The following is a 144,179-nucleotide window of genomic DNA, read 5'->3' on the forward strand; positions in this document are numbered from 1 at the left end:
AGATGTCCCATTTTAATTTCCCATATAACAGATGCTTGGAAATGCTATTCTTCATGTGTCCAGAACAGAACAGCTGAATTATAGTAAAGCAGTGCTTCAGAAATTGTAACCTGAATGCATCCCAATATTTTGTGTAAGGTCACTAAGTACAGTGACTCTACCTTATATTAATTTTCACCATCTCCCTATAGTACTATGTACTGAATAGACACTGAATCAATATTGATAACTGAGGGATACTGATAAAATGCCTTAATATGACACTTTTGATACCTATGGTAGGGCCAATTCTTACATCCACAAGGAATGCTAGAAGTACCTTGAACTTCTAAAATGTCAGTTTTATCAGTCACTCAATGTGATGCTGAAACCACCTCACTAATTTTTTCAAAGAACAAGCTGACCTTGCTTTGGGTTTTATTCCTCAGAGCAATATCATAAGCTCTTTTTATTATTTTAAACATTTGGTAATATATCTTGCATCATTCTTTGATTTTTCTCCTGCCTGATGGCTAATTTGTGGTGGTATGCTAGTTCTACAAATTTGATGTGCTGAAATAGGAGCATCAAAACCTAGGCTCTAGCCCTGTTTCTGTTTTTCTCATTGTATTATCTTGAGTAAGTCACAGAACCTCTCAATCTGTACTAGTCTCATTTTTAAATATAAGATAACCGCTCTATTCTCTGCCTTCCAGGGAGAATTAGCCAATGTGAAAATCAAAACAGTCAAGTAATCAATCAGTCAACAAGTAATTTTTTAATCCAAGTAATGGCCTGATGAATTACCATATAATTTTGTTCTTAAGGAATTTGCAATCTAATTGGACAGACAAAGCAAAGACAAATGACTAGCACAGCATCTAGAACAATATCTGGCAAATCCAGCTTTGATGACCACCTTTTACCTAATTCTCATTTGTGATTCTGAGAAGCTATAATATAGCCATAGCCCAAAAACCATGTTAGCAAATGGGTTAAACCAGAGAGGGTAACCTACAAAACTCAAATTTGGTGGTGAGTTACAGGGATATCTATGTCAAGCATATATAGACCTTCCCTGTAAAATGGGCAGATGAGAACAATTTGTTTTAAAGGCCATGAAAACAGCTGAAGCGGACATTATAAAGTGCTTAGTTTAAAATTAAGATCATCTACTATATCTTAAATCAGCTATCCTGACTTTCCTTTTGTCACTAGACCTTAATGATTATGGAAAGAACTGAGGCTGATGACTGTATTCAACTCTGCCTCACTTAAATCCAGTTTGTGTTTAAGTCATTACTTTTGATGTCATTGGTCCTCTTCACAATAAAGTTGGAAAACCTGCCACACAGTAATCCTTAGGACTTGCTTATTAATTGATTGAATTCCTAAATCACAGGTCTAACAATGTTACCCTCTTAATAAGCTCCAAAGTCTTATCAGCTCTAAAATCAAGTATTTGATCTTGTATTCTTGAGTATTTGAAGTCTTTCACCTGGCCTTTCCCATTCTTTCAAGTTTCTTATGGTTTACTCTCCCTTTACTCCTTGACTTTGGTACAATGACTCTGTTGTTGTTTTTCACACATTACACTCTATTTCCCATCTCTATTCATTTGCACTTATTGTCCACAAATACCTGACTTCACTAGTCTGCTTCAAGGCTCATCTCAACATATAACTTCTGCAGGGATACCTTTTTGAAGTCTTCTCTCTCCTTCATCTTTTCCTTCTGAGATTCTTTATATTTATCCTCTGTGTGTGTGTGTGTGTGTGTATTCACACACATATATAATAGTACATTTAATTTTATGTTTCCTTTCTATTTGAATATGAACTTGAGATCAAAGAAATTTTTTGTTGTTGCTACTGCTGGTGGTGGTAGTAGTGGTAGAAATTTATTTTCCCCTTTATTGATATCCCTGAATCTTAGCAAAGAGTCTGGCCAAAAACAAATGCTTACTAAATGCTTTTTGACAGAGCAAATTAGAAAATAGTAGAGGATAGAAAAGTACTAAATTACAAAACATATGCAAGAAGTGCAAATTTCATAATATATTTGAAAACACTTTGAAATTTATAAAGGAAGCAACAGTAGAAATATTTTATAATATCATAATGGTCATCATCATCATTATCATTGTGGAAGTTTATCATATTTTGTCTATTTTTTTGCCATTAGTTTAAAGAATGCAGTTACCAACATAGAACATTTCCTAAATGATTAAATATCTACTTAGTTTTTTCAATCTTAAATCATTTTTACTAGTCTTACAGGTCAACCAGACTCAGAATTTTAGAGGCATTTTTGCTCTTCCCTTTTATTTATTTATCATAATTATTATCACATATCCCCTTTTAAAGTAATAGTAGCAATCATTTTACATTTCAAGTGCTTACTACAAAAGATGTTATCACACATGAACTGTTTGTCCAATCTATTAAAGTTGAGGGAAGAAAATATTTTAAAATTTGGGGGCAGGGAGACAGAAAAAATATAATATATGGACTATAGTCCATAATTTAACATTTGGTCAAATTAACATTAAATTGGAATCTGACCAGTGTAGGGTTAACAAAAGTTTCCTTGGAATTAAACACTGAATAGCACATAAATGAGGGTAACAATTTAGGTATTTTTAGTCTTGAGTAGTGCCTTTCAGTGTCCAGACAGGATATTATATCTTCATTCTCTAAAGAAAATACACCAATGCCTTCTTTACCAGTGAGTCCTGGGGAGGGGGAAAAAAGGACAGTGTGGAGAAAAGAAGCTCACGTACAGTGCCCTTTAGTGGCTAATTCAGATATTGCTCTGGACTAATTTAAACACTTGGCTGGATCCTATCCATTGGTATGTTATCTCCCTGAAGGCATAAGGAGCTGAAATAACTCAAAAAAATATTCACTCTACCAAGATGGAAAGGCCTCAAAAACAAAGACTATGACTGTTGTCTACAGACCTCAGCCCCATCAAGTATGAAAAGCTTCATTCACAAAAGCTTGGCTTATTTGGGAATTTCATGGATATGATGACCCATAGAATACACAAAAATACAACTCGGTATACACAAAAATGAGATCATAGACTCATCAAAATTTTACATAATACATATATATGATAGTATAAATAAAAGAATAAAATTTAATTGAGAAATGTCATAAATGAATTTCCTGCAAGGTTTTTATTTATAATAAAGTTCTTTATAGCAAAACAAATACACATATAAACATAACCATTTATAATCCAGATAGAAAACTGCCATCAGAATTAGAATAACCTAGTTTAAAGCTCATACTGATGACATACTGCTGTTTCATTCCTGAGAAGTTAACCTAATTATCAATGGTAGTTGAGTGTTCATCTACAACTCCCTAGTACTGAACATCTCAGAAAAATTGTCAATCTACATTGATAAAAGAAGCTTCCTCACTAGGTTTCCTATACCAAGGAAACCAAAGATCTACTTCTAGCCTCCAAAAAAATAATTTAAAAAGGGAGAGGGAGTAATCATTCACTTTCTTAAAGCAGTCTTGTCTTTGCAAAACATTGGTCCTAATGTTCTTTTATTTAAGAAAGATCTGACAGGATCATAAGTACAAATCAAGAGTCTCAAATGAGTAATTCTATTAGAAAAAAAAACATTTAATTCAGCAACAGTCTTCACCTTGCTTAGGTATAAAGAAATAAGCTGGAAGGGACTACAAGAGATAATTTGGCAGATCAGAAAAGTAATTTCTAATGGTGAAATAACTTTTCCAAGTGGCAGAGGATAGCTTTGAAGTAAGGTTCTCTAACCCCAAAGCCATTTCTCCTGAATAAAATTGGGGCATAATTTTGCTTGTGAGTCACCACAAAAAGCTGAGCAGCTAGGTGGTACAGTAGATAGAGCATGTGGTCTAAAAACAAGAAGATTCTTCTTCCTGAATTCAAATCTGACCTCCTAGCTGTGTGACCTTGGACAAGTCATTTAACCCTGTTTGTCTCAATTTCCTCATCTGTAAGTAGTCTGGAAAAGGAAATGACAAATCACTCTAGAATTTTTGCCCAGAAAATCCCAGTTGGGTCCCAAACAGTCAGACACCACTGAAAAGACTGAACAACAACAAAGTCAGAAATATAAAAAACCTCTGCCCACACCATTTCCCCCCAAAACACAATCCTTCAGGATAGGTGAGGTCACTGAGAGTTTTGTCTGTTTTTTTGTCTATTTTTGCTTTTGGTATTTGAGAATGATGTCACTTATAATGGTTATCTTTTTTTTAAATATTAGCAATGATAGTTTTCAATATTCACCCTTGCAAAACTTAGTCTTCCAATTTTTTTTTCCTTTCCTTCCCCTCATCCCCTCCCCTAGATTACAAATAATCCAATCTGGGTTAATCATGTACAATTCTTCTAAATATATATTCCATATTTATCATGATGCATGAGAAAAATCAGGTCAAAAAGGGAAAAAATGAGAAAGAAAATAAAATGCAAGCAAACAACTTTAAAAAAAGGGGAAAATCCTATGTCGTGATCCACATTCACTCCCCAAAGTCCTCTTTCTTGTTGCAGATGGTTCTCTCCATTACAAATCTATTGGAATTGCTTATGGTTATTTTCTCAAAGTCTTCTTGTCAACTTGAGCACTATTATTTCAATATTACTAGCTACCCAGGATCAAAATCTTAAAAATCATTTTTTAAAACTTTCTTTCCACATTTACTAAATCCCTCAATAGTATAATGTTAAGAAGACAAGGTAAATTAATTCATTCAGAATAAGATGTGAATGATTAACTTAAACACAATCCCAATTTATTATTGTAGGGTATATTTGGGGATGAAGCACAACTTTTTCCTTAAAATCTATTATCCTTTTTCATTCATCCCCTTCGTTCCTCCAATTCCTTACTCTTAGGACCTTTTCTTGATGGAGAAAGGAGTTGATCTCTTTTGTGCTTTTATAGATATTTATAAGCTTCCTTGAGCTTCATGTTGACATCCAGTTTTCCCTTTCATCTCTTTAGGCCACAATGAAGAAAAATTTTCAACATAAAAGGAAGATCACAGTTTTACCATAAAGCAAGCCAAAAAAAAAAAAAAAAAAAAAAAAGATCCCGGTTTCCACTTTGACTCAGCTTCCCAAAACTGAAGGCAAGTATGCTGGCAGTTTAGAGAACACGCTAACTTCTTTTTACTGGAAAGAAGGAATACTAGCCACATATATCTTCCTGCGTAATACAAAAATAGAGGCAAAAGAAAAGCTTCATCTTCTCCACTGTTTTGCTACTTATGTCTCTAACTATACTCCAGAAATTCCTGAACTGATATTTTTAAAAGTAATAAATTTATGTGAAATTACCTACTCTTTGTCTATTTACTATAACATGGCATCTTAGACAAAGGGGGGGGACAGACAGACAGAGAGACACAGAGAGATTGACAGAGAGAGAGAGATTAAATTGTGTCAGATTAATTTATAGGTTATATTTTATTCAAACACAAAACTATCTTCACATATGGTCTTCTTTTAAGTAAATTAAAAAGAAATAAAAATCACAACTTTTGAGAAGATTGAACTTTATGGAGCTTGGGCATCATCAGTGTGCCAGAGAGGGACAATCTTCAAACAAAAAACTGACGAAAAATAAGTAGACAAACTTTTTTTATATAATCAGAGTATGGAATTATTTTAAATAGTTAAAAGACAAATTTAGAAAAAATGTTTTTCTCTTCAAAATAATTAGTATCATTTTCTAAAATATGAAATGTGTGCTGATTGCATTTAAAGGATCAGGTCTGTTTTAAAGTTTTATATAATGCTTGTGTGATCTATACTATAGTTACTAGATGCAGAAATATGTAATGTGCTTGTTACAAAGACTTCACAAGCTTTTTGCTATTAAAAAGGAGAGACAGCTCAAAAAAAAGATTTCTTAAAATGGTTATTTTAAAATATTGGCAAAAAAGAAAGAGAGAGGGGAAGGAGTTAGGGAGGGAGGGGAGAGAGAAAGAGAGAGACAAAGGGGAGAGAGAGAGAGACAGAGAGAGAGAGAGAGAAAGAGAGAGAGAGAGAGAGAGAGAGAGAGAGAGAGAGAGAGAGAGAGAGAGAGAGAGAGAGAGAGAGAGAGAGAAGGAAGGATGGAGGGAGGGAGAGACAGAGGAGAATTAAAAATAAATAATTTTAAAAACAGAAAACAGAAAATTCTTCCTCTATATAAATCCTAAAGATCTCATTTTTTTCCTTGCAACTGTTAACAAAATATAAAAGAAGAGAAACATTTAATTATGACAAATTAACTGCTCTGCTCTTTGAGAAGCATAGGATCTAGGGAGCAAAAGGAATAGATTTTTACTGGCTTGCATTAAATCTTCATGGTAATGACCACTTGCCACTTTCAAATATTGATGATGATCACAATTACGTCATGAAGCAGATCAAGAAATATCAAAAAAAAATAATCCACAGGTTTTTTTTTCCTTCTTTCTACCATATGATTTGATGATGATTAATGCCAGGATATTCCATTTCATATTCATTTAATTTTTTTAGGAATCTAAAACATCATCCCAACATATAGAACTACAGTATTTGATCATAGTACTGAACAAAGAGAACTTGAACTTGAAGTCACATAATCAATTTAAATCCCAACTTAATACCTATGTGACCTTAAAAAAATCACTTAACCTTTTTTGAGCCTCAGTTTCTTTCTCTGAAAATTAGGAGTTTGAATTACATGACCTTTTTACAACCCTTTCTAGCTCTAGACCTATAATCCTCTGTTTCAAAATAGTTTCACTTAAGTTTAAGACTTTAGGGATAATTTTGAAATTGGTTATGATCTTAGGAAGTCTCTTTGCCACATAAAGTACTATTCGGTAAATGGCAAAGAAATCAGAGATGCTAGGGCAAAGATACGTGGATGCTTGTGCTGTTCTTAAATAGATTTTAGTAGCATAGTTGCATTTTCTGGACCAACCTATGGGTCCCTTGATGCCAGGGCCAGGTTAGTCCTTTATGCCCCATATTCAGAGACTCAGTAGCAAGAAAGAAAAGCAAGGTGGCTTCCAGTAGGGAATAGAAAGAGCACAGATTTCCTGTGGATCTGCCACTAAGATTAAAACTGTCAAGGAATTCACAGGGAAGGAAGGTTGGTGACTAATGCGTAGGACTGATATATGATCTCTATGATTTCTGTGCCTTGTGGAAGAAGTGCAGAGGTCAACATATCTGATTATAATTAACACCCTTAGGAGTGGTCCTTTGGGCTGTTGCTCTGTCTGAAATCCACTTACATTTTCTTCTAGTTGCCAGTTTTATTAGCAAGCAATTATTTTTTTCTGTCTCTACTCAAAAGCAAGAAAGTCACAAGATAGTCACATTAGATTTATTTTTTGTTATTTTTATAGCAATTTCATTTCATAACCATCTTAAGTATATTATCAAGTCCTTCACCTCATACATGAAATATACCAATGGTCACTGGGGAAAAATTGTAAGGGAGAAGTAAAGGGAAAGACAGATGAAAATGAATATAAAAACCAATCTTATTTCATTGTGAGCCCTATTAGTTTTTTTTTCCTCAAAAGTATTTTATTGAGGCAGCTAGTTGGTACAGTGGTTAGAACACCAGCCCTGAAGTCAGGAGGATCTAAGTTCAAATCTGAGTTCATACATTTAATATTTCCTAGCTGTGTGATTCTAGGCAAGTCACTTAACCCCAATTGTCTCAGGAAAAAAAAAGGTATTTTGTTTTTTCAAATACATTTAAAGATATTTTTCAAATTATATTTTTGTAAGATTTTTGTGTTCTAAATATTTTTTCCTTTTTTTCCCTTCCCTCCCCCTTTCCAAGACAAGAAGAAACTTGATATGTTATATGTGTACAATACTTTTAAACATATTTCCATATTTGTCATGTTATGCAAAAAAAAGTCAGACCAAAAGGAGAAAAAAAAAACTACAAAAAAGACAAAAGAAAAGAAATAAACTTCAAAAAATCCCAATAGGTGAAAATATTTGGTTTCAATCCACATTCAGTCTCCCTAGTTCTCCCTCTGAAAACAAATGGCATTTTCTATATGAAGTCTTTTGGGATTGTATGAGCCCTATTATTAATGAAATCTTTATTTTATATAAAATAGATCTACATAGGATATTCAAAATAAGAAATCCATTGTGTAGTCATATGTTTGATAGATAGCCATATATGCCTCCTTAAATATCTCTTGTTGAAAATTATTATTTTATATTTCAAAAGAGGATTTGTTTTTGGAATGGTTTTTAAGCAAAAATGTATGAGTGTCATTAGCAGTTTTATCTCTAGGTTTCCTGTTTAGCTTAAAATAGTATTTTGTATTGCAGGTTTTGGGGGAAAACAACTCCAAAAGTAATTACAATTGCAGTCTGGTTCTTTTTACTTTCCTTTCCACTATTCACCTTTGGAAAGCTCTATACAAGTTGATCCTCTTAAGTGGAAAAAAATATACCTTGAGAAAGGAAAAAAGTTTTCTAGTGAATATTTTTGTTTAAAATGAAAGAAACTGTTACTCTTTGGTTTTGGCTCATAAAGATCTAAGAAAGAGAGGAAGCTTATGAGATGTTTTTTTCATCCTTCATTGTATATTCTATTCAAATGCCATTATCATTGATTAATCTATCTATCTATCCATCTATCTATTTATCTACCTACCTACCTACCTACTTACCTATCAACCACAATAGATAATACACTGGACTTAGAGTCAAGAAGCTCTGAATTCAAATTCAGATGCAGACAGTTGTTAGATTTGTGGCAATGGGCAATTCACTTAAGGTCTGTTTGACTCAATTTCATCACTTGGAAAATAAGAAAATTATAGTGTCTATTCCAAGGGTTGTTGTGAGACTTAAATGAGATTATATTTATAAAGCACTTAGAAGAGTGCCTGGCACATAGTAAACACTTAAATTGTTATTTCCTGGCTTCATCTATCTCTACCTTTACTTATATATTTATCATATATTCATTTATGAAGTCATTTGATAAATGCTGAACTAGTATTTGTGACCTATGCCACACTAGAGGTTATAACAGTCACTGTTTGTGGGCTCAATAATAATAATTTATCATTTAGTAGTAATTTACATTTTACATGTTTATATATACATAATCATGACTAGAGCTCTAGACTTGGAATCAAGAAGATTAGAACTAGAATCCAGATTTAGAAAAATTACAAGCCTCATGACCTTGAGCAAATCACTTAATATCTCTTAAGGTCAGTTTTTTTCATCTGCAAATTGGAGACAAACTTAGGGAAAAAATAGCAAGCTTTTCCAGTATCTTTGACAAGGAAACCCCAAATAGAATCATAAAGAGTCAGACTGGACCTTATAACAACAGTCATCACCATCATCATCTCTATATTTTGTGAGATAATCAAAGAAGGTGTTAATCACCCATTTTGCAGATTAGAAAAATGAGGCATTATGATAGAAGTGTTAAGGGCATGGTCATACAGCAAATAAGCTGCAGAGCAAAATCTCAAGATCCCCTTCTTTGGTCCCAAGTCTAAGTCTCATTTTGCCATGGCTTCTCATTGCTTCTCGACTAGCTTGTTATAAACTGAAAAACAAGAATAAGTGAAGGCTAATGTAGTAGATTCAGGAGTACTAATATGACCAGCAATATTTCATTATGTAGTAGGGTCAACCAGAGAAGAGGTTTTGGGTTTTTTTGTGACACTCCATAGATGTCAGCATAAGATTCATCATTCAGAAGTTAAAGATAGCCTTGTTAGGAAATGAAATTATGGAAGGATGCCATTTTACTGTGTGCTACAGAGCCCAGTTCAGTGTACAAGGGGCATATTTTGGACCCAACCCAAGAAAGTTTTAGTTCCTGAAGTATGAAAAGGACCTCATTAGAAGAAAATTTTAAAAATAATACAGTCCCATGGCAATGGCATGGATCCCCAGGGCATTGTTACAGCAAGGCTCCAGCATACCAGGTAATAATGCTCTAAAAAGGTGCCTTTAGGGAAAATTGTCATAAATCCAGTAAGCCCTGACAGTGTAAAGGGCTAAAGATCTAGTGCCATCAACAGGATAAGATACTGTCATGGAATCTGAAAACATGGCAGTAGCCTTAGGAGACCATTTGGTATAATAAAGAAAGTTCAAGATTTTGATTCAGGAGACCTGGGTTGTAATATTTTCTCTACCAGTCAATGGTTGTGAGACTGAACTAGTCACTTACCCTGAGCCCCAAATTCCTTATCTTCCAAATAGGGATGTCCTATTGCTAAGTGAGAGAGGGCTGTGCAAGGTCACCTGACTCACTTTCCCCTCCAGACCCATCTGGGTCCAGTGTTAAAATAGTCCATAAACTCAAATAGCTTATGTTCTTAAATAGGAGACAGACACCCACACAAAGAGACAGAGAGAGGAGAGACAGACACAGAGAGACAGAACGATAGAGAAATCATGAAAAATATCCTAAAACCTTCTCCTGGTTCATTAAGTTCCCAATATTTATGTCCATCATGTCCACCTTACTATACTTTTATTGAGGGGAAGAGTCAGTGTATCAGGGTTCATTTCAAATGTTCTTGCCTCAACTTTTACTCTCTTCTTCCTCCTTTCTAAAGCCATTACTCATTACTTTTCATTACATACTATGTGTTCATTTCGACATTTGAAATTCTTCATATTCTGCCTCCCAACAACCTTTTGTAATTTAGCTTTTATATACTGTATATTCCAGGCAAACCTCCCTACTTGCTATTTATCAAATTTGTAATTTTTGCTTTGGCAATCCTTCTTGCTTTGATAACTTTGCGCAAACATTGTGAATTCCTGGAATATAGTAATGGCAAAATGAGGGTAGACTTGGGACCAAAGAATAGGAGCTTGAGATTTTGCTCTGCAGCTTATTTGCTGTGTGACTATGGCCTTAATACTTCTATCATCAAACTCTTAGAATTTTTAGCTTTTTTCAAGGCTCAACTAAGGTCATTTTTAAGAGGAATTCTTTCCTTTTGTCTCTATTCTTTATTGCTCTCTTTATCCTAAAATTATGTTTATCAATGGCAACTGGTGTATAAAATATCCTCCCCTATATCCATGGGGACTATAAGTTCCTTAGTAAATTGTTCTATATTAGATTGAATCCCCAAAACTCAACATAATGCTTTACATATGATAGACAATTAAAAAAATGTTCGTGTGTATGTGTGTTTAAACTATGCTATTCCTCATACTAGATAGCAAAGAGAACTCATAGTGTCTCTACTACCTAACACGGCACTTTATAATAAAGGAATTTGCCAAATTTTTGGAATTTGCAGACCATAAGGAATTCCCCAGTCTATAACTTAATGATAAGACCTATGAATTTGCTTGAGAAACATTGCTTGAAATCTGTCCAAGGTCATGCTATTATCACATGTATACCATGTTGTACTTGCATTTAATTCTCCTTGACTATAATCCCAGTATGCTATGCTGCCTCATAAAGAACAGTAGTGAAATTAAAAATAGAATAGCAAACAGAACTTGTTCAAATAAAAGCATTATATCACTGTAAGAAATTTGGTGGCTTTGTGTTTTTCCTTCCTCTTCCCAATTCCGTGCCCAGATTTTAATTGCTATTTGATATCAAACAAAACCTCTTCTAGAAATTCAGGTCTGAATCATGATTGGAACCAAGTAATCAATTCTCATTCTGTCCTGCTATAATGACCTACACTTGAAGAACTTATTCTTAACAAGTGTCTGTGATGATTCTGTAAATAAGTGCAGCTCTACAAATTATGGTATCTGCTTATGGATTTTATATTATTGTTGAAAGTCTAAGATTTTAGTCAAAAGTAAAATGATCACATAACTCTCAATCTTTACATAATAAGCTATGCATGTCAGCTTCAACTAAAGACAAAGAATGGAGTATGTAGATAAGGAACAAGGAAGTTGAGGAAATCAGAGGATTTAACTATTTCTATAGTTTATATATATATAACTATCAGTGTCGCAGTAGAGGAAGGGAGAGGAGAGGAGAGGAGAGGAAAGGAGAGGAGAGGAGAGGAGAGAGGACAGGAGAGGAGAGGACAGGAGAGGAAAGACTCAGCTGAGTTCTCCCACCATTTCTCTCAAAATGATTTTAAAACACCACCTCATATTGAATTCTGGAGTGAAAGAGCCAACAAGAGACCATAATGAGATATTCTTTTAGCCTAAAACTGCAAAGAGGTCAGAAAGAAAGATCATTCCAGAGAGAACTGGTTAACTCTGACTGCAGATTAAAAAATCCTTTTTTTCTGTTTTATTTTTTACTGTTTTATTTTTAATGTATTTTCTTTTGTAATGTGGTTAAAATGGAAATATGTTTTGCATGACCTCAAATGCATAATTTAAATCAAATTGCTTGCCTCCTTAAGGAAAGGGAGAAATGGGAAGGAGGAGGGAGGAAGGAAGATTTAAATGGCAAAAATTTTATCAAAATTTTCACTAACCTCATTGAAATCTAACATTTTCTTCAATTATGTAAAACTATTCTTTAAGAACAGCATAGGCTTCCAAAAGGATCTGGATGTGCTGAATGGTGAGGTGACTTTCTTAGTCACATACCCCAGTATATGCTTCAGGCAAAACTGGAACTTTGAGCTTTCAAGAGGCCTCTGACTTGCCCTGTATAACATAGCTAGAAAGTCTGAGACAAGATTTGAATTCAGATATTCCTGACTCTAGAAAAATGGAGGTGATACTAGTACCTACTTCATACTCAGAAAAATGAAGATATAAAAATATTAGTCATCAATATTTAAGAATATTAAACTAGGAAGGAATGATCATGTAACATACTAAATTTGTTAGATAAAATATTTCAGTATATGCTTCTGTGGATGTTGGTATATATATATATATATATATATATATATATATATATATATATATACGTATATATATATATGTATATATATATATGTATATACATATATATATATACGTATATATATATATATATATATATATATATATATATATATATATATATATATATATATATATATATATATATATATATATATATATCCCAGGACATAATATGTTAACTGATTTGTACCCATATTTGTTCTTCAGGCTCATAAGAAAAGCCTACTTTTAGGTTGTTGTGGAGAACTTGGTTTTCTGGTGAATTAGAATACTCTGATCTTAACTCATTGAACTTGGATTCAGGAATCAAAACCTAGTCAGATACTTCTAATCTGTGTGACTTTGGGCAAATCAGTAGACAACTCTCAGCCTCAATTTCTCTTTCTGTAAAAGGATAGCTCTCTGTCAGGATCATTAAGAGGATCTAATGAGATAATATACATAAATGCACTAGAAGTGATGTCATCAGAGAGTCCTATTTAATTGAATGCCTATCTCCCCAGTTTTCTAGCGCCTAAGATTAAGTAAACTTGGTATATTTTTTTCTCTCTTACTTTATTTAGATAGTGCCACAGAAATACTTAAATAAGTACTCTTTTCTAGAGGCACAAAATCTGTGCTTTCTGTATACATTTTAGATGATAAAGGTAGAACAGGTAGCATTGTAAGCTTTTAAAAAAGCAATATACATTTATATACCTATATACAAAATCACACACATTCACACAATCATATACACATATGCATATCAAATTTTCAATTATAGTTAGGAGTTGGAAAGCATTCTCAATCATCTCATTCCATTTTAATGATTAGAAAAATAATGCCCAAAGAAAAGTGAATCAGGTAAGGAGTAAAAAAAAACTAACTATAACCTGATAAAAATCTCAGTCCCTTTCACATTTAACACGTTAAATATGTCCCATTTAGATAGCACAGAGCTCATAAATAAGGCTAATAGCAGTATAGACACTCTTTAAAATAAACCTTATGAGGCCCATCTGTCTTGATGTTTTAGGAGATAAACTGTAAGGTCAGAAAGAAAATTAACCCCTGAATATAGTATCACATCTTCCACAAATGTTCTCCTCTGATGACCCATGTTGGCCAGGAGATGATTATTAATTTCCAAAGGCATTGGCTACAGAGTGCAAGCTATCTATGTCAGGTTTTACTAAGCTTGAAAGGTTTGAAGCAGGAGTCTGGCGTTGGACTGTTTTCCGTGTCCTTTGGGGACAAACCAGGCTAAATTAAAAGAGGCTCACCACCAGAAAGTGTACAACTCTTCGATTGTACAAACAAACAAAATGGATTTTGAGGCTCCAGAAACTTAACGAGATGGGTTTTTATAAAAATATATGCTTTTATAAAGGCACAGAAGGGCTAAAAATCTGTGTCAAGGATGTATTCCTATGAAACACTGAATTATTGAAGTGGATTTACATATTCTACTCATGGTACTTTACAGGATTCTTCCATGAGTATCTTATATAATTTGTAAATCCAATCATTGTCTTCACATAAATGCAGTAATTTTTGATGAAGATTTCAATGTATCCGTTTCTGTTGGACATTCCTTTGAACTGTAAATTTCCATTTGCAACTAACATTCTTTTTTTTAATAACATACACATACATGCATCCGCACTCATACAGCCAATAACTGGAGTACAGGGTGTAAACATGTCATTGCCTGGATAATTCAAAGACCTAAAGTGAGGGTGGGAGAGAATCAGAGACAGAGAATCAGAGATAAAGACAGAGAATGAGAGACAGAAACAGAGGGGCTTCTAAATGCTTAAACTCAGTCTCTAAAATCTGGGATTGTTTAAAGCAGAAACCCCTCTTTTTTCAAATGATTCTCTAGCAATGGAAATGAGGCATTGGGTTTGAATTCTGACTCTACTGTTTACTGACTATAACCTTAGGCAAATCTTAGCATCTCAAATTCTTCATCTGTCTAAAGAAGAGGGAAACCGGATGAATTCTAAAGTTTCTTCTGGCTTTAACCTTCTTTTAGTTCATCCCTAAAACAAACAAACAAACAAAAAGCAACCACAACAAAAAATAAATAAACAACAAAGAAAGCAAAAAAAAAAAAAAAAACATATGCAAGATTCAACAATTTAGGAGCAGCCCCAGTAATTTCACTAATATAGTGAATTAGGAAATCCTCTCTGCCAATACAGTTCAACACATTCTTTGCAATTTCTAGTCTTAGAAAGATGCACCTTTGAGACTGAAAGTCTTGAGTCGTTTGCCTAAATCCAATGTGTGCAGGGCTGCAACTTGAGCTCATATCTTTTTGGTTTGGGGGCTGGCTCTCTCTTTGTTGCACCCCTACGCCAGGAATGCACAGTATCCAGTTCTGAGAGGAGTTAAGAGAATCATCCATTAAGACCCCCAACTCCCTTTCATAAAGGCTTAAGCCTGGACAGTAACACCAAGGTGTCAGCCTACCTTTAAAAATCCATACAAAAGCCTAGATTCCATTTAGCTGAATACAATTTTAATTTTACAAGTTTCATATTGCTGTGTGAGGACTGTCAGAGGAGAGAACAGACCCTGACCCAGTTTTCAACCCTGCCACTGCCCTGGGAAGTCTCCTGTTCCTTCATTCTTTCTGTAGCTCCCTTGGAAATGCTGCGGGCTGTAACCTTTCTACCCTGTCTCCCCCACTTCAGGCCCCTGGCTGCCTATGGAAAATAAGATGAATGATTCTCATTCTGACTGCTACACAGTCCACTGTCAACACTGTCTGCTAGTCTTGCTATAGTCCAGAGTTGCAAGAGCCCTCTGGTTCACTTGGGGCTTTAAATGGCTGATTGACAGGATGTACCACAAATGATATAAGGAAGCCCTATTGGATATTTGTTTCTTGGAGGCGAGAAGCAGCACAATGAGATGGGGGGATATGTTCATTGAAACAAATAGGTTAGCATTTATTCTGGTTGGTCATACACATGCCAGTGCTGGAGCGGACAGAGGATAGCACACATAGAGCCAGTAGAGAGGAAGCAAGAGCAATGGACCCATTAGTGGAGGCAGCAGAGGGGAAGGGACTAGAGAAAAAGGTTATTTGGGGCTTGATTTTGTTAATGATTTCCTCTATGGGATAGGCAGCTCTGGGCTGGTCCAGTGGGAAATTATTCCAAATGCTAGGACTCTGTGGGGCTGGTTGGAACATTAGAGATTTCTGATTGGAACCAGAGGGAAAGTATAGTGAAGCAGGGTCTAAGGAAGAGCAGCAGGTACAAGAGACTGTTGTTAAGCTCTGCCTCTATTCTATCCCTTTCGGGGTCTTTAATTATGGAAAGCAGAAATATCATAAGAATATAACTAGGTCTTTCTTTACAGTAGCCAGTAATATGAAAAGATGAAAGGAAACAGCAATATTAAGGTGGTTATGGTCATGTCTGTGCATGTGGAATATTTGAAAAGAAGAGGGTAAACTTAACAAAAAGAGCCAGCTGGGAAGTAATACATGTAAACCCGAGGAGAATAGGGTTTGGCCCTAGTTACCCATATATAAGGCTTACATGTATGATGGGGGAGGGGGTTAGAAGAGGAAGAATAGAAAGGTTTTTCCTTTCTGCCTGATTTCCCGTACAATTTAAGCATCATACAGTGTAGCTGTTAAGTTAAGTTAATCCCTCCACCAGATTTCATTGTCTTCTTGCCTCTTTTGTAGAACATATTTTCCCTTCTCATATTGGAGTATGTAGAATGGACTATCATAACGGACAAAACTGGATCCAGGCACTGAATTTGAGTAAGGGTACCTGAGTGTGAATCTAATCTCTGTCACTTTCTAGCTATATGAAGCTAAAAGTCTCTCAACCCATTTGTGCCTTAGTTTCCTGGTGTATAAAATGAGAGAGAGATGAAGGTATTGCTGGCTTATAGGTTCTCTTTCAACTGTAAATTTATGGTTCTGTGATTTTAGGACCCACCTGTTTTTATCCAAGGTGGAAATATTCTGTAGTTCAATATCTGCTCAGAAAGAAGAAATCTAGCAAGTCACAGACAAGATGGCTGATGATAACAAATAGGAGAGGGAGCAAAGGAGAGGAGAGAGAGAGAGAGAGAGAGAGAGAGAGAGAGAGAGAGAGAGAGAGAGAGAGAGAGAGAGAGAAAGAGAGAGAGAGAGAGAGAGAGAGAGAGAAAGAGAGAGAGAAAGAGAGAGAGAGAGAGAGAGAGAGAGAGAGAGAAAGAGAGAGAGAGAGAGAGAGAGAGAGAGAGAGAGAAAGAGAGAGAGAGAGAGAGAGAAAGAGAGAGAGAGAGAGAGAGAGAGAGAGAGAAAGAGAGAGAGAGAGAGAGACAGAGAGAGAGGAGAGAGAGAGACAGAGAGAGAGAGAGAAAGAGAGAGAGAGAGAGACAGAGAGAGAGAGAGAGAGAAAGAGAGAGAGAGAGAGACAGAGAGAGAGAGAGAGAGAGAGAGATAAAGAGAGAGAGAGAGAGAGAGAGAGAGAGAGAAAGAGAGAGAGAGAGAGAGAGAGAGAGAGAGAGAGAGAGAGAGAGAGAGAGAGAGAGAGAGAGAGGAATAGAGACAAAGATAGACAAAGAGAAAGAGAAAGAGACAGACAGACAAAGAGACTACTACTGATGTAGTGGTGGCTGGAGCATTTTCTTTCAGAAATGTAGAATTCTTCCAGAGTAATAAAACCAAATGATGAAGTCTTTTAAACAGAAAACCAGCAATGCAAAAGAGGAATGACAAAAGGGAGAGATTATAATTCCAAATCCACTTGAAAATACAGAGTGAGACTATCCCTAAGAAAGATCTCCAACAGGCACCTTCACAAACAAAGGGCACATTACAATAATCCCTGTACAATTTCTAAAAGCACTTCATTCTGATTATGAAGAATTTTCAGTCCCTTTAGACGGTCTTTATAGTAACCGAACCTGAACATCTGTCTATCTTCCATTCATGAATTATACACAGGAAAAACTAATGAAGCCTAGCATAGCACTCTGTTGAAATCTCAGAATTTCTCATCTTCAAAACCACTCTTGGCCCCCCAAAAATGTTGGTCCCTGGATATAAAGAGCAGATAGAATTGGTTCTATTCCTTTTCCTGCGTCTCTTCCCGTCCCCACCCCAATAAGAAAGAGATTGAACTTGAATTTCTCTGTAGACCCACTTCTCCTCTCCACCCCTCTTGACTTTCCTCTCTGCCTCCTTTCCACTTAGTCTGAGCATTCGGTGAGTTGTTGCTGTGTCTTGCAGCACGCCAACATCTTGTTGTTTTTCCTTGTTATTGTTATTATTTACCCTTCACTCTTTTCCTCCTCTCTCCCTCTCTGAAGTACAACTTATGTGCGTACACAGTACACATACAAATACACACAGCTGTCCTCACTTCTCAGTGACACTCTGAGGAACGGACACTTCCAACATTTAGCACAGCATGCTGTAACGTCGATGTGAAAATGAGAAGCCCTTCACCTGCAATGCTAATTAATCGTAAACAAGCTCTTTCCAAGAGGAGTTCTGGCACAAAAGCAAGGAGAGGGAGCGGAATTCTCTCGCGGGAAGGCACGCAGTAGCTTAGTTCAGCCACTAGGTGCCAGTGTTCACCCACTCATTGGCAGGTACCTGTCAAAGACATTTATTCCTTTAATCTGGTACAGGAGCGATGCTTATGGGAATGTGGAACTAATACAGGCTGGCTGAAACCAGAAGCCCAAGAATATGGCAAAGGAGAGTGAAATAAGGGACGTGCTGGAGGGGTGGAAATAAAACTGAACTCGGAGTAAGAACACCTTGTTCCAGTCTCTGCTTTGCTTTTTATACCTTTGTTTCCATGGGAAAGTCACCTTCACCTCTCAGAAGCGCTCGCCTTTCTGCTACAAAAAGACAGGTTGGGACCGAGTGACCTCCGAGACCAATTGCTTCTCTAGGTTTTATAAAACGTCATAGTATCGTTGATTAAGGGTTATACAGGATCTTAAAGATCGTGGTGTTCAACACCCACATTTTGACTCATCTGAGTCAATTGAGGTGCAGAGATTTGAAGTGATTTTGTCCAGTATCATTAAGTGCCAAGGAAAGGATTTGAACCACGTTATCCCTGATTCCTCATCCAATGTCCTGTGGTCTCTGGCATGCTGCCACTCAAAAATGATTCCACCATGCATGAAGGTGTTCACATCTAGGGGAGGAGAAAAGGAAGGGGCTTAAGGTGGAGATATTCTTTTCTTTAAAGAATTTTTGCAAAAAAAGAGTTTCAATGGGACATCTAGATGGTACTGTGGATGGAGCATCAACCCTGAAGATGGGAGGACCTGAAATCAAAATCAGGCTCAGACATGTAACATTCCTAGCTGTGTGACTTTAGGCAAGTCATTTAACCCCAATGGCCTCAACAAAAGAGAGAGCTAGAGAGCTACACAGCTACAGTTTTAATTCAGTTAGGCTAGCTCAACAAACATTTATTAAGTATTTACTAGAACAAGGCAATGTTCAACGAAAGAATAGAAAAAGAAAATCAGTTCCTCACTTCGAAGAGTTTGAATGCTACTTGTTGTAGATGTATATGCATGTGCCTATGGGGGGGGGGGAGAACTGTAATAAGTGTATTGAAAAATATACAGAAAATCATAGAAAATAATTTCAAGAGGGAAATCATGTAAACAGCTGGAGGGAAAACAAAAATAAAGCCTCTTCTAGGAGGTCCTTCTCCACCCTTCTGCTTTGCTCTAAAGAAAGATAGGTAAGAATTCTGAAGGCTGCAAGGAGGGAACACATGGGAGAATTATGCATAGAATGTAGAAGATGGAATATCTGATAAAGAATAACTAATGGGTAAGGTTCATTGAAGAATACAGGAAGCAGAATAATGTGAAAAAAAGAAACGGTCTATGGGTACCATATTAAGAAAGACTTTAAATGCCACCTTTTAGTCCTTTATCATGTTTCTATATCCCCAAGACTTTGTAGCAATACTCCCATACTACTGTAAGGTATCAATACACAATGAAGTCATATAGGTCATTTTTAAATTGTTTCATATTATTATATTATTAGGTTAATGTTAAAAATAATTAAGCATGATTCTGGAAAAACTGAGTCGGAGACAATCTTGACTTTTTAATATTGCAATACAAACTGGAAAACTAGTTTCTAAAGAGGAGGCAAAGTATAGTAGAAAAGAAAAAAAATTGACTTTTCAATCATAGGATCTGGATTCGGATTTGAGTATCATAGGATCTGGATTCGGATTTGAGTTATATTTACTATTTATGTATACATGGATAAATTGCTTAATTTTTGTGCTTCTTTATCTATAAATGCAGAGGTTGAATAAAATGACCCCTGGGATCTCCTCTAGTTTAAAATCTATGATTCCATGATTGTAGGTATTTCTGAGTATTTGTGTGTGAGGATAATAATTCCCCTCATTCAACTTCATCCCAGTACATCACTATATAGTTTGATCATATTGAATAATTAATCTGTTTAGAATGTAACATGTTAGAAGGAAGGTGTGGTATATGAAAAATAGTAGAAAAGACGCTAGACAGAACTAGAGGATCTAAGTTGGAATCTTGCTTTCTAAAAGGCTGAACAAGTCATTAAAACTCTCTGCCTCATTTTCTTGACTCTGCAACAGGAATGCATGATATTGGGATAAAAAGTGATTTTTAAGCTATACAAGGCAGCTAGATGGCAGAGTGGATAGAGTGTTGGGCCTGAAGTCAGGTAGACTCCTCTTTATGAGGTCAAAATCTGGTCTTAAACACTTCCTGTATGATCTTGAACAAGTCACATATCTGTTTGCCTCAGTTTCCTCATGTATAAAATAGGCTGAAGGAAAAATGACAACCACTCCAGTATCTTTGACAAGAACACATCAAATGGAGTCAGCAAAAAGTCAGGCAGGACTAAAACAGTTGAACAAAACTAAAATAAATAAAAGAAGAAAAAATACCACACAAAAACTCTTACATTTCTAATAGCCCTCATCTTAAAGTTTTCCATTTCTTTCTCTGTAAAATGAAGAGTCAGATTATATTACTTGAAGTGGTTACCCATATTAAATCTGCATTATTTAAAGTGATAATTGTGTAAAGTATGGTCATTTGTTCAGGTCCAATGGAAATAGGCAATACAATCTGAATAACTCAACCCCTTTGTGGGATTCATTTTTCACACTAATCAGGACCTCACTGTAGTTCTCTTAAGGTCTCTTTCTAGCTAATGGATCTTATCTTCCTCTCCATTTCTGAATCCTTTATGTACAATTACTGATTTTCTTCTTCCACAGCATACTGCTGAATGTTACCCAGATGCTCCTGAAAACAGATTTGTCAGTGATGTTCATGAATGAGACACTTCAATTTATGTCTTACAACCAACTAGAACTTTTAAAGAATATGTGCAGTCTGCTATCAAATTGTATTCTTTGCCAATATGCACCAAAGGAATTTTCTGACTGCATATGCCAATCATTAAGCCATTGGCTATCCAACTGCACAGCACATACACTAACTTTGATCATATGCTCTGATACTAACTTACATGATTTTCATAGGCATATATTCAAATTAATCAATTTATTTTAATGTTTTGATCAATGATTTATTTCTCCTCTATCTGCAGTGATTAGCATAGTATCTTATGCATAGTAGGCACATGTTTGCTGCAGGGTTTTTTTGTTTTTTTGTTTTTTGTTTTTTTAGCAACTGGGAAGACACATCACTCAGGAGTCATCTGTCATTCTTTTGTGATCTAGAGCCATGATAAACTGAAACTTTTGGACAAATTCACCTGGGAGATGGGAGAAGGATGTTACTGAGGGAGAAAAGAAAATTCCGTCACCTGTGCAGTTGACACAGGGAAGAGTGGTAGGAACCCTGGGAAAAGAGCACTTGAAGCAACATGAAATGACAATGGTTGCATAGAAAGGAAGCATGCTGTTCTGTCAGGAGCCTGGTACAAAGCTCCTTTCGCCATACTTGTTACAACTCCGTTATGATACAGCATGATAAATTATGCAATACAAAGTCCTGTGCTTATTACCAGGACATGAATGTGACTTTAACTTTTATAAACTATTGAGTCGAAGTCAGCTCTTTTGTGGTTTAAAAAAACCCCAAAAAAAGCAAAGGCAGCATGAAGTTGTGGATAGAGGGCTAGCCAGGAGGACCTTGATTACAGGTCATGTCTCTGACCTGTATATATGGCAAATAACTTAAATTTTCAGTGCTCTAGGCAATTATCAAAGATTACAAATGGCAGAGGAATTGCCAACCAGCGTGGGTACAGGGAATTTCCATACTTGGAGGTCCTTAAGCCAAAAAAATCACAAATACATCCTCTAGCTCTTGCAATAAATTTAAATATTAAATAAAATTGAAGAGTGAAGATATTCACTTTAAAATAATGCAAAGCCTTAATATTCCAAAGATCCCTGGTAAAAATGCAGAAAGTGTCTATCCTAGGAGCTACTTACTTCAAGATAGAATATGGCACCTTATATGTTTCAAAAGCATTATGGTTTTCTTTCTTCTTTAAAAAGAGAGGCTCTTTCTTCAGTGGAAACAGTAGATAGCTTTTGAATACATTCCAATTCAAGATGTACTTCCAAAGGAAGTATATCAGCAGAAAGAGTAGAAAGGGAGATGAAGGGTGGGGGGAGGGGGATATAAGTTTGCAACTGATGACTGGATAGAAGCCAGATTACAATTCTGAAAGGATGCATAAGCAAAAAGAAGCTCCAGGTAGAGAGAGAAATACAGGAATAGCCTGAGAGGATGGGAGGAGAATGACTTCATTAGCAGTAAGTGCCAGTCCTTCAGAATGATTGATATCTTTAATACGAAAAAGAAAATCTAGGCTAAAGGGATTCCCTCTAATGAGGAAAGAATTGTATCTAGAATTACTGTTGATTTAGGCAAAAATCAACAGACTTCTGTTATTGGACCAGGAAAAGAAAGGAAATTATCCTTTTCAAAGCAGGTAAAATTTAAGCTTCTGTGGAAGTTGTTGAAATCCATGTTTTGGCTCACCACAAATATCAGATTAGTATCACATGCCATATAGCAAAGTCCCGGGAAGGGAAATTTGGCATTTTCCTTTTGTAAAGATTCACCTTATTTCCTGCCATTGAGATTTACTACCTGTGTGACTTTCACCAAGTCACAATGACTCCCTTGCCCTCATCTGTAAAAAAAATCTGTAAAAAAAATGTAAATTCTCTCTAACAGAGGTCCTGCTTTAATTCTTTTATCCTGTGATCCTATGACTTTTACACACCCAACCTCCCTCCCAAATAAAAGACTAGCTTTCTATTCATACAAGATTACTTTAGGAAGTAAATATTTTTCTTTCTTGAGGATTCTCAGCACAATCTAATGACTATTCTTTCCACTTTTCTGCAATGACTACACAGAATATCCAGTTTTCCCATTCTCTTCCACTCTCTCTTCAGTCTTGCTACTTTCTGACTTCTCTAACCCTCTTAGGTCTTACTGCCTGCCTTTCACCACTATGGAGCAAAATCTTATGACCAGCCTTGGGCAAGCTGCAAGCAGAAGGAGGAAGGTTCACTCTACTGATTCCCACACATGACCCTTGTGCCACCAAGAGCACCTGAAAAGGAGAGGAAAGCAAAATTCTATCTGCTCAAGAATCCTGTGGTGACAGCTTAATGATTAGACCTTTATACGTACTAGCTTCTACATCATCTCTTACATAAACAATATGCAATGCAAATAAAAATCATTAGATTCCCTACACACACACACACACACACACATACACACACACACACACACACACACACCCCTCTATGGATGTTGTTTGAATAGAATAATTAAAGGAATAATAGGAAAGAGGAAAGTTTTCTGCCATGAGAAGGACTCCTAGCCCTGTACATATACCATAGATGTTCCTAGGGAGTGAGCTGATGGCCTGCAGCTTGCATTGTAAACAATTATTAAAGAGCCTTCTCTTATTTTCCCTCAACCCTAGCGTGGTGCTCTTTGAGAGCACCTTCATTAAATGCCAAAGGCTTAAAGCTAATAAATCTTGTTCCCCATCCTTTGGAAAATGCCTCTGTTTATTTTTCCAATAGTCCAGCTTTTGTAATAACACCAGATAGGGAGATACTGGGTGAGGGGGAGGAGAAACCAAATGAGAGGGAAAAAGGTCACAAAATCTTTAAACTATGTGGGCTTTTTTTTTCTTATTGTTATTTTTGAAGTGTGTTTAGTACTGAGACAAATTGTACATTTACCGCGAGTCACCGGGACCTAACGAGCTCCTAATGTGCCCCATACTTCAAGGTTTTTCAGAACAGGCCAGTAACTTAGCAACGGCAGCTAAACCTTGACGGGAATAATCAGTATTTGTGTTGCAGCTTCAGGCTTCCCCACTGTAGATGTTTTTTTTTTTTTTTTTTTTTTTTTTCTTTACTCTCTTTCTTTTTTTTAAAGGATCCGACAGCAAGGAAGAACAGCCATGACTGAGAAGGGACCACAATTCCACCTGTGCTTCTGGATCACATTAGGCATTCTATCAACCCTTGTGTCAGGGCAAGAGTCCAATTCTGATGGAAAGAAGTTTTCAAGTAACACCCAAGAAGGGAAGGTGAAAGAGGCTGAATGTAGTCATTTACAGAAGGTTTTAAAAGGTACAGTGCCGACTTCCTTCCTGTCCCAAACTCTTAAAAAATATATTTATTTTGAAGCCACAGAGAAACACACTAATAGACAAAAGATATAGTTATGGATAAATGAGAGCAGGCATGAAAAAACTTGAAAAGAAAGTTCAATACGTTAAACGATTTCTGTCTCTGTAGTTGATTATGGACAATTCAATGCTATTGTATCTCAAAATGTATATGCAATGAGGTGATAGAGGCAATGAGGATCTATTTAATCTGTCTGCATGTCAAGATTTGAGCACTTAATTCATCTTTTCCTATCTTCTATATTGATGCCTTTTACATTTTTTCTTGAATCATAACCATTTCCCATCAAACTCTATTTGTAAACATCTTCAATGTTAAATTTTTTTTAAAAATCAGTTGAGCACAAAGAGACCAAGAACAACAAAAATTACCTCTTGCACAATATTCTATATCTATAATGCCCTCTTTGTTGTTGTTGCTATTGTTGTTTGTTATTCATTTTTGAAGAGGACCATGATTTCAGGGAAGTGATACCATGATGTCCAAGTGATTTGGATTTAGATGAAGGAGGGCTGTGCAAAGTGGACAACCTCACTTTCTCCTTCAGATCTTGCCACTGCATTCAGTGGCAAGATATAGAGCAGGACAACTGGAGATGACCTCTGATGTGGTGAGAGACCTTGGTATTTCAAAACTGGGGTCTTTGACAGGTCTCATTTTGACTGAGGCAATGCCTCAGTCATTTAGGTGAGATAAGAAATTAGGCAGAGAATGGACTCTTTTTACCTGGTCAAAAGAAAAGTCAACATGGGAAGGGAAGATTAAGGATTTCTGGTTAAAACATCAACAATTGTTATTTACATATTTACATCAGGGCCCAAACGATGATCTCACTCCTTAAAGAAAAGGAAAGATGTCATTGTATACTCTGATCTTTAGAACCAAGACATTTCCTTGAAATATTTCTAATTTTAATTGCTTATTAGTTGCTATTTTCATTCACATTTTTGTGATCACTGGAAATACTCTTCTCTTGCTCTTCCTTCATGATGTATTATTTTATACAAATCTTCCTACATTTCCCTGAATATGTCACATGTGTTTATTATTTACATACAATAGTTTGCTACAGCCTTTCTTATTAATTAACTTGTTTCTAGCTTTCGGATATTAAGAGTAGAGATGCCATGAATATTTTTGACATATCTTTCTCTCATCAATCACACCAAGAATATCTAAGTTAAAGAGTAAAAACCATGAAGTCACTTGTCTGACCAGTTGGAACAATTCAGATCTCAGCAAGATTATGTCAATGCTTAAGTATTGGCTTGAATCTAACTTTGGGAAGATAAGAAGAGCATCCCAAAGCTTAAGAAAGGTTGAGTTTTGGCAGTCATGAACTTTGATACCTCTGAGTGCTTTTCCTCTTTAGGCATCAAATTTTCATATGAAAATAGAAAAAACTTGTAGGTCTACTTGGAGTCTTGCATTCTATGAATCTCTGTCTTCAATAGAAAAGTCTGGTACAACTATAGCACAGAATACAATATTTTTCTTATTCTTTTTCTTAAATAAAGTTGATATCCTCATAACAATTCCACAATCTACTTTGTTCCTTCTCTCTGAAAATGGGGATTTTTTTTTTTACATTTCCAGCATTTTAAATGTTTGTTTGTGGGAACTAACAACCATAAATAATAGGATTACACTCTGTGAAAAACAAAAATTCATTTGCTATTAACAAGAGGAGAGAAAGCATAGTCTTGTTAATTTCACTAAGACATATAATTTCTGGAGCAATACCTAAGAAATCGCTGTCTACAAGTTCTTTATTTAGTTTTTCTAATTTTTAAATTTTTAGTGTAGTCATGCTGTTTCCTCAATGGATTGTATTCTATTCCAAATTGGTAATTATTGATGGGTAAAGAAGAGATGCTTTTCTCTTTTCCAATAGATGCCAAAAACATCAAGTTGGGAAAATAATAGATGAAAGTTAATTGTGGTATTTGAATGAGTAGGAGAAAGCAGTCAAAGAAAAAAATGTTATTGATATTGTTGTTTCTATTGTTTACTAGAAAATGAAAGTGCTTCTTGAAAATTAGGAATATTCAAGATAATAATTAATAACAAAAATAATTAGTAATAATATTATAGCAGCTAGCATTTAGCTAAGATTTCAAAGCACTTTAATGATATTTTTTATTTAATCCTTAAAAAAACTGGAGAAACAGATGCTATTATTATTATTACTATTTGCATTTGAGGAGACTTGAAGCAGACAAAGATTAGGGGGCTTGAGCAGAGCAAAATAGCTAGTAAGAATCTAAGACAGGATTTGAACTCAGGTTTTTCTGATTAAAAGGCTAATATTCTATCCATTGTATCCCCTAGATGCTTTTGAGAAATATTATATATGGTCAGAGAACTACATAGCTGGGAAATAAAAAAGGGTAGTCACACAGGGAAAGTGATCCATTACTGGTGGATATCCTTTGGCCTCCTTAATAATTACCCACAAAATTTCTTAAAAATTAAAGGATGTTGCCTAGGACCAACCACCTGGGGCAGTGTTAGAAGAGTTTGTTGATAAGAAACCCACAGCATGGCCAGGCATGGATATGTTAGAATATCTCTCTACCCTTACTCATGGAATTACTGAACCATGAATGTATCAAAGAAGCTGAGGATTATTAAAATACAAATTCTAGGTAGGTAGAGAGGAGAGACTTAAGCCACATCAAAATAATACAGAATTATAGAGAGCCTGACTTCTACCTAATACTCTATTTTTAAGGAAAAATTTCCTTGAAAACTGAAACATGGAATCTAGGTTAAGGGATAGTAGTAAGAACTTTCTCCTAAACTGGCCTCAGTATAGTCTCTTTCTCTCCCCTCTCTGTCTCTCTTTCTCTCTCTATCTCTTTTCCTCTGTGAGTCTCTCTCCCTCTCTCTCTCTCTCTCTCTCTCTCTCTCTCTCTCTCTCTCTCTCTCTCTCTCTCTCTCTCTCTCTCTCTATCTCTTTTCCTCTGTGTGTGAGTCTCTCTCTCTCTCTCTCTCTCTCTCTCTCTCTCTCTCTCTCTCTCTCTCTCTCTCTCTCTCTCTCTCTCTCTCTCTCTCTCCATATGTTTCTATCTCTATTTCTCTCCAAATTTCTGTCTTTTTCCTTTTCTTAGAAAAGGAATCTGCAAAAATAGATTGTGTACCCCTCAAGACGGTTGACCTAAAAGTATAGTGAATATGATGACTTACTACAATAAAGAGTAAATCAGGTTAAGAGTGGGCTAGGACTTAAATTCCTGGGACCAGAGTCACAAGAAGTAACACGACTTACTTTGTATGTATTACAACAAGATTAATTGCCTGGTCTTGTGCAATGCCCATAGTTGATAAAAACAGGCTTGCTATCCATCCATGTTAGAAACACCTTCTCGGGGTCATAGCATGGTATAATTCCCTTTGAAAATGAGATATTGTTTGGCTGGTCACATACAATTCCTCCAGTAAAGAAGATTTCTGGAGGCCATTAGTTAGATGATTAGAGGTCAAGCTCGAAGTGCTGTCCTGTCATTACTTAATCACTGTGCTCCATTCAGTTTCCAAAGCTTATGAAATAGGGAAAGTATAGTATTTCGACTTTCTGCAGATACTACGACTTTGAATTAGTGTTTGTGAAAATGCTATGAGTTTAAAAAATTTCCTAAAAAAAAAAAGAAGGGGAACAAGGGCATTAGTCAATCTTATTAATTAATTTACCTTTGCTAAATAAAAACCTGTACAGCAACATTCAATAGTAAATGGTGCCATCAAAGAATGCACATGGGGACAGTAGAGAGATTTAATTATTTCTGCCAGCCGGTCAGTCTTTCCTAGGGGTCAGGGAGAACAAGGGGGCAGTGTTGACACAAATTACTCCCTATATTTACTCAGAAGCTGAGAAATTCATGGTCAGATTTCAAGCCAATACTTGGAGACAGGCAGTTGACTGCTATGTGAATCAGCCTATATGAGAATACAGATGATATGTCTGTGGTTAGCTGAGGATAATAGGTTTCTCAGTTGTTTGTTTAAAGTTTTATACTGGATTTCCCAAGGTAATCCCCATTGGTTAGAACATGAAATGGTACGTACTCACTGAATCCCACTTCTGAAAGGCAGCTAAAATTGGGACAAGGGCAATCTGACATTCTTTTCTGTTTATCAGGCTCAGAAAAGAAAAAAAAATTGTAAAAGCAGTGTCATGCCCTGGAATCCACAATGCATTGTATGCTACTCTAGTTTAATGACAGAGCATTTTATCAAACTTCTAGAAAACTGCCAAGTAGAATGATTTCTGATCAAGACTCCAAAAATCTGCAACCAATTTGATTGACAACACTCCCAGTATCAAGTCAGATCTATAAAAAGAGCATAGGAAAGGAAGCCTTAGTTTATCTTACACCTACTGTTATTATCACCATCAATAGATACATAACTTTGAAGGAAGAGGGAAACTTACACTACATAGAGTGCTTGTGAAGCACTTTCATATCTTCTAATCTCCATTCTACCACAAGTCTAAGAATTTGGCTGGCTGGAACAAATACATCTTGCTTACTTCTTTGAGTTCCTCTTTGTATGTCAGCATGAGCATTATCTTGGCTTTTTTTTTTTTCAATCTAGTTTTCTGAGAAGTATCATTTTTATAACTTGAGGGGAAGCATCAGCCACTTCCATATTATGTTTACTGCCTCACAAGAACTCTATGTGATACAACTTCTACTATTCCTTCAAAATTATGTGTGTATTGATACATTATGGCAGTGATAATAGCAGAAGGTAAAAGATAAACAAGTCTGCTCTAAATTTGGGAGTAAGTTGCTTTCCATTGTCTATAAAGCTAAATTTCCCAAAGAGATTGAAAACTCCCTAGGGCCCTGGTCTGAGTCTTATTTTATTTTATTTTATTTTTTTGCTTATTCTCCACAGCAAAAAGTGCGATATTTAGATAATTTATATTTAACAAATGTACATCGAAGTGAAATGAATTGTTCTTAACAAAACACAATTGACTTTGAGAAGTTCCAGCTAGCAGCCTAGCAATTCTCATTACTATGTTCCTCTCAATACCAACTTTTGCCTCTATATTCTGCTATACTGAGTTTGTATCTTCAATTATTATAGCAATTTTTGTTGTTATTAAGTCATTTCATTTATGATCAAATCTTCATAACCCCATTTGGGATCATTATTTTGGCAAACATACTGGCGTAAAATTTGTCATTTCCTTCTCCAATTTATTTTACATGTGAGGAAACTGAAGCAAACAGGGTTAAATGATTTGCCCTAGTAAGTATTTGAACTCAGGAAGATGAATCTTTGATTCTTGACCTGATACTCTATCCACTGCACCATCTAGATGCCTCTCTATAGCAATGAAATCATTAAATATTAGAATTGGGGGAACTCCAAAGCAAGAATTGTTGATCTAGGGTTCATGAGCTTTAAGATATTTTTTCAATAATTCCATGTTAATAAAATTAGCTTCCTTTAATCATATGTGTGACATTATATGCATTTAAAAATCTTATGAGGAGTCTATAAACTTCATTAAACTATTATGGTAGTTCATGAAACAATAAAAGTTGAGAACTTCTGATACTTTCATCTTATCTTTTCCAGACAAACTCCCCCTCTTCATTTCTCAGAGTGAGTAAATGACTTATTTTGGTCTACATTATTACGAATTGGTAGAGACAGGACTAGAATCTAAGGTTCCTGATTCTCACTTCATTAATTCAGCACTCTCTTATGATGCTATAGCAACCCACCACAATATTGTTGATGGCTTTGATGCTCCCCTGAAAAGCCCTAAAGTAGGAAATTGAAGTATTATATTCCTTAATATCCCTAAAAGGCAGAATAGCAAAAAAAAAAAAAAAAAGCTTATCAACATGTAATTATAAACACTTAGGCAAATGAGACAATCTCCCTTTTCTTTAAAAGCTGTTGTCAGAGTCAACAAATTGAGTTGCAGTTTACGTGCAGTGGGCACCTGTTCCTCATTGAGGAGATATTTTAAACATCAGATGTAAATTGAAATGTAGCACAGATTCCAGACAGAGAGAAATTTATAGAAACTACACAACATAGTAGAGTAAATCTCAGAGCAGTTCTTTTCAAGGACAAAAATCTCATTGTCAATATCGTTGTAAAGTTGTGCCTCAACTTTTCCTCAATATGGCTCTCTTTGTAATCCTAATTCCATGAATTTACAGTAATAGAATGTTTGAGCTAGACAAGATAAGTTGAATAACACAAATCATTTTCTTCGATCAAAAACATATGGGTATTTTAAATCTGTATTGTCAAATGACCTAGGTACAAACCTTTCACCTGTATTTAATATTTGAAGCACCTTAGAAAAGTTACTTGTTTTCTCTCAATTTTGTCACATATAAAATGGGGATATTAGGTTAAATGATCTTTAGAGGTCCCTTCTAGCTCTCAACTTATGATTATATTAATTCAATAACTATTGATTAAGTGAACTCTATTCAAGATAAAGGTTAGGTCTTAGTTAAGAAGACCTCAATATATAAGTCCTACCTCTGAAATCTATAACTTTGGACAAATTATTTAACTGCCTTTGTCCCAGGAAACTCTTTAAAACAAAGTTAGGTTGCCTATTTGCATTGGTAGAGGTAGTTCCAATACTTAGAGTTCAGAATAGTATTTGCATATAGCAGATATGGACCAAAATAAAAAGTATGAAACACTACACGAGAGAATACAAATAAAAGAACAAAAAAAATTGTTTCTACTCCTCAAAGAGCTTCCATTCAAATTAATGGATAAGGAGTAAGAATAACATAGATAAGTAGATACAAGGTAATTGGTCACTGGTGGCATCAAGAAAAGGCTTCTCAGAGGAGGTAGCCCTAAATTAAACCTTGAAAAAAAAAAAAGGAACAATTGAGATGGAAATGACAAATGATATGGTAGGCAAAGTGAGTCTGGGAATGACTTTTATAATTATGAGGAGTCAGGAGACCCAATATAGATTACAAGAAACAGCTAGTTACAGTTTGGCTGAAACATAGAATGTTGTGAAGGTAATTGGAAAGGTAAATTGGAGCTTGATTGTCCAAGGCTTTGAATGCCAGACTGAAGAGTATGGATTTATCCCAGAAATATAAGGAGCCGCTCTCAGTTTTGGAGCATGGAGACAGTCATATTATATGAAAGTATTTTGGACTCTGAGATTCTCCAGAGAGAATTTTCTATTCAAATCAGGAGTTAAAACTTTTAGTCAAAAGAATACTCTTGGGTCCAATTCCTAAGATGAGTTTTACTCAGAAATGGCTTGGAGAATTATATTATGCATTTCAAAATGTGGATTTAAGATTTCTGGCCATGATCAAATGATGTAATAGAGTGTGCGCCTAACTTTGGAAATGAAACCAAGCAAGATTGAAGAGGGCAGTACCTTGGTGGATAAGATTAGAATTTAAAATGACACTGGCAAATTAGAGAACTAATCAGAAATCAACAAAATGAAGCTGAGCAGGGACAAAGGAAAGGTACAGAAGGGGAAAAAACAAATGGAACAACTTGAGTGAGGACTGACTTTATATGAGGAATACAAGAAAATAGCTGGTATTCAAAAATTCACAAGCTTGGAATCATAAGCACTGATTTCAAACAGAGCTGACACAATACAAGGATGCATAAATAGATGTAAGAAACAGCAGGGCCATAAGGTAATCCTTTCATCGTACTAGGCATGAGCATACACAAGACTGTTTCCTGGTCTGATCCCTGACAATTCCTTGTGCAACATGGGGCATTTGAAGTGGGCTCAGAAGAAAGTAACAAAGAACAATAAATATGAGCTGTAAAATAAAGTCTATAAGGTAAAATAAATGAAATTCTTTCTTTTTGATTAGAAAATATCAAGATAACAAAATTATGACATTTCAGCAAATGTTTGTTATAGTGATGATATTGACCTTCACCTCCACCAAAGCAGAACAGGAAGAGAAACTTAAAGGGTTGTATGAAATATTTAGATTGTATATAAAGAGAAAGCATCATGACCATCCTTCATATATCTCAACTTTTATCCCTATTCCAATCACACTTACTCTACTCAATTTCCCACTCCACAAGTTTTTTGTTGTTGTTGTTGTTGTTGGTTTGTTTGGGATGTCTGTTCTACTGCCTACAAATTTCCCAGCAGACTTAAATTTTTCAACTGACTTTCCAGATACATCCATCTAAACTCCATTTGGGCTACCCTATGGAACTGAATTACCAAGGGAACATCCAGGTAGAGATTCTTCTAGGCAAATGGAAATGAAGATAGGTCAAGATTAGAAATACAAATATGAAAATGATTTATATAGAGATAGTACTTGAAAATGAGAAAGAATGAGATTGACAAGAAGAGAATATAAACATATTTTTCTCTCCTCTCAAGACAAAAAAAAAAAAATCTTTGTACTCTTTTCCAATTGGAAATTGGAATTCATTCTTCCACTCTTTAAGGTGGAAGGGTCTCCTTGTCATTTCCCACTCTCTCTTCCAGAGTATCTCTCTCACTAATCCTCAGTGACATTTCTTTCTTTGAAGTCTATAAAATTTATTCATACTAGTATCTTTAGTCATGTATCTGTCATATGCTAACTTGAAGGTCATTCTGAAGATCCAGTGATGTATAGCATAGTAGAGGAAATTAGTCTAAGTTCCCTCCTCTTTCTTTCAACACTGCTGAGCAATATTGACCCCTGTTTTCTAGTTACAGAATAATGTAACCGTACTATTAACTAAGGGGACAACTAAGTGGCATATAGTAGAGTACACAATTTGGAGTCAGGAAGATCTAAGTTCCAAAGGTGACCTTAGACATTAGCTGTTCAAGCCACTTAACCCTTTGTCTCAATTCATCATTTCTAAACTGGGGACACACTGGAAAAGGAACTGGCAAACCATTCCAATATCTTTGCCAAGAAAATCCCATGGACACATCTATGGGGTCAGAAGGATAACACATTATTGAACAACACCTCTTAACAACTTTTACTTTTAATATTTCATCCCCTCTCTTCCCCCTCCTACAGGACTTTATTCTAATTATTGTGGCATTTTCTCATGGTTGGGTGGCAAGTAAGAGGGAAGTATTGTAAAATAGAGAGAATCACTGACATTTTAGGGTATTACTTCTTCTGTAGTTCCAATTTATGTTTGCCTAGTAGGGAGAGTGTAAAAATTAAAAAAAAAAAAAAAAAGATTAATACTGAGTCAAGGAAAGACTGTGGAAGGAGAGAAACAGAGAGTGAGAGAACCACAGAGATTTTGGGGGGGGAGAAGGTAAATAAAGAGGGGGGAAGACAAGGAGGAAGGAAGGAAGGAAGGAAGGAAGGAAGGGAGAGAGGGAGAGAAGAGCAGAGAGGAGAAGAAAGGAAAGGAGAGGAAAGGAAAAGAGAGGAGAGGGATAGGGAGACACATTTTTTCAGGTTAAATTGCGTTCCTAGGGAAAACTTGGAGATTACTGTGAATGCTTTACAAGTTGTTGGTATCTGTTTATGGGCTTTTCTGAATCATCTCAGGGCTTATGTGTTTTAGTATCTGTCTATGGGCTCCTTTAAGCCTTTGGCAACTTCTATTTTTTTTTTTTTATGAAGTAAAACATAAGTTGTTTTCTCTCCATATACATTTGTTACTTCCAATATTTTTGTAGGAACTGAAGACACAGTTACCCTTGTATGTGGTTACCCAGGCTCAAGTTCTACCTTAGATATATTTAGAGATTTTCCCAGATCAAACACTAGGTGGAGGAAATAAGCTAATGGTGGATAATTATGTTTTGTGCTGGTCCTTAGTTTAGACTTAATAGGTATTAAACACAGTATTAAACACAGTCTTGTATTGGGGAGAGGAAATTAGACCTTGAGTTACAAAGGGGATGTTCTTCTAGTTTTAAATACCTTGCTTTTACTTTTTACAATACTTTTGTTTGCATTTAATTTTCAGTGCATCTCATTGTTTCCTTGTTCTCTCCCATATAGAATACAAGCTTTTTGAGGGGAGGAATTATTTTCATTTCTGTCTTTGCATCATCAAAACTTATTACAAAACCTAGTGCATAGTAATATTAAAAAAAAAAGTGTTGAATTGAATTTTTAAACTCTCTTTTGTAAAAGGGCTGAAACTCTTAAAAGATGTGCTTGAACCATACAACAGGAACACTTAAGGCTATTTTTTTGGACAATACTCTATTAGCATATGTTTGGAATTTCTCTTTCAATTAATGCTGGCTCTATGTGTAGGGTTAAGAGAATTGTTGGTAAGGATTAGGAGGTGGAGTGAGACAGGCAGAGAACTTCACTTGGCCTCAGGATGGGGAGGAGAAAAGTGTGGAGATTCTGGATTCTAGAATCAAGGAAGGATCCTTGGCAAAACTCCTGGAAGTTTTGTCCATCTCCTGCACTCCTCCCCCTAAAGACCAAGGACTTTTGTTTATACTGACTCTGGATGATCCTGAGGCCTCCAGGGAGCTAGTCCAGAATTTACACTCCCTCACCAATAGTTTTTTGGGTTTTTCCCCCCATTTATTCACAAATATGCCAATGTTCCTCTGATCTTAAAAGCAAACCAATTAACCAACCAAAAGTCCAAAAAAAAAAAATCCTTTCTTTTACTTATCTATCCCACTGAGCTACCATTCTATCTCTCTTTTCCCTTTAAATACAATATTTGTTTGAAAATAAATATCAATTTACAACTCAATGTCTCTAATACTTGTCATCTTCATTCCCCAGATCTCCTAATCAGTTTCCTCATCTGCAAAATGGGGATAACAATAGCACCTAATCCTCAGGATTGATATGAGGATCAAATGAGGTAATAATTATAAAATGTTTAGCACAGTGCCTAGCAACACAGTAAGGGCTATGTTAGTGTTAACTATTTTAGCCTTTTAAAGTCAAAAGACTTGGATTTAAATACCACATCTTAAGCTTATCAGAAGTGTGTGCTGGAGTTAGCTTCAATCTACTTGAGAACCAATTGTTAAAATTTCAGTGCAAATATATACACCACACAAAATCTATAATCAAGGCATTATTTATCATTTTGTTGACTGTCTAGCCTTAAAAAATGGAGAAAATGTTAATAATAATAATAATACTTTAAGATTGTATCTTGGATACATCACCTACACACATGCACAAGACAGTTGTTAAATATTTCACTAGCATATTTGCTATCTGTGTAATTTCCCTGAGTCTCAGTTTCTTTATCCATAAAATGAGGAAACTATTTGAACTAGATGGCTTGTGACATCACTTCCAATTTTATATTTATGACCAAATTTAGTCATTGCCTCTCCTCAAACATTTTCATTTCCCTTGACTTCAGAGAAAGAAATTCTTCACTGAATTTCCCCTTAAACCACCCTTTCACTATCTCTCCCTTTCTTTTTAAGACATCTCATTTCACCTAGACTTGATGTATATAGGCCCAATATGAATACTGCTCAGCACAGAAGCAAGTTAGTGGTCCCCTGATCCAAGATTAAAGGACACCATAATGTTCACCTTGGTATTGACTGATTGGCAAAGTCAGTTGCAGCTCAGAATTCTGAAGTTCAAGAGATCTCTCAACTTTACTCTCCCAGTAGGTAGAACTGGGATTACAAGCATCACTCACCTGATTCCAAATCAAGAATAAACATTTATAAAATGCCTAATATGTGTTATGCACCATGCTAAGTGCTGTGATTCAAAATGTCCGTACCTGACTTCAAGGAGCTTACAATCGAATGGAAAAGACAACAAAGAACAAATATATGAGAAACAACATAAATAGGAAAATGATTAACAATGGGAAAACAAAAGATGTAGAGCTTTCAGTAAAAGATGGGATTTAAATTGGGACTTAAAAGGGAAGTCTAAGAAGTCAATTGGTAAATTGAAGGCAAGGAAAGCATTACAGATATTGAGAGACAGAGAACATGTCTGAAGCTAAGAAGTTGTCTTGTTCATAATCCTTTTTCTGACTCTAATATTGTTTCCTTAATGATTGGCTATCCTTGGCCATTCTTCTCTTCTTTGTCCTAAGTCTGTTTTGAAAATCTCCTTATTTTTTTTTTTTTCTAATTTTAATGACTACCTCTAAAACAGGTGACTCCTCTGAGCTCCAGAACCTCCTCTCATAATAGTACTCACTAGAGTACCTGGGTGGCACTTGAAAGTCAAATACATACCAAACTCTGTTTTAATAGCTTAAAATTGCTCCTCTTAATGGCTTAATTATTTCTATTTTTCTCACTATATCTTATTCAGTTGCCCATGTTTTAAATTATGGAATTACCCTTTACGCTCTGTTTAGTTCAGTTCCCATATCTAATCTTTTACTAGATTCTGTTCATTTTATATCTAAAATATCTATCATATATGAAGCCTCCTCTGTTCCCACTGATGGCATCTTAATTCAGGACCTCATTACAATATACTTGGATTACTGATGGGCTTTCCCACTTCTACTTTCTTCAATCCATCTTTAATTAAATAATTAATTGGTTAGTTTTTAAAAATTTAGCAAGAGTTACTCTATGCACAGCACTGTGGTAGACATTATAGAAGTTATAAAATTTAGGTGACTCACAGTCTACCATCATATGAATCTTCCCTATTGGCTAAAAGATCCGTGGTTCCCAAACTGCCTACTATTTAAAAGTCAAATTCCTTTGCAAGACATTCATGTCTTTTCACAATCTAATACATTCCTACCTTTACAGTTTTTGCTCATATTATTCCACTCCAATTATTCTATGCTGATTACAAAGAGTTCTGAAGTTTAAGTGTATGAATTTATTTATTTTTCAAATATTTTTGATATTTTTATTTCAAGATAATTAGTTCTCTTTATAATCCTACACATTTTATTTTATGTATTTTAAAAATATAATTTGGAGAAGGAAGCCATAGTAGAAGACTAAAAAGGGAAGAGAGAGGGGAAAGGGGGACTGAGAGAGAAGGGGTGAGGAGAGAGAGAGAGAGAGAGAGAGAGAGAGAGAGAGAGAGAGAGAGAGAGAGAGAGAGAGAGAGAGAGAGAGAGGAATTCCTGCTCTAGGAAAAAGGAAACTGGATTACACTTTCCCACTTCCTTATCTTTGGCCATTACCATTCCTTAAAATCTACAATATTCCTCCTTCTCTTTCCCAAAGAAATGCTATAGAAAAAGTCCTATTCAATTGACAACTGCTTTTCCTAAATCTTGCATAATAATCTTCCCCTTCCAATCACAGATGTTTTACAACTCTCTAATGTAGTTACCGCATTGTGTATCTAGGAATTGGTCTAATACCCCTCCAATAGTCTAGTTACTCCTTGAGGGCAGGGATTGAGTCTTTGGTATGCTCAAAATCTTTGTTGAATGAATGAGGAACTCCTAATTATGTGGTATATTTCATGCTGTAGGGTTTCAAAGGTGGAGTCATTTAAATCTAATGGATTCACATCTGTCAGAAATCTCCTTTAATCCACCTCTCTGCCTGCAGGCAGCAATACTGATACCTTGATTAATGATCTTACTGGTGTAATTAGGAAAGACCTTTAAGCCTAAGGGTGGCAGAAGTTTTTAAGTGTTTTAACTAGGGAAGTTTCTGTGTCATTGACTTTGGTATCAGAGGAAAATACCACTATACTGCCCATCAGATGTCAAGGGAAGGAATAGGGAACAATGAGCCAATGCCTCCTCTTCTATCCTTTGTCTCTATCCTTCTCTTTTTCCTTTTCATTCCTCCCACATGCCTCTCCCTGCCATCTTTTTCCTCCCCTCATCTTCTTTACCTCCTTTTCTTATATGTATCCTCTTTTTCTTTTTTAGTCCCTTTCCATCAAAAAGTTGTGTCTGGTCTCTTCATGAGACATCAAGCAGAGGGAAGTGAGGAGAATTATAAATATGCTCACCCTTAGTTTTGGCTAAGAAACAAAAATTACTGACACTTTGCCTTCAGAGATCTATTCAGCTAAAGGCAGAGGTTTCTCAGGGAAATGTTGGTAATATTTTTTTTTTCCAGTCTGAGATATCCTGATTGAAGTGTAGGCGAAATAAGAAGATAATCAGGTTATAGTAAAGTCTTATCTATTATTCCATCTCAGCTCCTTGTATAGTATCCTATCCAACATGAATTGATAGTTTTTGTTTTCATGTTTGTGTGTGTGTGTGTGTGTGTGTGTGTGTGTGTGTGTGTGTGTGTGTAGATATATATTTAAACTTTTTTTTCTCCCATCTTGGAATCTCTATGCCATATTTATATGCTTTTTTTATTGCCTCTGATAACCTGGCACTTAAGTAAACACTTAAAAATGTTTGTTGACTTGACAAAATTTCTAAAAACATTTTTCATCAAATACAGCATTTTTGCTCTGTTAGTATCATTAATAAATAATACTGTAAGTATTTTTTGCAAGTTTTAAAGTTTAATATAAATACTGGCTATCATCTTAAATTCAAATGAACCATTTCTTTGATACTCCACAAATCCTCTGTTCTTCAAATACTTCCCCCAACTAAAGTCTTTATTCTATATTTTGAGACTCACTATGAAAAAAAATGTGCTTTATACATATTTGTATTATTATGTTTCCCCATGTATATATGTGCACAAATATGTGTATATATATATACCATCTATGTTTTATAAATACATATATGTATACACATGTATGTTTAATAAATATACACACATAATAAGAATTGGCCAAAGTGAATATTTAATGGTACACAATGCACTCTGTAAATCTTTTTTATTGGCACTGCATGATAACAAAGGCATTATAATTAGAACTGAAAGGGCCTATGCAGAAAACGCTATTCTGCTAAATTGAGTTCTACTTTGGTGGAAAATGAGTTGGGGCATTAAGGCAGACTCTCCCTTGCTATCATCACATGGCCCTTCATTATATGGCTATGCTATTGTTTTTGTCCCCTTTATATCCTTTCTCTTCTGTTTTTACATGAAGAAGGAATGGAGAATGGTGATTGTATGAGCTTAGAAATGTTGGAAGAACCAGTAGAGTTTGCCTACAGCCATAGCCACTAGAACCTGAGAAGCAACCTGTTGACCTAACCTAGGAGTGGATCCATTAAACTATGGAAACATCATGTCCTATCATCAATTCCTCCATTAGCTCTGTAATGCCTGAGAAATTGAGGCAAGATAGAGATTAAGAGAGTTTTTAATATTTTAATAAGAGAGAGAGACAGGCAAAACAGGCAAAACAGAATCCATTTTGGCCCCAGGGCTGAATTGGACTCTGTTCTCAAAGAATCCAGCAGCCAATGTGAAGTTCCAATGAAATTATATTCGAGCACACACACACACACACACACACACACACACACACACACACGGTTCTAAGCAAAGACAAAGCAAGGGGGTGGAGTCTGAGCACTGAGAGTGAGAAGGGACTATCAATCCCATTCTGACAGGGTGACAGGGTAGAGGGTGAGGACCATAAATTCTTGATAACTTAGAAGGACTTAGAGCCAGGAAGTATGAACTTAGAGGTAAAGAATGCCAATCTGAGATAAGACATTTGGAGTTGTATCTTTTGGAATGCCAGACAGGCCAGCTATAGCCCTAATTATCTCAGTCCTTATGGTCAGGAAGGGGGGGGTTGTAACCAGGGGGATTGAGACAAAACAATTCAAGGAATTGAAGCAGGACAATTTAGGGAAACTGAGGCACAACAGCTCTATTCTGAATCTAGTTGTTATTTGTCCTTCATTCTTGAAGAGGACCATCACATGGGGGGGGGGGAGGGAGTAATGCCATGACATGCAAGTGAATTTAATTTAAGTGAGGGAGGACTTGCTTTCTCCTCTAGAGACATCTAGGTCTTTTGGTGAAATATAGATCAGTATGTCTGGAGATAACCCTGGATTCAGTGGGGAAACTCAGCTTTTTAAAATTAAATTCTTTAACAGATGTCAATGCCTGTGATTAAGCTGTCCCATGGAGAACCCAGTGGAACTAGCCAGTTGGAAAACAGAGCTCTTTTCTTTTCTTTGTTCTTTCCCTTCCCTTCCTTTTCCGCTGTCCAAAGAGGGAATCTCTTAGCTCTCAGTGCTCTGCTTGAAGAAATGTAAATTTTAATCAAACTTACAAGTATCTTAGTGTTTATGACTAGATTACCTTCTAAAACCATGTCTTAAATCCAAATCACTCTGTCTTTCATTGACTGACCAGCAATGGGTCCTAGGCCAAGCCCCACTTAGTCATTATCTGGGCTCTGATTAGCTCAGGGTGAATGTAAATAGCAATTGTTTCTGTTTTGGCCAGAAATCTTGAGGATCTTCTCCTCCCAGAGAGAACCCAGTGGGAGCAATGCTTTATAGTAACTGCTTTAAGCCTTCACTCCCTTAGAAACTGAGGAGAAAGTATGCCCTCTGCATACTCTTCTACATATGTTCTCAGTAAATATCATTTTATGAAAGTTAATTCAATTATGATAAAGAAATATTAATTTGTTATTGTTAACTATGACCCAAATCTTGGTAAAGACCATTTCTTTTTCTATCTTATTTTATAGATGATGAAACTAAAGAAGACAAGGTTAAACAATTTGCACAGGTTCACACAGATGGTGTCCAAAGCCTCATTTGAACTCAGGTATTCCTGAATCCAGGTTTAGAACTCTATCCACTGTGGAATCTAGCTTCCCAAATATTAATTAATCACTAGTTATGATATGGAGTAGAGGCACATTGGAATGTGGGCTCAAGTTGATAAAATTAGAGGAAACTGTCCCTAAAATCTTAAGGGGAGATGTAGCTACCCTCTGGGACCACCTTCTAATGTAGATTGGGAGACTAAAGTACAGAGTCACACTATACACATTCGTGTCACTGAATCCTTCTTTAAACCTATTAACCCTGAATAAGTGAGAGGAATAATGCAAATACTACCTCAAACAAAAAGACACTTGGGTCAATGAATTATAAAGAAATCAAGAAAAAGAGCTTCTATTCTATCTTATCTCTACAGACAATGTGTTGATATGACCAATCTATGGGAAAATATTTATAAAGTACTTTGCCAACTTAAAATTGCTAAATAAATATCAATAACATTATTATATTTTCATAAAATTTTTGTAATGGTTTAGAAGTTTGAATCATCATAAAAGGAGCTATCATAAAAGGAGTAAAATGAGGAAGATTATGTGTGTTAGTAGGGAGCTTTGATACTAAAAACTGGTAATAGGAGAAATGTGGGTTTATTGCTAACAACTATTATTATTAATATACTTTATTTCCCCAAAGAGTTCAGAATCCTTCTTAGGGCAATACCTAATTAATCCTCACAACAGCCCTGGGAGGTATGTAACAAGCAGATATCATTTTCCACTTTTTTAAAATGGGAAAAGGAAGCACAAGGGGTTTTAAGTAATTTGGAGAAAATCACATAGTAAGTCAGTGGCAGAGCTAAGGTCTTCTAACTTTTCAAGTTAACTACTTAACCCACTAGGACCACATTCTCCCCTATCACTACTGTGCTTTCATTCTGCACTTACATTTTATAGAGAAGAAAATAAACACCTTGTAAAGTTTTGCAATCCCCTCAAGGTCATAGGAGTGCATAGTAGCATAACTAGTGGTTAGCTTTTGTGATAATCATTAAATGTATGTGACAGAGATATCTTTAATATCTCCTCAATGAACTATGCTGGAGACACTGGAAATTACACATCATTGAACTATTAGGTTAACTTGCTAAGAAATAGGAGAATGGTACATTCCCTCTTTGTTCTACTTGTTTTTCTTCCTAGTTCTTTTCTAATGCGAACATTTTTCAAATTTTATCTAAAAGTATTCGTAGAGGTTAAAAAAGTGGGGAGAATAGTTGTATGTTTTAAAAATCTATGATTTTAAAATTTAATTGGAAGAGCTAAGAAGGAAAATGGGCCAACTCTCAAGAGGGAATTCATCTTGTCTTGGTTATGGTGACCAGCTAAGCTGTTGATTTGACATTCCAGGGAATTGGGATATAGACATCCTCACAAGAGTAGTCCCTAACTGTGTGAGAAAACTCAAAATGTTTGACCTTTCCAGCTTTACCTCTTTCATTATATAAAATGAAAAGGAAAAAGGAAATGAAAGTTTGAGCAGGAGCTATGCCAACATTTGCTCAGCAGATCCTATCTCTTTAGCCTTCCAAAGCTTTTCTAAGTCCCGCTTAGAATCTCTGAAAAATGAAAAAGGAAACTCAACTTAGGGCTTCTGAACATGGGGGAATGGAATGTCTGTCTTCTCCATCTCTGTCACTCTCTGTCTCTGTCTCTGTGTTTCTGCTTCTCTCTCTCTCCCTCTATCTCTCCTTCCTTCCCTCACTCTTTGCTTAACCCCCTTTCCTTCTTGTCTCTTCTTGTCTGCTCTCTGTCCTCTCTCTGCTTTTATGTAGGGATATAAGTATGTGTGTTATATATGCATGTATGGATGGATACATATATGTATAGATAGTATGTGTATTTAAAATATAACATATTATTATGAATACATATATATATGTGCATGTGCATAGGGACATATATAATACCTATAATTATTATAATATAACAGTTTCTTTTGTAATTCTATTATTTTATTTTATGGATTTAAAAACATTGTTCTGAGAAGAGGTCCATAACATTCATTGGACTTCCAAAAAAGTCTACAACATACAAAATATTGTTAAGAACTTCCATTTTTTAGGAATGACTCACTTTGTTACAGAAGAAGTAAATGTATTATTTTTAAAACTCTTCTACTTCTTAGCTTCCCTCTTTTCCACTTGTGATACTATTTTTAATGACAGAATAGAAAGATCAACAAATAGAGAACCAAGTGCATATGTGTTCAAATCGTCCATCAGACATTAGTTAGTTGTGTAATTCTAGATAATTCTTAAGAGCATAGAAACTTAGAAACTATCACATCAAAATCAATGATTTTACAAATGAAGTAATTGAGATGCTCAGTGGATTGTTCAATATCACTCAATTATTAAAAGTAAAAAGTAGGATTTGAACTGATTTCCTCTTGACCCTGTTAGGATTACTGAGAACTCAGGTTGTCTGGATAGTGACAAGGTGAGAATTCAGGTTTTCTGGACAATTACAAGGTGAGAACTCAGGTTGACTTGATAGAGGGGGCAAGCTCATTGGCTGGGGTGGTTCTTCCCAGAAGCCCTTGCATTATCCCACGCCCATTCTCTGGGAGGATAAAAGAGACAGCACTGGGCCCAGAGAGCAGATCGGCCTGGAGAAGGATAAGAGCTGGAGGAGATTCAGAGCCAGGATTCAAGAGAAAGACTCTGCATTGCATCAGGCTTGACGGGGCTCTCTGCAGGAAGGGAAGTCACTTCTCTGGACAAGAGTTAACAGCAACTGCCTGGAGACAACGGTTCGCTACAGGAAGAAGAATCTGTCGAAAAGATTTAAGAAGACACAGCATATCTCTTCCCAGAGAGTGATCCGGCAGCTTCTAGAGACAACAGCTCGCTACAATTGGCATCCACACTGTGGGGCAAGGACTTTTGCTTATCCTGACAAGAGGAGCTAGACCAGACCTTCGCAATTTGGCACCCGAACAGGGACAGACACGGTCCTGATTCCAGTGGAAAAGCCTCCCATCCAGATCTCAGTCTCTCTGACCCAGAACCGTGAGTAACGAGGAAACTTTGTTAAAGATTAAGTGAGCGTGCTAATAGATAAATAAGGAACTTAACTTGTTAAGGGCTAAACCAGGAATCTCTTATAGCTGAAATGGGGCAGATGTTAGCTATATTCAATCCCTGGACCTCAGCCGACTCAACCCCAGCCCCAGAAGCAACCTCAGCTCCACCCCCATTCAGGAGTGGTACTATAGAGAGTATAATCAAGATAATTGAGGAGCAGAGTTTACTTGTAACCTGGGTACAGATTGCTAAACTCTTGGCTGCATTAAGACACACATCCCCTTGGTTCTTAGAGGAAGAAAAGATAGATGTAGATAAATGGAAGCTAGTGGGATATGAAATGAAAGAATTTCAAGCAAAAAATGGGCCTCGTTCAATTTCTGCAGAAGTATTTTATATCTACAACATAGTTCAATTAGCCTTAAACTATCAAGCAAGTTGTAGGAAAAGGAAAAGTTCTAAAAATGAACAGAGGAGGAAGTGTGAGGAAAAAAGGAAAGATCAAGATCTTTCCCTAGAGCAAGAGGATTTAAATGAGGAATTATGGTATGATTCTCTTGAAGAAGCTTCAACCCTGCCTAGAGAACAGATTATTGACAGGCTCACATCAACCCCACCTTCAGAGATGGAGGAAGAAAGAGGGGAAGAGGCAGAAACACAAACAGAATTGCCTGTGAAGAAGCCTAAGCCTATGACAAGATTAGAAAAAGCATTGGTTAAAGCTAAGAGAGAAGGACAGGATATAAGTGATTTTATACATGCATATCCTGTGATTGAAAATACTGACTCTGTAGGTCAAAAAAGGAGAAGATATGCACCTTTAGATTTGAATAAAATTAAGGATTTGAAAAAAGGTTGTACCCTTTATGGGGCTACATCAGCTTATGTCAAAATGTTACTAGATGGTTTGTCTTATGAAGTCCTAACCCCGAATGATTGGAAATCCATAGCAAGGACATGTCTGGAACCTGGAGAAAATTTATTATGGCTTGCGGAATTTCATGAATTATGTAAAATTCAAGTCAGATGCAATTTGGAAATAGGAGTTAACACACAATTCACTTTTGAGCACTTAGCTGGTGAAGGTCAGTATGGAGAGAATTCGGAACAGATTAATTATACCATGACAATATATGAACAAATTGCTAAGGCTGCAATAAAAGCTTGGGGTGTCCTTCCTGGACAGAAAGATCGTGGAGAGGCTTTCACTAAAATACAGCAAGGTCCCAATGAACCTTTTGCAGATTTTGTGGGACGTTTGCAAACTGCTGTCAAAAGAACTATTGGAGAAAATTCAGCTACAGAAATAATGACCAGACATCTGGCTAAGGAAAATGCCAATGAGATTTGCAAAAGAATTATATGGGGATTAGACAAAGATGCTCCTTTAGAGGAGATCATAAGATGCTGTGCTACAGTGGGAACAAATGCTTTTTACACCCGGACAATGATGAACGTGGAAAGACAGGGTCCCTCCTGGCAAGGGACTTCTAGAGAAACTCGGAGATGTTTTCAATGTGGAAAAATTGGGCATCTAAGAGCTCAGTGTAGAAATGGAGATACAGTGAGAAGACAGGGTGAGAGAAGACCTAAAACCCCATGTCCAAAATGCAACAGAGGACTCCATTGGGCATCAGAGTGTAGAATAATTCAGGCAAAAAAGACTTGGGGCATGATGGCAGCTGATGTTACACCCAAAGAACCTTTAGAAGGCCAGGACTCTGATTTAATCAATCAGCAGAGAAGCAATCACATGGCAGAAAGGGATTACCTGATAAGTCAGTCAAAAGGCAATCAGATTGCAAAAATGGATTACACTTGGGGAGAATACAGGCCTTTTAAACCAACAGGGCTGTGCCCAGTGCAAACAACTCCAATGTAATTGTCAGATGATGAGAAGAGATTTAGAAAGTGGTAAATAGAAGGAAATTAGATAGGTTAACTGCCTGGGAGAGAGGGTTTGCTTGTATTTCTTCAGCAGGAGAAGGAATCAGATGGGTGCCAACGAGTCATATTCGCCTTGTCCATCAGAGAGAGACAGAAAAAGAGAAAGACCTCAAAATAAAGGAGAAGATCTAAGAAACATCTGACACTGAAAGAGCATGGATAATAAGAAGACTGTTAAAGAACTTTAAAACCAGCAGGAATCATTGGACTTCCTCACACAAGATGAGACTAATGGACAATGGACTTATGGACATTTATAAATTTTCAATTTATGATTATGTTATATACTTCTAGCATGTGTTATGTTACTATGTTACTATGTGCTTATGTAATTTATGTAATTATCTGTAATACTTCCCATATTGATGGATTTATGTTTCAAGGTCATTTATGTAATTATCTGTAATACTTCCCATATTGATGGATTTATGTTTCAAGGTCATGACTGTCCTATGTTCTAAATCAAAAGAAAGGGGGAGATGTTAGGATTACTAAGTGAGAACTCAGGTTGTCTGGATAGTGACAAGGTGAGAATTCAGGTTTTCTGGACAATTACAAGGTGAGAACTCAGGTTGACTTGATAGAGGGGGCAAGCTCATTGGCTGGGGTGGTTCTTCCCAGAAGCCCTTGCATTATCCCACGCCCATTCTCTGGGAGGATAAAAGAGACAGCACTGGCCCAGAGAGCAGATCGGCCTGGAGAAGGATAAGAGCTGGAGGAGATTCAGAGCCAGGATTCAAGAGAAAGACTCTGCATTGCATCAGGCTTGACGGGGCTCTCTGCAGGAAGGGAAGTCACTTCTCTGGACAAGAGTTAACAGCAACTGCCTGGAGACAACGGTTCACTACAGGAAGAAGAATCTGTCTGAGAGATTTAAGAAGACACAGCAGATCTCTTCCCAGAGAGTGATCCGGCAGCTTCTAGAGACAACAGCTCGCTACATGACCCCAAGTCTGATGCCCTGTTCTTCTGTCAGTTAAATTGTAGCCACCACTTCTTTCTCTGTAAAATGTGAAAGGTTGGGCTTAATATATGTTAAGGTGAGATTTTTGGCATTGATATATCCCACCAATCTGACTACTGCTTTTTTCCTCTCTCAGGTTCATCATTCTAGAGATGTGATTTTTCCCAAGGTAACACAGGTTGTTAGCAATATGGTCTGAATTTGAATCCAGATTCATTGATAGTAGTGCTGGTACCATTTTTTAAAGATCATTCTATAATTTTTAAATTCCACTTTGGCTAATTGTTGTTTATTAGGTTAGTTTTTGTCAATCATGCTTGACTCTTCCTGACCCCTTTTGGATTTCCTTGGCAAAGATACTGAGGTTGTTTGCTATTTCTTCAGCTCATTTTACAGATAGGGAAACTGAAGTATGTAGGTTTAAGTGACTTGCCTAAGGTCTCACAGCTAATAAGTGTGAATTGAAGTCAGGAAGATGAGTTTTCTTGACTCTGAGTCTGATCCCCTACCCACTGTGCCACCTAGCTGCCCTTTTAATATCACTACTATCACCCTAGTCTAGGCCCTCATTTCTCAGTGGACTACTAAAATAGCTTCTTAATTGGGTCTTCAAACCTCCAATCTTCTCCAATCCACTCTAATCCATTCTATATATCCCTGTCATACAAATTTTCTTGGTGACCAATATTTGAAAACTTCTTGTTTTCATGTTGATTATTAAGTGCTGATTCCTCTGGGTCTAGAATTCAAAAAATACCAAGTTACTTCCTCTCTTTCTTTCTGACACATAATCCTATTTATGTAATTTAGCTTTCAATCATTAAACTTGTAGATCCATAGATCTGTAATTGGAAGGAATCTCAGAGACCATCTAATTCAACCAGGACCTTTTATAGATGAAAAAACTGAGTCACCAGAAGTTTGTGATTGCCCATAATAATATAGATGGTAAGAGGGTAGACGTGGGGTTTGAATTCAGGCCTTTTAATTCTAGAATCAGGGCTTTTTTGCCTCCTATTTACTATACCCGAATCCGACCTGTTAAAGGGCAGGCCTGACGTTGACACTTTCCTAATTCTATTTTTGATGTTGCAACAAAATGAACCACAAAAAGGTCATCAAGCAGTTAGTAAAAGCAGGCTGATTTAGACCTTCTTAAAAGAGTAAGGATATTTGAAAAAGTAGCCTTTAGCATTGGTAGGTATGACCCTATCATCTCCCTGATCTGCAAGAAAGTGGGGAGTGATTCAGTGATCTTGAGAGATTCACCAATAAATATGAATAACACCAACCTCATGAAGATAGCCTTTTAAATCTTTTAGATGACTAAAACACTGCACCAATAAGGAAGAATCACTTGAGCCTCTCTGCACTCCCAGATCAATCAACTTTTGAGGTCACCTTTTAGGTAAAATGTATCCTAATCCATGTGATGGAAGAAGGGAGCCGGTAAGAACGAAGTCTGGAATAGTAATCCTATCACACCATCCCATCCTATAACCATGGTCTACCTCTTTTCATCCCACTTCCTTTTCCTTATTTCTACCTATTGAACCCCTACACATTGTTCAAGAACATTCAGTATCAAGCTTTTCCTGATTCCCCTGGCTAAAAGTAACATTTCTCAAAGATTTTCCTATAGTATTGAAGTACTCTTTCTTGAGCATGTCTTATTGTTATTTTTTCTTAATAACACAATAATGTACTCTATCTTAAAAAAAAAATCTTCCCTTGTTTTTACCATCCCCATAAGCACTATTTCTCTTTCTTCCTTTCATAGTTAAAGTCCAAAATACCATGCATACTCATTGTCTCCAATTTATCTTCTCTCATTCACTCCTCATCTTTCTGTAGTCTGGCTTTTTATCTCACCAATGAAATTGCTCTCTTCAGAGTTATGAATAGTATCTTAATTGTCAAATGCAATGACCTTTTCTCACTTTTCATCCTTCTTGACCTATATGCATAATTTGATACTATTTAATACCCCTTTCTCCTGAATAAGCTGTATTTCTTTTCTTTTTCTTTCTTTTTTTTTTTGTGGCAGAATTTCCTCTTGGTTTTCCCTTCATCCTGCCTTTGCTTCATCATGATCCAAGTCCCACTCTCAGGGATTGTCCATAGGCTCTGTCCTGGCTCTCTCCTTTTTCATTCTCAGAGATTCTATCAGCAGTTATGGATTTAGTTATCATCCTATATAGGATGAATTTCAAATCATTATTTCTTTCCTCAGCTCCAATCCAGCCTTACCAACTGTTTGTTGGATATTTCCAACAGGATGTCCTTTAGATATCTCAAATGTAACATGTCCAAAAGAAAACTTTTGTTTTTCCTCTAAATGCTCCAATATTTCTAATTTTCTATTTTTGTGAAGAGCACTACAATCCTTCCACTCAGCAAGGTTTTTGGATTCAGACAGAATCTCTCCTCTTCACTTATCCTTCAATATCCAAAAAGTTGATATGTTGCTTCAATTATTTCTCCAAAACATCCCTCTTATTGTTTCTTCTCTTTACTCTCTTAATGACCACTCTAGTTCAAGCTCCTCTAAAATCTCTTGCCAAAACTATTCCTCTATCCTTCTAATTGTTTTTCCTGCTTCTCATGTCTATCCCATCTACATTATCCACCATATAGCTGACAAACTAATGCTTCTAAAGTAGTCTTGACCATAAGGATGTATCTAAGTTATACCTATATGGTCTGATGGTTTCTCCTACTTCTTCAATTTAAGTCTGAGTTTTGCAATAATCTTAATATATCAAATAAAACTAAACAAAACATTTCAGATCTTGGCAACTGTTCCCATCATTTCCTGGCAAATAAAACAAGAAGAGATGGAAGTAATATCAGATTTTATGTTCTCGAACTCAAAGATGACTGGAGACAGTGACTTTAGCCATGAAATTAAAAGATGCTTGCCTCTTAGAAGAAAAGCTATGGCAAATCTGGATAGCATACTAAAAAAACCAGAGACATCACCTTGCCAACAAATTCTGTATATTCAAAGTTATGATTTTTTCCCAGTAGTATTGTATGACTATGAGAGTTGGATTGTAAAGAAAGCTGAGTACAGCAAAACTGATGCTTTCAAACTGTGATGCTAAAAGAGACTTATGAGAATCTCTTGGACAAGAAGAACATAAAATCAGGCAATACTTAAAGAAATTAATTTAGACTATTCACAGAAAGTCAAATATTGAACGTGAAGCTTAAATACTTTGGCCACATAATAAGAAGAGAACACTCACTGAGAAAGACCCTGATATTGGGAGTTAAGCCTAAAAGAAAAGAGGACAATAAATGATGAGGTGGGTAAATAATATCATGGAAACAATAAATATGAACTTGGACAGTCTTTGAGAGATTGTGGCCAATAGAAGGGCCAAGTATGATATGGTCCATGGAGTCATGAAGATTAGCATAACTGAATGACTGAACAACAAATTCTGGCCCTGACACTCAAGAAGTTCTAGTGGCTCCCTCTAGAATAAAATACAAATTCCTGGTTTGGTATTTAATGTCCTTCATGATTTGTAACTTCAATGTGTCTAAAAGATTATCAATCTGTAGGCAGGTTACAAGTAAACTCTTCTCAATTATCTTAATTATATCTTCTATAGCAGTACTACTAGGGGAGAATGAAGCAGGGGCTGGGGTTGGAGCAGGGTCGGCTGAGGTCCAGGGAATGTCTTTACCTAACACCTGCCCCATCTCAGCTATTAGAGATTGCAGGTTTAGTCCTCAACAAGGTAAGTTCCTTATTTGTCTATTAGAATACTCACCAAATCTCCTGGTCATTAAAGGACTTCAGTGGAAATAGAGTGCCGGCCCAACGTTGGACGCCAAAATGCTGGAACTCTGTCTTCCCAGAAATCAGCTGGAGTCAAGATCACTAAACGTCTTTATTCTTGATCTTTTACAGTCAAGGTCAAGGGATTATATCTAGCAATCTACACACACACCTTCCCCTTAAAATGTCATATAATGGTTGCAATTGACAGGTAGTCAGGGCTAGCACAGGAAGCATCTATTGGATATCTCCTATCAATTTCTGGAAGTCATTTAAGGTGTTTAGCTTCTCTGTTCTTAAGGAGAATTTTTGTACTATAAGCACCTTAGGATATGCTTCATATCCTAAATATTGAAAAAGAGCATGACTTTGAATCTTTTTCTGAAGCTATATGCAATTTATAATTCCTTAGTGTTTCTATGGTTTTTTGTAGACATGCTTCTAACATTTGTTCCTCAGGTGCACATCCCAATATATCATCCATGTAATGTAATAACATTACTTTTGGAATGCTTTTCTTACTGGAGTAAGAGCAGCAGCAACATACATTTGACACATAGTAGGGCTGTTTTTCATTCCCTGTGGCAAAACTGTCCATTCATATCTTTTATAAGGCTCAGCTAAGTTAACGCTGGGCACTGAAAAGGCAAATCTTTTCATAGCCTCCTTATCTTGAGGTATAGAATAGAAACAATCCTTAATTGGGTCTAAAACCCACAGAGGCCATTCTCTAGGCAATTGAGTAGGAGATGGAAGTCCAGGTTGAAGAGTTCCCATAGTTTCCATCTGTTCATTTACCTTTCTTAAATCAGTCAACATCCTCCATTTTCCAGATTTCTTTTTTACAACAGAATTATTGCACTTCTTGAAGAGGAGCAAAATAACATCACTATGTTGAGTCACTATGTTAGAGTCACATTATGTTAGTGTGTCTGACTGTGGCTGATTAGACCAATATCAGGTTAGAATACTCCATATGTCAGACACAAATAGTCTTTATGAACATTCCAGGTGACTTCTCTAAATTTGTGCATCTCACATTTCTTCTGGGCTAATTCAATTCTGCTTTGCACATGGAGCACAGCACCTTTTCTGATGGGGGCATACTATGCTGGGTGTCTCCCATTTCATACAATCTAAAGTTCTTAAAGAGACCTTAAGAATGCTTTCAAGGAACTTACAGTTTACTTGTCTACTTGCTTCTTTCAGACATAATATTCTACACATCTAACCTCGGTGCCTTTGCATAGACTACCTCTACCCTCCATCTGCCAAAGACACTTCCATACTTCCACTTTTTAGAATCTCTTAAAAAAAATCATGAAGCTCAATTTTATGTCCTATTAAATAAAAACTTTTCTGATCCCTAAATTGATAATGCCCTCATTTCCCATAATCTGCCCGGTCCTCTCAAGCATAACATTGAATAGATTTTATAATTATTTATTGTAACATGTTCTTTTTATTGAATGAAATGTATGCTCCGTGAGAGCATAGATAATTTCATTTTTTGTTTTATATCTCCTTCACCTAAAATACTGTCTGGTACATAATAAGTGTTTAATAATGGTTGTCAAATGAATGAATACTTATTTGTTTGTATATGTATATTATCTTTCCTACTACTATTGGAAAAAAAAAACCCACAAGAACTATGCTTTATTAGTCTACTAATGTTTCCTAAAAAGAGACAGCATGGCACATTAGACAAGTAGATACCATTGAAGTTAGGAAGACCTAGATTAACATCCTGTTTCTGATATATATATACTAGAAAGTCAAGTTTCCACATTCTAGTCTTCTATCCTTATTGTCAAAGTAGCATTTGTAAAGTTACAAAATGTGGGCCTTCATTAATAAGAGTTGCCATACTAGAAACTTTCTACACTGTTTAAACCACTGGTCCAAATAATATATAAATATATATATTTTTAGCATCTAGGACAGTAATAGCACATAGTGGGTGATTAATAAATGTTTGTGGCAGTGTTGAAGTACCTGGTATAAAAAAAAAATTAGGCTCCAAATGCCTAGATGTATTAAGGGCAGACTTACAGCATTGCTGTAGGAAAAATCACTTACCATTTCTGCATCCTACTTGATTCCCATGTAAAATGGGATGTGCTACTCCAGAGAAAAGCTATAAGGCAGAACTAAAATAATAATATAAAATGCTAAGGAAATATGTACTATAAAATGCTACATTTTATGATTCCAGGTGGAAACCTTACACACTCAGTAAATTAAATTCAGACAAAATTCAGCAGCTTTGGCTTGTGTATCTCAGTCAGAATTAAACTGAGAAATAATACAACTGTCTCGTTAATTGTCTAGTTTCTTTGGATTGCTGTGACTATTGAGAACTGTCTTCAATAATTTCAAATTTTTTAGTTTTGTTCAAAACAAGATGAAAGGCAATATCAATATGGGCATATTTCAGGCAAACAAACAAAAAATATATCCTCCCTACTGTGAACAGAATTTTTTTTTTTATTCCTCTGAGTTTGGGAAAAGTGTCTGATTGGGAAGGTAATAGATCATAAACTACTTAAGGAAAGGTACTGTGTAACTATTTCCTATATTGCTCTGCATAACAAGAAGTAGGTTTTGTACCCACTAAGCAGATAATAAAAGCAAATGACTTATTTGTCACACTGTATCATTCTCCCTGTTAAAGAAAAGACAACTAGTCTCACTTCTTTTGCTTTTCTTTAACATTTCATTTTTTTTTTTTGATAAGTAGGCTACAAAAAATCTCTTTCATAAAAATCACTTTCATTTTTAAAAAAAGTTCTTCAGAAAACATTGTTTACTCATGCCAATTACAAATGTAAAGGCCAATGAAAAAAGATAAAATAGGGAGGGAAAAGAAGATAAGGGAGACATGAATAAGGAAGAAAACATTTTAAAAAGGAGAAGGAAAAGGAAGAATTTTATTTTTTTGGCATTTTGTGAGTTGGAACTGCTTGAGGGTATCAGATTTAATACTAGTTCCATGTATAACATGACATTAAATCTAATGACTTCATATTAGTCTTAATCCTCCATATTTCTGTAGTATTTGATATTTGACAAATCCCTTCTTCTTAAAACTCTTTCTGCCCTTTTTTTGTGCTTTGTTATACCATCCTGGTTCTTATTCTACCTTTCTAAGAATGACTTTGTCTCCCCTACACTCTCAATTTGGGCATTTGTGAAAGTTCTGCACATTTCCTCTGTTCTTTCATCTTTCTTTACATGATAGATATCCATTGCCAAAGCTTAAAAATCACTCGCATGCAAAGAACACTCAGATGTATATATACAACTTGTAACACTTGTCCAGTAAAATTGTACATACCCTTTGATGTAGCAATACTACTACTAGGTCTATATTCCAAAGAAATTAAAAGAAAAAAAGGAGAGTGGAAGGAAAACCTATTTGTATAACAGTACTTATAGCAGCCCTTTGTGGTGGCAAACACTTAGAAATTGAAGGGATGCCCATCAATTAGAGAATGGCTGAACAAGTTGGGCATATGATTGAAAAGGGATACAATTCTGCTATAAGAAATGATAAACCAGCTGATTTCAGAAAAACCTAGAAACACTTAAACTGATACAAAATGAAGTGATTAGAACTGAGATTATTGTACATGTTAGCAACAATATTGTATTATCATTAACTGTGAATGACTTAGCTATTCTCAGTAATACAACATACTCATGATGAAAAATCTTTGCTCTACTTCCAGAGAAAGAACTGATACAATCTGAATGATAAAATTATACTATTTTTCAGCTTGTTTTTTCATGCCTTCTTTTTATTTTGGTCTGTGTATTCTTTCACAATATGACTAATATGGAAATATGTTTGGCATAATTGCACAGATAGAGTTTATGTCAAATTGCTTACTGTCCCAGGAAGGGAGGAGCTAAAGGAGAAAGAGAGAAAATTTGAAACTCAAAAATTTAAAAAAATGTCCAAAACTATCTTTACATGTAGTTGGGGAAAAGTAAACTATTTTAAAAAACTCTTCTTCTAATCTTTAATTTTTCATTTTATTTCTATTTGAATATCATGTCATCTAAACTTCAAAGCTACCTAAAAGCAAATATCTTCTTTCTTTTCTGAGCTCCCCAATGTGACTTTTAAAAAATTAGTTCGTAATATTTCCTAATCATACATCTATCCTTTTATCTAGTATATATTTGTTGAAGAACTAATATATGTAAGCAATTTTATAGGTAATAACTGAATGTTTCCTGTCCTTCAAAAACTTATAGGTAAATAAGAAAGATAAGTCATAAACAAATATAATTCAAAGTAAACTACACTGGCATGCCACTGCTTTCCCAAACAAACAAGCTGGAAATTTTGGACTCACTTTTAGTTTTTGCCTCTCCATTATTGCCTCTCTGGAAAAGAGTCAGTTCTTCAGCCTGGCATTTATGGTACTCCACAAATTTAATCTAACTTACCTTTCTAGCATTATTTAATCTATATATTTCACAAACTCTACCTTTGAACTAAATTACATGACTATCTATCTCCACAAGTTGATTATTTCTCCCTAGCTTCTGCCCAAAAGCCAACTTGTCTCACCGTTTTTGAAAAATCCTCCTTCTTCATTTCTTGCTCTTAGAATATGTGTTATTTTAATGTTCTTCTCAAGAACACCTCTTCTACAAATTCTTATTTGATTCATTCCTTCAGTAGATTCTTCAATTTTTATTAATCTATCATATATATATATATATTCTCTTATCTTTGGACACATTGTGATCTTTTCCCTTAGACTATAAGCTCCTTGAGAACAGGGTTTTTTGTTGTTGTTGTTGTTGTTTTGTTTGTTTGTTTTGTTTTGTTTTGTTTTGGGGTTTTTTTATGGTTAGAAATTAGCTTAAGGCATTTCAAATAATAAGAATTTAATACTTGTAGAATTTATTGAAATGGTGAAATCTAATCAGCAATAACATGATCTTCAAAGTTTCTTCCATTAATTTCCCTTTCCTTCCTTCCTCCCTTCTTTCTCTCCCTCCCTCCCTCCTTCCTATCTTTGTTTTATGAAGTGGCAATAGGGAACAATCCATACTCCAACTCTTGCATCTTGATGAGTGAATTGAGGAAACTAGTATTGGAAAGGGTAACCAGGGAAGCTGTATCATCTGGGGAAAGTTAGGTTTCAGTAAGTGCTAGCAGATGGATAGAGTGTGAAAAGAATAACTTTATGAGAAAGAAAAGTTTGTTACCTATGAAATAGGCATGCCAAAGAGAATAGTCTAAGGGCCAGGTACTATTAGGATAAAACTTTGAGGTGGGAGGTTTTAGGAAGAAAGGAATGAAGAATCAGGTGATAAGGGTATGGAATGAGATTTGGATGATGATCCATAGATTGGGATGTGAGTGCTATTACCAAGTGTAAGATTGTTCATCATTTGGAAGAAGATGTCATGCATCTTCCCTGAAAGAACAAATGCAGCAGGAAATGTAAGACCTGAAGCCCAAAGGAGAGTTTCTTTTCTTTATACTAGAAGTTTTCCACATTCTAGATAGGAGACTGAACTGGCAACAGAAGATGGAAGATGCCTTTTGCTGGTACACATCAAAGTGGTAGCATTGGGGAAGAGTTTCACCCCATTTTAAAAAGAATATTTTATCTTAAGCACATTAAAATTGTTGGTAAGGTGAACTACAACATAAATCACATAATATTCCTTCCTTCTTTTGTTCCTATTAAGTTTTTATCATTCAAAATCCTTAGAATTCAAAACTTTCAAAAGAATTATAATTGAAATTCTCATGTTTAGAGTTTCCTCACATGTTTTTAGGGGTCTTTCTGTTGGTCTACCTCTGGAAATTTCTCAGTGGAAATTAGCATTGCCTCTAGGCAACCCCCTGGCTAATAGTCTTGTAGCTGCAGGCTATAAGTAAGGAAGAAGGAAAGAAAAAAGAGGAAAGAAAAGATGAAGATGAACTTGGAAAGATGAACGATTATGGACTTATTCTTTTCTTTCTTTCTTCCATCCAGATGTTCCTTTAATTTAGACTTTTGTCTATCCTAGTAAAGTATGTTTGATTTACTGATTTCCCTTAAAGCCCCCAGGAGCCTCTGGTAGAAAGTTATGGTTCATGTTTCAAATAGGAAAGGATGATGGTGATAAAGGTAATTTCACCTTACACTTGAATAGTGCTTTACACTTTACAAAGTGCTTTTATAGACTTCCTCTCATTTAGGAAGATGGTCAATATGTCTATATACCAATGACTTATGATTTTGTCACTACAAGAATTCCTTACACTAAAGCAGGTTGAAACTAATTTCTATACAACTTAGAGTCTTAGAGAGTTCTTGAAGCTTAAAGAAATTAAATGACATGACTAGGATTATTATATCAGCTAGTAAATATCAGGTGAAAAATGGATGAAGATTCAAGACTGGCAATATCTCCACTATGCCATACTTCCTCTTTAAGGGGAGAATGATTAAAGAATAAATGTTTTCTTTGATTATGTTCTTTCCCCAGACATGGGAGAAAGATGGGGACTGGGGGAGATACAAAAAGGGAAAACAAAATACAAAAAACAAACCCTAACAGAGGAAATCACAAAGGTAGGCCATTTGTAAATAAAACAACTTAAGTGAAACATAGAGAACATAATTTAAACCTTTTGAATTTAAAATTACTTTCAGTAACACTACAAATTCCTTTTTCTATTTACTTATCTATTTTTGTAAAGCCCATCACCATGGCATCTAAGTAATGAACAAATGAATTAGACTAGTTTCAATTACTGGTGCAGGGAAAATACATATTTGTTCTCACTTCCATTTTCGCCAAAAATGGATATTTATTAGAATAGACATTAAAGTTTCTGTGGCACAATGTATAAAGTACTGACCTGAAATGTTAAGCCCTATGTCTGACCTTTACTATTCTATGATCCTGAATAAGTTAATTAATCTCTTCTAGCCTCAGTATCCTGATCTGTAAAATCAAGATAATAATAGCCTTCCCTCAGAGGACTTTTGTGAAGATTATACTAGTAAGCATCTGAGGCTAGATTTGAACTCATGTCTTCTTGATTCCAGGCTGGGTAGTCTATCCACTATGCCACCTAGCTGCCAGATTATCAATGCCTTTCCTAATTTGGAAAACCCAAAAATGAACACAACACTCCTGGAGTTTACTGATTTGACTAGGTCTCTCAGTGTACTATTTGTACATTTCAAAATCTCTGAGATTGTCAGAGATTTAGATGTTCAAACTCCTGATTCTGGCTTATTGGATATCCTTATTTATAAAAAGGCAAAAAAGGGAGGATGGGGAGAGAGATCCATGGGGAGAAATAAATTAAGTATGAATCAAGTGGAGGATAGAAGGGAAAGTAGAATGCATTTCAAATTTAACATGGACAAGACAGGTTGCTAAGACCCAGGTATTTAAAGGCCAAAATGTCAAATGTTCATTGTCCTTAAGGAGCTTAAATACTTCTAGAAAATGCATCCACTTTCAGATAAGGATCCAAACTAATTTGATGCAGGAAGAATAGCAACTGGGGGTCAATCAGTAATGCATCAGAAAAGAACAAGTGGACAAGATGGAAAGAAAAGCAAAGGGGAAAAAAAAGATATTTTGAGCACACTGACTTCATGATAACAGAGTACTTTGAAAATTTCCTAATCAAACATTGTTGTTGTTGTTGTTTTAAATAACAGAAGGTATAAAACAAGAGAGAGGAACCCTTCTTAAGAGACATAGTGTAAGACAGAACATATGTATTGAATAGATTTTCTATTGCTTTGTTTCTAAAATAAGTGAGATAAACTTCTTACATATATCCTTTAATTAGAATTACTCAGCCTTGTATATAGTTAGATCTGTGTTCAGTCCCTTGGTTCTTAACAAACAAACAAAAAAAATCTTTTCCCTAGGCTGACCCTTTAATTGAAGTCTATTCTTCTAGTTTTGTTTTGGTTTGTTTTTACATATGCAAATTTGTCACTAAATTTTAATTTCCCAAATGGCAAAACATTTCAGAATATCTCTAGATTCCTCAAACTCAGGCACAACTGGAGAGGTAGGGCAAATGTGGCCACACCTCCTTTTGAAAGTCTATCAAGGCTCCTTCTAATTAGCCTTTTGCCACATGACATTCAGCCAGCTTTAATGCTTTAATGCTGTTAATCCCCATTGGTAATTGCATTACTAAAATGGCTAAGCTTAGAGACCACAAATAAGTCAGTTATTTATTACATATCCTATTTGGAAGGTACATGTTTAATGTTGATGAATATGGTCTATTTGTTGGATTATGCCAGAACTAAGAGTTGAAAACTTTTAAGATTTCATAGTTAGTCTAGGTAAGTTTTTTCTTCTTCCTCCCTCCTTTCCTTCTCTCCATCCCTCCCTCCCTTCTCCCTCCCTTTATCACTCTCTCTCCTTCCTTTCTTCCCTTCCTTCCTTCCTTCCCTCCCCCCCTCTCCCAGGGGGCTGAAAATCTATGTATGATTCATTGATGTAAAGAACTCCCAGTGCTTTGCAAATAATAAGAACTTAATAAATGTTGTATGCATTCATTATTATTAATATAATTCTTGTTATTGGTACTACAAACTGGCTTTTAGGTAATACATTTTAGTCTAACATCAATGTTTTAACTACCATACATTTTTTGAGGAGGAAAATTGTATCAGAATAACTAATGTAACAAGTATCGCACACACTAAAATACAGAATGACAACTGAGCCTTCAATTTCCTGCAACATTTCCAAGATGTAGGTCATTCTTAAAAAGACCCTCCTTTATCTTCCATTTCTCATTTTTCTTAGAATTCAGCCATGCTTCACTGAGGCCCAAATCTTCAATGCTAGCATACTTTCAATGGAACTCATGTCAGGTCACAATGACATAAAACAAAAACTCTTCTTGTTTCTAGAAAATCAGGTGAATCAGTTTTATTTTCCTCTCCCTCACTGGAATTAGAAATATCTTCAGTTTTTCTTCTAGATCCTCAATATTTATTCTGATTTTTTCAAAACATAGGAATAATAAAGACACTGCTTTATTGCTACTGTAAAATAGCACAATCCACTGAAGAGTTATTGAATTGATAAAGTATGTATTTCTCATTTATTTGCCTCATTCCTTTCTCTAGGCTCCTACTGCAACATTATATTTCCCAGGGGTCCAAGTGAGTTTTTATTCTCATTTTGGGGGCTAACTTATTTACCAACTCCTTTTCCATTTATCAGGTATTTGTTTAAAGCTTTTGCTCTGCCCATTTGATCAGAATAAATTGGCTTGCTCTCTGTTGTCTATTTAAAACCATGTTTAATCTATAATGGCGACTTCATATCAGTTTTCCATATAAGAACAAAGATCCATAACTAAAGTGTTTTAAACAGTTGACTTGGCATTTCTTTCCCTAATCTTTTGAAAGTAAAAAGAGGAGAGATGGGAGGCATGAAATTGCTTGCAACTGTGCTATAATGGCTCACTATTCAAAGGAACTAAATGACAATCTTTAAAGTCTTCAGTACCTTCACCCAGAGAGCTAAAATTCATAAGTTATTGTATTTTGTTGCATTCTAGTATATTCTAGGTACATGCAAGCTTCCAAAAGTAGCTCTTTATGCTAAGATGTCAGGGAACTTTCAGATTATGGATGAAAGCATTTTTAAGAGCTATGTCAAATAAGCAATTCTTATTGCTGGAAGAGAGCATGCTGTGGGAAGTACTCCCTTCACCAGAATCCTAAGAATATAGCATTAATAGACAGTTGGAGGCAGATGTAGCACCATCCAGCTGGCCTAATTCACAACTGTAACTAAAAGATGCTTTAGCTAGAGAAAGGTTATAGAAGCCTCAACATCACATCCAATGATTCCTTGCAGCCTTAAAACTGCAGTTGGAAGTGTTTCTCCACCTGCAGGAAAGTTTAGAAAGTAGCTATTTATAGTATATACATTGGGAGTCAGATTAAATGTATGTGCTGATTTTCATTATAGACACCTGGGGGTGACATATACATATATGCATGCATACTTCCTCTTCATAGAGAGGAGATAGTTAATAGGTAATTGGTAAGTAATGATATATTGTCAGTTGTGATCATTTTTATAATTTGTTTTGTTTACTTTCTTTTTCAAAAGGAAAACTTCTTTACACAGTACATATTAGGAAGTAAGCACTACAATTAAAAAAAAAAATAGAATGGGGAGCAAACAGGAAAATGTGAAATCATGGAGAAGGCAAAAAGAACCAAAAGTCTTGCTTCCTCAGGGAACATTGTGCCTGACATAATAAATACTTAAGAAATACCTTTGATTGATAGACTTCTTACCACAGGTAATTAATAAATACTTTTAAATGATTGATCCTGGCCATAGTTTCCCAGTTAAAATCAATTTAGAAAAAACAAAAAGTATATGTCTGGAGGTGGAGCTCCACAATGTCCATTGATTAAATATTCCAATGACTCACCTCACTTATTATTTATTGTAACTCCTAACCTTATACCTAATTCTTATTATAAAGAAGAGGAGTTGGTACAGGTTAGAATCATTTAAAAAAAGTTTTAGTAAATATATTAATGGCGTATTGACATATAAATTAATATCAGCAACTTTGGAATTATTTTACCATAGGGGATAGAGATAGGGATGGAGATAAGAATGGGGGTGAGTATAGAAATTGGATCTATGATTTCATTGATACAGAGAAAATCCAGTTGAGAAAACACCTTCCATCAATGCTTGTCTTTACTTTATATGCAATAGTCTTACAGAGCATTAAAAGATAAAGAAATTTGTCCAAAATTATAAAGTAAGTAGATGTTAGAGATCAATTCCCTTCTACTTTACCATCTTCCTCAAATATATATAAACATATATACATTCTTCCAAATAGCTAAGCACCTGATTCAAAAAGCAGAATTCCATGTTTCCTGAATCATTAGAGGAAATGGGTCCATTCTTTGCTTCACTTAGCTTGTGGATACCTGCCCCTCTTTTTAAATCTTTTCCTTATTTAAATGACATCTGAATTTTCTGGACAGCTGTGTACAGAAAGAGGAAGAGTAGGGACTGAATAGCCCATTAACACTGATGAACATTTTCCCAAAGTCTACCCTGTGAGAGAGAACAGACTCCAACTGGCAGCAAGGTGAGTTTCAAATAAAAACTCATTACTTTCCAAAACATAGCTCAAAGAGCCAGAGGGGGTGGCTGTGGTGAAGTTCACCTAATTATCAATTAGCCTGTCTCTTCTTTCCTTTCCTCTTTAATTTAATCTCTTAAATGTATCTTTTGAAATGATGACAGCCAGAGCATTTCGGATCAGAAACACAATCGACCATACAATTTTAAGTGAGAGGGGTAAAAGATAAAACTGTCCAAAAGAAAGCTTCATTATGTAAAAATGATCTCTGATGTGTAATCCAGGGGAGCCTGGAGATTACTAGGAAATCAGAATGAAAAGATAGCCTGGCAATATGCTCAGTCTACAATCACACCCTGGCGGGTAGGTTCCATTATCTTGAATGCATATATGAGGTTTCAAAATGCAAAACCATAGAGGAGAACAAAAAAGAGTAAAATACTTTCACTGTGAGGGAGGAAAAGGGGAGAAGGTTTCTCTTTCCCTCCCTCCCTCCTTCTCTCTCTCTCCCTCCCTCTTTTTCTCCTTTCCTCCCTCCCTCCCTCTGTCTCTGTCTCTCTCCCTCTCCTCTCCTTCTCCCTCTTGTGTGTGGTGTGTGTGTGTGTGTGTGTGTGTGTGTGTGTGTGTGTGTGTGACCTCTCTATCAAAGCTCTGTTGACTGGGGGCTGGGTGGCTGGGGCATGATTCATTAACTGATGGGAAAGCTTGTAATCTTCAGCAAGATCTCCCCTAGATTTCCCTTTTTGGCCTTTTTTTTTTTTTATTATTTTTTAAGTAGAATTTTATTAGGAAACAGGAGTTGTGGAAATGTTTCCTGTTATCCCTTAGTGGTGCATACTAGCAATTCCATGTACTGTGTTCACCAATTTCTGAAAGAATAAACTTTTTTTTTGGGGGGGGTATTGTGAGAAGCAAGTGAAAGAAATGCAACAAAGAATTTTAGAATGTCAGAAAGGCAACAGCAAAATCATAATACTATGATTTACTAAAGAATTGAACTCAAACAAGCAAAGTTACTTTATCTACTAAATTCTAATCCTTTGTTTCCTCCACATCATAGTATATCAACTTCTATTTCACAAATGGATAATATTTGCTATGATTTGTAATAGAATATAAAACTTTTTAACAATATTTCCAAGTTGAATTTTCTTGTGTATATGAGTAGAATCCAATATTCACCAACACATCTTCTCTACTCAGTGACAGAATTGGTGGCTCTTGAAGAAGCACCAGGATAGTATAGTGGGTCAGAACTCTATAAAGGTGTACTTGAATTAAGGACAGCAGAGTGCTTATAGTTAAGCACCTACTCAGTGTGAGATAATGGTTCTCTAAACATATTCTTAATGTGATATAGTAATATAATGCTATACATGCTCAGATGTTGTAGTGATGTAATGGTACTGAAGTATATAAGGGCTGGGAGAACTGGAATGAGTTCTCTCAGCCACAGACACAGAAGAGTCTCAAACAGACACAGAGAAGATTCAGGACTCCATCTTTGACCAGCCTCATGGTGACTCTCCTGCCTTCATCACTTTACTTAAAGACAAGGCCTGTCAGAGATCCCCCAGAAAGCTAGCCTGAACATTACAGGACAGATTATTAAAATACTTAGACTTTTCTCAATAACAAAAAGCAAAAACAAACAAACAAACAAAAAACTAGAGATTAAACAGATTTCTATTAATTGGAAGAATGACTGAATACATAGTTGAAGAGGAGACCCCAAAACTCTGAAAATCCTTGAAGGAGAATCAACTCTGCCTCAGTGATGGACCCTGCCCCAAGGACAAACAGTTTCATCTTTATTATCTGGGTGTTATCTTCTCAGTCCTGAAACCCATGGTCCCCTCTTCATAGTGATACATGAAGGTATTAAAATGTTATGCCATAAGATGTCACATATGAGGAATACAAAAAAAAATGAGAAGATAGATATGAAGAAATGCAAACAGGAAAAAAAAGGAAAATCAAGAAAATAATGTAACAATAGCTCACATTCATATGATGCTTTAAGGTTTTAAAAAATACTTGAGATAAATGATCTTGTTTCATCTTCACAGCAATCCTTTGGGATACATACTCAGTTTATAAATTAGGAAACTGAGAATTAAGTTGATATGCTCAGATTCACATAACTAGTAAACTGCTGAGATAAAATTTCAACCCAAGTGTTCCTGATTTTGATTTCCTTTCACTATTCACTATACTCACTAAATTGGATTAATTATCTCAATGACTCAAACTGATTTAACTACCTCACTGCCATCTCTCTGCAGACTTTGTACAAGGATCAGTAGTTGTATCCTAGTGCTTCTTCAACCTGAGGCTCTCACATGGTCAGTCTCAAATTGGAGGGTATATTAACTACTGAGGAGATAATGTCAACAATGGCCTTTCTTCTATAAATTACTACTGCAATTAAAAATAAACAACAACAAACCAAATCAAACCCAGAACTCTAATGAATTGTAAAGAATGATCTAAGAAAACTGATGAAGAAATACCCCTTTCTCCTTTCAGTAAAGAAAGAAGAGGAAAACCTGAAGTGAAATGCATTTCATTTAGACAGGTAGTATTGTTGTATTAAAATGAAAATGGAGAAAGGTTTTTCTTTGTTGCCAGGAAGAATTCTTCCAGCAGGTAAAGTTGAAAAGCAAAAGATTGCCCTGTAAAAAACAAAAAGCAACAAGATAACAAAAGAAGGAAGTAAGAAGAAAACTGAGTTGCATTGTTTTGATTTTTATTTTTAAAGAAGAATTGGGACTGTTTGCAAAAGTGGACAGAGATATTCTAAAGTGATTCCCCCTGCCATCCTGCTATAAAAAGCATCAACTATCCTCCTGAAATATTAGTGCACAGCAGATGAAAAAGCAATATCTGAACATACCTGCTGATGCCTGGGGCCTCACCATGATAGCAGAGGCACACTGAATTACCTCTAGGACCCCAGTTAGAACTAAACTGGGCCTGACTGGAAGAAAGAATCCCAATCTCCAGCTACTTAGTAGAAGGCAGGAAAATACTAAGATTCAGAAAGAAGCTCCAGAAATATTCCTATAATAACTTGTATCTATCCTGACTGAGCAAGAATTCAGGGTCCCCAGAAATGTAAATATTCTTTTTTTTTCTCTACAAGTGCGCTTCTGGCAGTGCCCATCAAAGGAAATATACTGAAATAGTGCATATACTGTGGGTATTGGGTTGCTGGAGCTGCCAAGCCCCAATGTTCTGTGAGTGTGGCTTGGGATACATCTTCTTTCCTTGGATCAACAGCCCCAGGGCACTCCACACGGGTCTCCAATAACTTCACTAGAATATAGCTTTCAGCCTGAGGTGCCTCCAGCTCCAATTTCCAGCTCAACTTCTGAGCTAACAGTAATTGCAAATTAAATTTTGGCTTACTGAAAAGTGCCTGAGACCTTCAAATAAACATTGGTAAACACTTTAATAGATGTGTGTAATATCTGCTGCTGCCCTATTAAAGCCTTCTTGTAGCTTTTCCACTATATCCCTAGTTGGTTATAAGAGTTGGAAGGAGGGCTTTAGGCTATCTAGTTCATATCACTGCTGGGTAATTCTCTGTTTTCCAACATTGCTATGTATGTCTGTGTTTGAAGAGAATGTTATTAGGCATCTGGAAGAAAGTTAGGAAAAACTGCCCCTAAGCTCATTCTCAGAGCAAATTCAATTATACTCACAGTTCAATTCAATTCAGCAAATGTATATTGAATACCTACTATGTGTCACACATTAAACTGGGTTCGTGTTGGCAATACTAAGAGCTAGTTGAACAGAGAGAGCTTGAGAACTGATAGCTTCTCTTTTTCACTCAGTTACCTCCATTCAAATATGGAAGATGGCACCTGGCCCTACTATTTAAGTGAGCCAAGCCAGAATAAATTCACGTAAGTAAATTTTGACAAAAACCCCTTTCTAGTTAATATTATGTCTTTCTATCTGTATGCTGTCTTCCTTTAGAAAGCATATTCCTAGAAAGCAACACATTTTTGGCCTAATTCTCTAGTAGAGAGTTTTGAAATGCTACCTAAGGGCATCCTCCAATTTCCCTCTTGGTTTCTGGGCAAAATCACTGTCCTGACAGCCATTTAAATCTGGACTCAGCTGTAGCTCTAGGTTCTAAATGATTTTTCCTGAATAATTTTGCTCCAACTTTGCAGTTAAATGCCTTCTTCTTAGAAACAGATCCATCTTTCCTAGGCATCTTGCTTTTCCCACTCTCCTGCTCTCTTCCAATTGTCCTAGTTTTCTCAAGTTTCTTTATTCTCTCAGTGCCAATCACTTTCCCAATTCTGACTCTTTAAATCATTCTAAGTGACCACTCACCACTTCTGGGAGTTACTAATGCCACCTTTTAAAGCTTGGCTGTTGTCTCTTTTCAAATAAACAGCATAGAGCATTAGCACATTTATGACTCAATTACATTTTAGTTTCTTTATCCCTGGGCAAACTGGGTGTCCTTAATTCACTCCTGATTTTAAGGAAGGTTTTTTGTTTGCTTGTTTAATTCTGCTCTGTAATTTACTGTATGAATATAACAGAGTAAAAAAAAAACTATGAATAATTAGTTAATATTGTGAGATTTAGGTGATGATCCATCACTTCTTCACTATTAGAACTGCCAAGCCATCCTTCTTTATACTTTTACTAACTTCTTATCTCTTTCCTTATAATTTAATACGAAGGTGAAAACAGATCAGATTGCCTTTGAGAAAATTAAATGTTTTAGTGACCCCAAGTTTCTCCCTGCAATTGGACTTAAGCCCATTTTTTTTCAACCCTCTTTCCAATAATGCCAAATTGCTGCATGCATGAGAGCCATGGAATAGCACAATCTCCCAAGAATTAAAACCAAGGGATACTCAAAAAGCAGTGGAAAAGGCACTGGTGATCATCACTGGGCAAGATATAACCAAGGAAGAAATTGCACAACTGAAATTGTAATAGAAAAGAAGGCAGAACCCCATTCAAATATGGCAAAGATAAAGGATAGACATTTTGAGTACTTCTTTGGTCATCAGATGATGCTGATGGATCTAGACAAAGATTCAAAGAATTTTGAGATAGTCTTTGAGATACATTTCTAGGACAACATAAGTAAAAATAATACAAGACGATTCATGGATGAACTCCAACCTATATTTTTTATCTAAGGTGCTCACATAGAATCTTTTTTTTATCACAATCACTCTTCCAAATCTTTACTCACTCTTTCACTTCCAACTTTGCCTTCAACATTCACTTTTATAGCTGATGGCTTAGCAAGCTACCTTACTGAGAGTGGAAATAATTAAACATAAAGTCTCATATTCTGTGCTTCAAAATGCCTTAGAATCATCCCCAAATCTTTTTCTCCTTCCTCTAGTTAGTCCCTTCTAGGGGTAATAAATCTCTTTATCTAAGACCTTAATTCCATAATTTTTTACTTCATCTAAGACCTTGCTTTAATAATATCTTTCTTTCTTGCACTCATTCAATTTCTTCTTTTTTTAAAATTGTTTCCTTGCAATTCGTCCCCAAACATGCTTAGTTATTCCCTATTTTTCCTCTGACCTATCTATTCTATGCTAATTTCTCCCCTTCACTTCCAACCAACCAATCAAAAAATTAATAGGCATTAAGTACTCATGTCCATTTTGACCTTATTTTGGTATGGGGTATGAGATGTAGGTCCATGTTGAGTTTCTGACATATTATTTTCCAGTTTTCCCAGCAATTTTTGTCAAATAGTGAGTTCTTATTCCAGAAGAGTTTATCAAATATTAGATTATTATAAGTCTTGATTACTGGTGTTGTGTTTATATAATTGATTCCACTGATTCACCACTCTGTTTCTTAGCCAGTACCAAATGGTTTTGATCACTGCTGCTTTATAATATAGTTTTAGGTTTGGTACTACTGAGCCACCATCCTTTGTATATTTTTTTTTCACTAATTCCCTTGATATTCTTGACCTTTTGTTCTTCCAGATGATTTTTCTTATTGTTTATTCTAGTTCTATGAAATAATGTTTGTCAGTTTGATTGGTATGGCACTGAACAAGTATTAAAATGTAGGCAGAATTTCATTTTTATTATGTTAGCTCAGCCTCGCTATGAGCAATTGATATTTTTGCAATTGTATATATCTGATTTTATTTGTGTGAAATGTTTTATAATTGTGTTCATATGGTTCCTAACAGGTAGATCCCAAATATTTTATTTTGTCTATGGTAATTTTAAATGGAATTTTTCTTTCTATATTTTGCTGATGGGCTTTGTCAGTAATATATAGAAATACTGATGATTTGTATGGATTTTTTAATATCCTACAACTTTGCTGAAGCTGTGAATTATTTCCAGTAGATTTTTGGATGATTTTCTAGGATTCTCTAAATATATTATCATATCATTTGCAAAGAGTGATAGTTTTTATTTCCTCATTACCTATTCTAATTCCTTTAATTTATTATTTTTTTTTCTTAATGCTAAAGCCAACACTTCTAGTACAATGTTGAATAATTGCCTCACTCTTGATTTTCTTGGGAATGATCTACCTTTTCTCCATTACAAATAATACTTGCTGTACGTTTTAGATAGATATTGCTTATTATTCTAAGGAAAGCTTCCTTTTTCCCTATGTTCTCTAGTATTTTTAATAGGAATGGGTTCTGTATTTTGTCAAAAAGCTTTTTCTTTATCAAGATTATTATATGATTTCTGTTGGTTTTAATATTGATATAGTCAATTATGGTAATAGTTTTCCTGATATTGAACCAGTCTTGCATTTCTGTATAAATCCCACTTGACCATAGTATGTTATCCTTCTGATAAGTTGCTGTAATCTCTTTGCTAATATTTTTTAAAATTTTTGCATTAATATTCATTAGGGAGATTTGTCTATAATTTTCTTTCTCTATTTTGGCCCTTCCTGGTTTATGCAACAGTGTCATATTTGTATTATAAAAGAAATTTGTAAGTACTCCTTCTTTACCTATTTTTCCAAATAGTTTACATAGTATTGTAATTGATTGTTCTTTAAATGTTTGGTAGAATTCACTTGGTCCTGGAGTTTTTTTCTTAGTGAGTTCATTAGTGATTTGTTCAATTTCTTTTTTTAAAATGGGATTATGTAAGTATTTTATTTCCTCTTTTGTTAACTTGGGCGATTTATATTTTTGTAAATATTCATCCATTTTGGTTTTATTTTTAGACTTGCTGGCATACAGTTGGGCAAAATAGCTCCTAATTATTGCTTTAATTTCTTTTTCATTGGTGGTGAGTTCACCCCTTTCATTTTTGACACTGATGAGTTTTTATTCCCCCTTTCTTTTTTCTGATCAAATTAACTAATGGTTTATCTATTTTTGTTAGTTTTTTTTTTTCATAAAACCAACTCTAAGTTTTATTTATTAGTTCAATAGTTTTCTTAGTTTCTATTTTATTAATCTCTCCTTTGAGTTTCAAAATTTCTAATTTGGTATTTAATTGGAGGTTTTTCATTTGTTCTTTTGCTAGCTTTTTTAATTGTATGCTAATTCATTGATCTCTTTCTCCATTTTATTCATGTAGCTATTCAGAGATATAAAATTCCCATATTATATAGAAATAGAGATATAATTTCCCATAACAACTTCTCTGGCTGCATCCCATAGGGTTTGATATGTTGTCTTATTATTGTTATTTTCTTGGATGAAGTTATGTTTTGTTTCTATGATTTGTTGTTTGACCCACTCATTCTTAAGAATTAGATTACTTAATTTCCAATTGGTTTTTAGTCTATCTTTTTGGTTTTTAGTCTATCTTTCCCTGGCCCTTTATTGAATATAATTTTATTGCATTATGGTCTGAAAAGAAAGCATTTACAACTTATGCCTTTTTGCATTTGACTGTGAGGTTTTTATGCCCTAATATATGGTTAATTTTGTGTAGGTGCCATGTACTATTGAGAAAAAGGTGTATTCCTTTCTGTCCCTATTCAATTTTCCCCAGAGGTCTATCATCTATCTATTTATTAACTTTCTTAGTTTCTTTCTTTTTTATTTTGTAGTTAGATTTGTCTGATTCTGAGAGGAGAAGGTTAAGATCTCCACTATAATAGTTTTGCTGTCTATTTCTTTCTGTAACTGACTTAAAATCTTCTCTAGGAATATTTTTGTTCTACCACTTGGTGCATATACATTAAATATCATTACTACTTCATTATTTAGGATACCCTTTATCAAGATGTACTTTTCCTTTTTATTGCTTTTAATAAGATCTATTTTTATTTTTGATTTATCTGAAATCAGAATTGTCACTCCTGGTTTTTTTTTTTTTTTGTTTTTTTTTTTTTTGTTTTGTTTTGTTTTGTTTTGTTTTGTTTTGTTTTTTCACTTCAGCTGAAGCACAATAAATTCAGTTCCAGCCTTTTATCTTTACTCTGCATCAAATGTGTTTCTTGAAAACAATATATTGTAGGATTCTGTTTTTTAACCCACTCTGCTATTTGCTTCTGTTTTATGGGAGTATTTATCCCATTCACATTAACAGCTATGATCACCAGCTCTGTACTTCCCTCCATCCTATTTTCTCCATATATATTTGTTCTCTCTTTCCACCCTGCCCTCAGTGATGCATTTTCTTTTTACTCACTTCACCCACTACCCTATCTCCTATCACCTCTCTCCCCTTTTCTTAGTAGTGTTTTTTAATCCACTCCACCCACTACCTTCTCTTCTATCAACTCTTCTCCCCTTCTCCTATCTGTTTCCCTAGTTTTCCGCCATCCCTTCTATCCTGTCCCTCACTTTTCCTCTTTCTCCTCATACTTCTTTATAGGGTTAGATAAATGTATACACCCAATTGAATGATTAAATTATTTCCTCTTAAAGCCAAAACTGATGAGATTAAGCTTCAAATAGTGCTCACCCTCCTCCCTTCTTTCCCTGGTATTCTTCAAATTAATTCCTTTGTAAAAACCTATCCTAATTATTCCCTTATTCTCTATCTCTTCTCCATCTCTCAGCTGCTAGAGCCTAAAATTACTTTGCATTTATTCTGTATCTATCTATTGCATATCTATTCATATATGGTTTATTACATTCAACTATAAACTCCTTGAGAGAAGTGTTTGGATTTTTCTCTTCATATTCACAATGTTTTGTTATTGTTCAGTTGTATTTCTCTTCCTAACCCCATTTCAAGTTTTCTTGGCAAAGATAATAGAATGGTTTGTCATTCTCTTCTCCAGCTTATTTTACTGATGAGGAAACTGAGGCAAACAGGGTAAAGTGACTTGTTCATGGTCATACAACTGGTACATGTTTGAGCCTGGATTTGAACTCAGGAAGAAATAGCTTTGGCACTCTACTCCAGTTCTCCTCAGTGTTTTTGGGCATAAAGGATGATACCATAAATAAATTAGGAGAACAAGGAATAATTTATCTTTCAGATCTTTGGAGAAGGGAGGTTTTTATGACCAAAGAGGAACTAGAGAACATTATGAAAGGCAAAATGGATTTTAAATATATTAAATTGTAAAGGTTTTGCAGGAATAAAACCAACAGAAATAAGATTAAAATGGAAGTACAACATTGGGAAAAAATCTTTACAACCAATATTTCTGATAAAGGTCTCATTTCTAAAATATATAAAGAACCTTGTCAAATTTATAAGAATACAAGTCATATTCTCCAACTGATAAATGGCCAAAGGATATGAACAGACAATGTTCAGATGCTAATTAAAGCCATTTATAGTTATATGAAAAAAATGCTTTAAATCACTATGATTAGAGAAATACAAATTAAAACAACTGTGAGGTAGTACCTCTGGAGTAATCTGGAGAGCAATCTGGAACTATGCCCAAAGGGTTCTAAAACTGTGCATACCCAGCTATATCCCAAGGAAATCATAAAGGAGAGAAAAAGATTCACATGTGCAAAAATGTGTGTAGTAGCTCTTTTTGTGGTAGCAAACAATTGGAAAAGATGTGGCTGCTCATCAGTTGGGCAATGGCTGAAAAAGTTGTGGTATGTGATGGTAATGGAATATTATTGTTCTGTAAAAAAAAAAAAAAAGATGGACAAGTTGACTATAGAAAGGACTGAAAAGATTTACATGAATTGATGCTGAACAAAACAAGCAGAACCAGGAATACATTGTACACAGTAACAGCAAGAATGTGTAAGATCAACTATGAAAAGTTTAGTTCTTTTCAACAGTAATCCAAAGCAATCCCAATAGATTTTGGTTAGAACATGCCATCTGCATTCAGAAAAAGAACCAAGCAGACTAAATGAAAATCAACACGCTATGTTCATTTCTTTTTTCTGTTTTTTTTTTTAATCTCTCCTATTGTTTTTCCTTTTTGCTCTAATTTTTCTCTCCCAACATGATTCATAAAGCAATATATATTAAAAATAAATAAACTTAGTACAAAAAACTTTTTCAGACAATTGTCCACACCCAGTGTAATTATTTTCTCATCACCCACTTTCTTCGCCAATTTCTTACAACCTGGTTTTTATCATGACCATTCCACTGAAACTACTCATGGGGGTTGCCTAATCTACAAAGTCTATGTCCTTTAATAGATTTTTCCTCCCAAGGATTCCTAAGAGGTTTTCCCACCTTCACTTTCTGGCCTTTTCAAGTCATTCTTCATCTACAGCCAGACTAATCTTCTAATAGGAAAAAAAAATAGACAGACTGATGATACATGCATACATACATACATGATAGATTAGAATGAAAAGAAAACGTGGCATAGATTTTTTAGGACCTTACATGCTAGCCAAAAAAAGATTTAGCTTTATTCCATAAACAACATCACTGATGATCTTAAAAAAAAAAAAAAAAAACAACCAAAAACCCCTCTATTCTTTATTTATCTATTATCTATCTATAATAGAGGTCTTTTTAGAAAGATCATATGCCAGGAATGTCCTCCCCTACTTCACGTGTTGAATTTGAAGAAACTGTGGGAATTGAGTGATACTTACTGATTCTATCATGTGATTCAATTCTGTATCTGGCTTAGTTCCTTTTCTATTCAATTATGGGTCTAGTCCAATTTTGTCCAAAGAAAACTTTATCAATTGTAGGATTGTTTGAACCTAAGTGCATTATTTGAATCTATCTGTTGCTTAGAGACTCTTAATTAAGGACTTAGGTTATGCTGATCAGAAATCCAGTAAGGTTCAAAGATTGATGCAAGGAGTTTTTTTTTGTTGTTGTTGTTGTTTTTGTTTTTTTCCTAATTGTACATCTCAGGCAACTCATATATCTTATCTGAAAACTGACCTTATACTGTTATCATTTTCCCTGATCCTTTGATTAAATACAGACATTTGGTGGGGAGCATGACACTTTTTTGTCTTATTTCATGGTATTACACTTATTCACTCTCTCCCTCCCAATTTGAGAAGACCCTAATCTTTCCTCCAATTACAAATCAGATTACCAATTTTTGTATACACTGATTTATATCCTGTTAATTGTTTTTTTTTTAATGCATACAAATCTCTCTCCCTGTATTTGGGGTCCAGTGAAAAGCTGAAAAGGTTTGTCCCTTATTTGTTATGGAATCAGCATAGATTGTTTAATAAATTGATATTCTTGGGAGCTGTTTATTCAGTTATTTTAGATTTCAAATTTATATCCCTACATCAAAACCCAATTAAATTCTTAATTCCTCCATGAAGTCTTTCTGGAAGTTTCAAGCACAATCATCATTATTACCACCCCTCTTTCCCTAAACACTCCATACATGTCATGTTCTTTACTAGAACCATTTCTTATCTAAATACTTTTTCATCTACATGGTATCAAATGTAATTGACTGTACCAGGAATCCTCAGTCTTTTAAAGGAGAAGAAACAGTTTTTTGTTCTACTCCTAGATTTAACTTTTTGAAGAACAATATTCTATTTTGTCTATACAGGTTTTCAATTGATGCCAAAGATATTTTATACCAGTCTTTCTCTGTGTATTCAATTGTGTGCTTTATTATTTTAATTGATTTATTCATATCAATTCAACAAAAAGGCTAAATAATAACAGTATTGATTGTCTCTCAAGTTTTGATGAGGACCTATTCTGATCTTTCTTCCTGTCATGGAAATGACTTTGGGCTCTCCAAGGGTTTGCCAGAGTACAAATTATGATAAATCTTACTACGCTGCAACATCTTCAATTATAGGAGCAGAAATAAATTAAAGTTTGTTGCTAAATTTTGAAACTTCATCAGCAGAAAGTTGACTGCAAGGTGTTAATTTTTTTTTAATCAGAAACTTATAAAAACTGAACAGAGGAGAGCAGTGATCAGATTCGACAGAGTCATGGAGTACAAATGGTGACTGTGTTAGGATGATCTGAGTTCAAATGTTGACTCCATTTTTTGTCATACTCCTCAACTTTAAAATTCTGACAATATTTATCACAACAATTCTTTTTAGGATTAAATGTGCTATCTAAATGTTAACTATTGCTCTTATTATGGATAACATCTCAAAAGTACTATATCCAGAAAGTCTTTAAAAAGGTGAAATCAGAAGGTAACTAGTAGCAGAGAAGATGAGTATTGAGTTCAAATTCTGCTACCGGATGCTTATTAGTTGCATTATCACAGGCAAATTTCTTAACTTTTTTATCTCAGTTTCCTTGTCTGTAAAAGTATCTACTTTACAAGATTATTGTGAGGATCACCTGAGATACAGACACAGTAGTCTGGGAATCTTAAAGCATGATATAATTGCTCCCCTTATTTTATTTTTATTAAAGCTTTTTATTTTCAAAACATATGCATGGATAATTTTTCTACATTGACTCTTGCAAAACCTGGTTCACCATTATTTTAATAAATCTGCCCTAAAAATTGAAAATAGGGTCCTGAGAGCTCCAAAGTCTTTTCTTACTAGTACTTTACTACAATGATGTTGGCAGTGATGGACAAAGTCTGGAATTGAGAAGCAGGAGGTTCTGAATTCAAATTTGGTCTCAGACATTTAATAGCTGTGTGACCCTAGGGAAGTCACTTACCCTGTTTGCCTCAGTTTCTCATCTATAAAATGAGCTGGAGAAGAAAATGGAAAATTACTTCAGTGTCTTTGCAAAACAAACAAACAAATAAAAATAATGGAAAAAAAAGTCATGAAGGATAAGCATGAAAAATAAATCAACAATAACTCAACAACATGCAATGAGGTTGTCAGATTAGGAATCCCTTCCTTGGAAAATAATGCGAACCTGGTCCTAAAGGATTTAAGCGAGAATAAGGTGAAGGAACAGAGGTTAGAAAAAGAAAATTGAACCCATGACAGCAAGAAATCCTTGGGGTGAGGAATCTCAAATGTCACCACCCATAAGAACAGCTCCAAGTGGAACACCTTGAAATGCTTTGGGGAGAAAGAGAGAGATAGATGGTGATGGCAGGGAGAGGTATACTCTTTACTTTGAGCTCTACTCATGAGCAAGACAAGTTAGTGATGGTTTAAATCCAGTATCAGGTTTGCACATTAATGCTATGAATCAACCCAGATATGGCATCTTTCATTCATTTTGTATACCAGAAATTTAGGCTTTCCACTGTGTTTTGTAGAGTCACATGGGACTTACAATATTCCACTTGTTGAATCCTAGCTCATTGAAGAAAGAAAAGAAAGAAAAATGCTTTTTATTTTTTTAATTTATAGAAGAAAACAAGCATTTCCACAATATAATCCAATAAAAAAGATGATTGCACACAAAACTGCAAACCTATAATGCATAACTTGCTATTCCTTTTAAATAGATAATAAAGTTATCATATAAATTTCTTTTTATCCTCTTTTTTTTCTTCCCTATGCCCATCCTAGAAATAGCTACCATTATGCATGATTAGATATAGATATATGTGTATATATACAAATACATATATATGTACATATGCAAAATTATTCTATACCTCTATTTAAGCACTTGACAAAGATAATTACATTTGATCCAACTTTGTGAGATAGGCACTACTATGATCCCTATGTTACATTTGAAGAAGTTGAGACAGTTAAGTGACAGACATATAAGCTTACATCTTCCTGACCCCAGGCCCAATACTCTACCTGCTTTTCCACCTAGCTTCCTCTTTGTGCCCTGAAGAACCAAAAGCAATATACAACTTGTTCCAACCTGGTTTAATGAGACTAGATTTGTCACTTCCTTCTCCTGGGCTTAGCTATGGTTACAAACTGGCAAGTGATAAGTTGGGATAGGTTTTGGGAGGGTAGCTTCCTGGCTCTTTGCTAGTTCAAGCCAAATCTCCAATTACTAGAAATCTCAAGCTATGCATATGCATGTACTTGAGATGAGAGTTAATATTGTTCATGTATATTATTAATTTTTATTCCATTAGGCTCTTGGGAACTTCAACAAGCTGAATATCTAGGTACCTGACATTCCCTTTCACCAGTGATATGACTTTTGAGCTCTTTTTGTCCCATTCCTTTTCTCCTGCATTTAGCCTCAGCTCCTTAAATGCTCCTTTCTCGTTTCTGCCACGGCTGCTGCCTTCATTAGAGAGAATTTCAGCTTTGATTAATTATTGAGCCCGCAGTGCTGAGGGTTCTCCACTCTCCAATTCTCATTATGGATGCCTTGCAGCTTGCCTGCTTCGCTGATCTTGATACAGGATTTGATGGATGCTGAGTCTAGTGAGTTTTTCCTTATATTCATAACCAGTCTTTTAGTATTTTTTTCTTGTAGTTCTTTTAGGAGAACCAAGAAGGATCTTACACACATTTACTTCCAGAAATATAACATTGCTACTTGAAAAAGTAAAACCTGACTCAGTAGGGATGCCTGGTACACTTATCCAAAAAAAGTCTGAAATTGAGGCTAGTGACTAGTATGTAATTCTTTTATTCTTTGCAATATCCTTACTGCATTTCAAGTTTTTCTATTTTAATTGCATGTGCCAATCTTCTGAATACTTCTAATCAAAAGATACAAAAAGGAGTTTTCAGTTACTCTTAAACTTATAGTCTTTTTATTATTTTGTGAATTCATAGGATTCCATTAGCCTATCTAGTGGTATGGTGTGCAGGATCCCTTTGATGTTTTAGCCTGCTATACAAAGAATAATCCATGTGCCTGGTTTATAAATTGATTCATAATCTTAACTCTAATTTATTTTCACCATCTTCTCTCTATCGTAGAAAACAAAAGAAAAGACATTTATATGAGGGGAGGAAATCTATTTATTCTATTAGATGAAATTGATTAAACAAAGTATAGGTGAGATGAGCACAGGTTTGTCAAATCTGATGGAAAATATAGGAGCAAATTCTTATTGCTAGATGTTCCTTAAGAAGCTTGAGAATAATGTCCTCATTTTATATAATAGGAGAGAACTAGAAAAAAAGGAACACTAACTGAAAAATGGTAAGATGAATAGAATAAAATATTACTACATTAAAAGAAGCTGAGTATGAAGACTACAGAGTTATACAGAAATAGGAAAAGAATCTATACACTGAAACAATTTAAATGGAAGAGCAATGCATGTTGTGGAATATGAATATGAGAGAATACAAATAAAAATTGTATCCTTCTACTTTCTTTGTTTTATCAGGGAATAGTTGAAATCACCCTTAACTGACAGCTTGATACCATCAACAGGCAACCACTACAACATGAAACTTGTATGAAAGCTATGTTCATTACAAGAGAAACGAATATGTATATGGAGCCCAAAGACTTCACAATACACAGAAAAGATTGCATTTCTATAACAGTAGGACAAAGGAAAGAGGGGTACCAGAAAGCTTCACCTGAAGGGGTAGCGATGGAGGAGGAAAAGTACAATAAAGGTAGGAAAAGGACAAAAAGTCTCCCAAGGGGGAATAGCAAGGCAATGGCAAAAGTGACACTCTTTTCTCTTGGGAACTGCTAGACTGTGAAGATAGAAGGGTTTGTATATCTACAAGGTCCCAGCTACACAAACAATTTCACAAAAGAGCAGACTGGCTAGCACCTGTCTTGACTCCCAAGGACACAAAGGGAATCTGGGATACAAAAACCAATTATGTCACCTTAGTGGGGACAAAAGTCCTTGACACATTCAGGACCTCCTACATATTCTGGATCCAATATTTCTGGAAAATAGAGAAATTCAAAAAGACAAATTCAGGGTACCCTTTAATATTCTCTAACAATGGATTATTTGTGAGCAAAGCCTGGATACTTCCCTAAGTACAACTGGAAGTCTTTTTCTAATTGACTGACAGCTAGTCTTCGACATTAAGAGCTAAACCTCACTGGGAAATAGAAGAAGGTAGGATGAAGTTGTGGGAGAAAAGGGAGGCATCTAAGAAATCACTGGCTCTACTGAGCATCTCTGAGTAAAAAAATTTGGACTGACACCGTCAGTTACCCTGAAGGAAATTCCAAGAAACAAAACAAACCAAACTACTCTTTCTCCAATTACCCCCTTAGTTTCTTTCTAATAACATATTTAAAAATTCTCTACTGCTTCTTGACCCCAAAATTTCAGTTAACCTGAATTTTGCCTGAATCACAATGGGGCCAAGGAGTAACTAGAGATAAATATAAATGTAAATTAAGTAAGAGAGTTCAACTACTGTGTAAATATTAGGCATATTCCTACCTGGCACCTTAGAGAGATTGTGATGTAATTCTTTTCTCTTTAATGTAAACTCCCCAAGGTCCAAGAAGAGGGAATCAGGTAGATATTGAGGGTCAATTATATTGACTTTAGCCTTCAAATTTGCTAATTATCATAAACAAGTTATAGTTGCAAGGATGTCCTGAGTGAATGAGGGAAAAAATTATGCAAATTCAAAAAATATCAGAAACTTTTAAAATAGTCACTCATTCACTTTTATAATGGGAGATTTCAGATGTTTATTAAAAATTTAAGTATATTATGAATGCTTTTGTTAAAGTGAATGGTTCATCTGGATAAACCCTCAAATTGTCCTTGATTTTGTTAATGAATAAAAAGAGATTCCTCCTGCCAGATTTCCCTCTTGGGTAGACGTAGGTGGAAGTGGGTAAAAGACCACAATTGTTGTCCAGTGTACTCAGTTAAATCTCCTTTCTGAATCCTTCTGATGAACAAAGATATTAGTAAGTCTTCTTGCTTGTTCCAAGTCTACTAATGATCCTGAATTTAGCTCATGGTAGTTTTCAGCTCAAGGACTAACAAGCTCCATAGGTCAGAGGTGAGTCACTTCAGTTTTCTAAGTCTCAGCATCTCTGTCTATAAAGTAAGGATAATTAGTTTCCCACTCCTACCCTCCCTCACAACGATACTATGGAAATTAATGAGCTAATATATCTAACATGTTTTGTACCCTTGGACCAAAGGTGTGACCAGGGTACCAAGAATAATCATTAGAGTTCTTGTTTCTGAGGCCTTGGTTTTATGTGTGTGTGTGTGTGTGTGTGTGTGTGTGTGTGTGTGTGTGTGTCTACTCTCCCACACAATGAAAAAGCTAGTGAATATGTTTGACACAGAGTAAAGGAATTTTATCTGCCATGGTCTGATTTATTTTCACTAATAGGAAAGTGCCTACAAACATCCTCTCATGCAAACTTTTTTTTTCTTTATTTTACCCATACACACATCCTCCTTTCATCATAGTTTTTATTTAAATGGCTGGAGAAAATATATGCTGATGTGAAATATACACATAAGCCTTTTTTGCTTCATCCCCTAAGGCCCTTCATAACAGCTCAATAGATAGATTGTATTGCATAGGACAGGCTGATAGGCACAAACCTGCAGGAAGGTCAAGCCTGCCAGACAAGATGGTCATTTTTGGAGGAATGGTCCTGGTGAAATTGCCTCTAGAATTCAGCTCTTAGTACAACACTTAGATGCAGAGATGCAATTAAGTTGGAAGCAATTCAGCAAAGAGCCAACAACAATGATTATGAGAATGGAGAGATTTCTTAATGAGGAAAGATTAAAGGAGCTTAATATGTGCAACTTGGCTAGGTGACAGAGTTGGGGGCAGCAAGAGAAATGATTACAGCTACAAATAATTGAAAGCATAAACAGTGAAAAAAATTTTTTGCTAAGAATGTGAAATTATAAATAGGAGAAAGAGACTAGAGAAGGACACACACACATTGAATGGTCAGAAAATTTTTGTAATTATAAGGATTATGATGATGAGAAATGCTAAATGAAAGTCTCCAAATATTAAAAAAAATTCTACCATAATACAGATGACTTAGGAGTTTTGTGGGAAGACAATAATATTCACTCTCACTAAGGCTCAACATCTATGATATTCCTTCCTATTGATCTTTTTAATAAGCCCCAAGGACCCTAAATTGAGTGACCTATGTTGCCAAAATGTTCAAAATAACAGCCGATTTTAGCTTCATAATAATTTCCAGCAGGGGAAAAACAAAGGCCATATTCATATAAGACTGTTTCTGCTTTGCTTTCTTAAAAAAATAGGTAACATTTCTTTCCTCTTTACCCTGTCACATGGGCTTCTTATCCACTTTTTCAAGTCAGGACAAAGGGTGAAACATCAAAAAATGAGATACTTTTAATTTTAAAAAACAACAGTTTAAAAGATTAACAGATTTAAAAGATTAAACAGAATTATCATTTATAAATAAATAAAGAGAAAAAAATTAAACAAAAAATGAGTTTTATCAAGACTAGTGATTTATTTGGCAATGTGTATGTTTGCAGAACAAACTGGATCCTTGAACTAAGGACCTTTAAGCTTGGTTTCTTCACAGTTATCATTCAATTTGGAAGGAATGAAAAAATAGAATTATAGAGACTGAAGCATCTGGAGGGTATTGGGAGACGCTTAATTGAGACGGAGAGAGGGTAGTTTTGTGATATTCCTTAAGTCAAGGGACCTTTGGATGGGATAGTAATTTTTTGGTTTTTCAAAAATCACTTGACTTGTAAACAGCTAAAACTCAGCTTCACAAAATGGTGTATAAAAGCAAGATGAAGTCACTAATATCATTTTTAATGTAACATTTCCCTCTTCTTTCTTTCATCCTGAGCTTCTCAAGCCACAGAATATTTAAATGCTTTTAACTATTAAGATTTTCTGGACAGAATGTCTACTTTAAATAGCACAAGGGGCTAGGGTGTTAGGCCCAAAGTACAAACTGAATCATAATCTAATATATCCCTTTTGGATACAAACTTTGTTAAACAGATTCTGTAGGTAACTTAATTTGGTCTACAAATCAAATTACTTTGAAGGTTCATCATGGACTAATTTGAAAGGAAAGATTTGCATGTCACCAAGGTAACTTAGAAAATTGAACATTTTAAAGTAATATTATACTCTCTTACTTAGTGATCTCATCAGAGCCAAATAATCATCTTTATGCAGGTTTCTTAGATCTATATATGCAGCCCTGGTCTCTCTTCTGAACTCCAGTCCTTCCTTACCAACAGCCTATGAAGTATTTTAAAATGAATGTCTCATAAGTATCTCAACCTCAGTATATCCAGAACAGAACTCATTTTCCTTTTACTCAAACTCCACCGTCTTCTGAATTTTCCTATTACCATGTAGAGTCCTACCATCTCTCCAGTAAATCCTTACTGTCATTAACTCTAAATATCCAATCAATTGCCAATCTTGTTGTCTACAACTTTACAGCATCTCTTGTCTTGCAATAAGAATAAATTTATTGTTTTGACATTAGTGACTCCATTTTGTATTACCCTACCATTTTGTGTTTTGATGTTTAATATGTAATTGTTGTGTGATATAGTGTGATAAACATGCATGTGTTCATAAGAAAGTGTTAAACACATGGGAATCTCAGAAAGGACATTGGAAAAATTTGGCAAGCAACCTAGTCGTTAGCTTATGTCATCAGGTAATGATGAAATTCATTGGTAAATAAATTAGGCCACCTACCACCAACCATGAATTTGAGAGTAGCAATCTAAGATCTATACTTTGATCTATAAGACCTCATCCTGTTCTTGGCTTTCAACTAAGCCTGGCTCTTGCCTTAAGATTCAGGGAGACTTACCAGGAAGCCATAGAGGGAAACACATGGCCTCCAGCTGGGCAGAAAGGGAGTCTTGCAAGTGAATACCAGTATGAGAAACACTTACTGAGAAACCCGAGGAAATCAGCTTGCTGTTTTGGGGTTAAGGTTTATAATCTACTTGATAAATATATATTAATGTTTACACACATTAGATTAATAAAATTTGATTGCTAGCATTAAGAGGTATAAGTCTAATGAGTTTTTCAATTGCATTGGTTAGCATATCTAACAGTGAATTACCATATGTTAAACAATCTCTCCTCTCTACTGCCTTGGCTACTCCTCAGTTCAATTCCTTATCACCTGGACTATGTAATAATCTTCTAATTGATTTCTTTGCCTCAAATCCAATTCCAATGCATCCTTTATTCAGGTACCAAGATAATTTTCCTAAATCATAGATCTGAACATATCACTGCCATATCACCCTTTCCTGACACCTAATATAAAATAACATAATATACTCTTATCTCTAAGATCCAATGCAACCTTTTCTGCTTGGCATTTAAAGCACTGCACATTTTTTCTTGTCTTTCCAGTCATCTTACACATTTACTACCTTCTATGAGCCAGTCATAATGGACTACTTGTATTGTCAGATAAAGCTTCATCTCATTTGTCCTTGTGTTTCCATGTCCCCCATGCTTGAAATATTCTCTTCCTTTATTTTTATTTTATTTTTTAAATTTATGAAATAAAATAAACATTTCTATAACATAGGATAATAAAAAGATGATTTTACATAAAATTACAAATCTGTTATGTGCAACTTATTATTCCCTTGAAATATATAATAAAATTATCATGAAAATTTCTTTTTTTTCACCCACCTCAAAATGGCTACCATTAGACATAAATATGTGTGCTTATGTGCATGTATGTGCATGTGTGTATATGTATAAGACCATTATATACATACTTCTACTTATCAGTTTTTTCAGTGGTTACATCTTCTTTCATATGTCCTTTGTAGTCAAATAGGATATTTATAATGGAATGCTCATTTTCACCTCCACCTCATAGAATGTCTGACTTTGTTCAAGACTAAGCTTCCTTTTATAGGGAGAGTTTTCAGTTCTCCTCATATGCTGGCTTTTTCCCTCTGAGATTACTTTGAATCTAATCTGAATGTGTCTGTTCATGCATATTTCTTCATTAGGAGTCAAGTTCTTTGAGGGCACAGAGTGTTTTCAAATATCTGGCCCAGAAAAAACACTTAATAAACAAACAATAACTTATACATATATATATATATATATATATACATATATAATATGAGGATTATTAAAGGAATTGGAAATACTCAGGATCGAGAGACTACTCAGTGAGATCATGTATGATAACTTCTTTTTTTATTTAAGTGCTTTCATGTAAAAAAATGATTCAATTTGCTATGTTTATTCTCAGGAGTCAAAACCAAAATCATTGGGTAGAGGTTGCAAAGAGGCACATTTAGATTTTGAATTGGTAAGAAATACTAACAATTTAAGTTAGAGTTCAATGAGATGTGCTACCTAGAGAGGCAATAGATTCTCTCTTATTGGATGCTTTCAAGGAGAAGCTAGATGAGTCACTTGTTAGGTGTGTCACATTGTTGATTCATTCTTATATGTGTGTTGGACTAGATGGCTCTTGAGGTAATTTCCACTCTTAAATTCTATGAAATGAACTATGTCATTCCTTTTGAACTCATTGCAAGCTGATTGGCCTTCAATAAATCACTTCCTCCGTCTCAAACTAGATTTTCTCTCTGTTAAATAAGCAGTTTGAACCAAATGATCCTTTATGTCATTTACTGCTCTAAAATCTATGAGTCTGTACACATATACACACATATAAATTCTAATGGGTAGTTATGGAGGAATTGTGGTAAATTAGGGAGTTTTAGATTTAGATGCAGAATGCCAACTTTTGAATCCCAGATCAATCAATCAATTAACAAGCATCTCTTAGATATCAGAGATGCAAAGACAGAAGCAAACAAATCCTGCCATCAGAGGTCATTCCATCAGGGTAGACAAATACATGCATATTTATGTATATACAAAGCAAATGTAACAAACACAAAGGGAATATGAGTGAGGGATCACAAAAGGCCTCTTATAGACAGTGGCATTTGAAAGCATCATTTTTTCCTCCCCTTGCCTCATATCTGTCACCATATTATGCGACCTCCGAAAGAGATCTATTTCTACTGGGTTTGTTTGCTCATCTGTGAAATGAGGGGAGTGGTTAAACTGATCTCTGAAGTCTCTTTTAGCTCTAAATCTAAAATTCTTGTATAAGATTGTCAATTTTAATTTAGGTATTTTCTATTTCCAAGTAAACTGTTTTTAAAAAGTACATTTTGCATTTGTCTTTTCTTTATGAGTTGTTGTTGTTAAGTGCTTTCAGTGATGTCTGACTCCTCATGATTGAATTTGGGGTTTCCTTGGCAAAGATACTGCAGTGGTTTTCCATTTCCTTTTCTAACTTATTTTACAGGTGAAGCAACTAAGGCAGATGAGGTTAAATGATCACCCAAATTCTCACAGTTAGTAAATGTCTGAGGCCAAATTTGAACACAGTTCTTCCTAATTCCATTGCCTGACACTCTATCCACTGTACCATGTACCCTAATACTTGTATATTTCCACAGCTGAAATACTTTATTTTTGGAAGTTTCTAGTAAAACATATTTTATCATTCATTAATTTATCCAATAAATATATTAAGTACCTATTATATTCCAGATATTGTACTAAGGGCTAGGGATACAAAAAGAGGCAAAAGACAGTTCCTGTTCTCAAGGAAGTTACCATCTAATGAGAGAGACAACCATACACACACAAAGCAAGCCATAAATAAGGTAAATAGAAGTAAGGCATTGGAATTAAGAAGCATTGGGGAAGACTTCCTATATCAGGGCTTCTTAAAGTTTTCCCACTGACCATCTCTTTTGGAACAAAAAAGTTTTATGGGACTCTAGGCATTTATGTGTATGTGTATAATAAGAATACAAATGTAACATTTATTAATAATAAATTGTAATTTTTTAGACCCTGCATTCACTTATACAACTTGTGTGGAGTCATGACCTACAGTTTAAGAAGTTTGTCTTATAGAAATTAAGATTTTAGTTGGAATTTAAAGGAAGCCAGGTAGTAGATAAGTAGTAGATAAAAGAGACTTATATTTGGCAGTATAATAAGCATAAAGAAGCTATATTTAGAGTTGAGAGGAATCAATTCCATATCTGCCTCAATCACTTGTGACTTTTATGATATTGGGCAAGTTACTTAACTGTTCTTAGTGTTAGATTCCATGTCTATAAAATGGCAATAACAATACTTTGATTACCTACCCAATAGAAGTATTGCTTAGAAAAGTGCTCAGAATATCTTCAGGTGCTGAACAAATCTGAGTTATTTCTACTGTGATTGCTAAGAAGCATATGCTACCTGCAAATAATTTACATTTTGTTTGGGATCTATTAATCTCTTACATATGTAGATTACTTACAGGGCTCTGAGTGCTTTCCCCTACATAATTTCATTTGTCCTTCACATTAACCTTGTGAAGGTAGTGAATCTTTAATTATGAGCTATTTTTATAGAGGAAGAAACTGAGGTCAGGGAAGATTTATTCAAGGTCAAGAGTGTAGTCAGGGGCATTATGGTGACATAATATAGTAAGTGGATTAAATCTCCTGGTTTTCTGATTCCTACTTCCTTTTCACTCTACCATGCAGCCCAAGTATAATACAATTGCATTTTCGGTTGTTTGAATATCTTGGGAATTCATTTCAAAGAAAAGACTTATTTTGAAGAAGTAATTGAGAAGAATCTGAGGAACTAGATTCTTCATCCTGACTTAATTTCTTGTAGCCCATTCCACCCCAAGAACAGGCATTCTATCTCTTTAAAGCAAAATTTATTCTTGAGATAAATATTGCACCATTTAAAAGGAAATAATTTGTGTAATTTCTTGTACCAATAATACCTCTATATGTGTTAATATAGTAATAATAATCCCTACTCTATAGGGATTAATACAATTGAGTAAATAGCTGGGTTTTCTGTCATGTCTCTCTATCAACCAATGAAAGACAATGTGTCCATCAATGTACATATCCTGGAGAGACACTGCAAATATATAATGAATTGAACGAGAGTTAGTTGGGGAAAAGAGTGATATAGATTGCTTTTGGAAAAGTGTGCATGGTTTTTAATGATCCCCTAGCTTTTCCCTAAAATAAGAGTGTTCTTATTAACAATAGCCTTCAGGTGATGCTTATGGCTATTGGTCATCGAATGCTGCTATCTCTGAAGAAATGAAGTTGAAGGTCACCCAACAGGCAAAAGAAATGTACTTGATGGTTTTTAGCCAAGTAAAATACATTACCAATGAAAAACTGTAAAGCAGTAGCAGTTAAAGATATGTCATCAAAGAGATATATTACTGTAGAAGATGAATCCCTCATAAACAAATAACAAGGGTAACTAATGGAAATTCTATTGATGTCCATACATTGTCAAGAAATCCAGAGGAAGACCCCCAGTGCTCTGGTTGAGTCTCTTTGGAAGATTTATGGGAATATGTTTATAAGAATTATTAGAATGGGGGATATAGCTTGATAAAAATCTGTAATATTGGAGGAATTTTCCATGTTGATGAAAATCACATCCCTCAATGCAAAATAAAATGTTGGCAAAGTTAGGAAACAGTAAAGAAAAAGTAATGGAGCATCCAATTTAAAAAAAAAAAAACAACAACAAACCCTACTACAATTTGTGTAGTAGAAGCTAGGGAAAAGAAGAGACATACTACTATACAGTGATGGAAGACTGACTCACATAGAACTGAGATTTACAAGCTCTTCTCCCTTTAGAGTCATCTTACCATGGAGGAAGGGATAACCATTGGAATCAAATACTACAGTAGTCTATATTCTTGATTCTGATCCTGGAAGAATTTTCCTACAAAATACTAAATTTGTAACTTTATGTAATCAAGAATACTTCATGTAACATTTTTCTTTGTTATCTGCTTTACTACTTATTCTAGACAACCTAGAACAATATATTTTAAATTAATCCAATGTCAAATGTATTTGTTAAAAAAAAAAAAAAAAGAATACTGTCTTCTCATGGAGTTTGGGTCTGGACTCAAGTTACTAAACAAAGTAATATGAGAAATCAGAAATATTTACTTAACTTGATTCATTTGGATTCAATTCAATTGAGACCAAATATTTATGGAACTATTGATCTATGGAAACCATTCAACTCGTCACTTTTCTCTTAAGCTGGTTAAAATAAAATTGAATATTAGCCATAAGTCTTTCTCTAATATAATTTCACATCAAAAGCATCAAAGTAGTTTCTTTGCAGTTTTGAAGACTGGCCTGAGAGTGGATTGAGGCAGCATAGCATATTTCTGAGCTCATAGGACTGGGAATGAGGGAGATGTGACTTAAAGTCTTATCTCAGACTCCCACTAGTTCTCTGATCCTCTGATACAGTATCACATAACTTCTCTGTGCCTCATTTTCCTTATGTAAAAAAAAAATGAGGTTTGAATTCATGGCTTCTAAGATTTTGTCTAGATCTAAATCTACAATAGTAGGAAAAAATGAATGGGAGAGAAGAGGGTGGGTATTGGAATGAGAATGAATTTTATTTCCTTAATAAGATAAAAGGGACAAATTTTGTCTATTTAGCAATATTGTCTCCATTCTGTTTCAATCTATTTTGTTACTAAATTGTTTTGCTATAGAATGTTTTGAAACAATAAGATAAGCACTTATATAATATGATCTAGTAAATTATATGTATATACTTATAAATAACTTCAAAATGTGTGTGGATTCTCTTGTTGGACAAAACATCAATGAAAAAAAAAGTTATCAACAATGTTATCTCATGTAATGACCTACCAATCAAATCAAGTGGGAAATAAATTAGGAATACTCATAGATAGAACTATAAGAAATCCACTGGAGTCCTTTGCCATTAGCCTGCTCTTGGTTTACAACTAAGACAGATTGCTGCATTTTGACACTTGAGACTCAGCATGAGACTCAACATCCCACGTTTGTTTGAGGGCAGTACTGATTGATGGAGACCACCTTGGAGAGAGTTACACAACCCCCAACTGGGTAGACAGGGAACCTTTACTTGAAGACCAGTACCTCTAAGAATCAAGTTGATGCTTTTGTTTTTTGTTTTGTTTTGTTTTGTTTTCTTAGAGAGGCTGCTATTTGTATAAGCTGTTCTTATTGATTAATAAAGTTTGATTGCATGCATTGAGAAGGGTAGCTGTAATGGGTATTTTCTTAGCATAGGTAACAATAAATTAACTGTAAGTGTCCACTTTGTACTATAAATTATAGGAGAAGAGTAGTGCAATCAATGACAGTTTTCTAAAGGAAGAGTCCCAAGTCTTGAGCTGGCACACCAAACCAGTATTATTATCTTAGATTCTCCCTAAACCCTTCTGAAGGAAGAGATAAGCTAAGTGTTTTGGTTTCAGAGGGCCTTTAGGCCTCTCTGGAAGATAAAATGTCAACAAAGCTATGAATAGGCAGATTAGGTATTGTCAATAAAGAATGTCTGAGACATAACAAATCAAGTAAAGGAGTAGGTCCTGTCAATGAACTTGAAAGGAAGATTTGCACATAAGCTGCATTTTCAATAATTCACCTGAGATGCATTTATTCAACAAATATTTATTGAGTTCCTACTATGTTCAAAGTACTTTGCTGAGTGCTTTAGGGAATAGAAAGAATTACACTTAAGCTCCAGTTCCTGCAAGAGAGATTTTTAAAATTTAGTCAAATATAGAACACACACACACAGTTTAAAAAAAAAAAATAAGAAAGAAAAAGTTCCATGTAATATACATGATGAATGAGTAGTTTAATGTATATTATCAGAGGAGAGAAATCACTATGGATTAAAGATAGGAAAGAAGCCTCTAAGATGAAGGGACAATTGGAGGTGGGGACTTCTTAGATTTATAGACTATAGTAACATGTATTAAAAGGTAGATGGAATCTTAGAGGTCATCGAATCAAACTTCCTTATTTTACAGGTGAGAAACAGGAATGGTATGGGTGATCAACAGATGGAGGTTAAGAGGGAGGACACTTCAGGAGAGGGATATAAGATGAGGAAAAGTTTGGAGGTAAGAATGGATTTGGCACATTTGTGGGGATGTTGAATAGCCTCCTCTCTCCAGGAGAGAGTTCACTTTTCAGAGTAGTGTAAAACAGAATTGGGAACATAGGTTAAGGCCAGACTGTAAAAAGGAGTTTCATTTTAGGATGAAAAGTTTAAAGCTTTTATCTTCTAAATAATGGGGATCTAATGAAGTTTTTAAGAAGAAATTTGATCTAACATTTATTGAAGGATATGGCAAATAAAGAGACCTGTTAAAAGGAAATTAAAATAATTTAAATGGTAGATGATGATGACCAAAAGTCAAAGGACACTATGTAAACATAAACAAGGGTTTGGATATCAAAGAAATTTCATACTATCAGTTAATAGGATAAAATAATTCTGAAGACAATGAAAGGGGGAAAAAAAGCAGATACTAGGTATTGTTCAAGAATACATGCTATTTGAGTGGAGGGGAAACAGATGGAGCAAGAAGGTAAGATAAACTATTGGCTGAGATGGTAAATGTTGATGAGATGGTAAGATAAACTATTCCATCAGGAGCTGTAACTAGTCAAAGTTTTTAGGAGAATTAGGATGAGATTAGAGAAGAAATATAGGATGGATTGAGATCTACCTTTATTTGGGAGAAGAAAAGAGCATATAAAGAGAGCATAGGAAGAAAGGCTAGGTGAGCTGAAAGTAGCTCCTATTGCATTAGGGTATCTGGTTTTTTATATTCTTTATCTGGGGGGAATAAAAGATTATTCACACATGGCTGTTCATCTGTATCTTTAGTACATGCCATGCCAGATCTCCAATACAGTATAAAACAACACATAAGGAATGAGTGATGTTAAGTACACCATGCTCTAAGTCAAGACTAGAATTCTTTTTATTTATTGTCACTAACTCTAATTCCATTGGACTCTTTGGTCAATATCTACCTCTTTTTCTGTCTCAATCTTGGACAATTACAACTAAATTCTTCTTATATCTCTCTCCATATAGAAGAATGATTTTTTTATTTTTTTAAAAATAGTACTTTATGTTTAACAATTACATATAATATATTTTTTAACATTCATCTTTTATAAAATTCTGAGATCCATTTTCCCCCTCCTTCCCTTTCTACCATCCCCTTTCCAAGATGACAAGCAATCTGATATAGCTTATATGTGTGCCTTCATGTAAATATGTTTTTTATTGTAGTAAGTTTATTTATTTTTAATACACAAAGAATGAAATTTTCCATTCAAATAAATAATACTCAATAGGAAAGGAAGACTTGGAGTTTTAGAAACTTCTTTAATATGCTGTTAATTATGTCTCTTAATTATGTGATCCAGTATTTTGGGTAATAGTATTTACTGATTACCAGAGCCGGAATAGAGCAACAGAACCTAACAGAGGAACGACAAGGAGGTCTTGGAGAAAGGCAAGGGGGAATCAGGAGTTAGCAATCAGTAAAACAAAGTTTAAAGTTTGTTGAACTTCTCAGGATAATTATGAGTTCCTTTGAGTAAAATCTCTGTGGTCAAATCCAAGAGATAATACATCATAGATGTGTAAGTGGAGGAGAACATAGAGAACATTAAGCCCAACCCATCCCATTTTGCAGATAAAAAAACTGAGACACATAAAACTAAGTGATGTACCTAGGATTGTACATTAAGTGAAAGATGCATAATTTTGAAGCAGTCTTCTAGATGTTGTCTACTATCCTATCTACTAAATCACACTTTTATCAGAATCCCATGAATTAAAATAGACCTGAAGAAAGCTTGGAAAGTGGATAAAGAAACTGGGAAACATGGTATCCTAAGTATGTATTTCTTGAATACTGTGTCATCCTTCACAAGATATCAGAATGTGCTTTATAGTCCTTGAAGGAGTCTAGGAATAAGGGCACCACAGATTGAAACACTTGTAAACCAAACAAACCCTGCATCTCTGAAGCATACCTTCAAATTGCATGCCAGTGTGAGAATAGACTTCAGGGACAAATCCTGGCAAAGGTCCTGTTTGATCCTGGAGCCCCAGAATCATTGTAGAATAAAGTTGATATGTTCCTGAGCCAGTCGTATCTCTTAGTAGCTTCTCAGTTCTTTCTAACCAAGATCTGAAGTGGCTGTTTTCCAGGGTCATCTGGACTATCCCTTGACCACCCAATTTAAACATATACTCTCCTGTATTACCACAGTGCCCAGAATGAGGCTGGGCTTCCAAGGATACATCAAACAATTCAGCAAGCTTCATCTTAGCTTTTGTTCAAAATAAAAATCACTGGACCATTTCTGGGCCTCCTGGGAGTTATGAGTTGTCAAGTCACTACTGTGCACTGTTCATTTAGAATAGCAAACTATTCAACTGTAAAGATCCAGGGAAAGTGATGGACATTCCAACGCATAAGACATAGAAAATGAGGCTGAGTAAAACTGCTTAGGATGGGTACAAATCATTCTTTTATTTCCATGGGTCCTGAAAAGACCCAGAAGCTGGTGGTATTAATTAATGACCAACCAAAGCAACTCAAGTCGGCGTTTTTAATAGAGTTGTGGGGTTATAGGAACCACTTAGGTCCAGTGTATCAAGAACAATCTATGAATCAACATGTTATTACTCCATTCAACTCAACTTGTTGAGTTGTTTTTCAATTATATCCAGCTCTCCTTGACCCATTTTCTTGGTAAAGATACTGTAATGGTTTGCCATTTCCTTCTCCAGGTCATTTACAGATGAGAAAACTGAGGCAAGCAGGGTTAAGTGATTTACAGAGGGTTACATAGCTAGTAAATTCTGAGGCCAGATGTGAAATAAGGAAGATGAGTCTTTTTGACTCTAGGCTCATTGTTCTATCCACTATAATACCTAGATGTCCTATTCAATTAACATTTATTAATCGCTACCTCTTAATTAAATAAGGATTTATTCTTCACTGTCTACATGTAAGGCTCTTTGCTATGTCCAGAAGAGACAAAGATTGAGCTTTCACATTATTTATATTTTGGGATCATAGATTTAGAATTGGAAATAAATTTGGAGAAAATAAGTTTTGTGACTTGGCCCAAATTGTATAAGTAGTGAGTGGCAGTGCTGAATACTCGGACTCCAGACCAAACTTTCCACTCCATCAAGAATCCTGGAATGCAGTGACACTATAGGAATGTTCTAGTCTAGTCCTGAAGGTTTTACAGAAATTAAATCCTAAATTGGACCTGATCTAAGGTTTCAGGGATACCCTAAGGGGATCAGTCAGTTCACTGCTGGTTTCTCTGATCCCAGTCAGGAAAAACTGTGCTCTTTTATGAAGTACACTGAATGGAGACTAACATAATCCCAAAACACTCAACCAGATTCAGCTCTGCCCCTTACTCACAAATCAGAATCACCTGCCTAGGAACTGAATTGGATAGTATGAGCCACAGATACCTTTGTAAGGGAGGCCAAAAAGATATCTTGGCAATTATCTCACCTTTTTTTGTTATCTGAACACATAACTCCCTTTTGAATTCTGCAGAACAGATCAAGGAGCGCAGTAATATCAGCTTGTTCTCAGATGGATCTCATGGCTTACTGGTGTTTTAAGTATCTATTTTATTATGGTTTTGATATGTAAGCTGGGCATAGACTCAGAGAGAGTGAGCCACAGGTACCTATAAGCTAGCTTACCTATGCCTGCTGACACACAGATGTAGACTGACAGCCAGAAGCAGCATACAGCGCCCTGTATCCTACCTAGACCATCCTTCATTATGAAAGATGCCAGTCATTTTCCATCTAAATGTATAATCATCCCACACAGACCTGTTGTAGTCTTGATACTAACACTGCAATTTATTTATGGCTTTTCAGGAAATTTGTCATGGAAACTGAATACAGAACACATCTGTTTTTTATATATGCATGCAGGGAATATGTGTGTGCACAAGTGTGTATCCCACAGGTTAGGGAGTTACTGTTATTTTTTTGCCTTTTCTTCATAAACCTAGAGCATGACAGGTTAAAAGGTTTGCACAAAGGTATAAAGAGTGCAATCACACTCATTATAATACTCAGTTGTTCCTCTGATGAAGTTAACCATTGCTTTCATTGGCAACTAGGTGCCCAGTGAATAGAACCCTGAGCCTGAAGTTATGAAGATCTGAATTCAAATATGACCCCAGCTGTCTAATCTTGGACTAACTCTGTGTATAAATTTCCTCCTTCAGAAATTTGGGGTAATAATAGCGCCTGCCAAATGAGATAATATTTGTAAAATTTCAGCATTAAGTGTCTTGCACATAGTAATTATTTAACACATAATTATTTCCTTCTTTCTGTTGCTCCTCACACTTGCCTTTTCCAAGATATTAGAATAGGATCAAAGCTGCCTTATAGTGTCTACTTCTCCAATGTTGTTTGTTTTCACTAAGCAGAATTGTATCTTTAAAGCAACATCTTGGTCCTTTCCTTATTCATTCACAAAGCTGAGCAAGTCAACTTTCCGTTGCCCCTTTTTCTGAAGATCAATAGCAGACTCAAATTCTCAAACAAAATTTAAAATTCAGTAACGAAAGCATATTTTGATTTCAAGTTGCTGTCCCAAGTAACTCACAGATAAGAGCTTGAATTTTGTTTAATTATGCAAACTTCCAATTTTCAAACTTATACTTAAGTGACCAATCAAAATGCCTCAATAATTTAGCACTGACTAAACACTTAGAATATGGGACAGCTAGTCTCAATTCAAATGTGGCCATAGACACTTCCTAGCTGTGTGACCCTGTACAAGTCACTTAACCCTGTTTGTCTCGGTTTCCTCATCTGTAAATAGCTGAGAAAGAAATGGCAAATCACTCCAGTATCTTTGCCAAGAAGAGCCCAAATGGAATCACAAAGATTTGGACACTACTGAAAATAACACAACAACAATACAGACTAATGTGAGTTATTTTTCATACATTTTTGAGATTCTTTATGCTCATTGGAATATGTGGGTGCCACCTGGTAATCCCAAACTGTCAGAATGCAGCCACCTGACCCCATACTCCGGATTGTAGCCAGAACCAGATAAAATGTAATTTGGAAATGTTTGACCAAATACATTAATATATAGATACATACATATAATGTTAACATGTAGTTTTCTAAGTCAATGAGCAGCCCACAGGGATCTTTATAAATGTTTTAGCAGCTGTGTACTTGAGTTTAATGCCATTGTTCTAAGTCCTGTACTGATCATCCTTACAAGCACTATGTCATGAAAATATCATTGAGTTGAGTGGGAAGAATGGTTAGTGTTTGGACATTTGAATCAAGAGAGTAACTTTAGTCTCTCCTAGAGTGTTAATATGGTACTATGCCTTTTTCTTTGATGTGCTCTTTATATGAATTTTTCTCGTTCCTTTACCATTTTTGTCTTTTGAAAAGTTTCCTTTTTTCAAAATCCAATTCAAATGCCAGCTCCTACATGAAGGGACCTAAGAGGTCATTTTGTCTAATCTTCTCAAATTTAGAGATAGAATGAAAACTGAGACTCAGAAAAATTAAGTAATTTAATCAAGATCACACAGCAAATAATTGGCAGAGCCAAGGGTTGAGTCCAGTTTCTTCTTACTCCAAATTTAGGGCCCTTTCTGAATTATCCATCAACAACAATCTTTCCTATCTCTCATTAATATCTAATACACACACACATATATAATAGGTATTTATTGCCTAGTTAAATTGATCTCAGGAAGGAGAGAGAAGAACCCGAATGGTAAAGATGCTCCAGTCTTATTCCCCTTCTCCTCTCTCCCCACCATGCACACACACACTTATACACACACATACACATGTAATACATATGTGTATATACATATACACATATGTATGCATATCCTTTTTATTCTTCAGAAAGGATCATAGACCCTCTCAGGAGAAATCATATTCTTGTATTTCTGTGTATGCCTTTGTCTTACCAGTTAGTTCAGACAGAAATTTCTGCTTCATACTTGGATCTTGATCAAAGCTGCTTCAAGCCAGGTGGTATCTGCGTGGCCAGAAATTATCCCTATTTGCATCTATCAATGTCAAGTCAAAGCCAGGCTCATTCTGAAAATTAAACACTGCAGGCTCCTTCTTTCTTGAGTCCTTACTATTCCCACTAAAGACTACTTTTATAAGGTGCTTTTCAGAAAACTCTTTATATACATTCCCTTAGGAATAGGGTGCCTTTGAAGTGGACCCAAAACAAAGCCAAAGGGTCAATCATGTCCCTTGGGTTTTGACTAAAGAAGAGAGAGAATGAGATAGTGGGAAGAGGAGAAAGAATTCCTACTATTCAGTCAGAAATTGATCTCTCTTTTGTCTCCACAGAAGCTATTATGAAGTGAGAAACTATGAAAGTCACTGACTTTGTTCACCCTTTATACATAGCTCCTTCTCCCATGGACAAATCCTACTGGGGTGGGGGGTATTGGTAGAAAAGTAGCTGTCTAGTAAAGGATGATTGGAGTGTGGACATCCATACAACTTAGAGCAGACTTTTATAGTTTAATATGCCAATGAAATATTATATTTAGCTTCAGATAACTCTTGTTAAATTTAATAAAAAGGAACTTCTATAAATGTGGTCCTGGCAGTCCAAAGATGGATGGTCTTTCAGTATATAGCTGCCTATTACAGTACAGTTAATGGTTGGATCACCTGCAGATGAAACTTATTGAAGAACCTTAGAGAATTATCATATCTTAAACCCAAATATCAGAAAAATACAAAGATTAACATAGACAGTCATTTTATATCAAATGGAATGATGCAAGTGGTGCTTTTTCCTTGTTTCCTATGAAAAATCTAATTATTGGAAAAGTATTTTGTTGAATGCTTTTATTTGGGTCAAACATATTGACAGATAATTTATTTTGAACAAGTGGTAGAAATACCTAAAAATATTCATCTTTCCATCTATTTCTTTCTATCTATTTGTCTTTGTTTCTGTGTTTCTGTGTGTGTGTGTGTGTGTGTGTGTGTGTGTGTGTGTGTGTGTCTTTCTCTCTCTCATCCTCTCTATTCTGGAATCAAACATAAAAACAATGTAAGATTCAATAGCAAACTTTGGCCCTAATTAGTCATGATCAAATTAGAATTTGTAATGTTTTTAGAATTTTAAATCCCAAATGACTGGAGAGAAGGGATATGATTGTGTTTGTGTCTTTATATGGTAAGTCTTGAGATGAGTTAACCCATTATTCAGTTGGAACTTCTTTTATCTACAATCATACAGTTCCTTTAGGAGAACTATTTCTGAAGTTCAAGAATTCTTTGATTGGTCAGCTACTTGATACTTTTACTCATCCATTCAACTTCCCCTTCATTTGACCTCCATTCATAAAAGTCAAGGGGGAAGGCAGTAGTGGTTGTGGTAGAATATTTCATATTTCCTTTTAATAAATTAAAAATGTTTTATTTATTTATTTATTTATCCCAACAAATACTCCAGTAATATTAAAAGCTTTTTTGGGTGCCTGCCATATACCATACTAGTTCTTCTCCATGGTATATTTTAAAGAAAAAAAAACAGACATCTTTTATATTAAAAAAGAGGCTTAGATATTATTTCTTATCCATATTCTTATCTTACCTAAATAACTATTTTTTAAAACATATTTTCAATCTAGATCGTGGAAGGTAGCTATATAGTTTGGGATGAAAAAGCACTTGATTTTTTGTATTTGAGTTGGGAAACAGAAAATCTAACATTAACTATATGATGGGGCCAATCATACATATCTTTAAGCCTCAGTTTCTTTATTGAAAAAAATAGAAAATAAAAGTAATTGCAAAATCTGCTACCATGGGCTGAATGTCCTAATCAAATAAGACAATTTGAGTCTAATGTGTAATCTATAAAGTTTCATGATAGTTGTTATTATTCTTAAACTGTCTTTATGTTTACTTGGATTTAATCCTACACTCTTAGTACAGTGTCTGACACATAGCAAAAGCTTAAAAAATGTTTGTTGACTTGATTTGACTTACCCATAATATTCACTTTATGGCACCCTTCTCCCTTCCCCCATTAATTTTTTCTATGAGTACAGTGTTATCGTGGGAGCAAAAGATTCTATCAGTTCTATCAGCTCACCTGCCTAAGTATCATTTGAAAGTCCCCATAATCTACCTATATAAACTTAGTTCTACAAGCTATGGATTAAGGAGAAAAGGTTTTATTTTCCAGCTAGCCTATGCAATAAAGAAGGGGTTGGTCTGTTTTCAGAGATTTCAGGGCCTTTTAGTGGGAGATATAGCACCTGGGTCACAGGATTGTGATAACCAAGCCCATTTGAAAAGCTTGAGAAAGCAAAAGGAAAAGGAAAAATGAAAGGGAGGAGCAGACATGGAGAATGACACTGTACCACATAGTGTGCTAACAGGCTTCTGGCTCTGCTGGTTGGAGCTGATAATCCTTTCTTTGAAGTGTATCACAGTGCTATCCAGGAAAGTGTCAAGGGGGACAAAGGGAGGTGATTGTTTTCATGTTTGTCTCTGCATTATTTATGTTGTAGAGGACAGAGACAGACATCTGGGGGACAGTCTTGGGTCACACAAGAGTCCCTAGAAACCCAGATCCCTCACTCTGCCAGTGGAGAGGAAAACACAGCTGGATATTCACAGAGGGGGCACATTTGGGCAGCAGAGCCAGGTACTTGACAGCATGCCCATTTGAGGAACTTGGAAAGTCCCCAGGTATGGCAATGCTTCCTCACCATGCTCCTTCCAACTTTCTATAGTATTATCCTTTCTCTATTCACAAGTTCTACCTGTATTTTTTATATACCATTTTAGCCTTTTCAAAACATATTCTTCTCAATAGCCCTCTGTAATAAGTAGTGCAAGACTATTTTTCTGTATATAAAAGAATAAAATCATAGAATCAAATTATCATAGATTTGGAGCTGTAAGGAAACACAGAAGACCCAATTTTAAAGATGAGAAAATTGAGATTCAGGGAATGTAAGAGACCTGAATAAGATCACATAAATAGCTGTGAAAGGATGAAATGACATAAGTTGAGATTTAGAGAGCTTAAGTGATAGGGCCACACAACTAATAAATGATTGAAATGAGACTAAAATTAGGTCTTTTGACTTTGAGTCTAAATTTTCTTTTATCCCCATCTCTAGTACAAAACTTCGCCCAAGAAATATTTTTAAAGGATTCTCAAAATATCCTCTAATTTTTCATTTCTCTCCAAAATTGTACAAGCAATTTGTGAAATCCAAGAACTTCAATAACAATAGCAACATGTATTGGTGATTCTCCCTCTTTCTTCAATCTTGACAAAGAAAAAGGAGTAGAGATTGTACAAAGTATATTGTTCTTCTAAGGTTTCAATGATGGTTAAACTTTGTAGACCAATAACATTTGAGAGTGTGGTACATGGGGTTACATGCAAAATATCCTAGAGGAAAGATGAACAACCACACAATTTAATTTGGGAAATCTTAATTCCAAGAAATTTTTCATTTTCAGTGAAAAATTTATAAAATTATCATTCAGAAATTACTCCCAAAAAACTACTAAGTATAAGTACCATACCTTAGCCCATTCCTTATCTACATGATCTAAAGTCCAATTAATTCTTTTTTACACAGCAGTTCTGATTGAATGATTCAAGGGCTAAAACTAACCTACTCCTTCTTCTCCTTTGTTATCATGCTATATTCCTACATGATTTAAAAAAAACATATTTTAAGACTTCAAATGGGTGATTAAGTTATTTGAGGCTTAGGATAAGCCATAGTACAAAGATGTAAGACACAGAAATGACTCTGTGTATTCTCCCTCGATGTTTTTTACAGATTTAAGAGTAGAAATTATATTACATAAAACGAACACTAAGAGCAGTCTTCAATTTAAGCAAATAAACATTTTTAAACATCTTATATATAAAAGATACTAAAAAAAAGAAAAAAAATTATGAAAGAGTGCCACCACTTAAGGACCTTGCTTTCTTTTGGGAGGATATATATACACATAAGAATAGGTAATCCTCAACATTTTCACTTCCTTCTCACCCAGAACAAGCATTTAGCCTCACAATGGTCTACCCTAGAAGAATTCTGAGCTCCAAATGGGAGCTGATGACTCTCCCCAAGATGTGTATTTTTCATGCGGGATGCAGATGGGGAACAGTTCAACCACAGAGTGGAAAGTGTAATTAGAGATGGCAGGTTGCCCCTTTTCCTTTTGAATCTTCTGATATAACTGCCACTACTCCTCTCTCTCCAACAAAGTACATATAATCAGAATTAATGTCTTATTACAAAAACTTGTATGAAGAAAAATGCATTTTCAACAATCTTTAACAAAAGATTACAGTTTGTGATTGTTGCAGGTATTTACCCTCTATTTTCTATAGGTTATATTTATCAACATACCTTTTTTGATTTTTACCCATTTTCTAGGAACATAACCCCTGAGAAAGTTGAGGATTAATCGAATATATGAAGGAATTAATGGGAAAGTTGACAAAGAAGAGATGAGACAAATACTTTAGAAATATTTGAGGAGTGAAAGCATTAATAGCTGGAGAGATCAAAAAAGGTGGCATGGAGGAAGGGACAACTAATCTGACTCTTTAAGTATGATAAGAATCTGAAAAGCAGAAATGAGAAAACAATGTATTCCAGGCATGAAGATAGTTTATTACTGATATGGAAGATATAATATGAAAGAGTTAGCATAGAAAATGATTCAAGGTGAAGTTAAACTGGGAAGTCAGTTGGAGCCATATCATAAAATGCTTTGAAGGTAGGGCTTAGGAGCTTATTATTTTTGCTTTTTAATAGTGGACTACCATGGTTAAACCATAGTCAAAGGATTATAGTGGAAACTTTGTGGAAGATGTAATGGATAGGCTAACCTTGAGGCAGAGAGACAAATTAGAATGCTATTAAAATTTTCCAAGCAAGTGGTGATGGGGCACTAAACTAAGTTGATGACTAAATGAGTAGAAAGAAAAGGACATGAGACAGGTGTATGAATAAATTTCCCAAATGGAAAAATGGAAACAGAGAACTGGGCATATAGAGGGAGGAACTCTTACATGTTTAGCTTTCATATGGTGAGGAAACTCATCAACTAATTCACAGATAGGAATCTTCTTCTCCTCTTCCTTCTTTTTCTCATTCTTCTTTTAGAATCAATTGGCTTTACCTCTGTTCCTAACCTAAGTCTTCCTCCAATGGTTGACTTCCTTAACCAGTGTTCAGAATCTCAGCCCTAAATAATGGTCCAATCTACTATGTCCTAGAAATAACTCAGAGGTCAAGAAATCTCAACTCAGCAATCATAGGATTATACATTAACCATCATTATCATCATCGTCATCATAGCCAACATTAAATAGCACTAACTACATGCCAGACACTAGGCTAAGCACTTAAAAAAATATTTCATTTGTTCCTCACAACAACTGAGAGGTGCTATTATTATGCCTATTTTACAGGTGAGGAAATTAAAGAGAACAAGTTAAGTGACTTAACCAAAGTCACACAGCTAGTAAGTATGTAATGCCATATTTGAATTCAGATCTTTTTTACTCTAATCCTAGTTCTCTATTCACAACTGCACACTGTCTATAATCAATGGGTTGCTATATATTAGAATACCATTCTAGTAGGGTCTTTGGGACTCATACCATTAGATAACATTATGGCTAGATTAAATTTCTATAGAATTCAATTCAATAAACATTTTTAAACTACCTACTCCATGAAAAGAATTGATGAAAATAAATCATAAATTTATAACAAAGATTTAGAATATTTTACTAAAGAGAAAACAGAAAGCTTGGGAAGCAAAAGGTTACACCGGCTCCAAAATCCAATGTTCTTTCTATTATACCTCAATACTCATACAGTGATAAAAAAAAGAGATGATTCCCATGACATGGGGTAAGAATTACACATAAATAACGATGATAAACAGGAATATGTTTTCACATTTGTCCTTTTCAGGACAAAAGGGAGGCCTAAAATAATATAAGAAATTTGAGGAGGGTAGATGACTTCAGTGAGCTAAACCTTTTCATGATTCTATCATTATAATACTTGTTATCACCTGATCTTATAGAATTATTATCCAATTTGATATTTTCATGCAGATCATAGATTTAGAAACAGAAATATCCTTATAGGTCACTTAGTATGTTCTTTCTTATTGAGGAACCTGCAGCATGGAACTGTTAAGTTGAGCCTCCAAATCTCAGATCTACTGATACTTTCCCCTTCCTTCAAGGACAGATGCTCCTACTTTGGAAAAAAGTTCTTTGCTGAACACCTTCCTTATTCCCAGCTGAAAATGGCTCCTTCCTCCCACCCACCTCCTTTTCGGGGTCTTGCCTTTGCTGTTTGTCACATTTACTCTTGTATTATGAATCTAGACAATCTATGTACCGTGTCTTATACAAGAGCTTAATAGATGTTTTTTTTGAGAAGGTTTTAATTCTCTATAACCAAAAGGTTTCCTAGAGGGGAATAGTTGGAAGAGATTAGTTAACAGAGAAAGTCAGGACTTCTCTTTCAAGGAATCAAGGATACTGTCCTAAGGCAGGTTGACAGAACAATATATACAACTCCTCTCCCTTCAGTAAATATTTAGTAAGAAAAGGCCCTAGAATTGTTTTGTACAGGTCGGAGATTCTAGCCCAGACATCCTATCTCTGATTCTCATGTTGCAGCAAAGCTATTATAGTATAGTAGTGAGTCTCCATTTTGCTTTCTTATCAAAGTACTAAATTATATTATGACATTAAAAAGAAATTCCAGAGATTATACACTGTAATTCCATTAGGCCTTTGCTGTTCTTTGTCTCTTAAGATATAGAAATGGAGTTGTAAGCATCTGGAATCTAGTCCACTAATATCCTTTTATTCATTTGTGGAATGTTGTTTTAATCTGAAGATACTAAAAAAAGGTTCCTTACCTAAAATTGTATAACAATCAGTGGCCAAGTTCTGTGAAATATCAATCTTATTATGCCCTTTTCTTCAGATATTTCTCTTATTAAAAAATTATAACAGAATAAAAACAACATGAATGATGAAATAAAATGAAATATGTATCCTAGCTAACATTAAAAAAAAAAAAGAATAAAGAGAGTTCCTGTAGATTTACAGAGTAATAAGAATGTAAGAGGGGGTTAAGTCCTTTTAGCATTGTCCTGGGATCTGAAGGATACTGTTTTGAGTCAAGTTCACAGCTTTACTGTGTTTGGAATTATTCTGGAAACTTAAATATATAACCATATCATCTATTATCTATTTTGATTTTTGGCCAAACCTAATTCCAAATTCATTGCTAGTCAAGCTCCGTGATGACAGCCAAGGACAATCATGTGAAAATAGGGATTAGAAAAATGGTAAAGAAAGACCTTTTGGTGAATGTAAAGAAAGGGTAGCTGACAATCTTGCTGTGACTGAATTAATCTTCAGCTTTATCTTTCATTGACAAAACCCATTCTGAAAAACATCCCCAACAAAGAACATTTTTTAAAGAAAAGGGGAACATTTAAAACTTTACTTCCATATCTCAACCTAGAACACAGTTTCTTATTTTATGCTTATGAAATTAAAAAAAATTGGATAAAGATATTTCAATATAATATAGTTTCTTTTTAATCCCATATATTTTATGCATTTAAAATTTTATTCTAAGGAGAGCTTTACCAGACTGACAAAGGAGTATATGACTCCTTACCTCCTATCCTCACCTATTCACCCAAGAATAGTTTTGATTCCTGTTTTCTATATGGATTGTGTTCTCCAATCATAAAACTGATGTTATGAAATACCCTTAGGAGTCTCTGTTGGTACCTTAGTTTATAGTTTCAAAGGAATTTGGAGGGAGAGTGTATGGGTGATACAGTACAAACTTCATTTTCTATTTGAAGTGAAGAGAGGAATTAAATGAATGGGGAAAAATGGAACATATATGGTGATGCAATGCTTGTATTGGTAAATAATATTAACACATTTCCAGGTAAAATGAAATATAGAGGAGCAAGAAAAATAGCTGGCTTACCAGTTACTTTCTCATGTTCTTAGAATGTCTTCTCTTTGATATTTTTTGTTGAATTGTAAATCAGGAATAGTGTGTTTTGTGAGTATGATCATTAGTATGCAGTCACTGACTTATCCCATAAAAATGGATTTAGGAATTCTGTAATCCTATCCCTAGTGGGGAATGCTGGATGTAAGGGAATGTTTTTCCTTCTTGATTGTTCTTTGTAACATTTCCTAAATTTGGCATTAGGTTGTCACTTAAATAAGCTTTATAAAATATATCTCTCCTAGGCTACAGAAAGATAGATTTGAAAATGCCTTGAATTGTTCTGATGATTCTGAAAATCAATATGGAATTTTGCTTTCAAAAGAGGTAGAGTGGGCAAAATGTGCTATATTCTTTGGATAAGAGAACCTATCACTATACCTATACCCAAAGGAGATCTAAAAATAGGAAAAAAAAAAAAAAGAAGAAGACTCACCATATATGAAAACAGTCAACTGCAGCACTCATTGTGGTAGCAAACAGGAAGAAACAAAGTAGTTCCTATTATTTGAGAAACAGTCACACAAATTGTGACATTTGAATATTAAAGGAAGTTATTGTACCATAAGAAATGACAAAAATGAAGATTTTGGGAAAAAATGAAAGATTTCTAGAGACTGATTCATTGAATGAATGAAGTAGAACCAGTAGATAAATATATACAATGTTTATAGTAAGGTAAATGGATAAAAAGAAAAATGAAAGAGCAATATAGAACTACAATGACCAAAGTTGTTTCCAAATAAAAATTTGGAAATTTACCTCTCTCCCTTTCAGAGTTGGATTTAGAATTGTACTATTCCATAAATTGTATGACAAAGTAAATATCTTATTATTTTTTCCCTGAACTTCTTTTTTTTTTTTTGAAATTTTGAAATTTAATTTCTTTTTGAAATTGGAAATTTTGAAATTTGTCAAATGACAAAGAGAACAAAGTAATGGAATTATTGCGAATCAGGTAATGAGTGAAAAGGAAAACAAGTCAGATAGGTCAGATTTACAACTTAGAAATATGGCCTCAGAATGAAATAAAAAAGGAATAAGTTAAAAGAAAAGTCATTTAATTCAGTTAGATTTTGGTTTTATTTTTCATCCAGGTCAACACTAAAAAGGTTTCTTTTAGCCTCAGATCTTCCATTACCAATCACAGACTCTCAGAATCACAATATTTTCAGATTTTGAAATTGAGAAGAATAAGTTCATTCTAGACAGAAGAGATATAACACCTGTGCAAATGATCAAGAAGCAGCAGTGTCTACTTGATTTACTGACAATTTTCTTTTCCCTTATTAATCCTTACCCTCTTAAATCATCATTAAGTTTTGTAAATTTGTTTTCTTACTTCATGGATGTGATCATTTTTATCCATCTCTGTAACCAATATCCATTTCTATAACCAATAAAGTATATATAGACCCTAATAATTTAATATATGTATGAGTGCAATTGTTCCAACTAACCTTCTGAAATATATAGACTTGCCTTGCTCAAATTATTGCTAATAAAAACTGACTTCATTTAAATTGGAATATCCTCTTCCTAAGGAATCTTGAATACTCTCCAAACTATATAAAATATAAAATCCATACTTTAAAACACATCTATCAATTCCATTCTCTGTTCCCCTAGTTTAACAGGGAACTGATTCAATCTGAATTTTCATGTAGATATGGGAATCAGGAGATATCTGAATTTAACATCTAACTCTGGCATTTATGAAGTATATAGTTATAGGCAAGTCAGGTAAATACTAGGAGTTTTAGCCGTAAATGAGAAAAATATCTTTAGCATTAAAGCACTACTGCAGAGACCAAAAGAGATGAAGAGCTTTGTCAAACTTAAATCAGGATATAAATGCTGGTATTAATATTGTTATTATAAATATAAATGTTAATATTGTTATTAGAAGACAATGACAACAATTACTTGCTTCTTGAGGGCAGGAACAGTGATAGTCTTATCTTTTTATCCCTAATACCTAGTGGGGTACCAGGACTATGGTACTGGCTTACTGAATGTTTGTTGAATTGATTTGAATTTAAATCATGTAAATGTTCTTATATACGAATATGCTTATACAGTGCAGGAATTTAATAATTCATATTCCAAAAAGTATAATAAAACATTACTGCTATTATTTAACTATACATAAATACATACATATAAATCAATCAACCAAAATTATATACTACAACAAATTCTAAATATTGGCTATATAAATCAGGGGTCAGTAAACTATTCTCTGCAGGTCAAATCTGGCTTACCATCTGTTTTTGTAGGATCCATGAGCTAAGAATATTTTTAAACATTTTTAAATAAAGTTGTAAAATTTTGCAGTGAAGTAACTTTAAAATGCAAATGAAGTACAATAAAGTTTACAACATTATTTTAAAATGTAAAAAACATTCTTAGCTCCTGGTCATACAAAAAACAGGTGGCAGGCTGGATGGCCTGTGGGGTTTGGTTTGCCTATTCCTGGTAGGCAATTAAACTATGAAATCCATGAACTGTTTTCAGTCCACAGAGTAAGTATGCAGCAATTAATTCATCCTTATACTTGAAGTTAAGAGATTTGGATTTGAATTCTGTCTCTGAAATTTGTCATTTTTGAGATCATGAGCAAGTCACTAAATTCACTTTTCTGTAAAATTTAAGAGTAGTTTTTGTACTATGCATTTCTCAGGGCTTTTTTTTTCTTTTGTGAATATTCTTCTAAAAATGTGTTTTATAAATGTGAATTGTTGCTATTATTATTGCAGAGGACTAAGCGACCATTTAACAAAATCCGTTTGAAGACTGAAGATTTTCTGCATCTTCAAGTATCAGCCAGTTAACTGGCCCAACCACCATCCCTACACAATGTTATCATTAATAGGAGCCATGGTCCATAATTTTAATGGAATGTATTTGGGTGATATCACATCCAGGAAACTCTAGCTTTGGCCCTCCATATTCTACCCTATGCATTCCATGTCCCATCAACAACTACCCAGCTCATTTCTTATCCTAGGAATTAGCTGTCTTCTCTAATATTGTTTCACTTAGCAAGTTTTCATGAAATCAATAATAATATTAGGTGAAATGTGCCTATATTTAACACAAGATTCAGTTTATTCAGGGCTCATGGACAAGGAATATAGATCATTCCATATAATCACTTATGTTAAGACATCTATATCAAAAAAATGAGGATGGGAAGGGAATATAAGTTTCCCTTTTCTGCAAAGGCCCTGCTCATTTCTTACTTTAAACCTTTCAATGTGTCATTCTTCTCATTTGAAAATCTCTTTCCTGAAACATATTTTTACCTTCTAATAATATTCTTAAAATTCACTGCTAACTAAAGCTTTCTCAGATTAGTCCATCCTGACTTCCATTTTTTTCTATTTACTTCCAGCCTCTGGCACTTATTTATATGACTATGAAAAGCTGCAATGTGAATTACATTTCACTGTGTGTTTCAGGTTGTTGTCCTTTTTTTTTTTTTTGTATTCTCCATGTGTGTTGGTCCTCCTTCACTGTAAATTACATTATAAACATATATAGGTAAAGAAAGTTTTTGTGTTATTTCTATTTCATTTTATCATAATGCCCCATGCCTTAAGCATGTTCAATACAAATTAAAAGGATGACATGGAAGTCAAAAAAACTAATTCAATTTTAGACAAAATTAATTAGAACTATAATGTCCTGAAAGTAGATGATTATAGCCCAGCTGTATTAATAAGAATACATCTAAATTCCTATATTTAATTATGGGAATCACACTTTAGGAAAGACATGGACAAGTTAAAGCCATTGTAGAAAGGGGTAATAGAATGGGGAAGGAAACTAAAAAGATATATACCAAGATCTTTTGATGTAAATGGGAATGAGAAGGCTGAAGATGAGAAGGGCAGAGGTATAAAGGAGGAAAACAGTCTTGTGGTTGGAGGAGAAAATGTGTTATTTTCTCTTCTTATTTAAAAGGTTGTTTTATGGCAAAATAATTCTGATTATTTTGCTATCCCCAGAGGGTAGAATGAGGATCAACAAAGTCATAAAGAGATCTATTTTGGTTCTTTAGAAGGAAAACCTTCCTATTAGAGCTATCCAGAATCATAAAAAAAAATCAGAATTAGAAAGGACCTTGGAGGTCATCTATTTTACCTTGTTTTTACAAAGAAAACCTTCTACAATATTTCTAGGAGGAGTTATCTTTGGAGGTAGTAATCTCCTCATCTCTAAAGGTTTTTATGTGGATGACCATTTATAAGAGATGCTGGGAAGAGAGTCTCAGGGAATAGATGTCCCTCAAGGTCCCTTACAAGTCTAAGAATCTATGACTTTGCACATTTAATTTCCAGAAGTGTCTGATTGTTGGAGAAATGCAAAGCTTTCAGATGAAAAATAGAATGGAGCTAGCAATATTTAATGACTGTGCCATATAGTTGAATAACTGGTTGATCAGCCATCCAAGGAAAGAAGTAACAACCTGATCAGGACTTATGGTAACAGTTTTTTTTTGTTCTTTTTCTGTGGGTCGATTCCAGAAATTGCCTTCTCACTCTTTTAGACTCAATAAGTTTAGCTATTTTTTTCAGTGATGTATTTTGGTTACAAGGCATAATTCCCTTTCAGAATCCAGAATCTTATATAAATGGATCCACTCAGTATAAGAGAGAATTATTTCTTGTGCTTAGTAACTATTACAACTGAATGTGTCATTTCTGGACAGAGGTACATCTGTACTATGATCTAGGCCATTTTACTTTGAACCAGTCTGTTTACACAAACTTGCCATTTTTAGTTGAATTTTAACCCATCCATAAAAGCTAGAAGCAAAAGCTATAAAACCACCATATTAACCATAGCTACAGCTGTCCAAAAGGTCCCAGACTTATTTAGAAGAAATGATAACAGCTTTCAACCCTTCTCTTGTGTTAAGAAAGCAAAAAGACCTCATTGAGACCAGCACTTAGATAGCTACTGTCTTTTTGGTTTCTTAACACAAGAGAAGATTGAAAGTCACTTTCAAGTGGAAAGCACAGACAATTTCACTGTATGTAATTAATCACAAAGCTCATTGCATGATTTCAGGAAATCATTTAATCTCTCTGAGCCTCAGTTCCCTTAAGTATTTGCTCATTCATTCCATTTCCTACCTCCATTTCTTTACATAATATTTAATGACATTTCCCCCACCTAGAGGTTCATGAGCCTAGAGGTTCATGTCAGCAATTTCACCTCCCCCAACTCTGTCTCTTAGAATCCTCATCTTCATTGGAGTGTCTCCATGGGGAAGCCTTTTCCAATGCCCTCTTTAATGTTATTTCCCTTAACATATGATTGTGCATATACTTAATTTTTCATGTTCTTTTCCTTTTAGTATAAGGGAAGATCCATGATAGCAAAAGCTATTTTACATCCCTAGTGATAAGAATAGTAACTTACACATAGTAGCTGCTTAATAAATGCTTATTGGATTGGATTGCAAAATGAAATATGTGCATGTATGGCAGCGGGCATTGAGGATGTAAGCTCTCTAGGGTCCCTATTTTATTAGAAATTATCTTATTCAATGAATGTGTTTTGTTATGCAATGCATGCATTGTCTTGGAGGAGTCCTAGTGAACATAGAAGTGTTTTTAGAATCAGGAAGGCCTGGATTCAAATCCTTCCCTTGATACATACTGGTCTTAGCCTTTGGTCAAGTCTTGTAATCTCTTGGAACCTTGGATAACTTTATGACTACAAAATGCAGAAAAGGTGCTCATCTATTTTGTTTGAGGAAAAGGAAGAAGCTGAAATTTCATCTACATGTGACTGAATTACAGGTCAAGTAAAATGTGACAATGTGTGTGTGACATGAAAAAAACTGTTACTGAAAGTATATACACACACTGCAGCCCATAATGTATTTTGTATATGAGACAACTATAAAATAAGATAGCATGCTAAATTGCTTGTCAATAACATATACCAATGAGTTTAAAAGAGAAAGGTCAGTATTTTGTGTATGAAATACACAGCCCAACTGGACCCAGAATTATATTTATGGGAAAATTGTATTTGTATATATAAGAAAGTGGTACTTTAAAATTGTTCTTCATACTATAAAATATACATTTCATCAGCTGGATGCTGACCAAGAAAACTGCTTTAGTTCCATTTCTCTGAATGGACTGATTTCCTTATCCCCTAATTCTTAAAATATTGAACTTTCATGTTTGTCTAAGAACCCTTATCTTCTCCATAATAGAACCCAGATTTATCACCTTTTTCCTGCAGTGAGGTCACAGTCCTGTGTTTGTGACATAGCAGTCAGTTGCTATGGAGATGATTGCTTTATCACAAACTCCTCTTTTCAATGACTTCACAGCAAGGTTATGAAGAAGCAGATGGGCTGTGAAGGAGACAAACCCTTTTGTCTAAACACAAATCACATTGATAATTAATTAGCTGAAGCAGCAGGGGAAATTTTGAAAATGTGTGAAAGGTAAAAGGATTTCTATTTATTACATATTTGATAGTTCTACTTGTCTCATCAGAGGGGAAAAAAATAATGGAAAATTTATGGAAGGCCTGTCTTGTGAAGTGGTAGAATTATGGAATTTTGGAATTGTCTAGGAGCTTAAGATTAGACATAATTAGCCACTAAATAAACATTAATAGAACACCTACTCTGGGCTAGGCATTGTGCTTAATCCTGAGACAGGAGAATCCAGTTGTCTCATTTGGCAAAAATGAAAAATCAAGGCCTAGTGAAGTTAAGTGATTAGTTTTAAAATGATAGGTAGTTTTGAGAAGAGAAAAGATGTGTATTTAAAATGGGGAGAATGGGAGTCAATCAAGTGGAGGAGAAGGGAAGGAGCCAGACCTCTCTTTCCATACTTATCACTGATTTGTGTTGAGAGACTAGGAAAGCTGGCTAATTCAGTTTTTCCAGCTTCACAATGGGAATGATTATAAAAATCCCACTTAAAGGTTGCTATGAAATTTATATAGATGATATAAACAAATCACTACAAATTTACAAAAGAAACCATCAGGCTTATTATTAATAATATAATTGATGTCTTTCACATAGTAGATAATTGATTAACGTTTATTGAATTAAATAGGCTTCTGGCTGTTTAAGTAGGCTTCTGGATGCATCTGTGCTATTAAGCACAGATGTAATTTAGGACTGTGAGATTATAAATTTAGAGCTAGAAGGGAACTTGGAGTTTATTTAGTCTAATTCCCCATCTTTAGTTAAATTCATTGAAGGGACTTATCCAAAATCACACAGATTGGAAGTGAAGGAATTAGGATCTGAATTCAGATCCTCCAATGTCATGTCCATCACTCTTTCTACTCTTCTCTTTACATCCCTAAACCACTCCATCCTAAGTCAGAGCTTGATATTAAACGTTTTCTCCCTAGTGCAGGCAAAATATAAGATTAAGCTCTTTTTTTAGGTCAGACTTTTTCTACTTTTTCTAATTCTTGCAAGGTGAGAAGATTTGTTTCTAAGTACTCTTGAAATCACACCACTTAAGTCCTTATCTACTCCTCCTAAACTAGGTAGTCCCTAGCCCCTAGTAACATAAAGGTTGTCATGCAGTTAAATCCCATAATTTACACATGAAAATATGCTGGCTTGTGCAAAATCATATAAATATACAACAATGGCAAAGTGAGACTAGAATTGGGTTTTAAGACTGATGCTCTTCTTACTTCAACAAATGAATGTCTTTTGGCATTATTCAATAAAATATCTATTATGTTCCAGGTAATATGCCAAAGGTTTAAAAAAAAAAGACAGAAAAAAATGAGTCACTATTTCTCATTTCCTTAATTTATAAAAAGATGTTTCCTAAAGTATTTAGATAATTATTACCAATAATGAACATTTAAATAGCATTTACAGTGTACCAAGTACTGGGCTAACTGCTTTATATTTCATTTGATCCTCATAATAAGCTATTATTATTATGCTTATTTTATAGATAAGGACACTGGGGGAAATAGAAATTAAGTTACAGAGGATCACACAGCTAGTAAATATTTGAAGCTATTATTATCCCCATTTTACAAATTAGGAAACTGAGGAAAACAAAAGTAAAGTGGACTTTATAGTTACTAAGTATCTAAGGTCAGACTTGAATACTAGTTTTCTGACATCCAGGTTCACATCTCTGTCTACTACCCCAACGTAGCTGCCCTACCAAGAAAATAGAAGGTAACTTACTTTTCCACAATAGGCTTATATCTCTTTGTCTAGATTTGTTTTAATTTTTTTTTTCAATTTTCCTTTCATGATCTTAATTGCATTTCTGTGAATGAGAGATAATAAGTATTCTCCATCCAAATTCTTCTTTTAGCCAAAATCTTGATTTTAAAACTTTTATTAAAGAAATTTCTTGTCAAAAATCTAGATTTCTAACTTCAATTCCCCAACACCTTTCTGATATTATTGAATAATGGCATGCTTATCCAGATTTTGGTCTCAGATAAGCAGTTCTTCAGTGCTCTCCACAAATCACTTCACCTTGGCCAGATCCTCTCTCTCTGATATGTGTATCTATAGTGGGATTGCCAAACATGAGAAAGACAAATTCTGGTTTTATAGATGTTTTATAAAGAAGTTCTTTTTTCTATTATGGTCCATTTTAGCTGTCTGGTTAAGTTTATGGATCACTTCTAAGAATAATATTTTAAATGCACAAAATTAAAATGTAAATACACATATATATGTATATGATTACAAAGAAAACAAATTGTACTGAAATAAAGAAGCAATTTGTTTTCCACACAAGTTCCCAGATGCCCTCAAGTCTATCCATGGAGGAGGTTTAGAATCCCTGTTTATGCAGAAAACTGTCTATAACTAATGTGAATACATTCAGTCTTTTCATAATAAGTACATGATAATTTTTGCAAAGTTAAAAATAAAGTACCCTGAGATCCTCTCAAATAAATAATATGGAGATCAACAGCTCTATGTCTGCTATTCATTTTCCCCCTAAGGAAATGACTAATTTGCCAAAATTGTAAACAGCAAAAAATGAAATAAACAATGAAATGTTGAAGGTGAAGCAAAAGCTCTTATCAGCAGCAGCCCCTTTGGCCTGAGTTAACCAAACTCTATTTAACCCTTCCATCTTGGAGTTGAAACTATGAAAAGTAAAAAAATAAAAAAATAAAAAAAAAAAATACATCCGGCCTGTTAGCCGGGTAATTTGATTTCTGTGTGTATATGAGACCAGTGAGGCATGTTTGTCTCCCTGTGTATGTAAGCATAGATGTTGGCAATTAACCCTGAGGCATCTCTCTTCCCTTAAGCAATCACAATTGTTTGCTGGGACCCCTGCACCAACTACCTCTGAACTTGGCATTATGCTAATATTCTATGCCATGTTCCAGGCTAATGGGGAAGGGATGGCAGAAGAGGAAGGTTCTTTCTTTGCTGTCTGAAATGCCTCTATTTTGGAATTAATTAGTCTGCCCAGTTGAACTTCAGAACATGGAATGATGATTAAGATTGTGCCAAAGTACCTTTCTCAATATGGGAGGACAGAAATTGAATAAAAAAGGAGACAGTTAAAGATAAAGGGGTTGAAATTTTAAAAAGGTTTATGATTATAAAGAAAAAGTGCTGCTCCCCAAAATGCAATTTCATTAATGATGTAAACCTATTAAAGGGATTTTATTGTTTTAAGGGTACTCCCCAGGGGGAAAAAAAACAACAGTTTTTATCAATGCATATTGTCACCTTCTCTGAAATTGTTATTTCAATGACTTGCTAAAAGTCATATAGCCATTATATGATAGAGGCAATAGTTAAAGCCAGATCTTGCTAGCTCCAAAGTTAGGTTTCAATCCCCTATGCCAAGACTGCCTCTCAAACTTACCTGTCAGGGGAGGAAGCCAGATAGAAGTAGCTTAATTCCAAGGTCTCTTGCCTCTATCCTCCTTTCTTCAAGTCTCTCCCTGCTGTCATTCACATGATAATGATCTGCATTGTGGGCATTTGCTAGAATACATTAATTTTTTTTTTTTCTCTCCGTGGCTAGAATAGAGGTGGGTGTTGAGGGTTCCAATGAATACAAATGAGCTGTGTGACATATTCCAGTACCAGCTATGGTCTTTACTGAGGGACACCCTAGATATCTCCTTGTTCTCATCTGGTATGGGAAGGAGAGAGAATGAATTGTTAGCTATCAAGGAGCTTTGCCATCTGGATCAATTTCTCTAGCTCGCACCCCAAAAATGTTCTTGAAATCCCCCATCCCACAAACTTATGTCTCCAGCACAGAATGTCAATAAAGGTAGTGAAGGATGTATCATTGCCAATGTGATGTTCTCTTCTCCCTTAAAAAGGATAGAGAACCAAATGTTTCATTCTACTTTGCAATTTCCACAACAATGTGGCAATACTCTTTGATTCCCTCTTTCTTAGTAATTGTAACTGTTAATAAAGAATCCGATATTCTGTATGCTTTTAAATATTTGAAATATTCATGAAAATAAAGATTAAATCATCTGATTTTCTTCAGGCTAAGTCTTCTCCTCTTCCATGAAATCAATATCAGTTAAATCTTATTACTACATATATCTCATGCCTCTTCTGGACACCAGTCTTGAATTACCTTCTACTTCCTAGACATCTCTACTCAGATGGTTCATAGGTATTTCAAGATCTACATATCCAGAAAAGAGTTCATTCTCTTTCTTCCTATATCCAACCCCCTTCCCAAGTTCCCTTTTAAATAAGCTTGCTACCTTGGAATCATCTTGACCCTTTCTTCTTATTTCCCACATCCAATCAATTGAAAAGTCTTGCCAAGTCTACATTTTAGGACCTTTTGCACCCATCCCTTTTCTCCACTCACACAGCTAGCTCACCAGCCTAGCTCAAGTTCTTATCATCTTGGCAACAGCTTCTAGATTGGTCTCCTCACTTCCAGTTTCTTCCCGGGCCAATCCACCATCCATCTAGCTTTCAAATTGATATTCCTAAAGCAGAGGTAAAATCTTACTATTCCTCTATTCAAAAAACTAAAAGACTCTTCTGTTTTAACATTTAAAAACCTCTACAATCTATCTCTTTACTTATTTTTACAGACTGAAATCACATTATTCTTCTTCATTCGATATTCCTATCAAAATGACTTACCTACTAACTGTATGCTATACATGATGGCCCATTTTCCACATGCATTCCTATTATCTTCAACCTCAAAACCCTTTTTTCATATGTCTCCTTCTTTCCACTCATACAATCATCATCCTAATTCAAGTTCATGTTAGTTTTTGCCTGAGTGATTTCAATAGCATCTTAATTTCTGTCCTTACTTCCAGTCTCTTCCCTCTCCCATGCTCATTCAGCATAGTTGCCAAAATGATCTTCCTAACCATGGAAATCCATGTTAGGACTTTCTAACATAGCTTCACTATGTGCTTCAAAAATAAACAACTAGTTTAGACACTCAGTGTCTAAGACAAAAAGTTACAAATAAATCACACATCCATCCATATTAGTAAGAAAGAGTTTTCACTTTAGAGAGTTATCTACATTGATAAAGTTTTATCAGTCCCAAACAAATATTTTATATTTACTTATCCGTGAACATGTTTCTCCCTGAGGACAGGGATTGTGAGATGTGTGTGTGTGTGTGTGTGTGTGTGTGTGTGTGTATGTGTGTGTGTAGCCCCAGTAATTAATAGAGGTTTAATTGCTGAATTAAATATCTTACACAATTAGGCTATCATGTACTAGGTAAGTCCTAGGGAGTCTATTTAAGAGGAGGTCACAGAGCCTTCAATTCAGTGATTTATGGGAAAATATAAATGAGATCCATAATGGATCAGATGGAACGAATGGATCATTCACATGACCATTTTTTACAGATGAAGAAACTGAGGTCCATAAAGATCACATAAGTAGAAAGCAAAGGAAACATTTGGCCATACATGGTTTTTATCTGCATTATTGGGAAGGATACCCACACTAATCAGATCACAAAGCTTAAAATAATTAAGCAGTTTTTTTCTTTTTTTCCTCTCTCATTAGTTTCATACAATGTTATTAATATTGCTGTTAAAATTCCAAATCCCTGAAATAGTTTGTAATTCTCTCTGTTAATTCACTGTCTTTTTTTTTAATCAAAAAGAAAAGGGGGAAAATACTAATAAAATCTTCCTTTCCTTTTTGCTTAAGCAAACTTGTTACTTTCTTTTTTCTTCTTTCCTTTAAAACCATCTGTCCCAGAATATATATCCCATAAAAAATCAGGGGAATTTAATCAACAGATACTATGAAAGATATATATGAAATATAAAGAGATTATATTCAGAACATATAAAACCTGCCCATAATCTAGGAATACATACCCATATTTAATAGGTCCAAGGAATAACATTACTCTCACAGAGGATAGAGATATATTGTTTATGGTATTAGTGCCCTGTCTCTAAGATCTTCAGAGGGAATTTGTGACCACACTAAGACTTTTGAAAAACATGGCTTGATATCATGTTTAGCAAAGTTTTTTTTTTCAGAATGCTTAAACATATTTTAGAAATAAAATTAAACAATAGGGGACTCCAAGTCATCTCCAATAACTCATCCCAACTTTTCTATACTACTTTCACTAGATAGGAGATAGTATAGCATTGTTGGAAGATTACAATCTACTTGTATGACATTGCACAAATCATATAATCTTCTGGGGCCTTTATTTCTTCATCTTTAAAATGAGAAGTTGGATGAAATGACTTTGAATTTTCTAATAGTTCTTTGTTTATGGGGATAAGAATAAAAGTCATGAGTTTTTAATAATAAAACTCACTTGATTTTAAAACTCTTAATAGATCTCATTTTATCATGAAAATTAATCTATGAAGTGGTGCTATTATTATTTTATACATGAAGCAACTCTTTCACACTATAAAATTAACTCCATTAAAAGGAAGGAGGAAGCTACTCTGTTGGATTATTTTCTAGTCATTTATTTGATACCATGGATTTGCTTCCTTTCCTTTTAACACTAAAACTATTCTGACAACCTCCAGTGGGGGGAGAAAGTGTTTATGTGACTTCTCCCAATCTCTACCACATTTGGGTTTTTATCAATGTAAGGAACTTTTCATTTGTAAATTTCTTCATTTGAGGAAGGTTAGAAACCATCTGTAATATAAAGTGGGCTCAGCTCTGAGTCAAAAAGTCAGTGTGTGGCTGAGGTGATGTCCACATGCTATGCTGCCTTTTAACCCTCTGATAATGATAGTGGTGATAATGATATTGATAATGATGATGTTGATGATGATGATGATGATGTTGATAACATTTCTAAAGCACTTGAAGAAAAAGACATATGGGATGAGTAAGTGAGTGGTGTTAAATTGGTTCTTTTCAATAAGTTATTCCATAAGTTGTAGAGCAGAAAGATAAAACACTGAAGTGACAAAGTAAATCTCCCTTGAAGACAAAGAAAAGAGGGAAAATTAGCTTAATTATACAAGTAGTTCATATTTATATAGTAATACACTTTATGTCTTACAAAGCATTCTCTCCCAACAACCTTATTATTTAGGTAGCACAAGTATGATTATACCCATTGTATAGATGATAAAACTGAATTTCAGTAAGATAGTAAGATTCAATTACTTGTCCATGTTTACACAGCTGGTATCTAAGTCAGGACTTGAACAGTTATCTAAGAATAGCCTTCCTCTGGTTGTACCATAGTGCCAGAAAGACAGAGAAAAGTCAGAGAAAATGTAAATGTGTAGTATTAGAGGAGGATGTATAAGAATACAGGAAGCCTTTTATAGTAGTAAAAAAAAAAAAATTCAGAGTTGAGAGGAATGAGTTCAATCCCAGCTTTGCTATTTGACTGTTTTTTTTTTAATTTGGACAAGTTATTTAACTTCCCTGGCCTTGATTTCCTTAAGGAAAAAGAGTTTTGGAGGAGTTGGACCAGATATTCACAAGATATTTTGATATTATTTGAGAGAAGATAAGGCTCAGTAGAATAGGGGAGAAAAAGGTAGGAGTAAAGAAAAAAAAAAGACAGATAGTAGAATCCCTCCCCCTTCCCAGGCTGGGGTTAAGTGACTTGCCCAGGGTCACACAGCTAGGAAGTGTTAAGTGTCTGAGACCACATTTGAACTCGGGTCCTCCTGAATTCAGGGCTGGTGCTCTATCCACTGCGCCACCTAGCTGCCCCCAGATAGTAGAATTAGGGGAAAAAATAATTAGTTTGTTTCCCTTAATTCTTTTCTCTAAATTATTGTGGCTACCAGCTTCCATGTTGGTCTTAAGGACCTCCCTGTGCTTTTTGTGTTTCTATAATGCCATTCAAAGGCATTATAGATCCCTGTTCTGATGCAATGTTGTTGTTCGACACCTCATCATAGTTTGAAATTACTGGTGATAATTTTCCTTGCTTAGATGTTTTCTTGCCTGAGAATATTTTATTCAATATAGCATACTATATCTGGTTATAACACAGGAATCCACTGATACTATAGCCAAATAGATGTCATGTGGGAACAGGTATATAAGCTTTCTGACACCAGGGACTGTTTCATTTTTATCTTTGTATATCTAGCACTTAGCATGGCACTTGACACATAGTAGGTGACTGATGACTGATTTCAAACTATCATACCCTTGAGTAGTAGGTGACATAAATGCATCTTTATTCCCCTAAACTCTCAATCAGCATACTTCCTTTATAAACAGTTAAGCTTCAGGAAGGTCATATAGGAAGGTCATATAGGAAGGGGGAAAGGAAACAGGTAACCTAAAATAAACAAATCTTTTTTGCCTGATTGAAAGAATATGTAGTAGTCATAAAAATGGTAATTAGGATCCAGCAAGAGATACATTCTTTATAATAATAAAATGATGATGATAATAATAATATCCCCTTGAGACCTATCATTCTAGAAGAAATATTTGCTATTATTATTATTATTATATTATCACTAATAATAACAGGTATCTTGTTAAGGGACTGTGCTTTTGGTGTAACTAAGTAAGCAGGCTTTAAAAGGATTTCCCTGAAGGCATTTCTTCAATTAATAAAGCAGACTGACAGATCTTCTTGAAGCCTACTGCAAGGTACCAATTGATTGCTTCTCTTTAATAACTGTTTAATTTGCTTTCCTGTTTTAATCATGCCGTGCAAATTGTTAGCCTCTGCTATGTGGTGACAAAGTAACTGGTGTGTGAATAAGCCAAGTAGTGTTGATGAACTGTCCATCCCCCATTATCATATGGAGACCCTCACCCTTTTCCCCTCTTGGCCCCTCTCCACCCTTTTATTCTATCTCTCTTGTCCCCCATCCCTCCCTTTTCCACCTTGAATCCAGAAGCAGATGCATTTTTCCAACAGGAAAGTAAATTGATCGGACCTCAGGAGCAGCAACTGCAGGAGGAAAGAACCATCCCTAACCACATCTTGGTGACCTCTCCCCATGCATAAAGAAAACTCATAAGCTCTCAGCACGAATTAGCATGGCCTCATTATAGAAACAGAATTGAGGTCAGGAAAAGTCCCAATGGGTAACTGCAGGGGAAAAAAAATCAAAGCTACATCTTAGAATCTACTGTCCACATATAGTGAGAAGAGGTCAAGGAAAAGCGAGAGAGAACAGCAGAATAAATAATACTGGGAAATCTGGGAGGAAAAGTGGATGTTAAAATCAGAATATTGAAACATCTCATTATCTATAGTAGGTGTGTCCTATCAATGGAGCGTATTGACCACAGAGCTATATCTGGCATATTGTGGGCTAGTAGCACTTAGTATATAAGCCCTCCTTCCAGCTCCCCAAATCTTACCACTTAACAATATCAGTTGGGAATGAACCATGGCAATAGGTCCTTACTCAGTTTGCCTTTCTTGGACTTCACCTGTAAAAAATCACTAAATTCCAGAGGGTCCCAGCAAATCAATTAACCTCATTATGCCTTAAGGAGATATAAATTGCAGAGTGAGTACTAAGCCAAATACATTAGGAAAAGAAATATTCTCTCCATGAGTTCTCTATGTCAAAAAAATCTTACCTGCGATTCAAAAATATCTTAAATGTTACATACATAATAAGTTATTACTGTTACTGGCCATCAAGCACCCATTTCTTCTGATTTCATCATGCGCAGAAATTTAAAATTTAAAGATAATTTTTAAATGGTCTTTTCTAAGCTCATTGGTATAAAGGTGGGAGGCACTCCAACTTGGTAGACTTTGAACTCTTTCCTCCTCTTCTTTCACTCAATCTTAAGACTTCAGGGTGAGGATCAGTAAAAATTAAAAAAAAAAAAAAAAAGATTGACCCTTGGATTTTCCAAAACTGCCAGGGGAGCCAAGGTCAAAAGGGAAGATGCTGACAAGCTGGATGAGCATCTAGAATAGGCCCTACTGGGGCGCATGCTTGTCATTTAAAGACCTCACCTAACTAGATTTAGATCAATGAAAGATGGCAATCATGTGATGACTTTTTTTTAAATCCACTACAGCTATCAAAAGCAACTGTTAGAGGTGGGGATATAAGTCTGGAATATTGTTTAATATCATGTTTAATTTTGCCAAAATGCTTTTTTTTTATTTCTTAATTTTTCCTTATAAGGAATGCTTACTGAGGGATGAGAGCAAATAGAGGTATATTTGGAAATGAATTAAAACAATATCAATGTAAATTATGATATAGGTTGTTTAGATGAACATCTATGAATGCACATATAAATGCACCAACATACATGGTACATACATGCATATATATACACACATCTATAAATGCATTGTTTGTATACATGAACATACATATTCATAGGGATTTTCATTATATGCATTACATGAATATATAACATACACATGTTTATAATACATATATGCAATGCTATTTACTGGGCTGTGAATGGGTTGTAATATGAATTAATGGATGTTATACTAATAGCAATGAAATAAATTTTTTCTAGTACTAGAGTAAAAGAGGATCTAGGTATCCAAAGGCCAGGATCCAATCTTTTTTCTTTTAAAATTTTTATTTATTTTATTTTAAATTTGTGGACTTAACCAAGATTTTCCTTAATAGTTTTAAAAATATGATTGCATATGAAACTGCAAATCTGCTATGTACAATTTGTAATTATTCCTTTTAGATATATAAGAAAGTTATAATGTAAAGTTCTTTTTTGTCTTTTTTTATTCCCTTCCCCTTGACTTAAAGATGGCTATCATTATACATAAATGTGTGTGTGTGTGTGTGTGTGTGTGTGTGTGTGTGTGCGTATAAAATCATTCTATATATTCTTCTATTTATCAGTCCTTTCTTTGGATGCAGATAGTATCTTCCTTCATATGACCTCCATAATAAATATGACTATAATAGATAAAATAACTTAGTCACTCAAAATCCTTCTTAAAACAATATTGTTACTGTATGCAGCATTCTGTTGGTTCCATTAATTTTGCTCTTTGTTATTTTATGCAAATCCATGCCTGTTTTTCAAAGATCAAGGAGTTTGTTATTTCTTAAAGCATAGCATTATTCCATCCAATTGTGACAATAAGGTACCTTGGAGTAATGATTAGAGAATTGAACTTGGATTCATATCTCCCTTAAGACAAATACTAGTCCCACGCAAGTTACTTAAGTCTTGTCTTTCTCATCTGTAAATTGAGGATAATAATAACATGTATATTATAGTGTTGTTGTGAGACTCAAGAAAATTAATGTGTTAAAAGCACTTTGCAAACCTTAACTCACCATATAAATTGAAGCAATTATTGACTTACAAGGGGATAGCTCCCTTTAGATAATACTTAGATGGCTCCTAGAATTGTGTTATTTTCATTGTTAATTTGGAATTGTCAAGAGAGCTGAGCCTTCTGGAAATGCCTCACTGGGAACTATGTTTCCTTGTTAGGTGCTACATCTTTTATTTTTGGTGGTGGATTTATGGTCCCCAAACTCACCCCTCTATTCAGTGCCATTTACAAATCTGGCATTTGAAGCTGGTGTTTGTGACCCAAATAAGATATATCCACAAGGGAGTTTCCAAGGAATTGAAAGGTTAATGACTCTGGTTGGTGTTCAATTACTCAACACATGGTTGTTCCTCAGAGGCTCTACAGGAGCAGCACTCAATATGGTATAAGAACTTAGTCTCTAAACTCAGCAAATTCATATTGAAGGGCAGTGGAAAAAAAAGAAAGAAACAGAATCCTTCATTTTTGTCATTGTAGTCACAGCAGTTGGCACTCATCAGGCACTTAATAAATGCTTGTTGATTGAAAAATAAAACCTGACTTTGAATCTGGGTGATGATTCTTACTTGGCTCAGTTGGAGTCAATATTTACGCTCAATTATTATCATAATTTAAAATTCTAGTTTTATAGATATATAGATAGATATAGATAAATAGAAGTATCTCTATGATTGTTTCCAAATTTCTCATCTTAGAAACAGGAAACCTGAGACCCAAAGAAAGAAAAGGAGCTATTCAAGGTCACATTGAGTTAGCAGTAAAATTGGGAATAGAACCCAGGTTTTCCTCCTGACTCCAGGCCAGTGTTATCTTCCACTCTACTGAATTGATTAGAAATATTATTTATTATACATAAGTTGGAATCTTCTGTTCATTATTCAAAAAGGCTTTCTAGGTAATAAGAAATATTATTAAATCCTAGATAGTATTTCCTTTAGCTCTCTTAGCATGTTCTAGATTCCCTTTTCCCAGGTCCAGACAACAGAAAGTCTCGATCTGAAACTGCGAGATCCTTTCCATTGTCACATATGAATTCTAAAATGCCACCATCACCAGCCCTAGCCAGGAGCTGGGAACATTAATATTAATGTTTGAAAAGGCCTGCAGTGTGGAAACAGGGTGATTTAAGGAGTGAAATTATCAGGGACTGCATCTGAGTAAATAAATCCCAAGTTCAATTTGTTTAGTCTTTCACACAAATTTTTAAAGGGAAATTAATATTTAAAAAAAAACAAATCAATATATTCACTGAGCTGCTGACTAAGTTAAAAAGGGAAAATGTTTCCTTCTTTGTTGCCAGCTTCTCACTGTTATTCCTGCCTCCAATCTCTTTCAATTCAATTCTAATCTATCCTGAAAAAGCTGTCCAAATAATCATTCTTAAATATCATTCATTTAACCAACATGCATTAAGCACCTGGTTTATATATAAACCCAGACTGACAGCAGTCAGCAATTAAGAAAGATAAATGAATTTTGAACACAATCCCTGTCTTCAAGGAGCTTACCTATAGATGGGAAGATGGGCCATGCATAGAATTAAAAGTAAAAGTTTTCAGAGCAATTTTAAAGTATTATCATATTTTATATTTATAACAACCTAATAGCTAAGTGCTATTATTATGCCTATTTACCTATGAGGAAGTTAAGGTTGGGTAAATTTAAGTGACTTGCTCAATTAAACAACTTTGTTACTGTCATTGTCATTATTGGCTTGTCATTCAGTCATGTCCAACTCTCTGTGACCAGATATGGGGTTTTCTTGGCAAAGATAGTGGAATTGTTTGCCATTTTCCTCTCCAATGAATTAAGGCAAGGAGAGATTAATTGACTTGCCCATGGGTCATGTAGCTAGTGAGTGTCTGAGACCACATTTGAACTCAGGTCTTCTTGGCTCCAGGCAGATTTCCTGACTCTACTGAGCCACTTAACTGCTTTTGTCCCGATCCTGAGTTTTATCTTCTATCCAATATGGCTTCTAGCTACAACAAAAAGTGACTAAAAGATCTTAGACTAGTAAATAGAAGAGTATAAAGTATATGAATTTTGCTCTTCTACCATCACCTCAGCTATTTCTAAAATAAATTGAAATAGTTTGAGCTATTGTGGGTTCCTCCCCCAAATAAAAGAATTGTTAAGTTGCAAAGGCCATCTAGTCCAGCTTTGAGTCTGATTATAAGACTACCCTATAATACCTTACATGACACATGGTTATCTGACTTCTCCTGAGACCTCATTTCCCTTATGATAACACATTACTTCCAAAGCCATTTCTCTTTTTAATTGCTCATAGAGCTTATCTCGATGTCTGGTACATAATAGAAACTTAATAAATGATTAATGATTCACAATGTTTGTTGATTCTAAATGTTAGGAAGTAAATGGAAGCTGTATGTGGAATATGATTAAAAAAAAAAAAGACTGTGTAGGTTACTGTTCTTTGCATGCTTAGTTCCATTCTCTGAACTCTCAGCTCCTCATGTGTAAAATAATAGGATTGGACTAAATGATCTCTCATATCTCTTCTGATTCTAAATCCTATTGAGCCTATATCTTAAGTTGCACAGCTAAAAAATGCCATATCTGACTCTTGAGTCTTATGCTGTTTCTGCTAACTAGGCTTTCAAGATACACAACCTACTTTATGTTCCCATGTACTTGCTAGATTTTGGCTTCATGTTTTTAATTTGCCTAAACATAAAAATGATAATCTTAAAATGTCAAACATACTTTTAAATGGAACAGCATCTTAGGCCCAGAGAGAAAAAATTAGGAAATTCCTGGGACTTACAATTATAAGAGAAATAACCAAAAGGATTGAGTTCATGATGATGGAGCTTGTAAATGAGAGAAGATCAGTTTTCAGGCTAGGACAGTTGTAAGGTTACACTACTATAGGGGCAGAAGATAAAAGAAAACAGTACAGGAGAAAGATGGCTAGAAAACCTATGTTCAAATCCTGTCTCTGATACTACTGGTGTAATCTTAGGTAAGTCAATTTAGCCTCCTCAAGTCTCAATTTATTCAACTATAAAATGATGAGGTAGGATTACATGTCTTCTGTGGACCATCTCAGCTTTGGCTCTATTATCCTATATGACATGGAAATCTTTGCACTAATAATCTTGTCTCCCTAAAGGGCTTATGGAAGCAGTACTGGTTTCTTTAGGCATCAAACAGCCCCTCTCCCCAACTCAAAACCACAGAAAATCTGCCTATATCTGATACAGAATGGAACTCTCTGGACTTTACCTATAGTTACCTTCTTCTCTGACAAATCATTTTTAAATGGTGAGTTCCTTTAATAACCTAGCTAAGCATAGTATTTTCACTTTTTTCATTGTTGTTTGCTTGGGGTTTTTTGGGGGTGTGTTTCCCTTGTGATCTGATTTTTATATCACAAATATGGAAATATGTTTAAAGGATTGCTTGCTGTCTTGGGGAGGGAGAACGAAGAGAGGGAAGGAAAAAAAATTTGGAACACAAGGTTTTGCAAGATGAACGTTGAAAACTATCTTTGCATGTATTTGGCAAAATAAAATACTATTAAAGAATCTAGCCAAACCTACAAGTTCTGACAGGCATGAGGAAACAGGAATAAGGGGACTAAAAAACATCAGAGAAGTAACAGGAAAACTAGAAGTGAATAATGTCATAAAAGACATGTAAACAGAAAAATTCTAGATGAAGAGTAGTTAACAAAAAAGAAACCAATTAAAGAGAAGATAACATTGAATTTGGAGATTGGGATGCTACTGGTAAATTTGAAGAAAACAGTTTCCATAGTACAGACAGAAAATAAATTAGGATGGAAGGAGTTAAGCAATATGTGGGCAATGAGTGGAGATCATTATTTTAGTAAGTTTAAAAGTGAAAGAGAGGAGACAGATAAAGAAGGATAGAGCAGCCTGAAGGTAACTGTTATATGCATGTATCAATTTTGGGTTTTGTATTTTAAAGAGAATAGACCTGAGAATGTTTGTAGGCAAAAGGGAGAAAGCCAGTAGAGGAGAGATCAAAATTGGAGGGAGTCATGGGGCTGAGATGAACTCTGTCTTGATATGTCAGAGGAAACAGGAGGGGATGGAATCAAAATAAAAAGCCGAAGGGTTAAACATAACAAGAAGGAGGGTCCAAGAAGGTGGTATTTAGAATTCAGTGTTAAAGCAGTATGAAGTGATTATAAATATTGTATTTTGAAATAAAATAAATGAGTATAAAGCAAATCCGAATTTGAAAGGAATGAATGAACAGAAACCCTGGAGTTTAAGTTCAAAGACATATCCTGATAAGGACCTCAAGCAACTCTACAAAGGTACTTGGGTAATATTCTCTCATCAGGAACTGTCATAAATTTTCTTTTAAATTGTCATTTTTATTGAAAGGTTGAGGAGGAGCTTCTTTTCAGACACTTACCAGGACATAACAGACAAACAAATACATAATACTAGCCATGAAACTTTTCTCTTCTGGTTTCAGTGAAGAGGTAGAACAGAGAAACAGTATAATCGATTGAAATCTTTTTCAGTCTAATTTTGACATTGCAGGTACAATCCTGCTCAGCATTACCAAAATACACTGACATTGTTTAACAAAGAGCTACAAGGCAGGTCACTGAATGCAGTTCTTTGTTTTATAAATGAATTGCACTATGAAGTTCTTCTTCTTGGTGGAAAGGTAGTGTGGTAGAAAGAATGCCAACTGGGAGTCCTAAGACCTGAGGTTATTAAATTCTAACTTTGAGATTTATTATCTTCGTGACCTTAAATTTAACCCTTTGGGTTGTTTATTTCCTCATCAATAAAATTATTGGTTATACTAGATACTCTCTAAAACTGTGTGTGTGTGTGTGTGTGTGCGTGTGTGTATGTGTGTATGTGTGAATTCCCATGGTATCATCTGAAGTCTATAGACCTTTTCTCAGAATATTGTTTTTAAATATATAAGAGAAAACACATAGGATTGCAAAGGAAGGAAATTATATAATATATATGTGGGTGTATATATATATATATATATATATATATATATATATATCCATTAAAATATATGCATATCTTTTGTCTCTATATAGCATAGAGAATTTCCCTTCTATATATGTATATGTACATGTATGCACATGAATGTATATATATGTATATATATATATATATATACACATGCATACATATACAAAAACATGCACATATTACCTAACACACTAAGACATTAAGTCCATGGGTCACATGTATCAAGAGTGGGATCTGAATTCAAATTTCACTGACTCTGAAGTCAACTCTCTATCAGCTATGTTACATTACCTCTCATGTGTATGTAAGTATATGAATATATCTATCATGCGACACTTTCTCATGTTTATATATACACATATAATATGCCCATATCTGCATATATACATTTATTTTTAATTATATTTTATTTTTCCTCAATTGCATATAAAAACAATTTCTAACTTTTTTTTTTGAGAGTTCCAAATTCTATCCCTCCCTCTCTTATGTACTCGCTGAGATGGTAAACAATCTGATCTAGGTTATATATGTATATATTTATAAATAACATGTTCACAGACATTAGGTTAAGATATTCAGTCATTTTTCAGTAATGTCTGATTTGTGGTGACTCCATTTGGATTTTTTTTTTTTTTTTGGACAAAGATACTGGAGTAATTTGCCATTTCCTTCTGCAGCTCATTTTACATATAAGAAAGCTGAGGCAAACATGATTAGCTCAGAGTTCAGCTAGTTAAGAGTCTAAGCCTAGATTTGAACTCAGGAAAATGTGTCTTTCTGATCCAGCCCTCTGCTCTACGCACTCACTGTTCCACCTAGCTGCCCTAGTTAAGAACCTTGGCCTATTATTCTCAGAGTTCCTCTCTAATCCTTTATCTATGATCTTTTGACTATAAGGTATGGATATCTTTGTTAGAGAAAATTTCTATTGGAGACTCATTGGGAAGTGATAGGATATTTTAAAAGCTCTCAATAAAATTTTTATTTAAAAATAAGGGATCTGAGAAAACTCGTGGCCAAGTACCTTCATTAGTTTAAAAAGTCATACAAAAAAAATAATCTATCATACTTCACAGTTTATCTCTTGAAGACTAGGAAGAATTTCCTCTGACTGGTGCTAATGAACTAATAAGCATTACAGAGAGGGTACCTGCAAATATCTCAACAACCTGTTCATTTCAACAATAACTATGAATATGTCAGGTGCAACTTGATATGGCATCAATTTATCTGTGATCAAATAAGTCCGACACTGCAGCTGCTGTGCTTTTCTGTATTCTGGCATCACAATTACTTTATCTCCTTTTGCTGTTCAGGGCTCAGGCTGCCAAGGATCTTCTTTTGGCCAATTTGATGATGTTGAAGCTTTCTCTGCTTCTTTCAACTAATCCACAGCCACTGGATTCTTCAAGTCTCAGTTTAAAACTGACCTTTTCTAGGCTGCATTCCTTTAATGGGCCTATCATGTTCCTAAAATGTCCTTTCTTCTTCTTCTAGGTCTTAGTATTTAGCATACTTCTTTAGTTTTATGCACCAGCATTCTACAAAGGCAAGTTTTGAAAAATGCATTCTCTGTGAATGGAGGGGAAAGAATATTAAGATGGACTTAGATCAAATCCCAGCTCTCACATTATCAACTGGATGTGTGGAACTTGAACAAGTTGCATCCTCTTTGATATGCAGTCTGATCTATAAACTATGGATAACAATAGCACCTATTTCACAGGGTTTCTCTAAGGATCTAATGAGCTCATGTATTCAAAGTATGGGACAACACTTTAAGAAATAAAAATAGTGACTATTATTAATATGAGGCAATGAGGTATAGTGGATAAAGGAACTGATCTCCAAGTCATTATAGGATTTGAGTTTGTGACCCCAGGAAAGGTTACTTAATCTTTCAATGTTCTAGGCAGCGTTGTAAGAGAGTTGTCAAATATATTGCTACAATACTCATGAGTGGAACCAAATCAGATTAAAATGTACTTGGGAATTATTTAACTGAATGAATGAATCAATCAATGGATAAACAAACAAATAAGTACATAAATAAGCAAATAAATGAATGAATAAGTAAATACAAAAAAATTGAGTAAAGGGCTAACTGGCTGGATGATAAAAAACAGATAACATTTACATTTTAAGATTAAATTAATACAAAATTTTCTGGGATAACTTTGAGTGGATTGACCCTTTTCTACATCTTCCTCACCCATATTTCTATAAAATTGATAGTACTACTGTAAGACTAGAAGATTAGAATTGTTGCTAGATAGTGCAGTGGCTAGAGTTGTGGACTTTGAATCAGTTAGAGCTGAGTTTAAATTCTGCCTCAGGTAACTTGTGAGTTTTGTGACACTGGGCAAGCCTTTTAACCTTTGTTTGCCCCAGTTTCCTCATCTGTAAAAAGTAATAATAGAAACTTTCTTCAAAGGTTCTTGTGGGAATCAAATGAGATAGTAATTGTAAAACACTTTCTGACTTATCATTATCATGAGTGCTATAAAAATGTTAGCTATTATTATCAAATGAGATAATAAGTATAAAGCACTTAATATAATTCATAACTCATGGTAAGTGCTAAACAGATATTAGTTTTTAATATTTATGTGATGTTAATATATATATATAATATTATAAATATAACACATTACTTACAATACTAAAGGGTGTTTTCTCCTTTAGGAATTCCTTATATCAATGAATTAACAAATTCAGTCTTTATTCCCTCTGATGCCTATAATTATCCTTATACAAAATGACACATTTATATAGCACTTTAATCTGTGAAAAACCAACTTTGTTAAACCAAGCATCTATTCTTTCCCCTCTTTTGAACATATAGAGGATAAGGTTACACAGATAAATTATATCCTTTCTTCAAAAATTCAAGAAAGGGGAAATTTTTTTAAAAATGAGAGAGGGAGAGAAAGAGGCAGAGAGAGACAGACAGAAAGCGAGAGAGGGAGGGAGGGGAGGGGAGGGAACGAGAGGGAGGAAGGGATGGAGAGGGATGAATGGAGAGGGAGAAAGATGAAGGAGAAAGAAAGAGAATGGGGGGGGAGGAAACTGCAGGAGAGTCTCAGTGAGTCTTTTCTCTTTCCTGAAAACAAGAACTCCAAAATTTCTTCTCTAAGCACAAAGATTCCCAACCTGTGTTCCCAATGGAAAATCAAACTGAGTTAGCTAGAGCCATGTTTGAAAATGATAATGAAGCAAAGCTATGCCCTACTAAGCTTGATCTGGGCAAGCAGATTTGTGATCAGTCCTCCTATCAAGGGAGATGTCTGGTTTGTGAGCATAATAACAGCTGAGTCAATCTTGGAGAGGGTCTCATTTTTTTTTTTTTTTGCATTGGGTTCCTAGGGCTCTTTCTTGATTTCAGTTCCCACCCTAAGAGCTTTATTCTAAATTCCCTTTCCCCATCCTCCACATCTCAGAATGGAATTCAGTCAGAAACACCAAATTTAGTCCTCATTTCAGGTCACAAAAGGAAATTGGGTTTTAATGCCAAGCTTGCCTCGGGCTTGGCAGATGGTTCCCAAACATCACAAACAACAGTTTGCCCTGTGTATACTAATAGGGTGGTGATACCCAAGTGTAAAAAACTGTTGGGGAAGAGCACCCTGTCAAGATATGTCCTGCCCACCACTCTTTCTCTCCTTGCTCATCTGCTAGGCTATGATTTTCTTTGATTTTAGAGATGCAACCCAGCTCCTATAGTCTTTTCCCACTAGAGTTTAAGATAGGTAGGTAGGAACATTAAAATACTATACTTAACAGGTTTGGGAAATCCATTAGCATGTCATACATAGTATATTGATAAGTATGCATAAATATATATGTATATTTACACATAGATCACAAAGATATATTTGTAAACATATTGTGTATATATGTATATAAAAATGAATTTATATACACATTCTCCTTTAAGAAAATTTGGGTGAAAGAAAAGGAAAAAACAAATTGAATTTTTGAATTTATTTACTCTCATGCTGTCCCTGATAATTCTCCTGTTTAAATCACCCTGCTGCAGCACTGCAAGCCTTTCCGGACATCAATATTAATGTTCCCAGCTCCTGGCAGCGGGCTGGTAGAGGTGGCATTTCATAATTCAGATGTAAAAATTAAAAGCCAAGTGCTAGAGGGAGTACATGGTAGCAAAATACATCTAGGCTCCTGATTGAAAACCCTTCAGAAATCATGCCTTTTCTCACCCACCGTGAGCAAAACAAAAGTAGGACCAACAGGTGAGTAAAAAGGGCCTAGAAAATATCTATTGTTTCCTGGAAGAAGCAGAGAGATCATGGAAGGGAGGCTAAATGATTCCAGTAATTTTTTTTGCCTTAATGATTTGTCATTTTTAATGGTTCTCCACTAAGAGGGGTACATGAAAGGACTTTGTGATATTCCATTGGAAAACTCCTAGCAATAGTCACCCACAGGTTAATGATAAGTTGTTATGGACAAAGCATTCAAGAAATATGTTTGACTATATTAGTCTTTAAAGAACTCTCCAGATTCCCTTAGGAAAGTAACTTGCTCCAGTGTTTACAGATACTGTGAAGAAATAAATTGCAAACATTAAAGTGTTAGCTCAAATTGCTTTCCACTGGGTGTGTTTTTATGGTTTTTGGTCACAAGGTTGGTCATCTCATCTACTATGTTTCCTACCCATGTCCTTATTAATTTTCTGTATATAAGCATTTCTTCATGTGAGTCTATATGTTCTACAACTTAAAAGGAAATACAAATATCTTGGAAAGAGCATAGAAAAGAACTTTGAAAGAAGTTTTAAATGGGAGCCATGGTATACCCTTTATAGTCTATCAGTTAACATACACTCGTAAGAGATCTAGAAGAAACTCTTATACACTGGAAGAGCCCCTGGTAGACAGGAAGAAGAGATGCATAAGAATTGCCCAGGATGCAGAGTATGTGGATTGCAATCTATATTATTAGCCTACACAAAACCTGACATCACTCATCTTTATGGTTTTGCATCAGCTATCCATCATGCTTACAATGACTGTCCCTTCACTTCTGCCTCTTTGAACTGTATTTGTCTTCAAAATTCAGATCAAGAATATCTTTCTAATGTTGCCTTTCTGGTTTCCTTAACTAGCAGTGCCTTTTCATTCATGATTGCCTCATATCTATTTTGAATATATTTTGCATAAATATATTATCTCTTAAATTAAAATATAAGTTCCTTGAGGTCAGGAACAGTATTAATTTCATCTTTGTATCTCCAATGCTTAGTACAGTGCCTGTCACATAGAAGAGCTTAATATATGTTTGTTGTTTGGTTGAGATCACAGATTCATCATTAGAAGCTAGGTTAAAATATATACTATACACTAAAATATAAACTATATAAATTTATATAAAAATATGCTCTCTCTCTCTCTTTGTACACATACACACACACACACACACACACACACACATACACACTATATTATAATCAAATCTGGATGCTTTCTCAAAAGCCAACCACTCCTTTCTCCTCCCTACAAATAACCCTCTTTGCCTAACCTCACAAAATTGCCATTTTTATCAAAAACAGGTGTTTCTCAACCAGTCTGTATTTCATACTTTGCTGTTTTTTGTTTTGTTTTTTTTAATGGAAAGTTTGGGGGGGAAATATTGTATATTCTTTCACACCTGACTACAGTGTTTATGCTGAATCAGTCCTGCCCAATCAAGCAGGTCTAGTTTATGGTCTTAATGTCTACACTCCTTCTCCTGTTTCCAGGGCTTTGTGCAGTTTCTCTCATGCCTGAGTGGTATTCCCCATTAGCTTCCTTCAAGATTCAGCTCATGTGCCGTTTCCTGTCAGAAGCTTTTCCTGATCCCTTAGTTTTTAAAGCTATCGTCTTCCTTTTTTGAATCATCTCATATATGCTTGTCTGTTATGCTGTATCAATTCCCTCTCCTCTCTTAGAAGGTAAACTCCTTGAGGACAGGGGGACTATGTTTTCCCTCTTTAAATTTTATTTCTCTTTCTGCAGCACCTACATTGGTGCATTGTACATTTTAAAAGGGAGAAAAAACAATAACCATAACATTGAACTGGTGATTTCCAGCAGGAAGATGCTACCTCTATCTTCTCTGAATTTTATAATCTTAGAGAGTTGCACATGTCAGTGGGAAGTTAAATGACTGACCCAAGATCACATAGACAATATTATCAGAAGTGAGATCCAACTCAGGTTTATTCCATTCTAAGGCCGGCTCTTTATCCGCTGCCTGAAAGCTAGTGTTTTGCTCATAGTAGGTACTTGGTAAATCAATCAAATATTGGACGCTGTGCTAAGCACTGAATTGCAATGGACTGGATTAAATTGAATTTAATTGAATTTGATATATAATTTAGAAGGATATGACCCTAAGAGTTATCCTTATGGAATTCATTTGTTGTACTTGCAATAGCAAAGTACCACCAGGCCAAACTATTCATTGTATTCAAGTAGTTTTTGTTATAATCATTGTTAATGTGGCTTTTCTAAAAGAGCAAAGGACTTGCCTTTTTGGGGGGTTTGAAAGATTGATTTTTCACTGGTGGGAACGTCTCTTTATTGCCTATGATTCTAGGACCCAGGCCCTAGGCAATTTGTGATTCAGACACGGTTGGGAACAGAGTATAGGCCCAATTTTCATGAGTTGCGACAATTTCAAGGTCTAGGAAAAAAGATAATGACAACAGGCTTCACATTAGCTACCTTTGCAGGCTGCTGCTGCAAATCAGTATGGAATGTGTTGTAAAATTTCAGCTGCCTTTATTTTTTAAAAAAGAGTTTTCCATCAGTATATTTAGCCTCTCACCACTGAGAAGCAAGGGACTTGGGAAGCTTACAATAGCTGCAGGCAGTATCTGTGCTAACCACAAAAGGCCAAGAAGGCTGACTTCTGGAAGTCCTGCAAATATTTATATGGCTCAGAGGGGGATGGAGGTACCCCTTGCTGGGAGCAGGTCCATGGAAATACATGACTGACAGGCAAGGACCCAGCACTAGGGAAAGAGAAAGACAGAGAGGGAGGAGAGATGGCCCAGTGTAAGTTCACTGAAATAGGGCCCTTTGCTTAAAAAGGACATTAAGAATACAGACATTCAAAGGTGTCCTTAGAACACCTCAGGTCCTGGCCTCCTTCTGCAGCTTACCCAGCACCATCGCTCATCTGCCAGCCCCGGGGTCCTCAGGCACTGAAACAGCTTACACACCACCTCCCCATGCCTCTGTGGGGTACAGAACAGGTGAGAAGTCTTGCTATCTCTAGCAGAGGAATTGGAGAGAGAAAAAATGCAGCAAGGTCTCTCTCAGATGGATTAACTGGTGTGCTAGTACTATTTTGCTTTATTCTGTTTCAGTTTCTGTCTTGGTGCAGATTTTAAATAAAGTAAAAGTCACCATTCTCATTACTTGATTAGTTTTATACACTTAAGACCCAGTTTTAGTACATTGTCACACTATACCAGCTGTAAAGAGTATCTACTTTGTTTGGGTTGTAATGGGTCTATTCTGCTCACACAATGATGTTAGGCTCCTAGAACTTATTTGTCTCCCGAGTCTACTTGCTTAAATAATGTTCTCCTGCCCTTCCATACATGCAATGTGGTAAGCAATAGCAGCTGCCACCTTGGGGCTATATTTCATATCATTGTTATTTCTTTTCAACTTTCAAAGCCATCTCTTCTCCAGGATCCCAACGGGCTACTCCACTGCCATCTGAGTCCAGCTGTAACACTATTTAAAGGGTTTTTTTGTGTGTGTATTTAGTGTAATTTGGGGTTATTATCATCAGCCATAGAAACAGCAGACAGAATGATGTCAATATGCCTTGCATTTCTTGACTGGAATGGACGGGGATCCCTTAGGATAGGTTTCCAAAATAAACAGTATATCCTTTCAAAAGCATACTAATTTCACATTCTGTAAAGGGGTTCACCAGATCATCCATCACCACTAAGCGAAAACACATTTTACTTACCATATAATGTGGTTATTATTGTGGTTCCAGAACTGGGATTCTGTCAGTATGAGAAAATTTCCTTGTGGAAAACACCATCCACAGATGCTAATCCAGTATACATTATTATTTAAATTATTAAAATGATTAAATAAATGGTTCTTAACCTAGGATATATGAGCTTAGAAAACCAATTTTACTTTATAACCATATAATTTGTTTTCTTTGAAATTTATGCACTTCATTTTATGTATTTAAAGATATTATTTTAAGAATGGTCCATAGACTTTACCATACTGCCAGGGGGATCCATGACACATGATAGGATAACAATCTCTATCTCAAAGTTGTGCCCTAAAAAAATAGGTAATTTGCTTCTGGTGCCCTAGATATATTATATCAGAGGAAGGACTATAAACTTAGAAATGGAAGAGATCTTCAAAGACATCAAATCTAATACACTAATTTTACAGATGAGGAATTTGAAGCCCAGAGAAATTAGAAAATTTTCTTTGGACTGCACAGATGAAGCCCAAGAGATAGGATTCAAATCGAGTGTTTCCAGTTCCATGTAGAATATTCTATCAATCACCTGTCTCACTGTCTTTCAGATGCAAGAGAACAAAGTCTTACCTAGTAGAGAGAAGGATAAAATAGTTAACAAGACAGCTAGTTTAAAGGATAATCCTCTTTAAGATAGCTGGTTGGGAGGGGTGGCAGTCTTGAGCCCTGATTCTAGCATTTAATTTTTTAATAAAATATCAAGTGATTTTAGAGAATTGAAAACTTTAAACATCATGACATGGCAACCAATATAATATTAAAATCAATTTAGGTTACATTATGGATCTTAAACTTTTCTCTCCATGGGACTTTGGGAGTATCATATTCATTAATGACATATTTTTAGGAATAATAATGCAATACCTTTTGATCCAGCAATGTCACTACTGGATTCATATTCTAAGATTCATAAAAAAAGGGAAAGGAAGCACGTGTACAAAAATATTTATAATAGCTCTTTTTGTAATGACAAGGAACTGGAAATTGGGTGGATGCCTATCAATTGGGAAATGGCTGAATAAGTTATGGCATAAGAATGTTATGGAATATTAATGATGAAATGATGAACAGGTTGATTTCAGAAAAGCCTGGAAAAATTTGCATGAACTGATGCTGAATGAAATGAGCAGAATCAGGAGAAAATTTGGATACGGTAATACCAAAATTAATGATAATCAACTATGTTAGACTTGGATCTTCTCAGCTAGATTGTGAGTGAAGACAATTCCAATAGACTTGAATTGGAAAATGAGAGAGAGAACTATGAATATTGAATGTGGATCAAAGCTTAATATTTTCCCTTTTTTGCTTGTTTATTTTTCTCATATTTTTCCCCTTTTGGCCTGATTTTTCTTGTAAAACATGACAAATATGGAAATACAATTAAAATGGTTATACATTTATAACTTGTATCAGATTGCTTTCTGTCTTAGAAAGAAGGGAAGTGAAGGAGGAAGGGAGAAAATTTGGAAAAAAAATCTTATAAAAATGAATGTTGGAAACCATTGTTATATGTATTTGGAAAAATAAACTACTATCAAAAATGAAAAAAAAATGAAAAGAACAAAAAAGGAAAAAGAAAAAATATGCAAACTGCAACATTCTGAGGAGACGAGGAAGAAGTTGGACTGCATCCCCTGTTAGAGTTCACTGAAGAATGTAGCCTAGGGGAAAAAAATTGAGTGGGGACAGAATATGTGTGTGTGTGTGTGTGTATGTGTTTGGGTTAGAGGGAATGGGATAGGAGGCTTCAAGTATTTGAAGGATACTTCTATGGAAGAGGTTTTAGTCTTGTTCTACTTGAGTCCAGAGATCAGAATTGGAATAGTGGGTGAAAGTTGTTACAAGGCAATCTATAACTAGAAAAAGTAAAGAAATTACAAGGGGGATTTTTTTCTAACAATCAGAGCTCTCCTAAAGGGGAACAGGCTATCTGAGTTGGACAGTAGTGAGTTATCCTCTCAAAAGAAATCTTCATGTAGAAAATGATTTACCAACTGGTAATATTGGAGAAGAGATTAATTTCAGTTATATCCAGTTGGATATGTGAGGACAAGATCACCTAGGAGATCCATTCTAGCTCTCAGATATTTTGATTCAATATTAGAAAAGCAACCTAAGAAGAAAAAAGTAAAATAAATGGACTCTAGGTGACAATTCTCTGACCTAAATATCAGTTTGTACTTGGATCCTATCCTTGTTTTGATTAACCCTTAAACTTTAGGGCTAGATCTGGTGATTTATTCATCAGTGAATAATTCTATTCTTCTCCAGGCTTCACTTTGAACTTCCTCTACTACCCTAAAGCCTCACTCCATCTCAGGCTTTCACAAGTTGAAAGTGTTCTCTACCTTGGAAACTTCTCCTCCTGACTCGAGAGATCCTCCCCAAATTCCCATTAAAGAAAGATGTCTGATTACAGACATCATTCAGAATTTTTCTACCATTCCCAGAGGCTACCTTCCTCCTCAGTATTCCTTTTTCCTTTTCCTTTTATGTATTATCTTCTCCCCTTCATTTTCTTTTTAAAAATTTGATTCTCCCCCCAAAATTAAAATATATATATATATATATATATGTATATATATATACACACACACACATATAAACGCATATATTATATATGATTATATATAAATATAGATGCAAGACTATACTGTATACTTCTATTTGTCAATTTTTTTTCTATGGAGATGGGTAGTATCTTTCTTCAGAGATTTAAGTATTTCCATTTTTTTCTAAATTAACCAATTCATTATTTCTTATATTACAGTAATATTCCATTATAATCATATATACATAACTTGTTTAGCCATTCTCCAATTGAAGGGCATTTAACTTTAGCCAATCTGATAGGTATAAGATGTTAGCTCAATGTTGTTTTAATTTGCACTTCTCTAATCAATAATGATATCTAGAGCATTTTTCTTATGATTATATAGTTTTGATTTCTACATTAAAAAAAAACCCTGCCTGTTCATACCCCTTTATCAATTGTCAATGGGGGTATGACATATCCTTATATATTTGGTAAAGTTCTCTCTGTAGCTCTCACTGGAATTTAAGTTCCTTGAGAGCAGGGATTTTTCCCATTTATTTGTAATTTCAATGCTTAGTACAGGGTTGAGCACATGGTAAGTGGTTTATTAAATATCAGTTAATGATTAGCTCATCAAATATTTGAAAGTCTGCTCTCTATGTGACATAATGAGAGTCTTTCCCAATCAGAAGAACAGAGTCATTATCTATGAAAAAAAAAAAAGTAGCTCACTTTCTAAAAATATTCACAGGCACCCATATCTCCACAGTTGAGAAAAAATATAAGTATTCTGCATCTGACTAAACTACACATACAAATATTTTATAAGAATAATCTGAGTACATTTAAAGAAATCCATTTTAGGAATTCCTATACCATGCTTGACAGCTAATAACTGTAGCTTGAGCTACTCAACCAAATAATCATGCACTGACAGGCTTCTTTCCTGATAAGTCCTTCTCTTAAAGACCTCCCATATCTCTCTTGTCACTAAAAGCTGAATGAGTTCTAAAATTACACATTCTGTGAGGGTCACCTCAAAAGTTTTTACAAGAGTCTCAGTCTACTTTGATAGTATGAATATGACCTCTTTCTTCTGATAGAGAAAGAGGGAAGGGAACAAGCATTTATTAGCTGACTACTTTATGTCAAGCACTACCCTAAGTACTTTACAAATAGTGTCTCATTTGAGCCTAACAACAACCCCGTGTAGCTATTATTGTTCCCATTTTACAATTGAGGAAACTGTATACAGAGGTTAAAATGACTCTCCTAGCATCACAAAACTAGCATCTGAGGACAGCCATTGAATTTAGGTATAACTGACTCCAAGGCCAGCACCTTCTTTTGGTGGATAATTAAAAAGCAGAAAACCCATCAAGGTGACCATAGTGCTATGGACTAGTTAATAGACATCACTATTAAATAATACAATTATAAAGGAAACTATCTAAAGGAAAAAAAATACACCTTTTTTTAAAATTTATCAGGATTCCACAATAAATCTTTATATACACTATCCTCAGAGACTGTCTGGGTACATTTTTGTACATATAATATACATCAACATATTTATAAGCTCATATAATTAGGCACGAAGAGAATTTTTAGGCCTTCTGGTCCTTTAATATCCAGATATGTTAAGTGACTGGTCTGAAGTTACCCAGATAATCAATGGCAGTTGGAATGAAATCTCCAATCTCCTCTGACTCCAAATTCTGTGCTCTTCCTATTGCTATCAAGTACAGAGTGCAGTCAAACTTGTGGTAGTTACAATAACACCTACAACCTGTCAAAGCTGCCTCAAAGCACAAGAATATACTTATATAGGGACCTGAGAAATTACTCCATGGTGATTTAGGGAAAGCACATATTTGGAATCTTGCCTCAAATATTTGTCTGGCTTTCCACTTAGAGAATAAGTGTCTTAGAAATGGAAGGGATCTTAATCACCTTCTAATCCAACCTATTTATTTTGCAAATAAGGAAACTGAGTACCAAAGAGATGAATTGAGTATCCCAAAGACATCACAAACTGTATGTCTATTCTTTTTTCCAAAGTTTGTTCACTAAATTTAACTATATCTCCTAGTGCTGAAGATATTTCTTGTTATTTGCTAAACTTATCAGTGATTTCAGAAACATGAAACAGTGTTAATATGCCTTCATTTTATGGTGAAAAGTATTATCTGAATTTGAATGTAAAGGAGAAATGGTCCCAAAACTCCTCACATATCCAAAAAGACAGGGAGGGAGGGAAGAAGAGAGGGAGGGAGAGAGGGAGAGAGGGAGGGAGAGAGAGAGACAGAGAGAGAGAGAGAGAGAGAGAGAGAGAGAGAGAGAGAGAGAGAGAGAGAGAGAGAGAGAGAGAAGAGAGAGAGAGAGAGAGAGAGAGAGAGAGACAGAGAGAGAGACAGAGAGATAGAGAGAGAGAGAAAGAGAAAGAGAGAGAGACAGAGACAGACAGAGAGATAGAGATAGATAGATAGAGAGAGAGAGAGAGAGAGAGAGAGAGAGAGAGACAGAGAGACAGAGAGAGAGAGAGAGAGAGAGAGAGAGAGAGAGAGAGAGAGAAATTTTGACAAGCAATGTAGATCTTTAGAAAGTAATCACTACAAGTAACAACCAGTGAATGGAACTTGAATTGTTATCTATATGATTATAGGATAGTCACTACCATCTCTGAACTTCAGTTTTCTCATCTGTGAAATCAAGGCTCTTTGTCTAGATCAATGGTTCTCAGTGAGATCCAGGTACCCTTTAGGTATCCGTGAGATACTTTTAGGGAGTCTGTGAGGTCAAAATAATTTTCACAATAATATGAAGATATGTTATTTTTAAAACACTAAATACTGGATATATACACACATGCACACATGATATACACAAATATATATGTATACTTAAGCTCTTAAAGATTTCCTCAACATTTTTAAGAGTATAACACATTCATAAGGTCAAAATCTTTGAGAACCACTGGTCTAGATAACCTTTAAAATGCTTTACAATTTTAAATCAATAGTCCCATAATCCAAACTCTATATTTTGTACTAGGGCACAGTCAGAGGTGATACAACAGGCCATATATTAAATATTGCCATTAAGCCAAAAACTTTCTTTTGAAAACTCTCTAGGTCTGCCTTTATGAAATCATGGCATAATCAATTCAGCTCCATGCAATTAATATTTACTATGATGTACTTATCCTAACAGAGTAGCTACATGGCACAGGGAATAAAGTGCTAGGCCTGGAATTAGAGTGTTCTAGAATTTAAATCTGGCTTCAGATAATCAATAGTTGTGTCACTTTGGGCAGGTCACTTAACCCTGTTTTCCTCACTTTCTTCAGATTGTAAAATAAGATGGAGAAAGAATGACAAAACATTCTATCTTTGCCAAGAAAACTCTAAATGGGATCAAGAAGAAGAGTTAGACGTGACTTGAAATGACTGAACAATAACAGTACATCCTAACATATATTCAGTGATATATCAGATATTGAATTTATTGAAGTATCCACTTCAATATAAGCCAAAAAAAAAGCCAAAGATGTAGAGGTTTCTACCCTCAACAAATATTTATATTATACATAATGAGGACTAATATCTATATAAATTTTGTAGCCTTCTAATAAAATATAAGATTACACTGACAGTGAGTATTCTTCGTATACTATACACACACACAATACACACACACACATATATGTAATTAGTTACTAATTCATCATTAAATTCATGGTGAACTTAATTTTATCTAATTCTTTTGGGGGATACAACATGTTCACAAATAAATGAAAAGAAGTTAATATGGAGAAAGAAAAAAAAAACATGAAAAAGGAAAAATAAATTAAGCTTTCTCAGAGAAAATGGACCTGTGATGAATATTGAAGAAACAGGTAGGAATACTAGTGTCTTGCAGTCATAAGGAAAGACTGAAACTCTAGGAGATGAGAAGTGATTGATGACAGCATGTGTATTCCTTCAACTTAGAAGGGAAAAAAAAGAGATTAGCAACCAGTTAACAAGAGTAATTAGTTAAAGAAGGAAACTATCAGAAGATATATTTCCCCCTCTTCCTCTCCTATTCCCTATCTGCTGATTTGTTAGAAGGTACTTTTTGTCAAACTTACTTGTGGCTAGGGATCAGCATAAAGACTAAGAACTAGAAATATATATGACATTCAAAAAATTACAAAGAAACTTACTTAATAGAAAAAAGCATGCTTACCAAGGGAGAATGCAAAATACTGACATTTTTAAAGAATTTTAAAGTTCTCAAAGAGCTTTAAATATCTACCTTTTTTGGAAGTCATTTGAGGCCAGATATAAAAGCCAGAATGAGGAATTTTAACACTGTGCTGCAGGAAGTGAGAACTAACATACATGCATGTATGTGTGAGAGAGTGAGTGTGTGTGAGTTCTTCCCAACAGGGGAGTGAGATGATGAGGGAGATTAACATGCTTATGGTATAGAAGAGGTCTTGAAGTATGGGGGGAAAACAAACAAACAAAAAATCCTGTATTTAGAGAAACTAAGAAAGAATCTAAGGAAACAATCCAGGCAAAATGTAAGGCAAGTCTGTCAATGTGAATGAAGATGATAATGTATGTGAGAATTCTGAATAGAAAATGAATATGATTTGATGATTGATTAAAGATAGAAGATGAAGAGTAGGACCAAAATTTTCAGGTCTCAGAGACTAAAAGCATGATGTTGAAATGAGAAACCCATAAAGTGTTAGATATGCAAGGACTTTCTGAATCACTTAATATAAATGTTTCATTCTATAGATGAAGAAACTGAATTTCAGATTTTTTATTGTTTAAAAGAATTTATTAAAGTATTTTTCTCATAGAGGTGAAATGAATGACCTAGTGAATTTATAACGGGATCAAGACTGAAATCAGTAGAGTGCATTGACTTTTTACTGAAAAAAGGTAAAGAAGTTAGGGATTGTTTGGGGATGAGAATAAGGATGGGGAGTAGGAATCAATTGATTGATCAACAAGCAATTATCTGATACCTGTTGTTGCTCATTCTTTGTTTTAAAAGAGGACCCTAATGATATCTTGAGTTGATGCATTGACTTGCAAGTGAATTGGATGTTAAGGAAGGCAGAGTTGTACAATTATCACACTCTCTTCTAGTCTCTTCAAAAATCATAGGAGGCCAGTGGCAAGACAAAAGTCAAGATGACTGGCAATGGCTCAGGATCAATAGAAGATCTAGGAATCTCTGACTAAGCTCCAAGTGCTCCCCAGCACCTGCTTCAATTTGTTGTCATCTGTTTATTTTTCTGGGGGAAGTCGTCACATGCTGGGGGTGAGCATCCTCCTGATTCATTGACCCTTTTGAAGCCAGTGATTTTCCTCAATTTAGTGGTTACCTTCAGCCTGGTGTACAGTTTTATTGGTATGGCTGTTGAGCTTCTTGGAGTCACTGATGAAAAGTGGCCACCAGAAATAAATGATTGGCTGAAAAAGGTTCCACAAGCCTTCACATCAGATGGCCTCATCCTCCTGAATACTCCATACAATCTAGTGTAGTGTCAGGTATCATATTAAGAATTAACATTAACAATTACAAAGAATGAAAGGGAAAACTGACATATACAAATTTGGATATTACAAATACCAATTACCCTATCAATAGACAAGCATGAATTAAAGTTTAATCAGATATCAGGCACTGGCCTGAGCAAGGGAAGATATTTTAAAAAATGAAAAACAGTTCTTGTCTATATAGAAATTACAAGGCATCCTTAGAGGGGCAGGCACTAACATCTGGGAGGAATGGGAAAAATCTCTTCCAGAAGATTGCACTTGACCTATATTTTTCTCATCAACTAAAAGCCAATAAACACGGATGCTGGCACAAATTTCAATCTAAAGGTTAATTTAAATATTTCCAGGTACTATGATTGCATCCATGGGCGAATTCTATCTATTGATAGGAATTTCAACCTCCTTCATGAATGGTTGCGGTCAAAAAATCATCTGGCCAAATCTTTGTTGAGTCCCTTTGAATTTGATAGACCTGGCCATCAGGCCTGCTATTGACAGAATCTGTTAGATCCTGCGCTCCACTGGCAATCTAGTACTGTATATGCTGAAATGAAACAGTAGAGGGAGAGATTGGTGAAGGCTGAGTATTAATATTCAGTCTAAATCTGCAATGGGGTTTGGGAATCTTTCTTGTTTCCTGAATTTATTTACCTTCACATTTTCCAAATGTTGTGTCTTGATAAAGTTTATATCTAATTTATATTTGAAAAAAAATCTTTTAAAAGACATTTATTAGTAGTATGCATTGGGAAAAGAACAAAATCAAGGATGGAACAGTGCCATTTCTTAGTCCTTAAAAAGAAATACAAGTATTGCACTTAAATTTAAAAAGTGTACATATTACTGTACATAAAATAGTATAAATATATTACATATAAAGTGCATATAAATGGTAATGCTAGCATAATGTGTTACAACGGTACAATTTGCCTTTAGCAAATCACATTCCAACATATTTATTTCTTATTTTATACGGTGCCTGGAAGGAACAAACCTCCCTGGGCACTTTATACTGAAAAGTAAAAAAACAAATGGGGAAATCATTGAAAATGGTATTCTATTTCCTACCCTGCCTGTTGTTTTGTGGTAGTATATACCTCCTTCCAGTCCGGAGGTAGCTACATTTCAGTGTTAGCTGAGGGATTACAGGTAAAGTTATTTCTTCAAGCTGGTTGGATTGAATTCTACTCTCCTCAATCAAGCCAACTTCCCACTGATCTCAATGGGAGTGTTGCCTGAGAAAAGATGGCAGAATTAAACCTTATAGTTTGTGAAGCCTTTTGGATGTTTTTCAAAATAGCTCTCACTCCTTTCTGTATCACAGTGACTCGTTCTCATACAAAGATTTCATTGACTGCAGAAGGAGCACTGCATATGGAAAAGATATGGAAAGCGTGAAGCAGATTGGAGGTCTGGCCGATATCATTATGTGTGAAGGAGCAAATGTTAATGCATTTTTTTAAGAGCAAAGCCTAATGCATGTCTTGACTATTTGCTCCACTGAGAAATTGAATATTGAGAAATCAATCTTGTAGCTTTACATGAGCAGAGGTTTATGGGATGGGACCAAGCCAAGCTGATATATTTTGCAGATTTATTTTGCATATAACCTTTTTAATCTCTACACATATGAAATGCAACATTGAAAGACTTAGATATTCAATAAAGACTTTGCATTGCCTGGAGAAATAAGTCAATAAGCATGATATTCTTTCCAAGACAAGATTATCATATTTTGCCACTGAGACTCATGCCATCCACCCAGGGTTTTGGAACAACTTTTAAAAATAATTACAAAAATAACTAACAGCCATAATAATACTGTATATTAACATAGTACATAAAAATGCCATGCCATCTTTGTTATTCTTCCCTTGCAAGGGAAAAAAAAAGGATGGATGTTAGGGTAATGTACAGTATAGTAAATGAGTTAGCA

This window comes from Sminthopsis crassicaudata, chromosome 3, assembly GCF_048593235.1.
Source record: "Sminthopsis crassicaudata isolate SCR6 chromosome 3, ASM4859323v1, whole genome shotgun sequence".
NCBI classification, from domain to species: domain Eukaryota; kingdom Metazoa; phylum Chordata; class Mammalia; order Dasyuromorphia; family Dasyuridae; genus Sminthopsis; species Sminthopsis crassicaudata.